Source organism: Mercenaria mercenaria, chromosome 9 (assembly GCF_021730395.1).
Source record: "Mercenaria mercenaria strain notata chromosome 9, MADL_Memer_1, whole genome shotgun sequence".
Lineage (NCBI taxonomy): Eukaryota > Metazoa > Mollusca > Bivalvia > Venerida > Veneridae > Mercenaria > Mercenaria mercenaria.
In genome coordinates, this window is record NC_069369.1 from 63,514,823 (window position 1) to 63,659,001 (window position 144,179).

At 34.2% G+C, this 144,179-nt stretch overlaps 7 protein-coding genes and 1 long non-coding RNA gene across 14 annotated transcripts; 7 read left to right on the forward strand and 1 right to left on the reverse strand.

Moving 5' to 3' along the window:
* The first annotated feature begins 1,967 nt into the window (after positions 1-1,967).
* LOC123546254 (E3 ubiquitin-protein ligase TRIM71-like) lies at positions 1,968-15,814 on the forward strand. 2 transcript variants are annotated; one of them, XM_053551554.1, is made up of 5 exons: positions 1,968-2,991; positions 4,413-4,528; positions 5,461-5,544; positions 11,936-12,131; positions 12,484-12,624. In XM_053551554.1, exons 1-4 carry the CDS (start codon positions 2,106-2,108, stop codon positions 12,113-12,115), a joined length of 1,266 nt encoding a protein of 421 aa, XP_053407529.1. In that variant the 5' UTR covers positions 1,968-2,105; the 3' UTR covers positions 12,116-12,131; positions 12,484-12,624. The 2 variants fall into 2 exon arrangements, with proteins under 2 accessions (XP_053407529.1, XP_053407528.1); XM_053551553.1 differs by having other exon boundaries at positions 1,974-2,991; positions 11,936-12,094; positions 12,484-15,814.
* A 427-nt stretch (positions 15,815-16,241) lies between these two features.
* Positions 16,242-45,525, forward strand: LOC123548045 (protein mono-ADP-ribosyltransferase PARP14-like). Of its 6 annotated transcripts, none has more exons than XM_053551557.1 (8): positions 16,242-16,329; positions 18,064-19,001; positions 22,986-23,162; positions 24,746-24,891; positions 40,071-40,473; positions 42,033-42,181; positions 43,963-44,140; positions 44,817-45,525. In XM_053551557.1, the coding sequence occupies exons 2-8, from the start codon at positions 18,095-18,097 to the stop codon at positions 45,101-45,103; spliced, it is 2,247 nt and encodes a 748-aa protein (XP_053407532.1). In that variant the 5' UTR covers positions 16,242-16,329; positions 18,064-18,094; the 3' UTR covers positions 45,104-45,525. The 6 variants fall into 6 exon arrangements, with proteins under 6 accessions (XP_053407532.1, XP_053407530.1, XP_053407535.1 ...); XM_053551555.1 differs by lacking the exon at positions 16,242-16,329 and adding an exon at positions 16,864-16,986; XM_053551560.1 differs by lacking the exon at positions 16,242-16,329 and adding an exon at positions 16,864-16,986 and having other exon boundaries at positions 40,071-40,233.
* A 1,056-nt stretch (positions 45,526-46,581) lies between these two features.
* Positions 46,582-53,337, forward strand: LOC128559551 (protein mono-ADP-ribosyltransferase PARP15-like). Its single transcript, XM_053551561.1, has 3 exons — positions 46,582-48,106; positions 49,689-49,868; positions 50,487-53,337. Exons 1-3 carry the CDS (start codon positions 47,995-47,997, stop codon positions 50,771-50,773), a joined length of 579 nt encoding a protein of 192 aa, XP_053407536.1. The 5' UTR covers positions 46,582-47,994; the 3' UTR covers positions 50,774-53,337.
* A 1,212-nt stretch (positions 53,338-54,549) lies between these two features.
* On the forward strand, positions 54,550-92,731 carry LOC123547282 (uncharacterized). The gene is made up of 6 exons (XM_053551562.1): positions 54,550-54,721; positions 62,897-63,825; positions 66,799-66,966; positions 74,702-74,869; positions 77,651-77,818; positions 86,958-92,731. Exons 2-6 carry the CDS (start codon positions 62,928-62,930, stop codon positions 87,005-87,007), a joined length of 1,452 nt encoding a protein of 483 aa, XP_053407537.1. The 5' UTR covers positions 54,550-54,721; positions 62,897-62,927; the 3' UTR covers positions 87,008-92,731.
* A 3,998-nt stretch (positions 92,732-96,729) lies between these two features.
* On the reverse strand, positions 96,730-119,268 carry LOC123547289 (sodium- and chloride-dependent taurine transporter-like). Its single transcript, XM_053550602.1, has 12 exons — positions 118,791-119,268; positions 115,316-115,450; positions 109,938-110,082; positions 108,019-108,123; positions 104,747-104,879; positions 104,250-104,384; positions 102,883-102,986; positions 101,583-101,707; positions 99,412-99,524; positions 98,925-99,062; positions 98,201-98,362; positions 96,730-96,795 (listed from the first exon to the last, which is right to left on the reverse strand). Exons 1-12 carry the CDS (start codon positions 119,026-119,028, stop codon positions 96,730-96,732), a joined length of 1,599 nt encoding a protein of 532 aa, XP_053406577.1. The 5' UTR covers positions 119,029-119,268.
* Positions 110,118-114,596, forward strand: LOC123564530 (uncharacterized). The gene is made up of 5 exons (XR_008372459.1): positions 110,118-110,492; positions 111,105-111,190; positions 111,732-111,877; positions 112,239-112,335; positions 112,746-114,596. It is a non-coding gene; the product is annotated as an uncharacterized LOC123564530 (long non-coding RNA).
* Positions 119,269-124,531: 5,263 nt separating the features above from the next.
* LOC128559305 (uncharacterized) lies at positions 124,532-125,620 on the forward strand. Its single transcript, XM_053550603.1, has one exon. The coding sequence runs from the start codon at positions 124,532-124,534 to the stop codon at positions 125,618-125,620; it is 1,089 nt and encodes a 362-aa protein (XP_053406578.1).
* Positions 125,621-125,639: 19 nt separating this feature from the next.
* Positions 125,640-129,205, forward strand: LOC123565884 (uncharacterized). The gene is made up of 2 exons (XM_053550604.1): positions 125,640-125,834; positions 127,781-129,205. Exons 1-2 carry the CDS (start codon positions 125,640-125,642, stop codon positions 128,483-128,485), a joined length of 900 nt encoding a protein of 299 aa, XP_053406579.1. The 3' UTR covers positions 128,486-129,205.
* The last annotated feature ends 14,974 nt before the right edge of the window (positions 129,206-144,179 follow it).

Here is a 144,179-nt window from a genome sequence, read left to right on the forward strand (position 1 = left end):
TTGAAAAAAAAGTAGTGATCCTTTATCTCTCATCGCTTCAATGTTTGCTATGACATCTTTCAATTTCATGCTGCAGCAACAGAAAATGATGTTGTATATAAAGATGCCGCAATAAGGGTTTTCCAATGTGGTTGCAACATCAACAAGTTGATGAAAAATAAAGTTGATTAATTAACTTGTGAAATCAGTTATTACTTTCATAAGAATAGCTATAAATAAAATTTAAAAAAATGTTTATTTACACCATTGAAAGACAGGTTACGGACACTACAGGGTTTTTGTAGTGTCCGTAACCATATTAGTGGTGCTACAGCAAAAATGTAGTTAACAATAAAGGAAATAGCATAAAAATTTAATGTCAACAGTTAAATTTGATAAGAAAAAATCAGTAAAGACTCTCATAATATCTTACAAATCTATAAAATACAATTGGTTACGGACTCTACATCATTTCATAAAAACCTGATTTTCAATTTTAAAAATTCATACAAATAAATTTCAGAAATACATGATTTTGATTTTTTTTTCTTTAAGTACTATTACAACAGAGAAATGATTCTGGACCAAAATATTAAAGAAAAAATAATGTTAACATTGCAATTAATCATTATAACAAAAGGAAGGAATTTCAGCGAAAAACTGCATAACATCTTACCCGTTTCACATTTTTCTCGACAGCTTCAATAATTTTCATCCGATCATGATAAATCAAACACCATAATAATCCTTAAAAAATTGTCTTTATGCTGATAACACACATTTACATGGAAATATATAATATCATACCATTATTTTATTTGGAAAATATGGAAAATTCTAAGTGCAACAACATAACGGTTCAAAAATGACTTTTTCTAGATGCGTTTTTTGCCACTGCTTGAAAACTATTTGAGCTAGATCTATAAAATTTGGCACAGAACTTCTTCATATTTAGTGTTATGAAGTGTAAATGTTAATATGCAATAAAGGGTTAGGAAATTTTTGAAAACCATGTATAACAATGCGATACTCTAAATGCTCCCTATATTGTGTTTCACCCGTCTATAGTTGTTTGTGTGTTTTTTTAAATTGGATTAGAAAAAATGCATTATCATATGAACATGAGCCCGTCGACATAAAAATTTTAAGTTTATATCAGGAAGTTGATGTTTAATTGTATATACTGATAAAAGTATCACTAATGCAAATTCCTATATATAAGAGAATAATAGAAATAAACGGAAGTATAAATAAGCTTGAGTGGCCATGCACTTCAAACGAGAGTAAGAACTTGACTTGAGGGACAGAAACAAAGAAACAAGAGATTGAAACAACTAAAACATTCAACCACTAGAAACACAGTGAATTGAATTTAGATCTTTCCGCTGGTGACAAGGTATTCCGCATCCTTAACTGTAACAGGAAAATTAAAAGTCCGCTTGAATCTAGAGAGAATGCTTGTCTAGGAAGTTTTAAATGCTTTCAGATTTGTCTTAAATATAACTAAAAGTGCTCCATCTGAATTCGTGGTAGTGGAATAACCACCTTCGACGTATCGACTCCGAAATATGACCTCGCCCGATAATCGAACTCGGACCTCTTGTTGGTAGTCGGGCAATGCTAGTTTGCTAGCTGCTCTTAAATTAACCTTAGTGCGCAAGCAACACTTTTGAATGAGCTTTTATTTTGCCCAGTGTACACAGAACGGGGGATAAGCACTGCGCCAAATATTTCACTACAGTATACTTAGGAAAACTATTAAAATGTTTCCCTTAGCATTGGTAAAAATGCATGCTACGGTAAGCAAAATAAATGGATTTACTTATACATGTATTTCATTTAATCTGAAGTCAGAGATACTTTAATTTGTAATTTACTTTATAAACCTACACATTTCTTTGAGAATACCGTAAGTGTTCGTCCAATGTGATTTAGGGTAGTTAATAAATTAGTCCTTATAATGTACCTTAATCAAGCAACAATTCTACCTTTATAAAGCTTTTTGTTTTTCGTCGTATAAAATAATTTGTTTACGCAATAGATACTTTAACTGTTTAACTTCTTGTAATTTGACATAATTGTTATAAGTAACGCATCAGTGCTTGCATATTTATAAGTATTTCAATATGGCGGCACAAGGGCGAACAACACGTTCTTCTTCCGTATTTCAAGGGTCGACAGAAGATTATGATTACAACTGTGACGCTTGTTTGACCAGTGATCAACAAGTGGAAGCTTATGGATATTGTTTTGATTGCAAGGATTATTTGTGCATAACTTGTTACAAATCACATGGAAAAAACAGGGCGTCTAGACACCATAAACTGCTGGATAATATTGATAATATACCAGCAAACGCTTCTACGTTACCAGAAGATACTTGTGTAGACAAATGCTCTGTGCATGCTAACGAAATAATTAAGTTTTTCTGTGTTGAACATTCAATCCTTGGATGCAGCGATTGTGTGACACTGGAACACAGAACTTGTACCATTGACTACATACCTGAAAAATGTCAAGGAATTGAAGATACTACCGAGTACAGCGTTACAATACAGAAACTATCGAACTTGCTTGAACAAAGTAATGCCGTAAAGGCCAAGGCTACTGATAAGATATGTGAACTAGAACAAACTCAGACCAATGTTGTGGATGACATAAACAGGTTTCAGAAAGAACTAAATGAACATATAGATGAACTTAAGAAACAAAGTATACACGAATCGGAGCGGGTGAAGAAATTAAAGGAAAATGATATTCGAAATGTTATTGATACATGTGACGAATTAACTTCAAATATCAGACAAATCCAGTCTAGTTTGAAACATACCACAGCTGCAAAACTGGATTGCCAGACATATGTGTCAGTAAAACGAGGCGAAAACCTAGTAACTTCTCAAGACATTAAAGTGCTTGAAAAAGCTCTAGAGAAAATCGGTACCAAGTTTATGTTTGAGCGCAACACAGACATAGCGAGCAGTTTATGTCAGACTGGGTTTGGCAAGCTATCAGGTAAAATATTACGTTTCATTAAAAGTCGGTACTCTAACTTATAACTACAGTAATGCAGACATAGCAATAAAGAAAAATACTGTGTAAACCCCCATTTAACAACATCCTTTGAAGGCACCGTATGCAACGAAGCAAAATGTTATAAGAAAAGACCATTCCAGGACTTCGTAATCTTAAGACCTAACTCGAACTGATATTTTTGTTCTATCATTGCAAGCAAAAAGCGATGAAAATGAAATATATTTTAAACTTCTTTGATGCAACAAAACTAAAAGACTCAACAGTTTGACTTATAAATTCACGAGAACAGTTTTATACACCGGAAATTAGAAGCCCGTAAAGTAACGAGATTGTCTGTGAATATTTAAAAAAAAATGGACTTCGTAAATTTACGAACACACCTAAATTTAATAACCAGTCATTATGTACATAAATTGCCCATTTCTACACTTCGTACTAAATAAAATAAATGAAAATAATGAATAATAATTATCTATCATTACAAACATTTGAAAAAAAAAACTTGACTTCGTAAATGTACGAACATAACTTAATCGGACAACAAGATTTCTTGTTACATCAAAACACCATAACCAGACTTCATAACTGGATAAATATAGTCGCTAAAATATTTTTAGCTACATTTAGCTTGTGCCTTTTCAATAATTGTAAAAACATACAGAACAATGTATCATATATATTCATTAACGTAAATCATTATTATTATTACTATTATTCAAGATTTATGCACAATTAAATGCACATGTACACAGTGGTTTACAGAATACATTGCAAAAAATACAATTAGAAATTAAACAAAAACAAAAATTATTTTTAACACATTAACCAAACATGAATTTAAAACGTACAAACCAAACCAAAACAAAACAAACATATTTACATATTTTGTAAACACTAATTAACCTAAATAATGCTATACTTTTCATGACTGTACCGAAAACTCAAACAATATATCCGAATCATGTTTTGATTTGATATATTCACCAAATTTTACTTATAACCAAACATGAATTTAAAACGTACAAACCAAACCAAAACAAAACAAACATATTTACATATTTTGTAAACACTAATTAACCTAAACAATGCTATACTTTTCATGACTGTACCGAAAACTCAAACAATATATCCGAATCATGTTTTGATTTGATATATTCACCAAATTTTACTTATAACCAAACATGAATTTAAAACGTACAAACCAAACCAAAACAAAACAAGCATATTTACATATTTTTTAAAAACACTAATTAACCTAAATAATGCTATACTTTTCATGACTGTACCGAAAACTCAAACAATATATCCGAATCATGTTTTGATTTGATATATTCACCAAATTTTACTTATAACCAAAACATGGAAATTACAGTAGCTTGTACATTTTTAATCCCTTTTAGGATCTGCTGCCCCAGTAGTACCAGTTAGAACATTACACAGAGCAGCGGATAGTTGTCCATCTGCAACCCTGGCACGAGCTTATGGTATTCACGGGCCACATCAAGCGCGAGTTCAGGTAAACAGGGATAGTTGCTGGTTTAAATATTTTAGCTGTTATATTTTCAAACAGTTGTTTGGCAGATTATGAAGTTAAACATTTCGTATAACGCTTGATAGAATGTCCTGTAGATTAGTTTCTGATATAGTATATCACGAAAGGGTATAAAGCTATTCATACATTTTATATATTGACACACTAAAAAGTAATATAACTCATAAAATGGAATAAAATGGTTTACGCATCATATATTCATGACAAGGTTTTAAAATAGGGGATATCCAAACATACCAATTGCTGCATTGTATACGGAATTCATAGAATAGGAAAAGTGGGAACTCCACAGGTCGCCACAGCTCGAGGGAACCGTATCACAGAATTGTGAAATCTGTATTTAAATTTTTTAAAAAAAGTTCATAAAACTGAAACATCATTTTCTCAAAACAATGTGATACAGTTCCCACTAACAAAGAATAATGTGTAATATACATTTGAATTTTTGCGTGTAGAGGGTTACCCATCAGTATACGCCTTGTCAGAGAGCAAAACTGTATAGATATATATACTTCCTTAATATAACAAAAGAGATACAAACCTTTGAAGGTTTTAGCGTATAAAATTCGTAAGTTGTATTCTCAGCTTACAGGTAATTTTATTCTTACATAACACGCTTCATACTTAAATTCATTTATTTGTAACATGACAAAATTTACGTTTCAATGACAACAGCTCTTTTTTTTTTACTATAGATTTTAGCTCGATTGTACGAACTGTATTAGAGAGCTATCCGATGCACATTGTTTAAAGTTTTAAAGCCCTTTCATTCTGTGACTGGATTTTCAGAACTGCAAATATTTACTGTTATATTTAGCTTTACATGTGTACTGAATTATCGTCTGACATAGATAAATCACACAACTTTAGTTGATTTTTATTTTGAATGTTTCCAGTCAGACCCTTTGAGTACGGAAGAGTGGTACCATGGCGAGATCGACCGATTTGACGCTGACAAGAGATTGACTGCTGTTGGACAGGTATAGTGTTGTATACTCTCTCTGAATTCAAAGAATTCAAAAATAATAAATACTAAATGTGTTATAATTTTCTGTAAATGATTGCAAGGAAATCAAGCACTAATCTTATTGAATACAGATAATACAGATTAAGACAAATAGAAAACGGGTAACCGTTTTGTTCCCAAACATGTTACATTTTGTATAATCATCTTCAATTGCCGATGTAAGGGCTTCAAATTCATTTGAAGATATATCAAATTTTTGTAATTTAGTAATTGATGATTTTTGTAATTTAGTAATTGATGATGGGTAAGAAATTAATTTCCTCCAGAAAGCTTTTTCTTGCCTTACACGAGGGAAAGATAAGGTTATCTAGTTAGGAGATCACTTTACCTTTACCGTAGGGAAGAAATAAGCTACACGTTATAATTTGACGTCGTATTATTATGTATGGACGATTCTTAATTTATTGTAAGTATTGCAATAACATCAAAGTTAGGCAAAAGAACTGATCTAACATGACTGCCTGAATAAAACAGGCGTTTTCCAACTCGAGAAAAAGCGTGGATAAAATACCTCGCTAGCTCCCGGTTTTCCATTCCAAGCTGCCTCTTGAGTTTCAGAAAACCCTGTCTTATACAGGCAGTCATATAAGATCCTTATCATCCTCTGCTCTGTGTTCAGTTTTCTTTTAAATTTAGAGACTTAAAAGAGCTTTCCGGAAAGGTGTATATTAATATAGTTCGTAAAAATACTAGTTATGACAGTTTCTTAAACTGAACCACATTTTGTATTTATGTATATTTTCTATGTGTAATATATTACTGTGCTTGTTGTCTTTGCCATATTTCTTGCTTCATTTTGTAAATGGCCAAAGGCAAATTGTTTTTTTGCTGATTATGCCAATAGGCTTGAAACTTGAAACTTGAATATACTTTTTAAATTTGATAAAAAGAGCTACAGACCTTTTCAAATTATATCATATGACGGAACCCTATTGGCTTCTTCAAGAAATAAAATGCAAACCAGTGATGTACCAGCAATCCCTGTTACAGGGATCTTCGAGTTCCATTAATCCCCGGAATGTTTTTGATAACTTGTTGACAAACATATTCAAGTTTTAAGATATTAGGAAGCCCAGTTTTATTAGGACGTCAGGATTGGTATACAACTTGACCAGCTGGGGGGGGGGGGGGGGGGGAGCATGTTTTAGATTTTACCGAAACGTTTTAGCATGTAGTTATTGCTGTGTCTAAAATAGCAGAAAATGTATCAATTTGAAAATGTTTTTATACCTTGTAGCAGAAAGGTCAATTTAGTTGGCAGAAAGATGTGTATTTGGAGTTGGATATTCAACATCTAGTAACGTTCTTATACCAAGCCAGCTCTGAGTAGGGTATTCAAATGATCTAAGGTTAATATCCAGCCAGAGATACATGCAGCGCTAACTCTGTGTTGGGTATTCACGACTCATAAGAACAAACACATAATACAAAACCGGGATGGAATAACAAGGCAGCTCTGAGTTGGATATTCAAATGATGTAATACCAATATCCAGCCAGAGGAGAATACACAGCTAGTTCTGAGTTGGGTATTCACGGTACATAAGAAAAATGCATTCATAGCTGGGATCAAAAATTCCCACCGACCTCTGAGTAGGGTATTCAAATAATCCAAGACGAATATCCAGCAAGAGATGAAGACGCGGCTATCTCTGTGTTGAGTATTCACGGCACAAAAGAAAAATGAATTCATTGCCGTGATCGAATACCCAGCCAGCTCTAGGATGGATAGTCAAATGATATAAGACGAATATCCAGGCAGAGGTGAATACACAGCTAGTTCTGAGTTGGGTATTCACGGTACATAAGAAAAATGCATTCATAGCTGGGATTGAAACCTCAGTCAACCCGGAATTCGGTATTCAGATGATCTTAGACGAATATCCAGCCAAAGGTGAATACATTCAAAGATAGATCTGAGTTGGGTATTCACAGCACATAAGAAAAGTGAATACACAGCCGGGATCGAATACCAAGCAAACTCTGAGTTGGGCATTCATCTTATCCATGAGGCGAATACACAGATAGCTATGAGTTGAGAATTCACGGCATATAAGGTAAAATGAATTCATTGCCGCGACGGAATCCCCTGCCAGTCCGTAACTTGGTATTCAAATGATCTAAGTCGAAAATCCACTCTGAAGTATAAACATAAAGCTACCTCTGAGTTGGGTATTCACGGCACACAAGAAAAATGAATACTAGTACCCGGCCGGGATAAAATACCTAGCCAGCTCGGTGTAGAGTTTTCAGATGAAATAAGAACATCAAGCCAGAGGTATATACACAGCATGCTCTGAGTTTGGTATTCACAGCACATAAGAAGAGTGAATAAACAGCTGTGATCGAATACCCAGCAAGCCCGTAGTTGGGTATTCAAGTAATCCATGACGAATATCAAGCCAGAGGTGAATACACAGCTAGCTGTGAATTGGATATTCAAATCTTTTCAGACGAATATTCAGCCAGAGGTGAATACATTATCTAGCTCTGATTTTGGTGTTCACGGCTTATAAGAAAAATAATTCAAAGCCAGGATCGAATCTCCAGCCAGCTCTGACTTGGGTATTTAGATAATCTAAGACGAATATCCGGCCTGAAGTTAAAATATACGGCACATACGAAAAATGAATACACAGCCGGGATCGAATACCCAGCCAGCTCTGAGTTGGGTATTCAAATGTTTTAAGACGAATATCCAGCCAGAGGTGAATACACAGCTATCTCTGAGTTGGTCATTCATGACACATACATGTAATAAATATTAATACACAGTCAGTATTGAATCCCCAGCCAGCTCTGAATTCGGTATTCAAATGATATAAGGCGAATATCCAGCTAGCTAGAGGTGAACACACAGGTAGCTCTAAGTTGGGTATTCACGGCAAATAAGGAAAATGAATATATAACCAGGATCGAATACCCATCAAGCTTTGAGTTAGGTATTCAAATAATTTATAACAAATGTTCAGACAGAGATGAACACACAGCTCATGGTTGGGTATTCACGACACATAAGAAGAATGAATTCAAAGCAGAGATCGAATACCCAGCCAGTTCTAAGTTGGGTATTCAAATGAGCTAAGACGAATAACTTGACAGAGGTGAATACACAACGGGTTGTGAGTTGGGTATTCACGGAACATAAAAAGTACACAGCCAGAATTGAACCACTAAGCCAGGTCTGAGTTGGTATTAACATGATTTAAGAAGAATATCAGCCAGAGGTAGATATATAGCTGGCTCTGAATTGGGTATTCATGTCATATAAGAAAAATGAGTTTAAAGTCAAGATCGAATACACTGCCAGCCCTAAGTTAGGTATTCGAATGATATAAGACGAATATCAAGCCTGAGATGAATACTGAGGTAGTTCTGAATTGGATATTCACAAAACACCAGGACAATAAATTCACAGCAGCCGTGATAGAGTGCCCAGCCGACTCTGTGTTGGTTATTCAAATGATCAAAGACGAATATCGGGGTAGAGGTGAATACACAGCTAGCTGAGTTCGGTATTTATTCAAGGCACATAAGAAAAATGAATACAAGCCGTTATCGAATTCGCAGCCAGCTTTGAGTTGGGTATTCAAATGATGTAGGACGAGTATAGAACCAGAGGTGGATATAAACCTAGCTTTGAGTTGAATATTCACGGCACATAAGAAAAATGAATACACAGCAGGGATCGAATACCCGGCCAGCTCTGAGTTTGATAATCGAATGACAGTAGATTAGTCTACACTGTATACGCATTTTTCCATGTGCCATATGCTTGTGCTGTTCCGGGTGACCTTAGTAACGACTGAAAGACACCTGCTCCATCTATCATCCAAATGACAGCAAGTTAGCATAATGTCTTTTATCAAGGGATTTCGTAAGACAAAGGGCATTTTCGGCACCACCTTCTGAAAATCTGCGAGTGTTCATTAAAGTATCACAGACAAGCACAAATGGAATGGAACCTGTTGGTGATGAATACTAGACGAATTACGCATTTGGCATCGCCTCTTGAAAGTGTGCGAATGTTCCTGTAAATGTCGCAGAAATGACCAAATGGAATGAAACCTATAGAGGATGTCTATGGGAGGAAGAAATAGTTTGAATCCGCCTTCTGAATGTTTGCGAGTTTTTCTGCATGTGTAACAGACCTGTGCAAATGGATTGGAACCGGCTGGTTATTTCTACGGGAGGAAGAACTCGTTCGGCACCGTCTCCTTTAAGATTGCGAGTGCTTTTTAAAATGTCCCAAACCAGTGTAAATGAATTTGAACCTGTTCGGGATGTCTATGGAAGGAATAACTCATTTGGCACAGCCTCCTGAAAATATTTTTTCTGCGACATTTTCAGGAACTCACGCTGACTTTCAGGAGATGATACAAAACAGTTCTTCGCCTATAGATCTTCGTAATGAATTTCAGTTCACTTTTTATGGTCTACGACACGTTTAGCAACTACCGCAGACTTTCAGAAGAAAGTGCAAAACAAGTTATTCATCCTAAAAACATACCCAATAGGTTCTAATCTATTTGAACTTGCCTGCAACACTTTCAGGAACAATCACAAACTTTCAAAGAAAGTGCCAAACCAGTTCTTTCTTCTATAGATATCCCACCAAATGGGTTCCAATTTATTTGCACTGACCTCTGACACTTTCAGGAACACTCGGAGACTTACAGGAGACGGTGCCAAACTAATTCTTCCTCACATATACATTTCTAACAGGTTCCAATTCATTTGCACCGGTCTGTGACATTTTCGGGAACACTCGCGATTCAGTAGTCTGTGCCAAGCTTATTCCTCTTCCCATGGACATAAACAATAGGCTTCATTCCATTTCAGCTAGTCTGCGACATTGCAGGGATACACGCTAACTTTCAGGAGGTGGTCTCAAACGAAATTTCCTTTAGTATCCATCACCAACAGGTCAAATCCATTTTCACTGTTCTGCGACACTTACAGAAATACGCGCTGAATTTTAGAAGGTGGTGTCAAACAAGTTCTTCCTCCAGTAGACATCGCAAGCAGGTTCCAGTCTATTTGCACTAGTCTGCGATACTTTAAGGAATACTTGCAGACTTTAAGGAGGCCGTGCCGAATTTAATGAAAGGCATTATGCTAATTATGCTGTCAACTGAGGAATAGAATTATGTGTCTTTCAGTCCTAGCATATTGACCCCTCTTGAAATTGCTTGAATTTGAAGGTCATCAAGTTCACCAGGAAAAACACGAGCACGTGGAACATACAGTGTAGACTATACTGCTATCATTTAAATACCAAACTTAAAGTTGGCTGGGATTTCGATCCCAGCTATAAATTCATTTTTCTTTTGTGCCGGAATACCCATCTCAGAGCTACCTGTGTATTCTTTTCCGGCTGAATACTCGTATTAGATTAATACACTGTTTTGTATTTGAATACCTAACACAGGGCTGGTCTGGGTATTCGATCACGGTTATGAATTCATTTTTTATGTGCCGTGAGTTCCCAACTCAGAGCTAATTGTGCATTTACTTCTGACTGGATATTCGTCTTAAAATATTTGAATACCAAACTCAGAGCTGGCTTGCTATTCGATCTCGGCAATAAGTTAATTGTTCGTATGTGCCATGAACACCACACTGAGAGCTAGCTGTGTATTATCCTCTGTTTGGATATTCGTTTTAGATCATTTCAATATCCAACTTGGAGCTGGCTTGATAATCGATTCCGACAGTGTTGTCATTTGTCTGGTGTTGGTTCAATACCCAATTCAGACTTAGCTGTGTATTCACGTCTGGCGTGACATTCGTCTTAGATCATTTGTATATCCAAACTCAGAGCTGGCGGGGATTTGATCCCGGCTGTGCATTCATTTTTCGTACGTGTCGTGAGTTCCAAACTATCTGGATAATCTTCTTTGCTTATTTGTATCTCAGAGCTGGCTGGGTACCCACTTGTTATCTATTTGCGTATTCATCTCTGCCTGAATATTTGTCTTACATCATTCTAATACCCAACTAAGTGTGTATTCGATACCAGCTATAAATTCAATTTTCTTATATGCCGTGAAAACCCATCTCAGAGCTACCTGTGTGTTCACAACTGGTTGGGTATTTGTCTTTTTTCATTTAGTATTCGATACCGGTTATGAATTCATTTTTCTTGAACTATGAATACATAACTCAACTCAAAGCTAGCTGTGTATTCACCTCTGGCTCGATATTCATCTTAGATAATTTGAAGTTCCAACTCTGAATAGAAGTCCCGCAGATGTCTGTTGACGACTATATTTGTGAATTTAGATTCTCATGTTAGTTTCAATGTTGCACGACAAACCCGTTTTCCCTGATCTTGATTTACAGGACGGGACATTCTTGGTACGTAAGAGTATTCATGGAGATAAAAGCCAGCCGTACTCTCTCGCTGTTCTTTACAGTGGTCATATATACAACATCAAGATAAGGAAAACGCATGACGGGAAGATGGTCCTCGGGGAAGACAGGGAGGGTATCCGGAATCATGTAAGTGACATGCTACTCTGAATTTTTTGTACCGCTAGTAAGGAATTATTGTTCATTGACCTTAAACTAATTGTAAAAATTTCTATCGAATATCTTATGTGACTTGTCGTTTAGATAGTTACTAGCTTTTTCAGGAGTCTTTTTAGAATGCATATGTCTTTAAAAAGGATTAACAAATTTATAAATCATTGCTACAAGATTGTAAGTTTATAACATAAGTCATATTAAATGAAATACAATGATATGTTGTAGAAAAACAACCCTGTAAGAGGAATACTATTTCGGAAACATCTAATTTTTCTTAAACACATTTCGTATTTCACATTGTTTCTGTTGTGTTACATTTACTATTATACGTCTTTTTTCACAATTTCTTCCTGTATTCACAGAAATTTGAAGGCGTACCAGAATTAATTTGCTTCTACAAGAACAACCATGTTGTATTGGCAAATGCAATGGATGGAAAACAATATGATACAACGCTGAATCAACACGCCGTAAACACTAAAAGCACCAGCTGATGTTTCAATTCCTACCTTCCGTGAATCCATTTATTGTCCTAATCATCGTCTGAATCATTAGTTACATTAAAATACATTATATCACAGGTGTTTGAAGCTCTATCAATGAAATATATGAGCAGGTTAGATCTCTTGAACAGATCGTTATAGATCTATATTAGGTGGGTGGGATATGGTAATGCATATATTTATTGACAGAGCTTCAAGCGCCTGTGGTTATATTTAGCACAATAAAGTATAGTATTAAACTACGGTGGTTGATTTCGTACATTTTGTGGTGTCGCGTTAGCGTACCATCGTTATGCCGCGTGCGCCATCGCGCCATTATGAATTTTTGAAAGATTTGTGCGTCGTTTTTGCGCGCATCCCAACTCAACAAAAACTAACTTACAATGTGACATACCGTGATACAGAACGCGACCCAAAGAAACATTTAATTTCTTGGCGGCAAACTTGCCATTCACAAAGACTTTGTTTTGTGTATTGTTGCGGGCGACAAAACGAAACAATATGTTTCGTTAAGTCAAGCTGGTGTGCACGCAATCATGCAGCAAACTTCGTTGTGTCGTCCTGACGTGCGCCAACGTGAGAAAGCGAAACAATTGATTTCGTCTTTGTTAAAACGAGATCTTTGTTAATGGCGCGCACGTCAATTCGAAGGAACGAAACATTTCATTTTGTTTTAGCGTGTGACAACCCGAAATTGTTGCCGATGGCATACGCACCCTCATGGAATAAAATGTTTTGTTCTGTTGCGTTCTATGTTTTGCTATGTCGCGTTCTTAGTATCGTTTTTTCTCGAGTTAGCATGCGTGCAAAAACGACACAAAAGTCTTTCAAAATTCCGTCATTGTGCTTTGGCGCACGCGCAAAGGACGACACAACGAAATGTGTCCCATTAATCGGCGTTATACACCAATGCGACATAACGAAATGTCCTAAAGCACTTTACATATTAAGCGGGTTTACTGAGTTTGCTCCATGTACTTCATATCTTTTCAGTGTTGTTTTACATTGAATTTTAGATTTTGCTTTACATTTATAAATTTGCATAGCGTTTAGAATTTGTTTCACATGTATACATTTTATATCGTTTACAAGTTGCTTCACATTTATAATTTTCTTACTGTTTAGATGTTGATTCACATTCATTCTTTTCATATCGTTTATAGATGGCTTCACATTTATAAATTTCCATATCGTTTAGATTTTTATTTTACTTTAAAGTTTGTAATTTCCTTACCATTAAGATATTTGCTTACATATATATTTTTCATATCGTTTAGATATTGCTTCACGTTTAAAGATTTTTATATTGCAATGTATATGTTTAGCCATCTCCTTTTGGTAAGTATTAATAATACCATGCTGATAAAAATGAACTAAACTTATACTGTAATATCCGAGACCTATGTGGAAGGGAATGAAACCTGAAAATTGAGTGGCACATAAATACATGCTTAATGATGCAGATCATTTCGAATAGAAGTAAAGCCATACTGCATGGCCAGACCGCTACCACTAGCGGGCAGAAATTCCGTGTGCAAGCATATATAAGTTAACGCAAAACAACACGATATCACCAATGGCTAACATAGCACTTAGTCTAGCGTTATGTGGCTTCGTGTGACCTTATTCGAGAGGTAAAAAATAAAGTTGTGAAATATAATTACTTCAAGAAATAAGACAATCCTGGATGTAACATTTGGAATAGTTACTCCTTTGTTTTACCAGTTTACAAGCGTAGCACGGAAACTTCCACCCATTGCATCAGGCATAAACTAGATTTCATATATGTACAGTAGTTACGTACAATGTAACTGTTGGAGATATACTGTTACAGATTTTTGTATTGGATTTTAACTGCTTCTAATTGCTTTTCTATCTACTCGAAATACGTCAGCATACATTTAGGTTGCATTTTCTTTAAGATCAAATAATTCCAAACTGAGTAATATTCGCGTCGAGCATATGTGATTCATTATAAACATATTGTATTACATATTATAATGGCAATTAAAATTTATTTTAAAGTAATATTATTAAGGTAGTGGACCCGCATAAACAATCGACAATTTCTTTGTGATTACGTATTTTCGAAAATATTCCGGCATTTTTCGGTCATAATATAACATTTTATTCTAACAACAATAACTTGAGAATGCAGAATCGTAAACTGGGAAAACGTTATTGAATGTAATTACGGGCCCACTACCTTAACATATAATTGCTATTGTTTATGATAGTATTTGTTTGTTTGTTTTGTTTTGGGTTTAACGCCGTTTTTCAACAGTATTTCAGTCATGTAACGGTGGGCAGTTAGCCTAACCAGTGTTCCTGGATTCTGCACCAGTACAAACCTGTTCTCCGCAGGTAACTGCCAACTTCCCCACATGAATTATCAGAGATGGATGACTAATGATTTCAGACACAATGTGTTTTATTAAATCGTCAAGGAGAACATACGCCCCGCCCGGGGATCGAACTCGCGACCTTGCGACCCGTAGACTAACGCTCTCCCTACTGCGCTAAGCGGGCGGGCGTTTGTTATTATAATATCATCCATTTACAAACATCAATATAAAATATACATCCAATACCATTAAATGATGTAAACGGTTATCCTTTTCCAGAATAAAAGATAATTCTATTACTGACTAATGTAATTATAAAACTGACACTAAAAGTTCAGTAACATGTTAAACCACCATGATTATAGTACCAATGTTAACTCTTCAGCGAGTATCTCTGCAACTACATAATAGTTAATAGATATTTCTTACAGGCTAATAGCGCCCAAATCTGAAAGCTTTTATATGGTGGCAAACAATACTTAAGTACATTAGCTGAGATCATATCCGTTGAGGGGATGACCTAACTGGAGCTCACAATTAGATTTAATTTTTAACTCATGTGCTGAGTAATATTTACGTATCCAATTTAGAAATTTGATTATCATGGAATTGAAAGTCAAATAATATTATCTTACACACACGACTCAGAACCCATTTTTAGATTCTTAAAGATTTTTATCCCAAAAGTATTATACTAAAGATCCCGTCTTCTTTTCCAACTTTCATCTTTTCTCTGATGAGGGGACTGTTCTCATGGATCAACTCCTACAAATAACAGCAGGAAACCGGCCATAGCGATGAAACAAATGCCAAATATTGAAATTCGTTTACGAATACACATCTTATATAAACGGTTTAAGCATGTATGATTATTCATATAATAGAATCTGCTGCTCGTCCGACCTCACAACGTAGCTAAATACAACGCCTCTTATGGGAATAAGAGAACAACAGATCCTTCTTGTCCAACAGAATAATGGCCATATTAAACTTTAACCTCTACCGCTTACTTCATACTTTGAAGTTTATCTAAAGACTTGTCATTCTGTTTTCTAGTACCATTTTCAGGTAATTTGATTTTCTTATTATTGAATATATTGTAAATAACTCATCCCCTTACCACTTAGATATAAACCTAATCTACGAGTATAAATCTGACTATGTCATTCACTTGAGAAAATATCCAGATATTCCCTGCACAATATTCTTTTTGCTTTATGTATTACTAATTTTTGTAGGACTAGATATCTAATTACCACATGAGTTTAAATCGATTGCAATTATCCAATGTAAACGATATTGCAAGTTGCTACGGACATGGATCGCGTTCAAACCTGAGCATATTGATCGAAAGAAACGGGTAAAATATTTTTTTTTTATTTAAGAAATAATAAGTTCCCAAACGTGGTAAATCGTAGAATAACCCGAGTTTTGAGTTCTTATGGGATAAACCACGTTTGGAAACTTAATATTTCTTAAGTAAATAGCTGCCATCATCATTGTTTATGAAATTGTCTTCAAAAATATCTTCATTAAAATCATTTGCAACAGTTTGCAGAAATTTATTAAGCTCCTGATATGAAGAGCTGTTCTTTTCAGTAATTTCATGTAGAAATCTCCATACTGTGGCCCCATTGTTGAGGGACTGCATCAGATATTGATGAACATGCCCATCAAATCTTTGATTTATTACTCTCCAGTCCCCAGATTCCAGACGAATGCCCCTTCCCTCAACAGATTCGACATTGTTTACGAAGTTGTTGTTGTTGTTTAAGAAAAAACAGCCGAAATTGTTGTTGTTGTACGCCGGTTTTACTACGATTCCCACGGTAGTATTTTACAAATATCACGTGACTTTCATTCATAAATTTTTACACGCAATGTATAAATGGAATAGCCAAGACACGGTGCGCGCGCAGCACAGCACGCGAGTGGCATACTGCAAGATAAGATTTTGCTCTACATGTATGTAGGTTATTCGCTGGTCGTGTTAGAATAAAAGGTCATTTGATATAAGGTGATTAATGTAAGATGGCTTTTAATTATCGGATATGCTAAATATGAGGGATTTTGACATTGTTTTATTAACATGATCTGCTTTCGGTTTCACATACTAGGTTTTTCTGGACTTACCAGGTCAGTGTTCGTTAAAATAAAGATCGTACCGCTTTTTCTGTTCTGAAATAGTTTAATAGTTATTTTATTAATCTTTATATAAAGAAGTTCGTTAATCTATGTGCAGTTTACAAATGAAATTACAATAATCGACTATGTAAACTGATATTGGAATTTACCCGAAAAAAAACCATCCGAGAATCAGTATGTTTTGGAACGGAAGACGTTCAGCACTGTATCGATCTATCTATGTGTATCATGCAAATGGCATGTGTGTTCATGTTTTCATGATGTTAACCAGTTTGTAAAAATACAAATAATGAACTTTAAAGTAGGTATATTGGATATTTCGGAATACAACTGGATTGTTAAGTTTAACCATATTTTATTATTTATATATACATGTATATAAAAATGACTCTGGGATATAATAGCTCGTTTAAGATTTATCTGATGCGTTTTAAATGAACTAGCAGCCGAAAAATAATTGCAGTTTGAATGATCGGCTACCTGTCCCTGCATTCGCTAACAACCATAAACAATTTTACGCATTTGCTCATGTTTACTTCATTATTATAAGTTTTAAGTTCTTACTTAATAGGAAGAATTAAGTAATTATTTGTAACATACCGAATCTGTTCTACCAGATAGAGATTTCCCGAGTTTTGCTGGGGTGTAAGGTGACTCATGTGTTGTTATGCAAACACTACTATAATAATAAAATAGAGCTTAAAAGGAAAGCATTCGTTTTGATTCATTCAACTGAAAAATAAGGGATGCAAGAAAAAGAATTTATCACTATTTGAACGTAGAGATGGAACTATCTGTCTCTCGGGTAACTGTTTTGAGGTCTCGTTGCCGCCTGAACAGTTACCCTCTATACAGATATTTCTATCTGCACCTTCAATCAATGAAAGATTCATATAGTCTAGACTTTTAGCTCAGCAAATGAAAAACGTTTCATTTTATAACATTTTAGATATGACGGGATAGATCCTTAGATTTCTGATATGGCTGTATCAGGGCGTAAATCAGAGCAACATCAGGCGTCAGTTTTACGAGGGTCGGCACAGGATTATGATCATAGCTGTGATGCATGTCTCATCGATGGACAGGATGTGGAAGCTCATGGATATTGCATTGATTGTCAAGAGTATTTATGTGTAACTTGCTTCAGGTCACATCGTAAAAGCAGGGCTTCCAGAGATCATACATTGGTAGACAATACAGCATCTCTGCCCGCAACTCTCATTGAATCATCAGCAGGAACTTGTACAGTCACAGAGAAATGTGCCGAACACGAAGGCCAGATTCTTAAGTTCTTCTGTCCAAAACACGAAGCTCTTGCTTGCCACGACTGCGTGACACTTGACCACAGAACGTGTGACATTGACTACATTCCGAAAAAATGCGTAGGCATAACCAGAAGCATGGAGTATATCGACACTTTTAAGAAGCTGAATGATCTACTTGATGATGTAAACTGCGTGCAGAAAATGGCCGAAGAAAAGAGTTGTGAAGTTGAAAATGCACATAAAATAGTTGTGGAAGAAATAGATAAATTCCAAAAAGATGTAAATGATTGCATTTATCAACTTCGTTGTCAAATTGTAGGTGTAGTGGCAAGCGAAACGAAAAAACAAAATGATTATATTGGAACCATTCTGAAAGTTTGTGAAGAACTGGCAACGGTTATAAAAGACGTCAAAACGAGTTCGCATGACAACGAAGCTGCTCAAAGAGAAGGACAGGTATACATCTCCATGAAGAGAGCGGAACAGATTATCAAGTCTCAAGATATAAAAGAGGCAAAGACCGATCTTCAAGCCATTCCTTCTAAGTTTACTTTCGAACGGAACAGAGAAATTGAAAATATTCTCTCAGGTCAAATGACCTTTGGAACGCTGATAAGACCAAGTAAGTGTAAATTTCAATAGATAGCTGCCCTTTGATTCCAGTTGAATTACCATCACTACATTTTACAGCCTGTTTTAATAATGTTAACAAGATAAACAATTAAATTATACATTATTACTAAAAATACAAACTACCTAGTAGTTAACAGCCAAGTATACAGTCTTGAAAAATAATCAAAACATCATTTTCTGACAAAGAGTTATTTGAGGTGAAAAAAATGATCCTGGGTAAAATATTTTGAAAACAGGAGGCAACTTTATGGTAGGCTTAGGCGACGTTCTACCGCTAGGCATGAAAAAAATCATTACAACAACGGTCAGCAGTCTAAAAAACTATGAAAGATCAAATCAGTTAATGCCCTCGGGAAAGTGTAATATTTTTTTGTGGCGCATTTTGTCAACAAACAGACGTTTTACTTTTTAAAGTCAAATCCGATAGAATTTCACAAGGTAAAGTATGTTGAAAAAGCTATTGCTGGAAAGAGAGCAATCTGTACTACCCATATATTTGCGTCAAAGTATGGAGAAGTAATTAGAAATATGAAAAATCAAAGAAAACAATATGAGGACTGTTAGATGCATGACTGTGTTATCCTTCATAGCATTTAACGTAGATAGCTTACTTTTCAATTGCACTGATATGGCATAGACAGGATTAGGATTGACAAACTGTGTTCACACAACAATTCCACTCTATAACCCTTGTGTAAAGAGGGCTTAGTGTAGATCTCTGCTTAAATCGTATCGAAATTGGACAAGTTTTGCATGTTTTGTATATTCTCTGATGTATTACAAATTCTTACGCGTAGTCAAATAGTTTTGTTAACTTACTCAGTAAGGTTGACACAAGGTCAATGTATTGAAAACTCTTTACATGTTAAAGGTCACACTTTATATCTGGTTTTCGTGAAATTTTGCAAGAATGTCTGTCTTTATAAAAGCCAGCTCTAGATGTAGTTAAAATCTCGGCCATCTAGAAATGAAAACTAGGTCAAATGATTAATACAATTTATAGTATCCAGATTTTCCCATATAATAGTCCCAGTCTGAAAAAGTGCTTTTATTAAATTTTAACATTTTCAGCTTCGAGCTCCGTTGTCTTCTGACGGTTTTTATTAAAAGAAGTGTCGTTTTACTATATCAATGTATTTAGCTTAGTTGAGTTGATTGCTTGAAGTCTTTGTTTTTTCTCTTCGAACGACTTCTTCTCATAAATCACTTGATGGGTATTAAAAAAAGAAGCATCCTTGCATGCACTTCTCCCAAGTTTTTTTTTAATGTCCGACGGTATCATAACGGCTTGCAGGATTTCTATCAAACTTTGATAGACCTTTTTTAAGTTTGGGCGCCTGTTTCTCCATAGGTGCTTTAATATCTGTTTGAAATATTAAACACAGTTGATCGATATAAGTTCATCAGACAGCCTTGGATCATGCATAAAAATATCTTAAGCGCTCGACTGTATATCTTGCACGCGGCATTTCGAGCGTGCGACATTCTTAATTAGAAGCCTACGATAGCGCATTATATGTTGTCTCGAGCGTCTGAGGTGCTTTAAATATGTAATCTCGAGCGCAAGACATATTACAACGAGCGCTTGACATCTTATCCAAAGTACACGACAACTTATATCGAGGGCTCGGGTCAGCTAAGTCTTAAATATATATGCGTGTGTCCTAAATATTCCATCAGACGTTCCTGCTAGGTAATAAAATTTGTGTTAAGAAGCTGTTGAATGGCTGATTAAATTTAACAATCGTATAGCTTCTGGTGAAATTGTCTAAGTTGTTCAAAGTTGTTATTTTTAATTTCATAGAAATTAACACACGGTCTACCTAGTGCTAGAAAGATGTATTCCTTGCGAGTTCTTAGCATTTTGATATTCGGTCATGTCTTTAAAATAGGTAAATTATATTGTGAGTGTATGACAAGATGCTTGTTTATCGATATACTGTACAAGGATGTAATATAATTATGCAAACAAACAATATTTACTCAATTTAAAGTTCCGTAAGGTTAAAAACAGATGACATAGCTGTCCAATTAGATGGGCTACTTTTAATACTGCACATGTTCATTTACGGTTTGAGCCAAAAATGGAGGTAATCAAAACAATAGATTCAATAAATCTTTCTACTGCGTTCACCAATGTTCCAACCTTTGACAATTATCAGGGAAAACAATATGTAAGAAGAAATTAGTATATTTTATGTTCATAATGGAAACTGTGGCAGCCACATTTTAAACAAAGGCATTAAGAGCCTTCAAAGTTGGAAGTAGAACAATATTCAAAGCACTTGGGATGTTTGCTACAGGCAGATTCGCGGTGCTTTTTGTTGGTCTGTAAGTTGTTATAATCGAGCATTTTTCAGCTTCTATGATGTAACAAGTAACAGACCACTGACTGCTCTGCGCAATTTCGCCTAAAACGAAAAATAGACACAACAAAACAGAAACAATTTTAAGAAAAGCAGTGACATTATTTTAATTACACTGTTGCGTGTTTAATTTCTAAATATGGCTAGAATGTTTTCGATCGTTTAATTATTTATAATCGCCTTTATATAATTCTAACAGTTGAGGACACAGCTAGTGAATTTATGTATAATTATTTTTGTAATATCACTTATGTCACGGACAGCTTTTCCCCCTTCGGGCTCAGTGTGAGCTATTGTGATCGCCCTGTGTTCGTCGTCCGTCGACGTCGTCAACAATTGGACTGTTAACACTCACAATTTTTGTCCAATCTTAATGAAACTCGGTCAGAATGTTACTCTTAACAAACCCGTGGACAAATTTGATATTGGGTCATCTGGGTTCAAAAACTAGGTCACCAGGTCAAGTCAAAAGAAAAGCTAGTTAACACCCTAGAGGCTACAATCTTGATCAGAATATTAACCTTGATAATCATAAGGTCAAGTTTAAATCTGGATCGGGTGGGTTCAAAAGCTAGGGCACCAGGTCAAATCAAAGGAAATCATTGTTAACACTCTAAATGCTACATTTATTATGTATCTTTATGAAACTTTATGAAAATGTTAATTTTGATTTTTTAAGTCAAATTTGAATCTTGGTTTTCTGGGGTCAAAAACTAGGTCACAAGATCAAATCAAAAGAAACGCTAGTTAACACTCTAGAGGCCACATTTATGACCATATCTTACTGACACTTTGTCAGAATGTTTATCTTGATGATCTATAGATTAAGTTCAAATCTGGGTCAGGTGGGGTCAGAAACTAGGTCAACAGCTTAAATAAAATTAATAGCTAGTTAACACTTTAGAGGTCACATTTTTGGCAATATCTATACGAAATATGGTCAGAATGTTAATGTTGATCTTTAAGTCAAGTTCGAATCTGGGTCATATGGAATGTGACCTACTGACTTACTGTTTTTTTTTTTTTAAGATACAGCCTTAAATTTGGATGACATTTACAGTTTTGCAGACTGATCTTAAAACTGAATTTCAGTGATCATGAATGTGACCTACTGACCTACTTCCTTGTTTTGTAAGATACAGTCTTGAAATTTGAATGACATGTACAGGTTTGCACACCGATCTTAAAACTACATTCAGTGACCGTAAATTTGACCTACCGACTCGGGTGTGAGATCCAGGGTCATCATGACCCTCTTGTTTACAAATTGAATGGATGAAATATTTGTATCGTCTTTTTCTGGAAGAGATGCAAGATGCAGTCTTTATATAGACTATAATTTAATATAAAGGGCATGTCCAATGCAGATTACAAAATGACATAGTAGCAATGTATATGTATACAACGACAGTAAAAGCAAATGTTCCAAAACATATTGAATACAGTGATTTATAAGGAAGTGTCAAGGACTTCTGACGGTGTTTAAAGGAGAGTTTTATGCTTACTACAGGCTCTAGTTTTTTGCAGGGACAACTTTGTTTTACTAAAATTAGTTTATTTGAGAATCACTTGTCACACTAATATAAACTATAATATATTGTTTTAAGAACGTCATAAGAAATCAGAAACGACGATGCTGGTAGCAGATATTTACTCTAAAACGCACAGAATTACACATCCTAAAGTCAAAAAATACTTTGAGTGTAGTCATGGAAAAGACTGCAGGAAGAAAGTAGAGTTGAACACACCCTGTGTAATTGAATTTTCTGGAAAATTGGAGACAGGTAAGCGTGTTTTTCTCGTTTACAGTTTCTTCATTGTTTCAGTGCGTAGTTTGAATGGGGCTTTGATTGGGCTTAAGAATATCATATAAAACTAGATGTGTGTCTATAGGACATTTACTCCCACACTTACTGACACTGTACGATTTTATGTTACTTGCTAAAATGCAAGACTAAGTTAACTTTTATATTGCCTTTCGTAGTGGTCGCGAATCTTCGGGGGAGGGGCTGGTTATGGACACAAACGATGAAAGTCAAGATAAAATAACCTGAAATTTGTTTAAAGTAAAACAATTTGTTTTGGAGGGGCGGGTTGGAGGTGGGGATAGGGTGAGGTAGGAGTGGGAAGAAGTAAGTCCCATATAAGCACAGGTCCATAACATGCTTAACTACATTCCTATAAAATTGCATGACTCTATGTCAAATATTTTAAAGATGAATGCAACACAATCTTTTATGTCATTCATGCATATTATTTGGATGTACCAAGGGCCATAACCTTGGTCTTGCGGACCAAACTCAATACACTGAATGATATTCCTAGAAGTTTTCGTGACTGTAGGTTAGATACTTCTTTACATACATGCAACACAGACCATTAGTCGATATATGCATATTTTTGACTAAGTCAATAGTCATAACTCTGGTTCTGCTGAGTGAAATCCTAAAGAAATCGCAAAGTCCACGCTGAATTACAAGCCAATAATGGTTCATGAATCTAGATCATAAACTTTTTGAGAAACATTCGATACAGTTGTTTTAGGCTTTAGGCCCTTGATGTATTTTTGAATGTTAATGGTCATAACTGTTACTGAGTGAAATCATAAACATACTCCCAGGTATACAATTTCACGTGCTGTATAACAATCCCATGATGTTAAGATTTTCAATGACTAGGTCAAATACCTTTTGAGATATGCACGGCACGAAGTCAGACGGACGTTCTTACGAAGGAAATTTATTGTCGTATGTATTTCGTTTTTTATTAGGTACACAACAAGCGACATAAAGTACCAAGTTAGCAATAGGGAATAATAGATTTTCCGTTACCGATTTACATCAGTACCCTAAAAAATTCCGTTCGTTTCTTCGGACAGACGGACGGACGCACGCACGGACGACCCGCTATTCCCCCAAAAATAAAAACAATATATTGCGGTTGTGGCGGGGCACAAAATCAGATTATCGCCCGTCTTCTCCTTTCTCAGTTTAATTTACTGTCTTAAAACCTTTATGTTCTTGAATATCACTTTACTGTAATACGGTATTGTTAATTTTGACTTGTACAAACTGGTTCAATACAATTGAACTCTACAGACATAAACAATAGTATGATACAAAAGACGTGTCATTCTAATGCTTAAGTTTAGCACGGGTAGGTGGGTATATGAAATTCGGATAGAAAATAAGAAAGGGCATATCAATTAACAAAAGAGTTAGTTGAAATCATGTTGTTAGCATTGTAAACAGGTTGGTTGTTAATTCACATTTCAGTGGAAAAAGCACCTTTCTCTCTATATGCAATATCATATTTTCATGTAAGTAAGCCATCGAACGGATTTTGCATACCCTATCACATCTTACAGATGAAGACTCGTGCACAATTACCATATATGCCGAGAATAAAGTAAAGGTAGAGGCAGCTATACGAAACATAGAACGCACTGTCGAAAAGGAATGGATGGTGAAGATATTAGAAGATCAAGGGATACACAGATTGAGTTTCATTGATGTAAGTGAATCCAATTATACGTTAAACCACTTCATTTCCTTTGTGTGAAGGTAAAAAATTCTTATTAAGCGTAGGGTGCTTGACAAAAGTCTCCACCAGGAATGTATGAAACAATTTCTCTACAGTTGAGCAGGTATCATATTAACTCCCATTCTTGCATAAAATACTTCTTTTTTCACTGGATACGCCCATGTATCATCTGGAGAACAATCGTATACAAACAAGACAAGTCATGTGCTGTTAATACATGTCTTTTCTTATTTTGGAAATGCTTTTCAAGGGACGGAGATATATCCTTGCGTAGACGGAAATCAATCTGGTATCAGTGTCTTGTTTCTTTCATAATAACCTCTTTTTTGTATGTTTCACTGTATCAGTTACCAACCCAAAACGTGAATGTAAAGTTATTGTGTTCCTGCTTACCAAATGTTTAGTTAATATGCAAAATTATTCGTAATGTCATGTTTGTAATAACGGGAAATAAAAAAGTCGTTTATAAACCTTCAGTACATGCTTGGTACATGGGTCCCGCTTATGGATATTTATCACATGTTTACCGTTTCCAAGAGCAACAGAATGGGAATCAAAACTATACCGAAATCGTAAAGTCATCACATATGAAAACAATACATTTAGTCGTTGTGTTATGTTCGTTTGTTTTGTGTATTAATGTCTGCATAAGCCCTTGGGATATCTTTGTGACCTCTACCTTCGGTCTCGGTCACAAACATTCCCGTGGGTTTCTGCAGACGTTTATAAACAATATAAAACGTGTATTATCCCTACAAAATGCAGTCTAAGCAGATACTACTGGAAACCAGTTGATTTTACTCGCCCAGAACTAAATACTAGTGGATTATCAACTGCGACCGAGAATCGAATCCTGATCGCTAGCGTTGTTGTCCAACAGCTAACAAAAATCAGGAATTATCCTAATATTACACTCTAAATCTTGATTTGATTGTTGTTAAGCTTGCTGTACAAGAATATGTGCAGTGTCGTTTGTAATTTTTGTGTACTTTCCCTGGCAAATTGTCCTACCTTGCAGGCCATCGGAAAATATTCCATCCTCACAACAAATGAAAATTGTTAGCTCTCTGGTAAGGGATTAATTCAATCAGGAGTGTTGTCTCAAGAGCGATTAATATAAATTGAAAGAACATGTTCCGTAATCGAGTTTAAACATGTAAGTAGAATCTAAAATCTTATAGTGTACCTACATCATAACTATATCCATCTAATGTTTCAAAAATAAATCGCAGAAATATTTCTATTTCGTAACACATCCTACAAAAAGGTGGGCCGGTGGTCTAGTGGTAACACGCTTGACTGTCAATCCAAAGGTCCGGGGTTCGAATCCAGGTCCAGGCAATGGAAATTTCTTAGATGCTCTTCAGTGTCTCCCACCTAACTGGAGGCCTGTACTGGTTCTTCCCAGGAAAGACGGCTTCGCGTGTATCGGTGCTATACACCGGGCACGTTAAAGAACCAGACTGTCTATTCGAAAAGAGCTAGGCTAAGTTAGCCGGACACGTCTGTATCTGAAAAAAAAATCTCTTTGTCTGTTCTGGGGGCTTTATCTCACTCTGTCCCTCTGGTCAGATCGCTCTGTGTCTGTACTAGTAGAGGATGATTTCGCGCCCTGTGTGGCTGCAGTTGCTGTAAAGCGCCTTTGAACGTGCTTATCATGAAAAGGGCGCTATATAAATCTGGTATAATAATAATAATAATAATAAAACAGATTAAATTATCTTTATTTTTAGCTTTTGGAAAGTTGTAGTTAAATAAAAAAAAAACCCGAATAACTTTGTGACATTAATAACTCCTATACAATAGAAATGTACGTCATATATAGAGCCAGCTGTTGGGTGGCACGTGCTGATTCACGTGTCTTGACCGATGATATCCGTCATGACCTGACCGGGGATTGAACCCGATGGCCGAGCATGAGCAGGAACTGACGTTACACCGGCAGATTTACTTAGTAGACAGTTAAAACCATGTTTTGAGCTTGCTGTTTGAAATCAAACAAATTATTATTTAGTGTGTCATCACGTAGTGCATTCAACATAATTTATGAGCGACTGATAAATCTTATTCTTTTAAGTGCTTTTAATGTCTTGTCTTGATTAACTTCACCTTCTTCGAAATACTAATGGTTAATTCAAAGCAGTACAGTAGAAAGTATTATAATAATATGAATGATATTTATTCATGCCATCATTAAGCACCCGATGTAGTTATCGCCCGAGGGGCATTTCGGCTAATGAAAATTATTTGTATGTTCGAAATGCATTTGACAAGTCATAAAACAATGCTATTTTCAGTGATAGGTTATTGTATCATTACTAATTTAATTCATAGATATTTCATTTCTTTTCTGTTTGCTGTTGAAAAGCATTGATTTTCTGAACGGTCACAGTTGTATTCCTAGCTGTTATGTGCCAATTGACCCAGCAATCCGAAACTGTGTGAATTCAGTGATGCATTTCACGGGCAACTTTAAACCGATTCCAAACTATTTGGTACTACGTTGTTGAATCATTTGATATTACCTTTGAGTAACCAGTTTCCGTTATGGTAAGGAAACAGCGCGCGATTTCATGAGTAATAATTGTATATACAAAAATATCTTACTCAGAAATAAAGCGAAAAACTTACATTATTTCATTCAAACAAGGTTAAAACTATCTTATGTTGCTAACTGATGGGCGCTGCTATTCTAAAAACATCAACCGGAAACAGACTTCCATTTGGACTGGTATACCAGTTTTAGTTACCTTTACGAAATGGTTAAATTAAACGGAATGAAAGGTACTGCAATAACAGACCCTAAAAATTTATTAGTTTCCTATCATTTTTGACACATGTATTGTCATGATTGTCATGATTTCACTAGCATATACTCAAATTAACAGTTTTACACACAGTGTTGAGACATGAAAATATCACCCCTTCTAACCATCCTAACACTCGAGCAATAAATCAAGCGCTTTCAGTGTTTACAAATGTCACATTGGGCCCATTTTACAAACACTATACCAGGACAGTTTGCAAGCTTTGCTGGCTGTTATTTACCACACATACAACATTTTCATTTTCCATCGTCCTCATCACCATCAAAATCATCTTCAGACTGCAAAGGCGTGTTCAAATCTATAGGACCGACAGCCTTTTAGGTACCTGAAGCTGACTGACCTGGTGCATTCAAATAACTACAGACTACTGGAATTTTGAGACAGGGGCTGGCTGCCTTTTTAACAGACTGTTCTACTCGGACAGGGGTATTGAATGAAGGCAATTTATTCTTAACTGGGACAGCTTTTGATTTCTTGGGAGTAGACATAACATCTAAATACTCCTTTACCTTTCTGCTTGTTTCAGGCTCAGTTTTTGCCTTACCAGCAATTATTTTACTGAAATACCTTCGCTCTGTCTTAAATGGTGGTCTTTGTTTCTTTAAAACAGAGGTAATTGTATCATCAGCTGGTACATCAGATTTTAAGAGAACAGAATTTTTAGTGCTGTTCCTTTCAGTCTCACTAGCTTCTGCCAGCGGAACAGCAACAAATTTCTCATCAACATATGGAATAGTTTCATCCAAATTCTACTCGGGCTGATTATGAGCAGGAGCTATAGACTGACATAACTCTTCAGTGAAAGCAGACTGAAGTTCTGATCTGCTTTTGTTTGTTTCAAAAAGATCAGTATCAACAGAGTCGTGGCAAAACGGATGAATAACCGATTTCTTGAAAGCACCCTTTAAAATGTTCACGGAAACTGCAGTAGCATTTGCCTTACATGCAATCATACATACACTGTACCTGTCAGCAATTTTGCCAGTTTCCCTTTGAAATTTCCACATTCATTACTGTAAATCTTAGAAAAAGGCCCAAAACACCTAACGTCCATAGGCTGCAATATGTGTGAAGTGTGTGGAGGCAAAACGTACTACATAATATCATACTCAGTAGCCCAGTCAATAATACTGCGTAATATTTGTGAGCGATGCTCATCATAAGGTAACAACAATAGACGTTTTCCATTAGCATAATAGATGAAGTGTGTCTCTAAATAGTTTTTGAACACCTCCCCATTGGACCAACCAGTCTTAGAAACTGTCGTTCGCGCACCTGGTGATGCACCCTCCAATAGCTCTTACCTCATTATTGCACCTGAAATATTTAAGAAATCTATTTATATATGATTTGAAAAGGAAAGTACATACAGTGGGAGAATAACCTGAAAATTCTTACCTGCGAATACAAAGTATGGCGGTATCTGCTGTCCGGGGGCATTCCCACAGAGCAGATACTGTATTGGGTCGTTGAACTTTAAGCTGGGGCCACCGACCCAGGAACCCATAAAACCACCTATAAGACAAGGGTTTGGCTCTGTCTCTCCTACCAAGGCATGATTCAAATTCAGAAGTTACATTTATCAACTCGGCCCTTGTGTAAAGATACCGAACCATAGCCATATCATTTATGTGCTCAACAAGTCTGGCCTCCACTAACTCAGCAAACAAGGGTTCTTGTCCTGACCTAGGAATATATCGTATCAAGAATAAATCACAAACCTGTCATAACAAATTGGCATGATTCGTTACATTTGATTTAAACAATATTTGTTTTACTTATTTTTAAATTGTATATAAATAGTTTCCTGGTCCACGTGTCCTGATACACGATCTCTAAGGGTTTGCATTCAATTTGGCACATTAAACACTTTCGATGACCTCCGCACTGAAAGATCCCCATCCTTAACATTCTCGTAGGCCTTTGTAAGGATAGTCGGAGAATACTGCCTGTATTTGTGTTTTGCTGGAGGTGGGCTACTATAAACCTACAGTTTTACAATAAACAAATTATATACCAATGAATATGACCGTTGGCTGTGTATTGATAGCATGCTTTAACTAAAACAAATGACCACGACCTTCTTATTAACAAGCAATATATAATATATATCCGACTATATAAGAAAATGCCGTTTCTCTTCATTTCGTAAAATTAATTGAAGCTATGGAACCAGTCTACTAAGGCCGTGAACATCTTATCAAAAATGTAAACAGTCGGCTGCAACCTTTCATTTTAGGGAAACATTGAGGTATAACAAAAAAAAACTGAATGAAAGGAGTAAGGTACATTATTGCATTAACATTTTTGTATTATTTCACATAGTATGAGAATGGGAAGTAAAACGGATTTATTACGCCTCCAAATGTTATACGGAGCATTTTTGTGTGCAGAAGCTGACTTAACGTTTCGCAAGTTAGCTTCCGGGCTATGACGTCAGAAAACAAAACAAAACGCGAGCTACATGTAAACATTTCCGGTATCACGCAATTGAGGGTATCACGATTTGAGGTTACTCGAGGGTAGATAGCTTCATCAGCTTTCGTCTTCACCAATTGCCATTATCACCATTTTACGTTGCTGTTATTCATTATCATCTTATTTCATCAGTAGCGTTCATAGTCATTCATCAACATCATTCATCATCATGGTTCGTCATCTTTTTTATCATCATCGTTCATCATCATTCAACATCATTATCATCGATCATCATCGTTCATCAACAGTAACATCATTCATAACAATCAGCATTCTTCTTCATCATTCATCAACTGTGACAATCATTATCATAATTCATCATAACCAATCATCTTCAGTATCTTACATTGTAAATCACTAAGCCAAATCATACAAAAACCTTGTTTAAACCCTACAGGTCGTGCTATTCGCTTTTTAGCTATTATATAAAACCTGACTTTATAAACTGTAAGCCAAGTTGAAACTGGCTTATCTCGGGTTAAAAACAATTCATAAGCCTAAGGTCAAATTGTGAAAAAATCTTGTTTATTTTCTTGAAACCATGTTTTCTGTGGATCAAACTATATAAAATGTACCGGGTTATCTGGGGTTAAAAATCTTAAAAAAGTCAAATTATAGAAAAAAAAAACACTGTTAACACTTTCGAGGACATAATTATTTTCTACCTTATCTGTATGAACCATTTGGAGAATGTTTGTATTCACAAAATTAGTGTCAAGTTTGAATCTGGATATTCTAGAGTTAAACACTAGGTTTTAGGTCAGATCATAGGAAAACAATCTTAACAATTTATTGGGCGTATTTCCTGTTTGATCTATATAAAACTTGGGCCACTATCTCAAAGGTACCTTAAGTCCTAAGATGTTCGTAAAGGGTTAGTAAGGTGTTCGTAGCAGATATTTCCTCTATCTCGAAAGCCTCGTTATTTACGACACTTCGTAAATGTCCTTGTAAGTTGTGGCTGAAAAATCCACCCCTTAGCGTTCTCGTAACTTATAAAAACTTACATTTTTCGACCTATCTGAAGATGAATCTGTTTGTTCCTTATTATACCACACTGAAACTAGCGGAAATATATTTATTGAAGATGTCTTTTCATCCGGTCGTGTCAACGAACATGAATTTGTTTCGTATAGATCGATAAATTTAATGCATTTAACCCGTTTTTATATATGAAAACGCACAGGTTTTGTGCCTCCAAAACAGAGTGGAGGGGTCATATAGATTTGGTATTGTGCGTCCTGTAGTCTGTCCGTCCATGGGTCTGTCCGTCGGAATTTTGTGACGCGCCTAGTTCAAAAAGTATCTGATACGAATAGATAAAATCTTGCAAGAGTCTTTTTCTTGATATGAACTTGCGCATCTCTTATTTTTCGCCTGGTTCTGCCCCATATTTCCAGAGTTCTGGGGCCACTAATTCGAAAACTGATTCGTATCGTAAGTTAAGGTATGATTTACGATAAACCTTAGGTAAGACTAAAGTAGCGTTATTCAGCTATCTCCAAACACCTCTTAACGCCCTCGTTAAGCGTTCGTAACTTCAGGTATGGTTAGTTAGTTACGATATCGTAAGTCGTGGATTATCCATTAGTGACGTCATTTTCGACCAACTGCACCTGTATCTGATAGCCCACAAGCTGCTTGTTGCTGAACATCATGGGAAATATGTATTAAATTTTACATATCATCAGACTTTATTCCGTTATCAAAAAAAAAAAAAAAAAAATGAAAAAAAAAAAAAACAAAAAGAAAAACAAAAAAAAAAAAAACAACAAAAAACAATCGTCTCATATTTATTCGGCGATGACTTCTAAAATGTTAGAGATGCCTATTAGCTTTACGCGCAACTTAAACTCTAAACGTTTGATCTCATATACCCAGTTTTGTAAGGAATGTACGGTATTATTTTAGACTAGGGTATTCAAAGAACTAATTTGAAATTCATACATAATTGTATTCAAAGAACGTTTTTACTAAACATCTTTTCAACTATATCGACTTTGCCTTAAAATACCCAACATCTGCACAGGAATGTTGTCGAAACAATCTACTGTACCGATAAGGCAAGGAATACTGTCGGAGTGTCAAACTTTTGATGAGAAAGTAGAGTTTCACACCTTTTTCTGTGATAAAATTAGTCAGATAACTTTATTAATATCCCTGGGTTCCTTATAAGTCTTAAGCTGTTCTCCACAAATGCCTGGCAACTCCCCCTCATAAGTCAGAGGTGGAGAATGATTGACCTTAGATATATTGTCTTTAGACAATAATCACGGAGAACAAGAACGCCTCGCCAGGTATTCGAACCTACTTTGAGATCGTTTGTGTTCTATGTATTATGCTAGCTGAGCGGGAATCTGCGTGTAGCATTCAATTTTAAAAATCAAATTATCACATGTTTGACTTCGCTAGAGTATAATCACGGTGTATGATCAATCCTATATTGTTGGTACAAAAGTCGCGTCTTCAGCTCACTGGTGTGTACAAGCACCTAACTTTTCCTATTAGACTTGGATAAACATTGCAAGTCGGAAATCTAGTGACCTTATTTATCATCCCTTTATCTTAGATTTGTCTTTATTTCATAACTTGGATGATTTTACGGAACAAATCGAAGATGTAAAAATGTAATCAACCCAGTATTTTGCCAAATTTTGTATCCGATGTATGAAATAAAATGTGTTTTCAGTTTCATGTCATAGTAGAGGAAGGTGACATGTGTGTTGAAAATGCATTTAAAATACGAATCCTGGTATTTTGGTATTGTTCGGATGTTTAATTATATGGTGTTTAATATTAGAATACTGTTTACATATAAAAATAGCGGTAATAACTTCTCGCAAATGCAAAAATCTTGCAATATTTAGTTATTAGTAAGTCAACTATATTTTTTGTATAAAGGCACCTATATTGTATCACAAATATTTCGTCCCAGAGCTTAGGAAACATTAATTTTGGGAGGTATATGTGAGGGCTGTCTGTTTCTGGCTGAAAAAGAAATCCTTCCTTTATCCTTCGGCATATAGGCCTAATTGTCAAAACATGCGTGTGCCAGTTTTTAATCTTTGTATAAGGTTATAGTGTCGCCCCTATTGAAAGGGCCAGTCAAATTTTGGACTATGAGACACCTTTTTTCTCTGATTTCTTTACTGTAGAAAGATCAGAGAAAATAAAAACCATAGGATAGACCGTGTAGTCATCAGGTGAGAGGTTACGTTCTACAAGTTTACCACTGCGACATGACAACAGTGTTAATTGAATCATGGTAAGGCTAATTTATGACCCCCGGGCGTTAAACAAAAATGGAAATTGCAGTTCATGTTTGAAAATGTCCGGAGTAGCGTGGATGCGCATTGGTATAGGGTTGGTTGGACTCTATACTCGGAGGTCGCGGGTTCGAATCCCGTAAGCATAATTTGACTGTGATTTTCACAATCCCTTCCTTCAACGCGAGTACTGGTCAGAAATCCAGGTAGCAGTCGTTTAAGGTAGAATGTGTGCATGCAATTAAATGTAGCAAAATATAAATTTATCTACATATGTATGACAGAGTTAATGGCAGTTTACCAGACGGGCCTCAAATTCTCAACGTCCACTGCTGACAATAACTGTAGTTATTATAACGGTATTTTCACGTGCAAATGGCTTTGAAAGGCATTTAAGGGAACCCGTTTTCAAAATCTACTTCATTTATGTACGGGCCGGGTCCGTGGTGTAGAATCTAGGGAATACATATATAGACAAATTTGTATTCTCTGAAACCTCTCACTGATGAAGGGTCGTGGGTTCGAGCTCCGCTACTGACCACATTCCTTTATGTAAGAAAGTAGGCACTTCGGTGGTGTAGTGGTAAAGGTAAGATCGCTGACTTTGGTTCCCGTCTCGATACCGATCTTAATCTTTATGCGAGAAAGCAATTTGTTACTGAGAATAGGGGTCTAGTCCCTCCCTAAAACTATGCTCAAAGAAACGTCCCATATACACTCGTATAATGGATTTATGTCGAAAGCGGCGATTAAAAATATAGTTGCTAAATATTACATTAAAGTTTTGATAAATAACGGAGGTGCCTCAGTTCAGTGTTATACGTAAAATATCGGTGCTATATATTTTGATGAAATCGTTTTTTTAAGAGTAGAAATTGATTCAAAAAATTGGTTTATTTTCTTTTACTGTTTCTATGGATAAAAATTAAATATATTTGTAAAAAACTATGCTCAAAACATCACAAATCTTTAAAAGAAATGCAATAAACGATTTCCATTTGCTGCATTTTTACAGCAGTACTCAAACTGTAACGTTTATTTGGCGAAAACTGCTAAAGCTTTTCATTTTGTTATCGTGCAGGTGGAAGCTTGGAAGTTACTTATGTTCCGTGATAACATCAGTAAAATCAACTTACGTCTCTAAAGTCGTATTTTTCCACGTACTTGCCTCCTGCTCCATAGCGTGTTTACATTTTTTGTACGTAAAAGTTCGTTGCTTATACCAAAAAGTGAAGGCACCGCAAGTTTTGTACCAACAATTTAGGATTGATCATACACCGTGATAATAAAGCCATTACACTAGAGTAATAAAGCTTTGGCATCGTTTATAGTATAGGAGACGTTGGTAAAGTTGACTTGTTTATAATAGTTAAAGAAAGTAGAAATTTTAATGTTTCGACAGGAAAAGCTAAGATGTGATAAAAAGAATATTTCACCTGTGGCTTTCCACATTGATTTTATTCAACTCGTTTAATAAATTCAATAAGAAAAGACATTTATGTAATATCCTCTATATATCTTTAATCTATATCAGACGTTTCAGCCTGTTTTTAGTCTTGTTACTTTCTCAGGTGGCGACTCTTATTGTGAAATATTTACCGTCAAAAAATAAGTTCATGTTGATCGGAGAGAAGTGGTTCTTTGTAACTATACATATATAGTCTTGCACAATGCAATTCCTTTCATTATTGGTCAGTTCAGTACACCGCGACTCTGAAACATAATTCAGTCTCACCAGTTATTACAGTTTATGGGCTTAATGTCTAAGATACCAGTATTTGTATGATAGGAAATATCAAGTACATGTATATCTGTGATATAAACGCAACGTGTTTCGTACTGTTCTAAAGCTTTATAATGTTTGTATTTTTTCCAACACCATTTGATGAATAAAATCCGCCAGTGAATATATACAGCAGTAACTGTGGTAAAAGCCAAGATTTCATCAATTTATATGAAATACTTTTTGAACGAGGCGCGTCACAAGGTGAAAGTGCACATTTTCGACTCTCTCAGGGGTCAAGACTCTGAAAATATGGGGTGGAGACAGACGAAAAATAGGATCTGCGCAATTTCATATCATGAAAAAGACTCATTCAAGGTTTCATCAATCATTTTATATGAAACACTTTTAGAGCGAGGAGCGTCACAAGGTGAAAATGTGCATTTTTGACTATTTCAGGGGCCATAACTCTTAAAATATGGGGCAGAACCAGGCGAAAAATAGGTGCGCAAGTTCATATCATGATAAAATCTTATGCAATATTTCATCTACTCATATCAAATACTTTTTGAGCTAGGAGCGTCACAAAATTCCGACGGACAGACCCACGGACGGACGGACGACAGGACGCACAATACCAAATCTATATGCCCCCTCCAATCTGTTGTGGAGGCACAAAACCTGTGCGTTTTGATCTATAAAACAGATTAAAAGCACTAAATTTATCGATCTATACGAAATAAATTCATGTTTGTTGACACGATCAGATAGAAAGACAACTTCAATAAATATATTTCCGCTACTTTCAGCGTGGTACAATAAGAAACAAACATATTTATCTTCAGATAGGTCGAAAATGTAAGTTTGTATACGCTACGAGAACGCTAAGTGGTGGATTTTCAGCCACAACTTAAGAGGGCATTTACGAAGTGTCGTTAATAACGAGGCTTTCGAGATAGAGAAAATGTCTGCTACGAATACCTTACGAACCTTTACGAACATTTCAGGACTTAAGGTACCTTCGAGATAGTGGCCCATATGGCCCCTGAGATAGTCAAAAATGCACATTTTCACCTTGTGACACTCCTCGCTCAAAGTGTTTTATATAAATTGATGAAACCTTGCATGAGTCTTTATCGTGATATGAAATTGTGCACCTCCTATTCTTTCGTTTGTCTCCGCCCCCTATTTCCAGAGTTATGACCCCCGAGGGAGTCGAAAATGCACACTCTAACCTTGGGACGCCCCTAGTTAAAAAGTATTTCAGGCAAATTGATGAAAACTTGGTATTACCACTGTTACTGCTGTATATATTCACTGGCGGTTTCTATTCATCAAATGATGTTGGGAAAACACGCAAACATTATAAAGCTTTAGAGCAGTACGAAACACGTTGCGTCTATATCACAGATATACATGTAGTTGAAATTTCCTATCATACATGTAGAACTACTACAATCTTAGACATTTAGCCCGTGAACTGTTATAACTGATGAGACTGAATTAAGTTTCCGTCACTGTTTTCTGAACTGACCAATAATGAAAGGAATTGCATTGTGCAAAACTATATTTATGTATACATTTTTTTTGTATATATGTATAGTTACAAAGAATCACTTTTGACAGTAAAAACTTCACAATAAGAATCGCCTCCTGAGAAAGTAACAAGATAAAGAACAGGCTGAAACGTCTATATAGATTAAAGATATATAGAGGATATTACAGGAGTGTCTTTCCATATTGAATTTATTAAACGAGTTGAATAAAATGATAAAATGCGAGGCTGTGCCGAGCATTCTATCAATTTTATTCAACGAGTCAAATAAAATTAATGTGGAAAGTCACAAATGAAATATTATTTTTATCATTAGAATATCTACTTCCTTTAACTATTATAAACAAGTCAGTTTGACCAACGTCTCCTATACTATAAACAACTGATCTATTATCATTTCTATTTTATTTCTTTATTATACTCCCACGACGTCAAACATGTGATAACTGAACGCTGCACGCAGATCCCCGCTCAGCTAGCATAATACATAGAACACACAAGATCTCAAAGTAGGTTCGAATACCGGGCGAGGCGTTCTTGTTCCCCGTGTTTGTTGGCTACAGACAATATATCTAGGGTCATTCATTCTCCACCTTTGACTTATGGGGAGGAGTTGCCAAGCATTAGTGGAGAAACGCTTAAGAATTGTAAGGAACCCAGGGATACTAATGCAGTTAGCTGACTAATTTTTATCACAGGAAAAGGCGTAAACTCTACTTCTCATCAAAAGTTTGACATTGTTTATTGCAAATTCCGACAGTTTTCTTTGCCTTATCGGTGCAGTAGATTGTTTTGACAACACTCCTGTGCAGACGTTGGAAAACTTAAGGCAAAGTCGATACCGTTTAAAAAATGTTTAGTAGAAAGGTTTTTTGAATACAATTATGTATGAAATTTGTTCTTTAAATACCCTAGTCTAAAAAAATACCGGTATGACTTAACACCGAAAGTAATACCGTACATTCCGTACAAACATCGCTGAATAAATATTAGACAATTGTTTTTATCTTATTACGGAATAAAGTCTGATGTAATGTAAATACTTTTTAGTAGGTATTATAACGTTGGCAAGGGATAAAATGCACTTAATGTGGATATATTTCCTATGATGTTTAGCAACAGACAGCTTGTGGATTATCCACGACTTACGATATCGTAACTAACTAACAATACCTTAAGTAACGAACCCTTTACGAGGGCGTTAAGAGGTGTTTGGAGATAGCTGAATAACGCTACCTTAGTCTTACCTTAGGTTTATCGTAAATCATACCTCAACTTACGATACGAATAAGTTTTCGAGATAGTGGCCCCTGGTAAGAATGTTTTCTTTCTTAAAGTTTATATTTTCTAGACTAATTTCAAATTAGGTAATCTGAAGTAAAAGTGTAGATTATTAAGTCAAATCTATGAAGAACCGCGTTTACACTCAAAGTTCTATAATTTCCATCTTATTTGTGTAAGAATAAGAATGGTTGTTATTTTCATCGTATATATGCATAAACCGTCCTGTCTTAATCCTGTTCGTGGTTTGCGTTCGTTAAGTTATGATAAGTCCTACATTATCTTCAACAACGTTGAACGCCGTTGCTGGATGTATCAAAATTTTCATTTCAGTTTTAGAAGTTACTTCACCATTGTTATATATATATTTCTAGTTTATATCTTTAGATGTGAATGCAAGGGCAGATTCGAGGAAAAATATTAAGCCGTCGCGTTTAGCGGTCATAAGATGATTCTGGGTCAATACAGGTTGGAAACTGACATGAAGTCTGCATCGTCCTATGTTGCAAAGGAATCGTACAATTTAACGAAAATATATGATAAAAGGGACGATTTTAATTTTAAAATTGTCAACTTTCCCCATCTTGATGGAGATGTCCCTCGAGTAACTTCATACGGTGTCTATATTTCACAGCTTATTCATTTTGCAAGAGCCTGCTCAAAGATAGATGATTTTAATGACAGAAATCTTCACATCACCAAGAAATTGTTACAACAGGGTTACCGTGATCATAAGCTACGGAAAGCTTTTAGTAAATTTTACTACAGATCGTCGGAACTGTTAGAAAAATACAATACGACTCTTAAAACACTTTTTTAAAACTTGGACTTACACACCCGGAATACTATGGAGATGTAGTTTATAAAATTCGGAAAATAAAACATACTCCTTACTTTAATCAAATATTTGTAAAATTGGTTAAAAAGTTTATCAAAAGAGGATACGATGCGAAAATCATGAAGCACAGTACTTATTTAGTGATTGACCCCTCTACAGTTAATGGCTACGCTTTCCCATTTGATGGTGCGATGACTAATAAAGTGTGGGACTCCATGATGCTTTTCTTCTAAATCCTACATACAACGGACGGAGGGAGTTGATTTTTGTCTTACAGTTTTCTTAGTTGTGCCCTTAAAAGTTAGGCTCTTGTTGCTCTGACTTCAGACAAATTGAGTTCCTTGGTGTAATCATACCTTAAATTTACCTTAATCTTATGTATGCTTTATTTATCTGTTATTTTTGCATTAAAGTAAGAACCTTTCTCAGCGGGGATTTTATTTACATTGTGTTGTTTAACTTGTGGAAAATAGGGTAAGTGCGAGGTTGGTATGCCCTAAACGCGTTTAAACCCCCAGTTTCCTTTATGTAGGCTACTGACCGTTCCAAGACGGTGCCCCTGTTTTCAACTTCTTTCCTGTCTCTTGTATTTTATACTGCATGTATAGTCTTTGTTGTTGACATTTTATTAATTGTCCATCTCTTATTTTGTGTTACGTATGTAGTCTTGTTTTTTGTCTACAATTACTAGTATTGTCTTGTCTGACTTGTTGGGAATAGGGTAAATGTGAGGTTGGCATGCCCCAAACGCGTTTAAAACCCCCAGTTTACTATATATATGTTACTAACCGTTCCAAGGCGGTGCCCCTATTTTCAACTGGTTGTTTTGTCTGTCTTGTATTATCTCTTGCGTATGTTTTCTTATTTGTTGTAAGCGTTTTTCCTCCACTTCACTCCCCCTATTGCCCTCTCCTTTCCCTTGCATTTACGCTACTTTTTGTATCCCCCTCCCCCTTTACTTTTAGTAAGTTTTTGTTGCATAGTAACACAGATTCAATCATTTCTGTTTAGGCCTAATAGGGCAATAAAATGGATTGTGTCCAAACGTGCAGTAGAATCTGGTATCATTGTACAATTGAATTTGATATTATATTACGTTTGTCGCTTTAAAACATATTCATTTTATTCTGTCGTACATCTATATAGTTCTTTTATAGTTTTGATAATTCTAAACTTTCAGATAAAGAAAGTTAAAGCCATGGCAAGAAACAATCACGTTGACGTAACAGTAGACACAGATCTCGGAAACATTGTGGTGATTGGGCTTGTTGCAAATGTTCTCGAGGTTTTTGATGCTATACATAGCCAGTTACGATCTGCAGATAAATCGTTTTACATGAAAGGTAAAGCCAAATTAATGTATAACATCGTTAAATGGCTTCATCTAAAAGACCAGAAGGAAGTACCATTTCCTGATCGTGTAAATCTAGAGATAGAAACTGCATACAAACAAAAACAAAAGCAAGTTAAAGTCTGGAACATTTCAGGCGGTGAATACGAGATTGATTTCGGAAATATGACGGTGCATGACGTCAAACAACCAAATACGAAATTTCCTGTGATAAGAAGAGATCTTGTTGCGGGTAAAAAATGCTTAGCATTTTATTGTTATGTTTTAGCTCACTTGAGCGCGACATGATCAATGTGAGCTATTTTGACCTGTCACTGCCCGGCGTCGTGCGTCGTCCGTCAATATTTGCCTGGTTGAGTCCCTAGATGCCACAGTTGTGACCCAATCTTTATGAAACTTAATCTGAATATTTGTGTTGATAATCTCTAGGTCACGTTTGGAACTGGGTTATGTGGGGTCAAAACTAGGTCAGTAGACTAGATCAAAGGAAAATTTTGTTAATACTATAGGGTCCAGAGTTTAACTTTGAAACTCATGGGAATTAGTCAGAATGTTTGTCTTGATGACTTGTAGGTCACATTTGAATCTGAGTCAAGTGGTGTCAAAAACTAGGTCACTCGGTCAAATCAATAAAAAGCTTGTTAACACTCTAGAAGCCACATGTATGACTTCATTTTTATGAACCTTGGTGAGAATGTTTATCTTGTTGATCTTTAGGCCAAGTTCGAAACTTGGTAATATGGGGTCAAAAGCTAGGCCACTAGGTACAAGGAAGATCTTGTTAACACAATAAAGACCAACACATTTTAAGTTTGATACTTGGGCGAATTGGTCAGAATGTTTGACTTTATGCCCTCTAGGTCAAGTTAGAATCTGGGTCATGTGGGGTAAAAAAACTAGGTCACCCGATTAAATAAAATAAACGTTCGTAAACACTCTAGAGGGCACATTTATGACCCTATCTTCACGAGATTGTCTTGATGACCTTTTGGTCAAGTTTGTATCATGACCATGTGGGATCAAAAATTATGACCATGTAGGGTAAAAAATTAGGTCACCTGATCAAATCAAAGGAAAAGTTTGTTAACAATAGAGACAACATTTATGTCCATATCTTCATGAAACTTGGTCCGAACGTTTGTCTTAATGATCTCTAGGACGAGTCCAAAACTAGGTCATGTTGAATCAAAGCTAGGCCAGTTCAAAGGAAAATCTTGTTAACATTCTAGAGGTAACATTGAAAGTTAGAAACTCATGTGAATTGGTCATAAAGTTTTAGAGCTATTGATGACCTGTTGGTTCTATAACTCAGGTGAGCGATCTAGGGTCATCATTACCATCTTGTTTGATACTTCTTCAAGCAAATGATTTCTAACTGCGGTCATAAAAGCGGTTTTTTACTTTGTAAACTGTTGATAAGCAATGTTACAGTTATGACTGTCAAAAACGGCTTAAGTGAAATTTCACGGTCATGAGTAATATTATGTGACCATTGCAGTATGTTGAATATTGTGATATAAGCAGCAGATGCACTATAATCACTGGTATCAGAAATATGGTGAAATTTTGTTACGCACACATTGTTCTTATATGTAATCGAGGTTGTATTGACACGTGTCCATGCGTAGAGAAACTAAATCACATGCACATATTTGCCGTATTAAAGCAAGTTTGAGTAAATGATTTATGTAGCCATATATCGTGATAAGTTCTGATTTGACATTTCTTTAAAATTGAGTAGAAACTGTTTCTTCAGAAGTAGGATATAATATCGGCATTTTCTGGTTTCAGGTGCTAGTTTTGATATTCCGAAGCACTGGCAATCGATGGAAGATAAAGAAAACTTGAAACTTGTGACTTTGAACCAAGCAGATTCCGAGTACAGTAAAGTGGTATCCGAGTTTACAAAAACATTAGGAAGGGAACCAAATATCGTGAAGGTATATACTTTCAATCGTTTTGCCATTCATGAAACAATCTCTTTCATCATATCGCTTTTTGTGCTCCAAAATGCGGGGGTGGGGGAGGCGAGCGGGACGGGGGCACTTAGAATGCCTTTGTCCGTCCGAAAGTTGTATCATTCACATCTCAAAAAGTATTTGACCCAGAGTCATCAAACCTCACAGGATTGTGATTCAGCATGGAAGCAGTGCACCAGAGATTTTAATTTGGATCTCACACATCGAGACCAGAGTAATGGCGCTTGACTTGGCCTAAAATAGACGTAAAAATGTTTTTGCTGCATGTATACATTTCAAAAAGTATTAGACCAAGTTCAATCTATGAAGCATCACAGGAATAGTATTTATCATGTGAAGTTGTTCATCTGGGGTTTTGTTAGAGATATTACTCAGTTGGAACATAGTTATTGCCCATTTACGTAGTAAAAGAATATGCATAAAAAGACATAAACATCTAAAAACGTATATAACATAGGGCCATGAAGTTGTGAAGTTGCCCATGGGATTTTCTTCTGGATTATTACCAATTAGACCAACCTGCCCGCTTAGCTCAGTAGGTAGAGCGTCGGTCTACGGATCACGGGGTCGCGAGTTCGATCCTCTGGCGGGGCGTGTGTTCTCCGTGACTATTTGATAAACGACATTGTGTCTGAAATCATTAGTCCTCCACCTCTGATTCATGTGGGGAAGTTGGCAGTTACTTGCGGAGAACAGGTTTGTACTGGTACAGAATCCAGGAACACTGGTTAGGTTAACTTCCCGCCGTTACATAACTGAAATACTGTTGAAAAACGGCATTAAACCCAAAACAAACAAACAAACAAAACCAGTTAGACCTCTTGAAAACATGCATAAAAGGGATAAAAAGTTTGTGTTGCTTGTATCTCAAAAAGTGTTTTACCTAGAATCATAAAACATAAGGGGATTGTTATATAGCATGTGAAGTTGCGAACCTTGTGTTCTGTTTGGGATTTCACTTAGCCAGATTTGAGTTATGGTCCTTGACTTAGTGAAAATACACATACAGTGCTTGTGTTACATATATTTAAAAAAAACTTTTAGAATCATGAAATCATGTTTGAATATTGTCCAGCGTGTAAATTTGTGCACCTGAGTTTTTGTTGTTTCTTTCACTTTGTTTGACCAGAGTTATAGCCGTTGATTTAGTCAAAAAATAAAAGTCTGTGCTGCATGTTTGGCAAAATGCACTTGACCTAAAGTCATAGAACGTTACAGGATTGTTTAATAGCCTATGAAGTTTTGCATAAAGTATTCTCTTTTGGATTTTGTTCGGCTAGACTAGAGTTTTGGCCGTTCACTACGTGAGAGATACACACAAAGTTCTTAAGTCAATATTACACCTTGAGTCATAAAACCTTGTATAGTGACAAGAGTGGGGGCACCTGTGTCCTATTTATGTTTTGTATTATGTTGGGTATAAGTCACAGCAACACAGCTTTTGATTATATGGCAACTCTCCGGCTTTTCACGGCGAATAAAGATACCACTTGCCGCCCTGGCATGATTTTAGGAACAGGCGTCGATTACCTTCTAAAAGTCAGAATGGTTTCCTCTCCTTGTATGACAGCCTGAGTAGGAACTGAAGGACAGAGAATAAAAAGTCAGAAACCTTTACCGCTGGATCACAGAGGTCCCTCATTAATCATGTTGCCTTATTTTTTTTATTTTATCTTACTTATAAGTGCCTAATAAAAACAAAATTATATAAGGTACATGATGTTTGTAATATTTTTTTTCAGATTGAAAGAATTCAGAATAAAACTTTATATACACAATACGCAGCCAAGCGTAAAGAGATGAACGTAAATAACCCTAAGAAGAAGGATAATGAAAAAATGTTGTGGCATGGAAGTGCTGACTATGCCGTACAAAGTATCAATTCACATGGTTTCAACAGAAGTTACTGTGGAAAGAATGGTAAGCTGAATTGAGCATTTGTACGTTGGAGATTCTTAAAACCTATTTAAACTCGCGAGTGGTGGGATACCTTCTTGTTGTATTATATTTCCCACCACCGATTTTTCATGGACTGGTCTTTTCATATTTCGCTTTAGCTGTACGGCATATCACTTTGTTAAAAAGGAGATAGGCATTTAATTTGAACCCAGATATAATGCATATATAGCGTTTGTATTGAAGTCACGCATTTTGTCCGTCCGTCCAACGTCCGTTTCGTATCTTCTTGACCGCTGGGTGGATTTTCAAAAAGTTAGTAACAATTGTCAACCTTATCCAGATCCAGATGATATGCTGAATGCACAACCCAGGGACAATGTCACACTTCAAAAAATGAAAAAAGTTTAAATTGGTGTTTACTCTATACCTTCCTTTAAAACGACTTGAAGGATTTTCATAGACATTACATCAGTTGTTAACCTCACGAAGACGACTTGCGGAGTGCAGATCCCAGTTCACCAAGTTCAAGGTCTTACTTGAAGGTACAAATTCATAATCATAATATTTCCCTTTCCCTTTGTCAAAGCGGTGTCTGGGGGTATTAGTCGCCATTAGTGATAGCTCTAATTCATTTAAACTAAAACCTAGTAAATATGTGTTTTACTATGTTCAAATATAAATAAACATTTTTTTCCAGCGACCGCAATAGGCCAAGGTGTATATTTCGCTGTTAATGCAAACTATTCGGAACAAGGAACATACTCGCCCCAAGGAAGTGACGGAAACAAGAGGATGTATCGGTGTTTGGTATTGACGGGGAAATATTGCACTGGATCAAGCGATATGCGAGTACCACCAGCAATAGATAAATCCAAGCCGCATATTCTCTATGATTCTGTCGCCAACAGTACTGCAAGTCCAGTCATGTTTGTCGTCTTCAGTGACACACAGGCATACCCGGAACATCTTATTACTTACAGATAGTCTTAATGCTTTGCTCTTAGTTACAACTGTGATCCAAAGACAGAACAATGTTGACACTTATAGAGTCAATTGTATAATGTTATAGGACACTATTAATTTTGTCAGCACACCTTCGTTCCAATCTCGGTAATTGTTAGATATATGAAATATGTTCGCTGTTTGTAATTCATGCATAATACGTAATGAGCTTCAGAATGCTCACAAAACAAAACTGCCAGCATATTATAATCACATGATTAATTATGTGTCCTGTCATTCTCATTGTGTTAACTAAGAAACTGATGAAATGTATTTTTCTTTTACTTTAGCTTCTGGGTGTGATTGCTTGTTGTCTATATCAGTTGTAGCGTAATGTTTGAAAACAATGAATGGATGTTTCGTAGCAAATACCAAAGTCCTTTCTGGATCTACGTACATAATCATTTACTTTGTTGTGTTTTATGTAACAATGAAAAACAATTTGTATACCTGCAAGAAGTTCACATCCTATGCGAATGCCTCTCATGGTACTGCAGATAAACTAAATGCATGTGGTACTTCTGGTCAGATTAAACTCAATTATGTGCAATATGCACTTAGATGATGCATATAAGCTTGCGTGTATACATAAGCTACAAGAAAGGATGATAAAATTATACAATAGTGTTGATATTTGGCTTAAAGAAACTTCCTCTGAATTAATTATACATGCGTATTTCAATTTCATTGAAAAATGACAGGGTATAATTTGGTACCCGATCAAGACGTACAGGGATTCATATATTTTATCTTTGAATATGTGTCTTTTGTAATATTATCTCATATTTTATAAATTTATTTTTCAAATCTTGTGAGAATCAAATATTATCTCATCATAAACAAATAGCTAATCGTAAAAAACCCCATTTGTATCTGATGATAACCCGTTTGTAGCTTGGCAGTTAAATACTGACGTGTCTCTTACAATCATCTGAGGGAAATATATTTCGTTATTATATCTCCGGTGTCTGTCCGTCTGTCTGTCCGTCAGCAATTTCGTGTCCACTCTGTACTTCTTGAACCCCTTAAAGGATTTCAAAGAAACTTGACACAAATGTTCACCACTCCAAGACAATGTGCAGAGCGCATGTTTTTAATGTCTCGCTTCAAGGTCAAGGTCACACTTTGGGGTCAAAGGTCAGATCAGTTCATTTCGTGTTCGCTCTGTTACTTTTTCAAATTTCAAAGAAACTTGGCACAAATGTTCACCACACCGAAACGACATGCAGAGCGCATGTTTCGGATGACTCACTTCAAGGCCAAGGTCACACTTAGGTGTCAAAGGTCATATATCACTTTGCTTTGTGTATATTGCTCTGCATTGCAGTGCTCTTATTAGCTCGACTATTCGAAGAATAGTCTAGCTATTCTACTCACCCTGGCGTTGGCGTCGGCGTCGGCGTCACACCTTGGTTAAGTTTTTGCATGCATGTACATACAGCCATCATCCAAAGGCATATAACTTTGAAACTTATTTGTTTCTTTTTTCTAGGTCAATTACCAACCTCACCGGGTCAAGCTCTATAACTCTGACATGTATTTTGAGCAAATTATGCCCCCTTTTTTACTTAGAAAATTCTGGTTAAAGCTTTACATGCAAGTTACCATCTCCAAAACTAATGCAGATATTGATTTGAAACTTAACAAGTGTCCTCAGGGTTATAAAACTAGTTGATAGCACCAAGTTCCATAACTCTGACCTTCATTTTGGCCAAATTATGCCCCCTTTTGGACTTAGAAAATTCTGGTTAAAGTTTTACGTGCAAGTACATAAAGCTATTACTAAAAGGCGTATAGATTTGAAACTTATTTTTTCTTTTTCTAGATCAATTACCAACCTCACTGGGTCAAGTCCCATAACTCTGACATGTATTTTGAGCAAATAATGCCTCCATTTGGACTTGGAAAATTATGGTTAAAGTTTTACGTGCAAGTACATAAAGCTATTACTAAAAGGCGTATAGATTTGAAACTTATTTTTTCTTTTTCTAGATCAATTACCAACCTCACTGGGTCAAGTCCCATAACTCTGACATGTATTTTGAGCAAATAATGCCGCCATTTGGACTTGGAAAATTCTGGTTAAAGCTTTACATGCAATAGTACATGAGCCATAGGGTTGATTGGTACCATCTCGGGGGATTAATTCTCAAAGTGATTTTTGGAAAGGTATACAACCCTGGAGTAAGATAATATATGATAGCAATGTATAGACTGTAGCTCGAGGTTTTTGATGCTATACATAGCCAGTTACGATCTGCAGAAATGTCGTTTTACGTGAATAATTACAAATACGAGAGTGATTTCGGAAATATGACGGAGCATGATATCAAACAACCAAATACCAAATTTTCTATGATACGAAGAGATTTCGTTGCGGGTAAATAGGCGAAGCATTTAAGTTGTTATTTTGTTATACTTCTTATAGCAAATGATTTCTAATTGCTGTCTAAAAGCAGTTTTTTTCACTTGAAACTGTCAATAAGTAATATTATAGTTATGACAGTCAAAAATGGCGTAAGTTAACAGTTTACGGTCATGAAAAATATTATGAGAGCAATGCCATATGACATGTAGAATATTGTGATGTCAGAAGCAGATGTACTATAATCACTGGTCTCAGACAAATGGTGAAATTTTATTAGGCATACACTGTTCTTAATTGTCTGGTAAACGAAGTTATATTGACACGTGTCCATGCGTAGAGAAACTAAAGCTCATGTATATAATTGCTGTATTGAAGCCAGTTTTAGATATGTAGCCATATATTATGACACATTCTGATTTGATAATTGTTTAAAAAAGGTTTCAGTAGTAGGATATATTATCGGCATTTTCTGGTTTCAGGTGCTAGTTTTGATATTCCGAATTCAATGGAAGATAAAGAAAACTTGAAACGTGTGACTTTGAATCAAACAGATTTTGAGTACAGTAAAGTGGTATTCGAGTTTACTAAAACGTTAGGAAGGCAGCCAATTATTGTGAAGATAATATAATTTCATTAGTTTTGCCATTAATGAAACAATATGTTTCATCATGGCTCTTTTTAGCTCACCTTAGCCAAAGGGTTAAGGTGAGTTTTTGTGACCACTTGATGTCCGTCGTGCGTCATCCGTCGTGCGTCTGTCAACAATTCTTGTCTGCACGATAGTGGTTTCTTTTATGATTTGCTTTTAACCAAACTTGCACAAAACTTGTATCACCATAAGATCTTGGTTCTTTTCTTGAACCAGCCATATCCCTCCATGGGCTCCTGAAAGGACAAAAATGACTATTTTGGTTTTGGCTTGGTGGTAGCGGTTTCATTTATGGTTTGATTGAAACGACATTTGCCCACAATTTGTATCACTTTTCTGTTTCGGTTCCTTTCTTAAACCAGTCATATTCAACAATGAGTTCCAGAGTTAGGGCCCCTGGAATGGCCAGAAATTAGCTATTTTGGACATGTCTGCACAAAAGCGGTTTTTTTTATTTATAACTTGATTTTAACCAAGCTTGAACACAACTTGTATCCATAGGATTTCGATTCCCTGCTTGATCCAGCCATATTCCACCGACGGTGTCAGAGTAAATGTCCCCTAAAAGGGTAAACAATTGGCTTTTTGTGATCTCCAACAACATGACTTTCTATAGAATGGAAATTTCCGTACATCACACAAAATGCATGTTCAAATACTTCAACAATGATCAGTCTGAAAAATGACACTGTGGTCAATGTATGCCGCGCCCAGGGTTCCCTTCTTTTACATTGACTCATATAGGAAAAAACTTTACAAAAAGCGTCTTGTCCAGAGCTATGAGGTCCAGACCTTATATATTTGGTACTTAGTATTATCTGGTGCTCAACAAGTTTGTTTATCAAGTCCCCATTTCCTGATCGTATCAAGCCATGACCATGGGGTCAAAAGTGACTGCGCCTCGGGGTCAACAGATTTTACATTGGCTTATATTGGAAAAAGCTTTTAAAATATTTTTGAGACCATAAGGCACAGAGTTTAGATATTTGGTATGTGGCACGCTCTAGTGGTTCTAAACAAAACTTTATTATTCATGAGCCAGTGGTCAATATAGGCCACGCCCGGTTGGTCCCTACTTTAACATAAGACTTATTTGACCTACTCACCTAGATTTTTATTTTTGAAGCTTAAGCAAAGAAATTTGTTCTAGCAAGCGCCTAAACACATGTAAGCGATATAGGGACACCATGGTCCTTTAGTTTATGTTGTGTATTTTGTTGGATATAAGTCACACTGGCACAACTTAAGGTCATATGGCACCTCTCCTGCTTTTCATGGTGAATAAAGATATCACTTGCCTCTCTGGCATAATTTCAGGCACAGGCAAACTATTACGTTTTACCTGGACATTCCATAGTTTAGCTGTATGACAGCCTGCGTAGGGCTCGAACCTACAGAAGTGATGGACAAACGATAAAATGTCAGAGACCTTAACCACTCGGTCACAGAGGACCCTCATTAATCATGTAACCTTGTGTTTTATTTTATCTTTAAAATTCTCGAAAGTGCCTAGTAAAGACAAGATTATACATTGTAAAAATGAATATTTCAGATTGAAAGAATCCAGAATAAAACTTTATATACACAATACGCAGCCAAGCGTAAAATGATGAACGCAAATAACCCTAACAAGAAGGGTAATAAAAAGATACTGTGGCATGGAACTGCTGATTATGCCGTACAAAGTATCAATTCACATGGTTTAAACAGGAGTTACTGTTCAAGAAATGGTAAGCTGAATTGAGCATTTGTACGTTGGAGATTCTTAAGACCTATTTAAACTCGCGAGTGGTGGGAGACACTCTTGTTGTATTATATTTCCCACCACTGATTTTTCCTGTTGTGCGTAGAAATGACTAGTCCTTTCAAATTTCATTTTGTATGTATATCATGTCACTTTGTTAAAATGGAGGTAGGCATTGAACCAAAATACAATGTATTTAGGGTTTGTATTGAAGTCACGCATTTTGTATCTTCTTGACCACTGGATGTATTTTTAAAAAATTAGCATCAATTGTAACCCTCATCCAGAGGATATGCAGAGTACACAACCCAGGGACAATGTCACACTAAAGGTCAAAAACCAAATAGGTTCTATATCTTAAAACCACTTGAAGGATTTTCATGAACATTACATCAGCTGTTAACCCCAAGAAGACGACTTGCAGTGTGTACAACCCAGTTAAAAACGTCAAGTTACAAGTTCATAATAATAACATTTTCCTTTCCCTCTGTCAAAGTGGCGCCTGGGAGTATTAATCGCCATTAGTGATAGCTCTAGTTTATTTAAATTAAAACCTAATAAATATATTTTTACGATGTTAAATGTAATTATATATTTATTCCAGCGACCGCAATAGGCCAAGGTGTATATTTCGCAGTCAATGCAAGCTATATGGACCAAGGAACTTACTCGCCACCAGGTAGTGACGGAAGCAAGAGGATGTATCGGTGTTTGGTACTGACGGGAAACTATTGCGATGGATCAAGCGACATGCGAGTGCCACCAGCAATAGATAAATCCAAGCCGCACATTCTCTATGATTCTGTCACCAACAGTACTGGAAATCCAATTATGTTTGTCGTCTTCAATGACACACAAGCATATCCGGAACATTTAATAACCTACAGATAAACGTGTTTTCATACATACTTATACATGCACTGCTGAAAGGAAAGGCTTCATTTAATACCCCAGTCACACAAACGGCGCGGACAGCTGTGTCTAGCCACGGATAGAAACGTAATAATCCGTATCGATCCGTACCTGAGCCGTACCTCAAAGTAGTAATCCGTATAAATACGTACCAACACTTGGTCAAAACGTATTCAAGACTTGTCCCAAACTTGCAAGTTCTCCAAATTTTGAACATGCACAAAAGTTTGAGCGATCCGTAGCCGTTTGAGCTTGACTTTAGTCGAACTTTGTCTAAACTTATTCATCCGTAGTTTAACATACTAAACGTAGTTATCCGTATTGGAACGTACCTTGCCGTAGTTTGGCATGATGTCAAAGATAATCGTAATGAAAACGTTGGCTACACGTGGCCTATTAATATGAAACTTACCGACCCGTTACTGAACCTTAATGCAAACGTAGTCATGCATATTGATCCGTAGATGAACGTAGTTATCCGAGATTGCCGTACTTAAGCATAGTTCAACGTAGTTCACAGCATACCCATGCACGCGCTAGGCAATTTTTCCAGGCGCAGTGAAACGTAGTTCAACGTAGTACGCCGTACCTATCCGTACTTTTATGTACTTCTGTATCATTTTGTCCCCCGTTCCTCACCATTTTTCCCGTATTAAGACGTACTGCTCCGTTCTTATCCGTTTCGGTCCCGCCACAAACCGATCTCATCCGCACCGTACCTCAACGCACGGACATATCCGTATGTGTGACTGTAGCTTTAGAGAGAATACGTACTTGAAATGTATCTATTTCTATTGGCTCTTAGTATCTGTGTTGTGTTTCTTTAGCTCCTGATTACGAATTCTTTGTAATCAAAAGTACGAACAATTTATACACGTTATCTTTCAATTGTATATTTTCTATTTATCGTGATTATCTTTCCTTTTGCAATTTGTTTTACCTTTAGCCTGTTGGAGGCAAGTGATTCCGCCTTTGCGAACAGTACAGACAAAGATCAGCCTGCACATGTGTTCGCTATTTAGTCTATAAATCTTCAGTGAACACCCCTTTGAATAATAAACGGTATTGCCCGAACTGAATGATGAACAAGTCCACTAGAAATTTAGCAGGCTGTGGGTTAATGTATTTGAAATATTTTCATCGTATATAATATATAAACGAGATGAAGAATTAATCCGGTGGCAGTTGTCATCAGTAAGAATAATGAAAAGAGTAAGCATGCCACCCATATACTGTCAATCAAAGCTTGTATTGTTATAGTCTATGAAAGTGTCAATATAGCAAGTGTTTCGTAAATACAGTACATTACATTTATATATAACTCCGATATAATTATCTAAATTAGAAAGGTTTGCCAATTAAACTATAAGATATCATATGAAGACAATATAGAAGTGTAAAACGCAACCAAACATACTATCATTAACAGACTTTGACTGAGTTTGTACATGGAAGGTAATTAATGAGAATTGCAACCTCCCTTCATGTTCCATAGCATTGGCTTAAAGGTTTAACCTATCCTAAATGGGATGTAACAGTTGTGAAATTTTGTTTAGATTGAAGTTACATCCTTTATCACGCTATCTTGTATACAAATTTGAATGATCAGATAGCAAATGATGTATTTAATTTGATATTGTTTTGCGTCAGTGCAGATGTCGGTCGTATTCTTTTTCTTTGTGAGCACTTGCTTAGCAGGCGTCTCCAAATGTAGCCGCTTAAAGAAAATATTTTAATCCTTAGACGTTTAAGTAGTTAGTGAAAACATTCTCAGTGGATGATTTTTGTATTATTATTGTAGTTTCATGCATATATATTGTTGAAAAAAAAAAACGACACACATTCCTGTCGTCTTAGCCTTCAGGTCATCGCACCTTGCAGTCTTGCGCACACCTCACAGCTGAGAGTTGTGTACAACACAAACCCAAACTCGCGAACTGTGAGCACTCTCTGCTATATATTCCCCGCGTTAAACTGATCAGGGCTTGCTTTCTTAATGTTTTTCTCTATTCTTTGGCAGTCAGTTTGAAAGTTAAAAACTTTGAAACTTTTTGCATTGTGTGCTTTTATAATTTTGAATTACAGATTCCTCTTAGTAGCTATTTCTTAAGACATAGACATATACATAGACAACACTTTATTTCATCTCAAATCATATTACATGATGTATGAGAAAAACAGTTGCTCTAAATACAATACAATTATACGTGACATGGTGTTATTAATTTCAGTTCTAAAATATGCTAGGAAGCAGAATTACATTTTCACTGACTGGACTGTTTTGTGGGTAAGGGCACATCAACATTACAGCAAATAAGTATTTTACAGTACTGCGAATGTGTCTCCAGCCCCATCCCAGTCCTACAGGCAAAACAAATACCATTTTTATGATTATGATCTTTTTGGAGCAGATAGCTCTTTCATGTAGGAGTAACTCATAGTTTATCTACATTGTATTTAGATTTGTCGTTTTACAGTGAATAAATGAACTCGCTTTATATGTATAGCATATATCTAGTGAAAGTAAAAATAAATAAATTCTGAAGTGTCTTATAGTATTCATTTTACTAGTACCTAAATCCGTTATGTTTAAGTTTTTGAATCCCTACAAATCCCTACCCCAGTCATTGTAATCGCATTTTGTCTGGTACTAGCCCATGACCAAAATGTCGAGATACATTGCGTACAGAGCGAGCTACCACTGATTATAGGGCGAGCTGCCACTCTGTCACTGCATAGAGGGCGAGCTGTCATAACTGAGGGGATGAGCTGCAATATTCTGAAAATGTGCAAGCTTATGTCTGAAAAAATACCCGGAAGGGCACCTGGGATTTTCCCAACCATGTAAAGCTGGAAAATCGCTATATAACCTATGAATAGTGTCTTTTGACGTTTTACCGAATAGAAACAAAATACAAAACTCACTTGTAATCGTACGGAAGTATGTATTATCATCATGACACTCGAAAGTCATAAATCGTTCACCCACATTTCAGAGCTTACTGTAAGGTTCTTAAACAAGATGTTTTCCAAAAGCATTAGCGAGGAACCATTCTGTTAGTGCGGTGAAATAGAAGATTTATATCCTTTTCAACTGTCATCTCTTCTCTGATGAGCGAATAACTCCTGCAAAAACAACAGTTATTTTGTTGTACGCTAGTAGGATACCGGCCTTACCACTGAAACAAACGTTAAATATTAAAATTTGTTCATGAATACATATAACACTTATATAACTCATTATACAGAACCTGTATCTCGCCGAACCTCACACATACTTATTTTGCCATAAACTTTTACGTCTACTTACATTTCAAACTTTTAAGATTACCTTACGCCTTTATTCGTTATCTTTACTTGTACCTGTTTCAAGTTGTTTGATATTATTTTTCAATTTAATGAAGATTATTTCTCCTCTTAGATATAAATCCAATCTATTTACCTAACTTAGGTAATTTTTTTACTAGGTTCAGAACGTGTTTATTTGTTTTCGTACTCCATTTTATGCAATTTAAAATAGAAACGTTTTAATATAGTGTTGTTATTAAACCATGCACTGTTTTATTGATGGGTAAATTTACAATAGTCTTTTGACTTCTTTCTTAATCTTACTAAAATATATGTAAAATTAACATAGTTTTAAACTGAATTTTAAACATAGTGTAAAAGAATATTATATCAATAAGAGGAGCAAACTAGATCAACAGACCGTACTGTGCGATTTATTTCGCTTTAACCAGGTTATACCTAGTAAAAAAGCCGTCGATATTACTACAAACCTAGCTACTTGGATCGTGTGTTGATCATTTAGAGGTCGTAATGTAAGATTGTTTTCAAATTGTCGGATATGCTAAATTTGAAGGACTTTGACATGTTTTATTAACATGATCAACTTTAGGTTTCACATACCAGGTTGGTGACGGTCAGGTGAGTTTTTCTTTGGGTTTTAAGTTAAAGATCATACAATGAAATTCCTGTTTTGCAATAGGTCTAAATGTATAGTATTAGCTAAGTATTATTGTTTTAAATATTCATCAATTTATGTGCCAAAACGTGCTAGTCATTAGGTATATCAATATTGTAGCAATCGATCAGCAATATAAACATCCGAAATAGATTTTTCCGAAAAGCGGGCACAGGTAATTAACACGATATTGATTTTAATGCTTAACTGTAACACGGTATTATATCACGCGACTGACATACACATGTGGCGCAGTTTATAAAGACTACAATTAATGCATTACGAACAATTGAATTTAGTTACGATGTTTTTATTTATCCTAAACTTGCATGTATTTCCGTTTTATGTATAATATTAGACAAGCATGTAAAAGGCTTCCCTTACAGTTTGGATCATTTAAGTTTTTTTATTTATTTAGATAACAAGTTTTGTGTATGCCAAGGTAAAATTAGAAGTACACATGTCGCTTCTTTATAATAAATTTTCTGTTCATCCGATATTTAGTAAGAATTTAGATTTCTTTACAACATACCGCAACTGTTTTACTAGCTAAGTAGGGCTGACAACAAAACAAAAAACACAGTATTTAAACTGTTTTTGAATGCAAAGAGTATACTGCTCCAGATATAAGCTTAGATTAAAGAGCATTTTGCCCCGCTATTTTTTTCTCTAAAAGTTATATTGATTAGCGGCGGGAGAAGTTAATCATAGATTTCTACTGTTAATTTAAGTTTTTTGTCTCAATTGTTCAAATAGTATTATGTATAGGATATAAGCCTCAAACGATCCAATATGTAAAATACTGGACTGTCCGAAGCGCGTTAGCGCTGAGGACCGTCCAGTATTTTACATATTGGATCGTTTGAGGCTTATATCTTACTTAAAACATTGTTTTTATGGCATAACCAATAAAAAAATACGTATAAAAAATACGTATAAACCATTGACGTTAAATTTTCTTAAATTAATTCGGTTTTTATTCACTTTACCGCATTTAATAACAGTTGCTATATGATTATGAAATACTCAGTAGGACCTCATGACTATTTTACGCACGTTTTTCTCATAATGCATGAATGCGTTTTTCTTGGGTTTCTCGCCTTCGTAATATTGGACTTTCTTTAGCCCGGGATTCTCGTGATGCTATTAATTGTGTTTACACATGTACGGAATAAGCAGTAGTATTATCACAAGTGGCGGTGGGAGGAAAGAAATTTTGTGACGTTTTAGAAACAAAAAAAAAAATGGATTTATTTTAATTCATGGCAAGGGTAAAGTGATTATGTTCTTTTTATTTAAGTGTGAGCAAGGAAACTTGCTTTGTCAAATTAAAATTTACAAGGGTATGGCGAATTAGGATAATGTTTCACTGAAAGCGTAGTTGGAATCGGACAGCTGGAGAAAATGATTGCTGCATGTGCACTAAATGAGAAAATGGGTTGTTTGTTTACACGCTTGGCAATATACTGTTGTGATTTATTAGTTCAATGACAGTTTTTGTTGGGTTGTACATGAATTTGCCCGAAAATCTTCAAATTTAGTGCAAGAAGACTTAAACAGAACAGACAATTTTAATATATTATCGGATACAGCTACTGGTAAGTCAAAACCATTCTAAACTTGTGATATTATTTTCGTTCCTTTAAACCGGTTAATACACGGAACATAACAGCCAGGCGGAAGCTGAAAACTAAGGAAAACTTGCTTTCAATATGAATTTTATCTATGCACTCGAAGCTACTCTTATTTAAGTTATTATCACAATGGATGTTTAATGTAGTACTAACTGGAGTACTGAAAAATATATTTGATATCATTCACTTTGAATTCATTAGATTTATTTTCACTAAAATCTCAGTATGTCATAAAAAATAGCAAAAATAGAATATACGAGTAAAAAATTAAAAGATATCTCGGCAAAACTAAGGTTCATGTAAGTACATGTGTCCCTTAATTGCAGTTGGTTTTCTTTTCCAATAGGCAGTCTCACAGACTGAACAAATGTGAACAAATGCTTCATACTGGCTTCAAACACAAGAAATGAAGGCAATTTGTTCTTCGTAGGGTGCTATAAACGTTTATATTTTGAAAGGTTTATGACCATCCTGTTTTTTTTTACATTTTTTTTTTCAATACGAATGTAATACTCAAATAAACATAAACCCCACAACAAAAATATGAGCTGCACCATGCGAAAACCATCCTATTGAAAAGGGGAAATAATTCTATCAAAACTGAAGGCAACAAAGTTATTTTTGTTTCACTTTGTATCATATGAAATGCTTAATCAATAGAGCAAGTTTGAAAGAAATATCTTTACTATTTTTCAAGAAATATTTGTTTTTATGTCGAAAGCCCGATCGGACAATGTAACCAGCCTGGCAAACGCACTGTGTGGTTTTCTCACGACGCGGCTCAAATCATTTTCAGGGGTTTACATGAACATTCATAAACGTATAAGCATTTGTTTAGTTTTTTCTATGTACAGATGTATGGATAAATTCGGAAAAAAATGGATTGTGACATAACAAAAATGAGCTATGTATACGAGGATGTAATGCTTCACTTAACATTCGTAAATCGTAAATGATTATTACTATTATTTTTATGCTTCCCGAAAGGCGAGAATATAGTTGACACTTTGTCCGTCCTTCCGTCTGTCCGCTCGTTCCGTAGTATAACTTGAAAAGTATTAACGGCATTACCTAGCGTTTGAATTATCTCCCTTTATTATACAAAATAAGGCTTGTCCGGAGCATTACTTGAAAAGTATTATGACATTTCATGTAAACTTCACAAAATCATAAAGGCCATTGACAGTACGGCCTCAAAGAATAATCATGATTGGTCTAATAAAACTGCTTTTTTAAACAGAGAGCAATATATTCTTGCACAATTTTTGAAACTGAAAACGTGAACAATATTGAGGAAGTTGTTGCTCTAGGAAGTTGTTGTTTAGGGAGTAAGACTACGTTGATGCATGCAAAATATGTATAATGCTATTTTTAACTTTTTGCGATTTTGTCCATATATATTATGCATCTAGATCTATACATAAAACTTAGTTTTGATATTAATTTTCCTTTTTATTATCAGTACTGTGTTATTATATTGGACTGCTTTCATTTGATTATAATATTTCTATATGGAATTTCACTACATGTATTGATAAATATTGGACTACACGAAAACATTAATTCTGTATATAAATCGTTTTCCTCGTGCTGTCCAATATTAAATACACAGTCCAATATTAAAATAATATTGGACTCCACGTGGAAAATATTGTACTAAGTCCCATTGAAAGCAGTCCAATATTAAAAATACAATACAGCGAGAACAAAGGAGTGACGTCATGACAATGTTTTAATTCTACTTATTTAACTCCTGACTGCATGAGTGATGCACTCATATTTGCCTTTCCCTTCATTTGCCTAAATATGATTTATATCTAAAGAATATAGTAAGAAGGATTCCGTATCTTTGTCAAAAAGGTACGGAATTCTGTTCGTGCCACTTTAATTATCGCCTCACCAACACACGAATTGGCCCAAAACATATATACATGTGAGATATAACAAACCTCACGAGGCTTTTAGGGCGATATTTTTCGTCTTATTTTTCACATGTCTTTCTTAAATATCGCAATAGGAAATTACGGAATCACGACAATGCGGCACGATACGCGACAATGCAACACGACATCGCGACACAACAATGCGACGCGACATCGCAGACTTTCAGGAGGTGTTGTCAAACAAGCTCCTCCTCCTGTTGACATCACTAGCAGGCTCCAGTTTATTTGCACTGGTCAGTGATACATAAAGGAACACTCGCAGACCTTCAGGATGTGGTGCCAAACTGTTTCATCTTCCCATAGACAATGTTAACAGATTCATATTCATTTGCACTGGTCTGCAACATTTTCAGGAACACAAGAAGACTTTCAGAAGGCGGTGCAAAACGATATCTTCCTCCTGTATTTATCAACATGTCGTTTGTCTTCCGTCGAGATTTGCGGTCGACGCACGACAATGTGACATGACATTGCGACAATGCAACACGACATTAAAATGTCGCTTCGCATTGCCAAGCGTTGCTTCGCGTGTAGCGTCGCGTTGTCGTATGTCGTTTCGCATTATTGTGTATCGCGATTCCGGTAAAGTCACGACTCTGGAAATTTTAAGACAGAAATGCGAAATATCGCTTCGCATTGTCGAGTATCGCGTCGCGACAATGCAACAAGAAAAGACGGTAATGTGACAACAGGACACTATAATATTATTGTCGTGTGTCGTGTCGCATTGTCATGTGTAGTGCCGTGTTGTCGCGATGTTGTGTCGCATTGTCGCGATATGGCATCGCATTGTCGTGCGTCGACCTCAAAGCGCGACTAACGACATACGATATGGTTCCAACAGGATTCTGTAGGATATTGAAATTCCGCTTAAATAATGATACATGTACATAGTTGAGAGAATTAGTAAAACCTCGCATTGTCGCCCGGTGTTAGGTTTTTGTATTTTGTAACTGGAACAACGCGATCCGTATCACTAAATACTCTGTATAAGGAAATAGGTATCTTTGTCCGAAAGACGGCTTTATCAGAAATTAATATTAATGTATAAAGTAAAACATAATATGGTTCACGATTACCTAAGTTATTTAATCCTAATGTAGTTTGTAACAATAACAATTATAACTTAAGAAATAATGAGGATTATGAGATCGTAAGAAGACGTACCGAAATATTTTTAGTTCATTTATCCCATCTTCTGTTTCATTGTGGAATGAATTACCCATTGAAACAAGACAATTAGAAAGCCTATCAGCTTTCAAAAAAGTTATTATTGACCACACGGTTTAAAGTACCAGAAGTACCGGAGATGTATTCCATTGGCGAACGAAAATATTCAATTTATCATTCTTGACTAAGAAATAATTGCAGAAACTTGAATTTTGATCGTTTTACTAATCATCTAGTCACTGAGTTTAGTTGTAGTTGTGGATATCATACTGAAGATTGTGAGCACTATCTTTTTCAGTGTCCTAATTTTATAAATCAAACAATAGTTATGTTTCAGTCAACCAAGCACTACCACCCTTTAAACATAGACACTTCACTTTTTGGGAACTCTTCTTTATCAGCTAATGATAGTTTTAATATTTTTACATTGTGTTCAAAACTTTGTCATGGATACAAAACGTTTTGAGATTGAAATACTACAGTGACTTTTGTGTCCAAATTTAACTATGACCAACAAAGGAATCTACAAAACAGTAATTAAAGTACCAGTACCACGCGAAATATAAAGTATATGTTGTACTCTATCTAACTAGATTTCGTCTTACTATCTTTTCTTCGGATCCCTCTTTTCCTCCTCTTTTTCTTCAATAATTTTTCGCATAGCTTTTTGAATATCAAACTTTGTAGCCAAATCTCATGTATGTGAAATTTGTTAAGGGGAGGGTATGTTACAATGTTGATAGGACTTGTTACCCAACCCTTTTGCATATACCGTTATTAAGTATTGTGTTTGTACGGTATTCCGTTTGGACAATCGTGACTTTTTATTTAATACTAAACCGCGATGGTACGATGACGAAAACGCGATGGTGCGATGACACGATTATGAAACAACGATGGTACGATGGTGAAAACGCCATGGCACGATGATGAAATCGCGATGGTGCGATGGTACGATGGTGAAATGTCGATGTAATACCGCGTTTTCGTCATCGTACCATCGCGTTTTCACCATCGCGTTTTCATCATCGTACCGTCGCGTTTTCACCATCGTGTCATCGCATTTTCACCATCGTACCATCGCGTTATCACCATCGTACCATCGCATTTTCACCATCGTATCATCGCCTTCCGGTGGTCATGCGCACTGGTACAGTATATGTGCCAGTAAAATACAGGCTTGATACAATCTCATTTTCACATTGCACTATGTACCTTCTACATCCTATTATACTAGAGTAAGCTGAGTTTGAATAATACCATGTGACTATTACACCCAGCTTTTTATTTACTTTCATGCATACATAAAATACAAAGGACGTGGCCTTGAAGATTTTACAGTTTTAATGAACTGAGCACTGAACATTTTGTAAAACAACTTGCAAAACAGCCGAATCTAAATGGTAAATTTCGTCTCACAAAATACACTGAGATACATTCTATTCTATCTATTGTTGACAAAAATACAAGTGTACGGGATTACACATTTCTAACCGGAAGGCGATGGTACGATAGTGAAAACGCGATGGTACGATGGTGAAACCACGAAGGTACGATGATGATAAGGCGATGGCACGATGGTGAAAATGCGATGGTACGATGGTGAAAACGCGATGGTACGATGGTGAAAACGCGATGGTACGATGGTGAAACCAAGATGGTACGATGATGATAATGCGATGGCACGATGGTGAAGACGCGATGGTACGACGGTGAAACCACGATGGTACGATGATGATAACGCGATGTCACGATGGTGAAAACGCGATGGTACGATGATGAAACCACGGATGGTACGATGATGATAACGCGATGGCACGATGGTGAAAACGCGATGGTACGATGGTGAAAACGCTATGGCTAGATGGTTCGATGATGAAAACGCGATGGCACGATGGTGCAATGGTGAAAACGCGATGGTACGATGATGAAAACGCGATATTACATCGACATTTCACCATCATATCATCGCATTATCGCGATTTCATCATCGTGCCATTGCGTTTTCACCATCGTACCATCGTTGTTTCATCATCGTGACAGCGCGCCATCGCGTTTTTGTCATCGTACCATCGTGCATCGCGGTTTAGTATTAGATAAAATATCACGATTGTCCAAACGGAACACCGTATGTTTGAGAAGAAATTATATAAATTGGTATGTTTAAACCGTCACCGTGACGGTGGATACACTTAACTGTTACACCTTTTAAGAAGTGAAGTGACTTCAGCAGAGACTGTCGTTAGAAATTTATTCGGTGTATTGATACATAATATCCAGAATTTATCCCAAGCGGCAGCGCGACAATGCGATAAAGCGAGGTTTTACAAAATCTCGCATTGTGAAATTGGTATGTGGGGATTTTTCAAATTCCAAATGCGAGAATTAAGAAAGACATGCGAAAATTGAGAACGATTATAAGCAACTCAAAAACCTCGCAAGGATTGTTAAATCTAGTATGTATATTAGTATATGTTTTTGGACAAGTCGTAAATGCGATATTATCGCATTGTCGCGACTGATGGGGCAAGAATTGGAGTGGCATGAAAAAAAGTCCGTAGAAAACGTCGGGTTATCAAAATTCAGAACATTGGTATCAATATTCGGAACATATATAGGACATAGAGTTTCTTACCAAATATAATTTTTTTTCTAAAACAAAGTCGGCATTATAGTCAAAAGGGGTTGAGCATCAAAGATGTGTATTTTAGTCAGAAACAATAACAAAACATTCGTAAAGGATTCGTAAAACATTGTTACTACGGACGGGTGGGGTACTTGATCACACCAACATTTACTCAAAATTAATAAACCGTTACGGTAATTATTTATAAAATGCTTCTTGAACTGCTTTATTATGTAATGTATGCATATGGGCAAAGAAATGAAAAAATGATACTAATATTTCGTTTAAATGATTTTATTTTAGATAAATTAACATTACTTTGTTTAATTAAAATCTGATGGAAGCTACAATGAAATATTATCTAATTTTCAGAATTTGGCTCGTTTTTCTCTTGAGGATTATTTACCTCTTTTGCATCAATACATGTAACTAAAGATTAAAAATCATCGATAAAAATTACGTTGGAATTAGTTTAAGGTTCTGACATAGCTTGTAATACTTAAAAATATTTGATACAGAAATTACATAAATAGCCGTTTACTTACGATATCTTTCTTTTCGCTTTCAAAATCTAGCCCATGTTTATCGTTCACTCGACTTAATAAGGAATGTGCTTGATTTATTTAACATCGTGCACGTCAACTAAGAGCCCCATTTTTTCAAAGTTTTTTTTTCAAATTTCATAGCGTATTTACGCAAATGTTCAGCTTATTTGGAGCTCTTGCTCAACAGATAACAACGTTTCATCCTCTTTTAACATTTTAGATATGATTGGATAGATACTTTGTCCTCTGGTATGGCTGTACCAGGGCGTAAAGCAGAGCAACATCAGTCGTCAGGGTCGGCAACGGATTATGAGCATAGCTGTGACGCATGTCTCGTCGATGGACAAGATGTGGAAGCTCATGGATATTGCTTTGATTGTCAAGACCATCTGTGTGTAACTTGCTTCAGGTTTCATCGTAAAAACAGGGCTTCCAGAAATCATAGATTGGTAGACAATACAGCATCTCTGCCTGCACATGTCACTAAATCATCAGCAGAAACATGTACTGTCACAGAGAAATGTGCCGAGCACGAAGGCCAGATTCTTAAGTTCTTCTGTCTAAAACACGAAGCGCTTGCTTGCCACGACTGCGTGACACTTGACCACAGAAGATGTGACATTGACTACATTCCAAAAACATGCGTGGGAGTAACTGAAAGCAAAGAGTATATCGACACTTTTAAGAAGCTGAATGATCTTCTTGAGTACGTGAACTACGTGCAGAAAATGACCGAGAAGAAGAATTGTGAAATTGTAAATGCTTCTACAAGAGTTGTAGAAGAAATAGATAAATTCCAAAAAGATGTAAATGATCGCATTTATCAACTTCGTTGCCAAATTTTAGGAAAAGTAGCGAGCGAAAAGAAAAAGCAAAATGATGATATTGGAATCGTGTTGAAAACTTGTGAAAAAATGGCATCGGATATAAAACAGGTCATAACGAGCTCTCATGAAAACGAAGCTGCTCAAAGAGAAGGTCAGATATACATCTACATGAAGAGAGCTGAACAGATTATTAAGTCTCAAGAAATAGAAAAGGCAAAGGCAAATCTTCACGCCATTCCTACAGAGATAACATTCAAACGTAACAGAGAAATTGAAAATATTTTCTCACATCAAGTGACCTTTGGGACGCTGAAAATTCCAGGTAAGAGTCAATTTCAATAAATACATACCCTGTGTTTCAAATTGCGCTACCATCACTACATTTTCCCGTCTAATTAAACTATCAAAAAGATAAACGTTTGTATTGAGTTAAATTTGGACATATTTTGTATATAGAGGATATTTATTTGTTTTTAGTGAATATGGAATATATGTCACTGAGAAGTGAGAAAATTTTAAATATTTTGTGAACATTTTCTCACTTTGATGTGAGATAAATTCCGTATTCACTCAAAACAAACAAATCTTCTTTTTACTTTATGCCTGGGGTGCATAGGTTCAAGCCCCTATTGGGACCAAAATTTCTTTTCCATATTTTCTAGTAAGTTTTTACTTCTTTCAAGACTGATTATGGATGTATTGTACAAAACATGAACAAATGCATAAAAAAATACGAAATTTATAAGCGATTTTTTGCTGTTCAGAGTGAATTTACATCTGAATCAGGAGGGGTAGAGTTAGACATCTTTAAAAGTACTGAGTTACATGCGGTAAAAGTGCTCTATTTTTGCTTCATTCTTTAGATTACATATTGTGGAAGAAATGCAGGTAGGCTTTACTTCTGCCCCAAGGTTATTTTTGAATGAAGTGAGCAAAATTCAAAACAGACGCATAGGATTCGACCTTGATTTTTCAATGTTGGAGTAAATTTTTTGTCTCTCCCATTAAATCTGTTTACTTAAGCCACCCTAGAAAACAAAATATATTTACAGTTTTATTTGTGTTTTATAATTAGTTAACAATAGTTGATGTTTCTTTTATCAAAATTAATGCAGTAATGAATTCTCTGCAAACGTTTTAGGTAGTGGCCATCACATTGAAATGTGTCTCTACTTGAGTTGAGGAAATATCATAAATTATTACATACCTAAAGTTATTTTCCATTGGGTTTCAATGGACCTATATCGTGCAATATTTTTCAATATCATGACGTGAACGCTTTCAAATCGGACGTGGAATGTTTTATTTACGTTGTAATGGAAAGAATCACGTGACGTCCATGGCGTCCACGCGCACGTTGCGACAACAAGTTGACGTCATTTTTGTGAAAAATATAAATGCGCGTCAGTTTACTTTGTTTATTGCTTTTTCGGGGAAATTCTTTTCGTGTTTTTCCTATCTCGTTACAGAACGATAATTGATATATAAAATAATCATTTGATAGTGGATATGTAATAAAAATGTTATCAACTTTGTATGTGGATATATGCACTCGTTCTTTCGCTGATAATATTGCGCTCCTAAAGTCGCGCAATATCACCGCTGCAGAACTCGTGCATATATCCACATACAAAGTTAATAACCTATAATTATACAAAATTTACAAAAAAACCCATTAAAAAACGGCACGGTAAAAGTTGTTTAAAATTTGCAACACAGTGCGAAACATGATCAACTTTAAGAATATACCAAGCAAATGCCATTTTTTAAACATCACTATTAGGGGTCCAATACCTTAAGCAAATAACTGAGAATTAATACCCCATGTACAAGTAGATCGGCAAGGCTATATCATTTACATAGTGATAAGCAGTGAGTGATATGGATTATATATAACTTATATAACACAGTATTTCATCAGGTAGCATAAAACTGGTATGGGATGTTATAAGCGATCAACAACAGTACTGTAGATTTTTTTATATGAAAATTTTAATCAAAATATTGTATTTTAGCTTGTTGGTTGTAAAGTACAATATTGTTTATACAGATCATTATGCAATACTATAGTAGAGAAAATTATTCGCCCTCCAGTAGAGTGCTTTTGTATTGCATGGCAATACTTCAAGCACTTGTAACATTTCAGTTTTATGAGATCAAAATAACTTTAAACTTTCTGATCAAATCATAAGATGAAAATTTATGTACTTGAGTTGTAAACTGATGAAACCTAACCAGAAAAACCTACCATAATTATTAAGAGTCCCCAATCAGTTCTCTGTCAAAGCCAGATCAGATAATAGTTTTTAGAGCTTTGGTTTGTGTTGCGGCAGTTGGTCAGTATGTAGTTCTGTTCTGTTATAGATAGATATATTTATTCAGGTATAAGATCATACAATTTAAAATTACAAATATCGCATTACGTAAGATAAATTTTCTAAGATATTTAAAACTAAGCGAACAATTCTAAAACTAACATGTGACTTACATTCACATAATATTGCTTAAACATAGATTAAAAAATACGAATAGATAGTTTTCATAAAAGTTATAAAAAGACAGTGATTTTAATAATAAAAAATCATAAAAAGTTATTTCAAGTTTAGTCGTGCTTCCTAAATTATTCTCCGCTAATCTTATACCAAGGATAACTCATGAAAGTAGCTTGAAGAGCACTTATTTCCAAAGAGTCCTCGACTCATTACGGCACCGATTTAATTATATGTTAAGTAAAAAGAAAAAAAGAAACATCAATGAAAAACTATACGCGAAAGAAGAATAAAGTAAGGAGAAAGTATTAAAGAGAATATTTTAGTGAGTACTTCAATAATAACAACTGAAGTTTAAATAACACCTGAATTAAAAAAAAACTAAACATTAATATTACTTATAGCTTGGCTTTCCTCAAGTAATTTTACTTCTTTAAACAGATGTGCTTTTAAAGCAGATTTAAAACTTGGCTTATTTTTTTATATCTTTTAGGCTGCTTGGCAGAGCATTCCAATCAGAAATTGCTTGATAAAAGAATGTCCTTGACTCATAGGATGAAATTTTAGGAACTACAAAATTGTTTTTACTAAATCTTGTCTTTGTTTGTATCTCAGATACTTTAGTAAAGTTTTGTTTCAAACAGGTTGAGCATTTATCATGAAAAATATTGATTGCATGATTCAGAAGGAGTTGCTTCGCGTTGTCACCTACTTTCAGGATATTGATATTTTCTAAAACATCATAATTGATACTGGTTCTAGTACATGTAGATAAGTTTAAAACAAACCTAGTTATTCTGTTTCAGAATCAACAAAACCAATCAAAGTGAAAGGTGTTCACAAATCTGCATCTAGAAATACAAATGCATTTTACTTTAATAATTCAAGACAGTCTGAATTTGGTGACAGTGAAGGATCCCCCAGTGATGAAGAAGAAGTAGATGCTACATATATTCCATTTAAAAACCCAAAAGGTATGTTTTAATAATTATCTGTATTTCTTTCCTAAATACATACACTTTGCAGAACAGCAAAACTGGAGCTGTTGGATCTTGTGAAAGAAAATTCTCGCACTGTATGTTGGATTGACCCTTTTTAACAACTGTCTGTAGACACAGCGGACATGTTTGTCAAATGGCTCATTCATTATATGGTTGAGTTCTCTGATGTTTGTTGTAACTCACTCTTACATAAATTTACAGGTATTAGCATGTTTTGAATTTCATTCATATTTAGGCTATTGAAAAAAAGTCTACGAGGTGTTGTCGTCTCTTGATCGTCAATGTTGGCGTCGGTTAAATATTTTGTTAAGATCCTCCTTTTCCCGAAAAACCATAAGAACTACAGCTTTGAAACTTTACACACGTGTTTGTCATCATTATGTGACAGTGTAGGCCAAGCATTATAATTTTGATACGCATTTTGTCCAAATTATGGTCCTTTTTGTACTTAGAAAGTTTGAGTTTCTTGGTTAAAACTTGTTTAGGTCCACCTTTTCAAAAAAAAAAAATAACTATTAGAGATACGGCTTTAAAACTTTGCACACATTTTTCCACCATTAGGTGCCTTTATAGGCCAAGAACCATAATTCAGATACACACTTAATTAGAATTATGGCCCTTTTTGTACATAGAAATTCTGAACTATAACATTTTCTTACATACTGACCAGCACTTGCAGACGAGCGATGACACCCATAGGCAGTGCTCTGAATTATGACCCTTATAGTCCTGTTTAACAATGTAGAGTTGAAGCTAGATATCCTGAACTTGCTTTTGTGAACACTTCAGATATCTTTACAAATTTTCAAGTCGTGTCAAAATTTGTTTTTAATATATATATTTTCTCTCCATTTAAGTCATACCTAGAGCTGGAAGGTGAAACCCTCCCCCTCTAGGGACTTTTGTAGACCCTATTATTTTTGAAGCCCCTTGTCTGTTGATCATATTTCTGAATTATGCCATCTGGCCGGTGGGTTAACTATGAATTACAGCATGTTCTTTACGTTACATTTATTTAATACAGTTAAATATCGTTACCTCGATATCGGTTAGTTCGATACTCCGGTTAGCACGATGTGTTTGAGTCGGTCCCGATTTTTCTCTATTTATCTTAATGTAATTAGTTATCATTACCTCGATATGATTAGCTCAATATTTTGTTTAGCTTGGTGAGATTTTTCAGTCCCGTCACCTTACCTGTATTGTTTTTAAACATTGTTTCATCGATCTCTCAGCTTGTCAAAAATATCCATGTTATTTGTAAGGTTTGAAAATCAACCTATTGTTGTCCGGCGATGTATTATTCATATTCAAGTTAGTTTCGGTGTTAGTTTGTTTTGCATTTTATTTAATCTTTATATCCAATTAAAACGTCAGGAAGTTTTGTCATTTAATTCCCAATATATTAGTCTTTAAATAAACAACTTATAAATTTGTTAAGCAAGCTAAAAATAGAAAGCTGTTTTCCAATATAACAACTTAATTTGGTTAAAATATTTTGTTTGACGAAGTAAAAATCTTGCCATTTTAGTTGACTGAGTAATAATATGTCGTTATTTGACTAGTGTTAAATTTTCGTTATCAAGCAAGTCAATAATGACTACTCAACTAGGAACATTACTGCTGCATTCAGACTTTTAGAAACAACCAAAATCATTACAAGGGTGTTGATGATAAGCAGAATATGCTTGTTGTCAATTTCCGCTGTGTTTTTTCTCTCAACCGATTAATTTATTTTTCAATTACGTTACCAATGTTTTAGAAATACTCATATCGATTAATTCAAATAGGTTATAATCGTCAGAAAAAGCAGATATCTCTAAAATATAGTAACTTTAATATACATATCATATAAGAATTTAAGAATGTATTCATACAATAGTTTTAAAAAAGACGTTACCATATTATATACGTTACTAAATTCACGATATAAAATTTTTCATTTTTCTCAGACATTAGATTGATTATGTAATCCTTATAATGATGTTTAAATTAGACAAGCGAGTATCGTATCAGGTTAGATATAAAAATACATGCAGCTGTCAGGATAACGAGTTATATGATCAGGGAAGTGCCTACGCCTTTAATAACAATGAAATGGTTCCTACCCATAAGATGACTATGTCTTAGCTAGCTGAAAATACGAAATTAGAATGTCCTTTGTAAAACATATAGCTATGAGACCAATATCTCATATATATATAGAATTTTCCTTGGACTGCCTTGCCTAAATGATTTTAATTATGAGCTAGTAATTTCAGGGATAGGCAAATCACTTCAGGTTTCAAAAAACAATCTTCAATTAATTATAATTAGCTCAAACCCCTATAGGCTGGAGACTCTATAGTTGACTGTCTTTTTATGAAGTAAAAGTTACCGTCAACAATGTCATTTGAATCAACAACATACCAGTCATATCGCAATAAATGCTGGCCTCTGTCCTCTTAATGAAATTACAATCTATTGACTGACCTGACTCCGGATGTCAGGCCTGTATGCTATTAATTTAGCATTCACCTACCATATAGGTTTATCCCCAAGGCTAGGCTTGTACTTCGCCAATAACGTGAACCGTCTTTATAAAGTTTGTTTCAAATAGTTTGAGCATTTATCATGAAAAATATTGATTGATGATTCAGAAGGAGTTGCTCGCGCTGTCACACTTTCAGGATATTGATATTTTCTAAAACATCATAATGATACTGGTTCAGTACATATGGTAAGTTTAAAACAAACCATATTATTCGTTAGATCACAAAACAATCAAATGTAGGTGTTGGCAAACTGCATCTAGAGTCAAATGCATTTTACTTTAATAATTAAGACAGTCTAATTTGTGAAGTAAGGATCCCCGAGTATGAAAAAAGAAAAATGCTAACTATATAAATTATGATTGATACTTTTAAATTTAGAGAGTTGTAAGTTATATGTATTTATTTGTGATATTAAATTTAATTATTTAATTCATATTTGTTAAAAGTAAGTGTTGTGCTCTACGTCATGTTAATATTGTAACTTAAACAAGATAATTAACTTACACGTTGTCATATTACGAGCCAATTATTTTATACGATTTGTCAATTTCTTTTACTTGAAGTTGTTTGTTAAAATTGTTAGTACTTAAAAAAAAAATATTAAATAGTTTAAACTTGCACATTTCACATTATTATAGGAAGAAAATCAATAACTAATAATAGCTTTTTACTAAATGAAAATTTCTCTCTCATTCGAACGATGACCATAGGCATGCTCTAATAGACCTTATGTCTGTTACATGTAATGAGTAGATACCTGATTCTTGTAACTTATTCTTACAATTTATCGTTCAAAATTTTTATTATATTTCTCATTTAATATACTATGATAACTCCTAGGACTTAATTATTACCTGTTGATATTTTAATATCATTGCGTGGTTAATAATAAATTTATATTTTTATAAGTAATATTTATGTATATACGTTAAATTGTGGTGATTTTTATATTATAATTTATTACTATGATATAATATTTTTGTAATTTCTACTTATTTTAAATTTCTATTACTGTCAAAAATATCTTTATTAAGTAATACATTGTTCATATATAATTAATATTGTTTTTTTTTATTTATTTACATAATAATATAATCAATATTAAAAGTCAAGAATGTTCAAAAACACTATTTAAAATTTTTCGAAAACTATTATATAATATAATTATGTAATTGTAAAAAAAATACTATAATAGAATATCATAGATTTTAAAAAAAAATTAAGTTGTAACAATATGTGTTCAATTCCTTGTTGTTACATTATATTTTATACTATTTAGAATACTAACAATATAGTTATAAAAAAAAATTTAATATATATTATATATAAGATAATATATATGTTAAAAATATATTTATATTAAATAAAATTATTTCCAACATAGATTATTATCTATAATGTTTAAATTAAATATATTATATATAAAATAATCATTAGATAATTTATATAAGTCTCCTAATAAATAAGCTACATAGATAATTCTAATATAAAAGATAAGTCTTTAAATATAACAATTATATATAAATTTCTGCCTGCTAATATTTAATAGTAATATCGAGAACTTGTTAAAAAATATATATTATACCCAAGGTGACTATACTTTTTTGAATAAAATTCGTAAATTTAATAAAAATCATTATCATATTGGCTTCTAAATACTATAATGAATGATCCCTATGTATTTAATATACATATGTTACAATTATTATCATAACTGACTTATTTTAATATTATTAAAAAATGATTGTAAAATTCTCTTCATAGAATAATTTCTAAATATAATGTTATGTATAACAACTTTTTTTAATAAAAATAGTATTGCAATCATAGATACAAATTATTAATAGATTATTGTGAATAGGTCCGTGTAAAAAAGATTACAATATTAAAAAAATTTATTATATTTTAATTTTAACAAACGGTGTTTTTGAAGAATCTGCATGTATGTTGGATTGACTTTTTAACATGTCTGTAGAAAGCGACATGTTGTAATGTATTATATATGGTTGATTCTCTGTTTTGTTTATCCTCTTACTAATTACGTTAGTTTGAATTTCTTATATTTGTTTAAAATCTAGGTGTGTGTCTTTATCGTCATGTGGGCGGTTAATATTGTAAGTCTCTTTTCCCAAACCATAAGAACACAGCTTGAAACTTTAACACTTGTTGTATCATTATGTACTGTAGGCAAGATTATAATTTTGATACGCATTTGTAAATTATGGTCTTTTATAGAAGTTTGAGTTTTTGTTAAAATTGTTGGTCCTTCAAAAAAATACTATTAAGATGTTAAAATTTCACTTTCACTTAGTGCTTTATGGTTATATTCCATTTAAAAACCAAAAGGTATGTTTTATAATTATCTGTATTTCTTTCCTAAATACATACACTTTGCAGAACAGCAAAACTGGAGCTGTTGGATCTTGTGAAGAAATTCTCGCACTGTATGTTGGATTGACCCTTTTTAACAACTGTCTGTAGACACAGCGGACATGTTTGTCAAATGGCTCATTCATTATATGGTTGAATTCTCTGATGTTTGTTGTAACTCACTCTTACATAAATTTACAGGTATTAGCATGTTTTGAATTTCATTCATATTTAGGCTTTGAAAAAAGTCTACGAGGTGTTGTCGTCTCTTGATCGTCAATGTGGCGTCGGTTAAATATTTGTAAGTCCTCCTTTTCCCAAAAACCATAAGAACTACAGCTTTGAAACTTACACACTTGTTTGTCATCATTATGTGACAGTGTAGGCCAAGCATTATAATTTGATACGCATTTTGTCCAAATTATGGTCCTTTTTGTACTTAGAAAGTTTGAGTTTCTTGGTTAAAACTTGTTTAGGTCCACCTTTTCAAAAAAAAAAAAATAACTATTAGAGATACGGCTTTAAAACTTTGCACACATTTTTCCACCATTAGGTGCCTTTATAGGCCAAGAACCATAATCAATAACACTTAATCAGAATTATGGCCATTTTTGTACATAGAAATTCTGAACATAACACTTTTCTTACATACTGACCAGCACTTGCAGACGAGCGATGACACCCATAGGCAGTGCTCTGAATTATGACCCTTATAGTCCTGTTTAACAATGTAGAGTTGAAGCTAGATATCCTGAACTTGCTTTTGTAAACACTTCAGATATCTTTACAAATTTCAAGTCGTGTCAAAATTTGTTTTAATATATATATTTTCTCTCCATTTAAGTCATACCTAGAGCTGGAACGTGAAACCCTCCCCTCTAGGGACTTCTATAGACCCTATTATTTTGAAGCCCTTGTCTGTAGATCATATTTCTGAATTATGCCATCTGGCCGGTGGGTTAACTATGAATTACAGCATGTTCTGTACGTTACATTTATTTAATACAGTTGAATATCGTTACCTCGGTATCGGTTAGCTCGATACTCCGGTTAGCACGATGTGTTTGAGTCGGTCCCGATTTTTCTCTATTTATCTTAATGTAATTAGTTATCATTACCTCGATATGATTAGCTCAATATTTTGTTTAGCTTGGTGAGATTTTTCAGTCCCGTCACCTTACCTGTATTGTTTTTAAACATTGTTTCATCGATCTCTCAGCTTGTCAAAAATATCCATGTTATTTGTAAGGTTTGAAAATCAACCTATTGTTGTCCGGCGATGTATTATTCATATTCAAGTTAGTTTCGGTGTGTTTGTTTTGCTTGTTATTTAATCTTTAATCCAATTAAAACGTCAGGAAGTTTGCATTTAATTCCCAATAATTAGTCTTATAAAACAACGTGCAAGCAAGAAAGCTGTTTTCCAATATAACAACTAATTTGGTTAAAATATTTTGTTTGACGAAGTAAAAATCTGCCATTTAGGACTGAGTAATAATATGCGTATTTGACTGGTAAATTTTCGTTATCGAAGCACAGTCAAAATGACTACTCAACTAGGAACATTACTGCTGCATTCAGACTTGTTTAGAAACAACCAAAATCATTAGCAAGGGTGTTGAGTGATAAGCAGAATATGCTGTTGTCAATTTTCCCGCTGTGTTTTGTTCTCTCAACCGATTATTTCATTTTTCAATTGACGTTACCATATGTTTTAGAAAATACTCATATCGATTAATTCAATAGGTTTAATCGTCAGAAAAAAGCAGATATCTCTAAAATATAGTAATTTCATATACATATCATATAAGAATTTAAGAATGTATCATACAATAGTTTTAAGAACAAGTACGTTACCATATTTATATACGTTACTAAAATTCACGATATAAAATTTTCATTTCTCAGACAATAGATTGATTATGTAATCCTTATAATGATGTTTAAACTTAGACAATGCGAGTATCGTATCAGGTTAGATATAAAAATACATGCAGCTGTCAGGATACGAGTTATATGACTCAGGGAAGTGCCTACGCCTTTAATAACAATGAAATGGGTCCTACCCATAAGATGACTATGTCTTAGACTAGCTGAAAAAACGAAAATAGCAATTGTCCTTTGTATAAAACATAATTAGCGTGTTGAAGAGCCAAATAAATTGCCTACTTATTTATATAACATATTAGAGATATCTTTCCTCTGCGCTGCCTGTTGTCCTTAAGAACATGATGATTATTTTAATATAGATGAAGCAATTGAATAAAATTTCAGGGGATTCAGGCAAAATCAGGGGTATTCAAAATGATTGGTCGCAAAAAAAAAACAATCTTCAATTAATTATAATTAGCTCAAACCCCTATAGGCTGGAGACTCTATAGTTGACTGGTCTTTTTATTGAAGTAAAAGTTCCCGTCAGACAATGTCTTTGAATCAACAACATACCAGTCTTATCGCATATATGCTGGCCTCTGTCCTCTTAATTGAAATTACAACTCTATATGACTGACCTGACTCCGGATGCTCAGCGCCTGTATGCTATTACATTTAGCATTCACCTACCATATAGGTTTATCCCCAATGGCTAGGCTGTACTTCGCCAATAACGCTGAACCGTCTTTAGTAAAGTTTGTTTCAAATAGTTTGAGCATTTATCATGAAAAATATTGATTGCATGGTTCAGAAGGAGTTGCTTCGCGCTGTCACCTACTTTCAGGATATTGATATTTTCTAAAACATCATAATTGATACTGGTTCTAGTACATATAGGTAAGTTTAAAACAAACCTAGTTATTCTGTTTCAGAATCAACAAAACCAATCAAAGTGGTAGGTGTTGGCAAATCTGCATCTAGAGATACAAATGCATTTTACTTTAATAATTCAAGACAGTCTGAATTTGGTGACAGTGAAGGATCCCCGAGTGATGAAAAAGAAGAAGATGCTACATATATTCCATTTAAAAACCAAAAAGGTATGTTGTAATAATTATCTGTATTTCTTTCCTAAATACATACATTTTGTAGAACAGCAAAACATGGAGCTGTTGGATCTTGTGAAAGAAAGTTCTCGCACTGTATGTTGGATTGACCCTTTTTAACAACTGTCTGTAGGCACAGCGGACATGTTTGTAAAATCGCTGATTCATTATATGGTTGAATTCTCTGATATTTGTTGTGACTCACTCTTACATAAATTTACAGGTATTAGCATGTTTTGAATTTCATTCATATTTGGTTTTTTCAAAAAAGTCTACTAGGTGTTGTAGTCTCTTGATCGTCAATGTTGGCGCCGGTTAAATATTTTGGTAAGGTCCTCCTTTTCCCAGAAGACCATAAGAACTACAGCTTTGAAACTTTACACACTTGTTTGTCATCATTATGTGACAGTGTAGGCCAAGAATTATAATTTTGATACGCATTTTGTCCAAATTATGGTCCTTTCTGTACTTAGAAAGTTTGAGTTTCTTGGTTAAAACTTGTTTAGGTCCACCTTTTCAAAAAAAAATAACTATTAGAGATACGGCTTTAAAACTTTGCAAACATTTTTCCACCATTAGGTGCCTTTATAGGCCAAGAACCATAACTCACATATACACTTAATCAGAATTATGGCCATTTTTGTACATAGAAAGTCTGAAGAATAACACTTTTCTTACATACTGACCAGCATTTGCAGACGAGCGATGACACCCATAGGCAGTGCTCTGAATTATGACCCTTATAGTCCTGTTTAACAATGTAGAGTTGAAGCTTGATATCCTGAACTTGCTTTTGTGAACACTTCAGATATCTTTACAAATTTTCAAGTCGTGTCAAAATTTGTTTTTAATATATATATTTTCTCTCCATTTAAGTCATACCTAGAGCTGGAACGTGAAACCCTCCCCCTCTAGGGACTTCTGTAGACCCTATTATTTTGAAGCCCCTTGTCTGTAGATCATATTTCTGAATTATGCCATCTGGCCGGTGGGTTAACTATGAATTACAGCATGTTCTGTACGTTACATTTATTTAATACAGTTGAATATCGTTACCTCGGTATCGGTTAGCTCGATACTCCGGTTAGCACGATGTGTTTAAGTCGGTCCCGATTTTTCTCTATTTATCTTAATGTAATTAGTTATCATTACCTCGATATGATTAGCTCAATATTTTGTTTAGCTTGGTGAGATTTTTCAGTCCCGTCACCTTACCTGTATTGTTTTTAAACATTGTTTCATCGATCTCTCAGCTTGTCAAAAATATCCATGTTATTTGTAAGGTGTGAAAATCAACCTATTGTTGTCCGGCGATGTATTAATCATATTCAAGTTAGTTTCGGTGTGTTTGTTTTGCTTGTTATTCAATCTTTAATCCAATTAAAATGTCAGAAAGTTTGCATTTAATTCCGAATAATTAGTCTTATAAAACACCGTGCAAGCAAGAAAGTTGTTTTCCAATATAACAACTAATTTGGTTAAAATATTTTGTTTGACGAAGTAAAAATCTGCCATTTAGGATTGAGTAATAATATGCGTATTTGACTGGTAAATTTTCGTTATCGAAGCACAGTCAAAATGACTACTCAACTAGGAACATTACTGCTGCATTCAGACTTGTTTAGAAACAACCAAAATCATTAGCAAGGGTGTTGAGTGATAAGCAGAATATGCTGTTGTCAATTTTCCCGCTGTGTTTTGTTCTATCAACCGATTAATTCATTTTTCAATTTACGTTACCATATGTTTTAGAAAATACTCATATCGATTAATTCAATAGGTTTAAACGTCAGAAAAAAAGCAGATATCTCTAAAATATTGTAATTTCATATACATATCATATAAGAATTTAAGAATGTATCGTTCAATAGTTTTAAGAACAAGTACGTTACCATATTTATATACGTTACTAAAATTCACGATATAAAATTTTCATTTCTCAGACAATAGATTGGTTATGTAATCCTTATAATGATGTTTAAACTTAGACAATGCGAGTATCGTATCAGGTTAGATATAAAAATACATGCAGCTGTCAGGATACATGTTATATGACTCAGGGAAGTGCCTACGCCTTTAATAACAATGAAATGGGTCCTACCCATAAGATGACTATGTCTTAGACTAGCTGAAAAACGAAATAGAATGTCCTTTGTAAAAACATATAGCTGATGAGACCAAATATCTCATATATATATAGAATTTTCCTCTGGCTGCCTTGCCTAAATGATTTTAATTATGAGCTAGATAATTTCAGGGATCAGGCAAATCACTTCAGGTTTCAAAAAAACAATCTTCAATTAATTATAATTAGCTCAAACCCCTATAGGCTGGAGACTCTATAGTTGACTGGTCTTTTTATTGAAGTAAAAGTTCCCGTCAGACAATGTCTTTGAATCAACAACATACCAGTCTTATCGCATATATGCTGGCCTATGTCCTCTTAATTGAAATTACAACTCTATATGACTGACCTGACTCCGGATGCTCAGCGCCTTTATGCTATCACATTTAGCATTCACCAACCATATAGCTTTATCCCCAATGGCTAGGCTGTACTTCGCCAATAACGCTGAACCGTCTTTAAAATTAGTAACGTTTTGTTTCAAATAGTTTGAGCATTTATCATGAAAAATATTGAATGCATGATTCAGAAGGAGTTGCTTCGCGTGGTAACCTACTTTCAGGATATTCATATATTCTAAAACATCATAATTGATACTGGTTCTAGTACATGTAAGTAAGTTTAAAACAAACCTAGTTATTCTGTTTCAGAATCAACAAAACCAATCAAGGTGGAAGGTGTTGGCAAATCTACATCTAGAGATACAAATGCATTTTACTTTAATAATTCAAGACAGTCTGAATTTGGTGACAGTGAAGGATCCCCCAGTGATGAAGAAGAAGTGGATGCTACATATATTCCATTTAAAAACCAAAAAGGTATGTTGTAATAATTATTTGTATTTCTTTCCAAAATACATACATTTTGTAGAACAGCAAAACTGGAGCTGTTGGATCTTGTGAAAGAAAGTTCTCGCACTGTATGTTGGATTGACCCTTTTTAACAACTGTCTGTAGACACAGCGGACAGGTTTGTAAAATGGCTCATTCATTATATGGTTGAATTCTCTGATGTTTGTTGTGACTCACTCTTACATAAATTTACAGGTATTAGCATGTTTTGAATTTCATTCATATTTGGTTTTTTGAAAAAAGTCTACGAGGTGTTGTCGTCTCTTGATCGTCAATGTTGGCGCCGGTTAAATATTTTGTTAAGGTCCTCCTTTTCCCAAAAAACCATAAGAACTACAGCTTTGATACTTTACACACGTGTTTGTCATCATTATGTGACAGTGTAGGCCAAGAATTATAATTTTGATACGCATTTTGTCCAAATTATGGTCCTTTTAGTACTTAGAAAGTTTGAGTTTCTTGGTTAGAACTTGTTTAGGTCCACCTTTTCAAAAAAAAAATAACTATTAGAGATACGGCTTTAAAACTTTGCACACATTTTTCCACCATTAGGTGCCTTTATAGGCCAAGAACCATAACTCAGATATACACTTAATCAGAATTATGGCCCATTTTGTACAAAGAAATTCTTAACTATAACACTTTTCTTACATACTGACCAGCACTTGCAGGCGAGCGATGACACCCATAGTCAGTGCTCTGAGTTATGACCCTTATAGTCCTGTTTAACAATGTAGAGTTGAAACTTGATATCCTGAACATGCTTTTGTGAACACTTTAGATATTTTTACAAATTTTCAAGTCGTGTCAAAATTTGTTTTTAATATATATATTTTCTCTCCATTTAAGTCAAAACTAGAGCTGGAAGGTGTAACCCTCCCCCTCTAGGGACTTTTGTAGACCCTATTATTTTTGAAACCCCTTGTCTGTAGATCATATTTCTGAATTATGCCATCTGGCCGGTGGGTTAACTATGAATTACAGCATGTATATATAGAATTTTCCTCCGGCTGCCTTGCCTAAATGATTTTAATTATGGGCTAGATAATTTCTAATTTCAGGGATCAGGCAAATCACTAAATGTTTCAAACTAACAATCTTCAAATAATTATAATTAGCTCAACTCCTATAGGCTGGAGACTCTATAGTTGACTGGTCTTTTTATTGAAGTAAAAGTTCCCATCAGACAATAGAGTTTGAAATTTCAACCTTCGCCTTCCCCATCAACGTCTCTCATATATATATTTGGGGTAAAACGTCACCGATATGCGTGTATTTTATTTATATCAGACGTTGCTACTAAAGTTTTCCATGTAATATCAAGTAAGCCTAAGACTTCACTTTATTACTATGTGAAATAAGAAGCTTAGTTTCAGGATTTCTGCTTATTAAGTTTTTCGATTATCCATATGTATAATTGGACTAAATTTGATGCGAAACACGATCAATAAGTATAAGAATAATGAAGTTTTGTTTGGCTAATGATTTTAACTAAATACATTGAATTGAACCTGGAAGTATGATGTTATCAACTGATTTTGAGAAACATTGAGATTTTGTTCAAACTTTAACTTCTACGGCATATTTGTGTCCTCAGGCGGTATTTATTATACCAGATGGGCCTTTTAGTCGTAAGAAGTGAAGTTTTGAACGTCCGAAGATGTGATATCACGAAAGTCAAAACTTCAGTCTTTGTACATCTACTCTGTCCACATACTCGGTATCAAAGACTAAAATCTGGATGGAGGCACATGGCATGACAGTCATTTTACTTGAAAAATGAATGATAACACGCAATTATCATTTGGTGGAACATTTTGTGTTAACTTCCAAATAAAATCAATCCCTTTCTGTCGGACACTTAATAAGACAATTGTGTTTTAATTATAAACATAAAATGGTACTAGTAAGACGGAAAATTCTTTCTGAAGTATCAGACAATTTCAGATCTATGATATCATGATGCAAGAAATTTCCTGTTAGCCGTATGGGATAACTCCATTCTTTACATGCACGGACCCAGAGCCTGGCAGAGGGGCATTGTAGGTCAATCCCCCTTTGATTCTTACATTTTACAAAGAAAATTGGTCTTAAAACTCGGTGTGACTCACACCCCCCATCCCCCATGAACGGGTGACCCCTCTTTAAAGTTGGTGTAGCAGTTCCTGACTGTTTCGCTAGACACATGCTGACTTGGCACGTTTATACTGAGCTGTCTTGAGAGTTTGGCATTATACAGTGTCAACCTGAGTGTCATGATGCCAAAAAGTATGATATCACGAAAGTATCTTACATTTGTTCCAAATCGCTTGTTAAATGTATTCATAAATTGTGTATATTGGCTCATATTATCAACATATCTTTTAAAAGGTTACTTTTCAACAGGTACAGTCTACAATTAAAACGCGTCTTTTAAGGAATTCGATGTACAAAGTACCAATTCAAAGTAAAACAACTTCAAGAAAAACTATGAAATACTAGTCAACAGCCTTTTGTGTTTGCTTTATCTCATATATTTAACTTAACTTCAAGTATATCGAGAAAATGCATTTGTAGTAGTTGGTGTCTCATGTTTTTGTTTAAAAAATATTAACTGTAATATCTTTCAAGAACACCATCAACAATAGAATACGTTGATATGATAATCATTTTTATTTCCTCTCATGTATATAATTTACAATCGTACATTGTATACTGACAATATTTTATATATGCGATGATTATGTTAATTGAAATGTTTTTATTTAATTTTCATTTTTAAAACCTCGTGTAAAAGTCCTGCACTTTCGGACAATTGATATTAAAATGCACGAGAAAAACGATCATAATTACAGATAAGTTGAATGGGCGGATTAAGTGAAGTAAGGTTCATCCTAAAGTTTGAAATCTCAAGGAATTTTAATCGAACTTCAACTTCATACGTTAACTTCGCAAGAGACGTTGGAAGGGAAAGCGAAGGTTGAAATCTCAAACTCTCTATTGTCTTTGAATCAACAACATACCAGTCTTATCGCATAGATGCTGGCCTCTGTCCTCTTAATTGAAATAACAACTCTATATGACTGACCTGACTCCGGATGCTCAGCGCATTTAGCATTCACCTACCATAGGTTTATCCGCAATGGCTAGGCCGACTTCGCCAATAACGCCGAACCGTCTATAAGCTGGAACTCTCATACTGTCTCAGTAGATTACCAAACTCGGGGTCTCTGTCTCAGATTCCCGATGCTCAGTCTATATATGCGATCTTCTATAGCATTCAGTTACCCTCAAGGTAAAATGCCTATGCGCTGATCCTATAGCTCGAAACATTATGCCACTCTTCTTTAGTCTACGAACTTCTAAGTTTTTCTTTTTAATAATTTATCCGCCCTGACAGTGTAGTTGCAGTGACTTCCTTATCAAGGTACTGGGATAAATTATTAGTTGAATCCTCGATGTGTCTTCTTCTATCGACAGATACCGAATGCCCTCTCTGTCATCATCTACTATTTATACCTCAGCAGACGTGCTATTTATAGAACTTGTTTCTGATTGGTCCAAATTTATGTTATATATTTTACAACGAGTACATGCTCTAACAAATGTCTGGTTCCATTTAACTGTTGTCTATAACATAGTGTGTGAGGCTGGATCCAGCTATCAACATAATGAACCCAAATTAGCCACAAATGTCCAAAATCCTATTATTAACAGCAATTCAACAATTATTATAGCGATGATAGCATAAAAAGGGAGTCAAGCACTATCTGTGCTTACGTGTAACATTATCAATATATCACACATACAAATTATTCTGACAATAGCACAGCACTGACATTGTAACCTACCTGACGAAACGTTACTGAATGTGTATTTTAGTAACTGAAAAATACATGCTTACAACCGCTTATCTGCTTAACCAAATCAATTCACATAAATCAAAATTGAGAAGCAATTAAGTTGTATCATTAATCATTCTTCCACTACCTTGAAATAAGCAAATTAGTATTTACTGCTATTAACAATTCTTTTCAGTTTGATATTTTCAGTCTACTAAGTCGTCATAGTCACTGTCGGTTTCGTATATGGTGTTAATTATATTGGTCATTCTACTTCTTCATAGTCATTATCAGAGTCATCAGAGTCACATGTTGCTGATGTGTCATAAAAAATTTCAGCTAGTTTTAGAAGTATTATATTATGGGAACACAAGTCATACTCTTACAAATATTTTGACCCAAATTTCTATCCACTTTCATCTACTTTTCGTAGAATTGGGTAAATTGATAGTTCGCACGTCACGTGTTATTGGCATTTTAAGTGCCATTTGGCACAGGTGAAATAGACTCATGACCACACCATTATATGTACTCAGGACATTGTCAGCACATGCTTGATACTTTTCAAGAAACATGACATATACAAGTTAGTTGATGTTATTGTATTCTTTGTATCCATAGATTGCACAGACAATATTTTCGATGCTGTTAAAGAGGTCATATGATCAGTGATGTGCGTTAACTACTTCCGCTAATGTTGCAACATATACACCTGTTTTTACTCTACTAATTTGAGCGGCGTTACATTCCCTTTCCGAACAAAAGTACTGGCTGTGTCAACCAGTAAGACAGTGTATTGCAGGCAAAATTGACCAGATTCTTTTTCCTTTGCTTTTAAAGATGTAGTTAGCATTTAAATGGCGTCACTTATTGTCTGTTCCAGTGTAAAATAAAACAGTATTTCGTATTTTGAAGTCTGTACCTGAGGATCTAACTTTGATTGATTGAAGTCTTTCGTGTAGTGCTAGTAGAACTAATATTTTTGCAATGAATAATATTCTTATATCTGTTACTTCCTTTGTTTAGAAACAGTGGTATATAAGGTCGAGCTTGAACTTTGTTCCCATCGTCACGTGTGAGTAAATAACACTTTTCATCATACACAAAATAGAGTCGCCGTTCTTTCATCTTGGGTGCATAGGAATTACATTTCTATTTTTCGAAAATTAGATTGATCAGCTGTTTTTGTTTTTGTTTTCACTACTTGACATGAATGCTTTTCAATCACGTAGTACTTTAGTTTTCACTTTTGACAGTAAGAAGGTTGGAGCAGATCCACGTCTTCCACGCTGATATGATTTGATCGACTGAGGGCTGTAAGTGGCATTTACAAAATCGACACAAGCTGTTTTAGGTAGTTGACTGAACACAGTTTCTTGGAATTTTTCAGGGATAGTTACTAAGATTTGCAGCTGGGCGTTACCATCAAGAAACAAAACAATGTCATCTTTTTTTTGGCAGCTGGTTAGTCTCTACGTAATGAAGAAGTTTTGACTTTTCATCTGCAGTAGCTATAACGGCCAGGGGACAGATCCTAGAGGACAAGAAAGTGTCAATTCTAGATCAGTGTCATGCTAACAGCCAAATGTACCAACTGTTTATTCCCGTTACATTCTGCTCTTATCTGTAGTATTTTGTTTAGAGAATTTGTTACTTTCCTTGTAACTTCAGCAGTGGCAAATGTTTTAAGTTTGCTTCTTTTAATGGGGTCTTGAAAAGATCTGATGTTTTGATAGTCCATCCGTCGTCTTTTCACCTATTTCAGTTGCCCTAAGGGCATAAGCGAATTCTGCTTTCGCAGGAATACCAAACGACACACAGTTATGTTCATTTTTGTTGGAATGGGTTTGTGAAGGATTCTATGCCATCATAAATCTGTTAACTTCTTCTTCACTGCTACGTATCTGAGCAGGTTATACTTCTTTGTGGTCGGACATGTCTTCTCTATTTATGTTAGCATTCTGAAGTGTTGCTTCAACATACCTGGCTCTGTAATGACGGGTTATGCACCAGCGGAAGTATGCAGCATAGTTTATACTGAAACCAATTATGCCACCCTCGGACTTTGCATGTCTGTTAAGTTTCTGTTCTATAGTGATATATATTCAGCATTTCTCAATGCCGGTACAGAGTGATACACTAAAATCATTAATTCGGAGCAGCTCTTCTGCACCTGGATCAATATTCATCAGTGTCAAGAGGTAAACAGGGAAGTAGCGGGCATAATTATAATATTGTGGTCAAATGCGAAGAACAAAGAGCACAGTTTGTACATAGATGATATGTGTAAATCAAGAACATAAATCTTTGTTGCTTTGATGAGTAACAATATCATGAAATCCTTTTCAAACACCTTTTCTTTGATTGGACTTTCAGTCCGTTCCTGTAATATTAGTGTCATCTGAAATGCTTTCCTTACGGGGTTCTGTCTTTTCAAACTTGCATAGAAGCAAACGCTCAAGAGCTTCCATTACAGACGAATGTACATTTAGGCCACAGTTGTAGCGTTTACCTGGCAATACTTTATCATGTGAACCACTAGAACAAATTCCCGATTCTGTTACAAGTTATACAAGACCGTTGCCCTTCTTTTATTTTCCGACAGTTCCAAATATAGAGCAGATAGTAACACACCCATTCTAACAATTATGTTACCGATGCAGAACTGAAGGATATGCTTTCTTAGCTACAGCCAAGTCACATGTCACTAAAGTATAATTCTAGCCAACTTCATTACGTGCATCTACCGACGTTTGTAATATGCTCGACTGTAGCGCTATCATTGATTGAAAAATTCAAAGGTGCCATATTTATGAAGCTTGTTTGAGCAATCACTCTCTGGAAAGCATTTCACACATTTGTAATTTATTTGTTTATTTATTTATTTATTTTCCACTCAATGAAATCAGTGTCATTTCACATGAAGAATGATTTGTTTTTTAATCCTGATTGTAAATTCAGTTCGAAGAAAATTTTACTAGGATATATTTCATGTAATTAGTAATTTTCGTTACATAGATCTATAATTTGTAATATACAATACAAATTTATGGAATTCGTACATGTTACATATCTGTTTAAACAAATTATTTATCATATCCCAAATATCATTTTACTTTTTTGAATAATTATTTAAGGTTTAAAAGTCAGATTGTCAACAATATATTATTTTATCTTCTTTACTATACATTACGCTTATCTTCTAACATAGTTTTATTTTCTATTTTTCGTTACAATTTTTGGAAACGTCATTTGATAACGTAAATCACATTCCTATATGTCTCACTTTTACCTGCAAAATATAATTCTGTATATTCTGTCTTTATATATTAACATACTGAGTAGCTAGTAAACCATTTATGGCTAACTGTAGTGCCAGTCAGTATTTTCTAAAAATTATTAATAAGTAGTAATTAATAATTAGTAACGTTAATGTTAACGTATAACATAGACTGTAACGTTAAAAGAACCCAGCTGCCAGATGGAAGAATTTCTAGAATGATAGCTCATATTATATGCTCTCAGAAAATCATAGGGTAGAAATATCTCTAGACAGGGGGTTGGGGGTGTTATTGTCACCTAAGGTCTATCAGATTGGACATACTGTGACTATGGTTGTGTCAATGTAAATTCTTCTCAAAATAAAGGTGTGATCTGCTGCAGATATAGAATGAATAAAAACTATGAGCAAAACAGGTTTCAATTTGCTCTGTTCTCCAAACATATATACAGAATGTATGTGCTTTGTTTACTTAGTCTTAAACATAATGCGAGGCTTCGACAAATATTCAGCAAGAAAACAAGCACCGACTATATTTCTCAAGTCTCATTTTGATTTACTAGAAGTAAAACACTCGGATCATCAGACTCAGTTTCAGCTGTGTCTTCAGCTCTTGTTTTTCAGTCTGATTAATGTCTTGTATGTTAGATCACCTTGATAAAATTGTAATTTTAATTTCGAATGAAATTATTGAATAATACAATAGTTAAAGTAATGTTTATTTCTATTAATATACATGTCATCTACACAAATTGGAATCTTCGTATGTTGAGGGGTTGTAGAAGAGGCTGTAGTGATGTCCCTCTTTGCCTCCCTCAATATTAGATTGTATGTAGATCAGATTCTAACTAAAGCCAATAGTTAAGGATAGATTTCTCGGAAGCACAGAGCACCAAAAACACAGCCCCAGAGCCACGCAAAATACATAGTAGGTTCACAACAAAAGGAAGCTGTAATGTAAAAATATTTCAGACGAGTTGCTTCAAACATCCAACAAGTACATATTAAATTATGCTAAATATTGATGGAGGGGAAGGAAACGACAAGGGGCGAAATGGGGTCAGGGGTGGTGGTGGGAGGGGGAAGGAATCCGAAGGGGAAAGTTGAACAAGGACGAATATACAAGGGAATGACATGTTCTTTAAAAACAGTCGCAACAACGTAAACCACAATAGCGCAAACACTCATGTACCAAAGATAAACAGTTAAACACACAACTACGATCAACTAAATAACATAAAAAAACGAACAACCAACACATAAGAAAATATTAGGGCACCGTTATTGACTCACAAGCATACAAACGCACCCACACACGTAGGAAAAACAATCAAGTACCGTCTTGGGATACGGCTGCCAAAACAAAGGGGAGCTATTAAAACTTACTAAAAGTAAAGGGGGAGAGGATGCAAAAAGTAGCGTAAATGCAAGGGAAGAGAGGGGAATAGGGGGAGTGGGGCGGAGGAAAAACGCTTATAACAAACAAGAAAACATACGCAACAGACAATACAAGACAGACAAAACAACCAGTTGAAAATAGGGGCACCGCCATGGAAAGGTCAGAAAGCTAAATAAAGGAAACCGGGGGTTTAAACGCGTTTAGGGCATGCCAACCTCACACTTACCCTATTATTAACAAGTTAAACAACACAATGTAAATAAAATCCCCGCTAAGAAAGGCTTTAACATAAGTGCAAAAGTAACAGATAAATAAAGCAAAACATAAAATTAAGGTTAATTTAAGGTACAAAAATCAACTCCCTCCGTCCGTTGTATGTAGGATTTAGGAGAAAAGCATCATGGAGTCCTTAAACCATAAAACTTCTTCTTGAACCTTAAAACTTGCCTTTAGTAGTGATAGGATGGAAAACATCGGAGTTGAAATTTTGATTGACTAATTTAATTTTGCATATTTTGGAAATATCAGATATAATTATATAGATCAAAGAGATATTATGATAGTCTAAAATTCGGTTTGTGCTGAGATATAGTTATGCATTTTCAGATACAGGAAGAATAGTCACTGAAGGCTACCACTATGTTGGATGGAACTAGAGAGTTTAGTGTTTTTCTGTATACATCTCATATACCACCATCATCTTATGAGAACAAGATTCAAATCAAGAACCTCCGCTTTCGTAAGATAAGTAAATAAGCGAAAAATTAAAATGATGTAAAATAAAGAAAATTGAGAAAATTATTGGACGCCTGTGAAAGGAGAAATGTATGCTAAAAACTGAGGAATAAATAGGAAATGGAATGAAAATTAGTTTGATACACTGCCGTGATATCAGACAATTTAAGTACAAAAAGTTTGAAATGGCATTCGAATGGATGGGATATTGAAAAATATTGGTCAAAATTGGTTAGCATATCGCAAAGACGGTATAACAAAAATTTCTTCATGCTTGAGTCAGGCTATACAGCCACATATAACAAACATTAAATAACCGCTCTCATTATCCGTGACCATTATGACCTTTGATCTCTGATCATTGGCGCTACGAATGGAAAAAGTGTCACGCCTGAAAGGAAAAAAGAATCTACTACAAGTTGTAACGATCTAGACCCCAGCAATTAAGTTAACTCATTTAGCGGGTTTTCACAGTTATTTCATGTTACTACAGGCTGAGTACAATTGTTATCATTGCTATCATTGTTAACATTGTCATGCATTCTTTTGATTTGTCACAGTAGATTACGACTTTTTGATATTAAAAGAATTTACAATGTTATTGCCTTTTGATGTTTTGATTACAGTTAATACGTAACCTATCATCAACTGCTTTTTTAAATGTTGTAGTAGATTGTTATACAATGAATTGTACCACACATATATATTCATATAATTTTTTTATGATAAATTATGGAAAACAAAAAAAGAGAATGCACCGCATTACTTTCTTGTGATTTTATATATTTGTAAATATTTAGGGTGTGTTACATTTCTTGTTATGTTTTTTTGTGTGCTTGTAACAGTTTCCATTACATAGGCCTAAGGGTCGTTATATCAAACTTCGGTAGACTCCTACACAAAATTGGATATATTGAACGTTATTAAAAGATAGCAGAAAACATTTCTATTGATATCTTGGATGCTATTACTTCCCTCTATTATATAATTTTGCAAATAATTCTAATAGAAAGTTACATTTACATCTAGGTTTATTAAAAACATAACTGTTATCGATTAAGTAATAAATACGTTTCCTTCAAAAGAAAAAAAAGTGGTAAAATATGTTTCATTGATGGATGCGATGTTGAATAAAACATTTCATATATGCTCAAAACTGCTGACAAATGTAGAAGTGAAGTAAGATTTAAGGTTTCGAGTTTTCGATAGTGAAATATAAGGGTACACAGATTGTTTATTTGCATTATGGTCTGTTAAGATGTATTAATAACCTGTTGTGTTTCTTAAACATTTTGCAAGAAAGCAGAAAGCAATGTTCGCAATAATTAAAAGCAATACACATCATGCAGATATACTGATATTGACATTATCGTTTGTTTCTTTTTGTTCCTTTGTCAAAATAGTATTTGATGTTTGCTGTATATAAATATGTGCAATAATGTGCATATACATAATCAACGTTAAAGTGGTTATATATTATAATATACAGTCTCTTGATTTTGGTTTCTTAATTTTGTTTCGAAAGAAGAAAAAAGAATATACGGATTGACAACTTATAATATTATTTCTTTTTAAAGCTTTGTATTTTTACTTTTCTCTTTGGATGTATGTGTATTAGAATTAAGTTTCTATGTTGTTGTTTTCTGTAGGATGACTAGAATTACGTCAATCGTGATAAATATTCTCAGACACTTAACTAAGGTAGCATAGATCATGAAATTCTAACTGTTTTGGACATTCATGTATCTTAATTTTCTAAAAAATAACACACGAGTATCTAATAAAATATGTAATTCAAGTAATGTTAAAATGCCGACGGGGAAATTTACTATTTTCTCATTCTTGTAAGAAAGTTTTTTATTTTGGTAGTTTTTTTGTTGCGTTTAGTCTCGCACTTGAAATCTTGCTTTTTATTTGAATGACTAATACTACAATCTTTACATATAATGTAAGGAGAAGAGAAATGCTGTTTTTCAATGGTTAAAAACTGAAAACGTTGACTAATCCAAGAGGTACATTACAGAGAAATAGAAAAGATAAATGGGAAAAGGAATGGGATGGGGCAATTATTTGCAGTAGAATTTTAGTAATCAAGCAGGCATGGCATTTTTTTAGGTGTGGTTTAAATGTTCAGTTGATAAACGCGTATGAAATTGAAATAGGACGAATATTAGGAGCGGAGGTAGAGATTGAAAATAAGGAGGTTGTAATTATAAATGTTTATGGACCAAATAAAGATGATGTTATACCTTTTACAAAACTCGAAATGAAATATTTATACAAGAGAGAAATGACCCAGTTTTTATAACAGAAGGCGATTTTAATGTTGTGATGGACCCTAATATTGACAAATAAGGTGGGAACATACAAACACATTTTAAATGTCGTAAAAAGATTAAAGATATCGCTGAAACATATTATCTCCCAGATACATTCAGTGTCCAGGGTCCAGAAACAAAAAGATTTACTTGGCGTTCGAACATACGTTCAAATATAGAGTGTAGGTTAAATTATTTCCTTGTTTCAAATGATTTGATGAATCTCGTTAAGAATCGGACATAAAGTCTAGTTTTAAATCTGATCACTCGATTGCATACATTATTTTCAATTCTGATCCATTTCTCCATTATGTCATTAATTATTTCAACAACCTTGTTGTATTGCATCAATTATTTAGAAAATATTCCAGAAACATAATTAATATTACTTATTTTGAACTATAATAATACAATATGCTGCTTTATTTGTCAGACAGTGTGATCATTCCGTAACACACGTTACCACTACCATCGATTTTTTTAAAAAAAATATTTAAGTAGAAATTGAAGCCCAAATTGTCACATACTGATCTATTTAAACTGTTAGTGGTAAGTTTTAAGAAGGTTTTCTTCTGTTATTTCAGAAATTGCCTAAAATATATATTGCAACATCCATGTAACTATAATGTTAGATGGAATTTTAATAAATGATACAATAATATCCATCTGTGCGTTCATAATATTATGATCATATAGCTGATATGTGCAGTCGTCATGTGAGTAAAACGCAAGTTTTATAAAAAGTATTTTTTTAGCAGTTTTAGAAATAATAGCATTATAAGAACACATACAAAACCAACCCTAGTTCGATAGTACGAATTATAGGGTCTTGAGTCAGATATCTGGATGTGGTCTTTGCTCTCCACGACGCTTCAATAAAGATATTGTGTCTGAAGTCAATAGACTTACACCTGTATAATACGGAGGACTTAGCACTTGCCTGTAGAGAACTGAGTAGTTCCGGTACAGAATCCAGGGACAACTGTTAGGTTAAGTGCTCAACATTACATGTACATGACTGAATTTTTGTTGCAATACGGTGCTAAACCAAAACTAACAAACAAAAGAAAATATGCAGGTATTTAAGTAAACACTTTAGATTTAAAACTTTTACCAGGTTGACAAAACTGTTTCAGCGATACCAAATTAAGATATAAGAAATATATAAAACTTTATAGATATGAAATAAAGAAAACTATTGTTGTCATTTTGAAACATTCACAAGAATGACAGAATGTACACAATACTTTTTTAATATTTTAAATTGTACAGACAAGGACTAAATTGTATTATGTGTTGGAATATTCCTGGATATACCAGAACATTTAGAGAAACACAACTAAGAGAAGTTATGCATCAATCATAGCAAATAAATTTTGATCATCAATTAAGTTACGTACCAAAGGTTTTGACAAAGGCATGACCTGTCTTTGTCAAAAGTTTAAACTGTAGCAAGAAACTCAAGAGCATGATACAAATTGCTTCTGAATCAAAGTGTAATCAAATGTCATTCATAACAATAAAGTGATTTTGAGAGCCTATGATCTTTTGCAATTTACTTTCTATTTTATAAATAATATGTTATAAAGCAACATATTATTCATAACAGCTAAGCAGCAAGAGAGCAAATATGCTATATTAGGTAACATTAAAGTGAAAATATCGTATGTTACATCTTAATCAAGACGTGCAGAATGTGATTTTCTTGTAACACTGCTGTCTCAAATTGTGTGCAGTTCATATTTTTCAGACATTTCATCTAATTTTAGATTCAGAGTTTAACTAATCCATACAATTTTACTATCACAGAACACTGTTTAAGCTAGTGTTAGGGGTGTGAGGGCAATTTCACATCTCAGTTCATCTAGCGAACAGACCCAATGTCGCGTAATGGCCTCTAAAAGCCACATGGCACCAGTGTTACCAGACTTATAAAACATGTGGTAGGACTTTCACACACATATATAAGATTGAAGACACAATAGTTCGTTTCTAATGTTTATTAATTTCAGGTATTTAAAGAAAGTCATTTAGTACAAGTTATTTTTATTGTCTCAGTGTCCATCTTTCAAATAATATTAAGCTACTATAAAATGTTAAGAACTAATTATGTATATCCTGAAGTTGTCTTTCATGAAATCTACATAACATATTTGGAAATTAACCTAACGAGGCATAATGGTATTTTTGACTTACGTTGGCAGAACCACGGTTGGTGGCTCTGCCGCCTCGCCTCCCTGAATGTCTAATACATAGACCTTTTATATGCACCGGCCAGACTATTGATTACGAAATTAAGACGTAGTTTTTCTGTTGTTATGTCTTAACCTGCCCAGAGCTACGCTTACCTGTCAGTTTTATATTTCAACAATTTTAAAAGGTCAAGAGTTTCCGGTGAAAGCTTTTAACTAATTTTGAATGAATATATACTATCCAAGACATTGAATAATTTAGTCTTTTAAAACAATAGCCTAGCCCCCTTTTTTGAAATTACATTATAACGATCAGATCAGATCAACTGTTATTTTGCTTGGTTGTGTTGTTATGCTTCCAAAGGATCATTTTAAAAAACTGCTATCACAAAAATGTCTTTAAGTGCTATGTAATGTTTATAAAAAGTCTCCTCATACTTGGTTTCAGTGTTGTTAGACTTTTTCTGGCCCATTTGGACCATGTTTACTAAAACAGAATTCCTCTTAAGCCCGTGCTAGAAGGTGTATTTTACACTTCATTACCTCTCATAAACATATTTGATCTAACTGAGTTTGCTATTTATTTGCTTGGTTGCGTTGTTTGCTTCTAAAAGATCTTCGTAAAGTCAATTGCAACATGTTTTCAGCAACTCTGAAGTGTCGTTCAGAAGGCACTCGGTATCTTCCTAGAAGTTTTGAATAGCATGATGTAATTGTTTTCTTACCATCAGTGTTACAAAATACTATTTATAAAACACTGAGAGACTTTCAGAACAGATCAAAACTGTTTGGTACATTTAAATGGATTTAAAACTTAGAAAATATTATTTTCTAATAAAATTTTGTCATTTTGTAACATTCTCATTAATATTCATGCATACGACCATTTGTTAATTTACATACAAATACTGCTATTTTAAGGCCAATGACTTAGCTCCATTTTGACACCATTTTTATTGTGTTATCACCTAAACTGACCAAGATGTAACTGTTTATCATTTATATGGTTGTCCTTTTCAAAAATGAACGGTTGTTATGGAGACAGTGAATCATATATAGCTTAAAAGAATTTTTATGGGAACATTTTTCATTTTGAAAAAGTTGGTCCTGCCGAACAATTTGGTACCTATGAAAAATGTCTAGGGGGATGCACGGTAGACCTTATTGGCCCCGTACTAACTTATGTGATTGTTCTATTGTCGTCGTGTACTGATGTGACTATGCCGTTTTAGCGTATTTTTATATGTTAACATCGTTAAAAGTATGCAAGACAATAGTCAACTAGTCAACTGTGTGTGTCGGGGGGGGGGGGGGGGGGGGGGAGCCAGGGAGAGTCCATGGCTGGGTGGTAAAGGTCACTGTCTTCAAATGACTTATCCTTCGAAACCTCGCCCTTGGCGTGCTTTAATAACAGTTCAACTGCGTTTGTTCTACCCATGTCTACGCCAGTCTGTAGTGCTGGTCTGAGAGGCACTTTGGTTTTCCTCTACCATTAAAAAATGGAAAGACGTAACCGGGAAAAAGGAAGTTATCCAATCAATAATAAAGTAACTCACTTTCCGCTTTTCGTTTTGTTTAAAAAGTTGTAGCTTACTGCTTCAGCGTGATGTTATATCAATGCAAATCATAAAGACGAAATTTCGATATGATTTAACGCACACCCGTGTCTTTCGGCACAGATTGAATATAATATAAAATTCTCGACTGCATTATATTATTTTACTCAACGCGTTAAATGAATGTCTTCTATCTGCAGTGTAGTATATCTTACTGAAAAGGGACCTGTAATATAGAGTTCCAGTAAGCATCAACTATACAGCTTAAATTGTGGTTTGATGTAAAGACGTTGAAATGCTGGTTTTAGAAAAGCAAGTACATTAACCAAATTATATCTTGTAACTATATACATATTTCAGAATATTCTTTAGCTATACCGGTGCACTGGGAAGCAATGACTAGAAACGAGTACTTAAAACTTGTGACTTTGAAACCGCCCGATTCTGAATGCAAGAAAGTATTGTCAGAAGTTACAGAATCGATGGGATGATGTCCATTTATTTTTAAGGTAAATTCAGATTTACTGTTACTCTGTTTCTTTAATTCGAAGTTATTTGAAAAGAATCATATTGATGCATCGTTCAAATACTTAAGCGTATCGTGAATCACAATAATAAATAAATCTTCTGGAGAAATTCTGATTAGATTAGAAATTAACAACTACAGATTTCCTCCAGTCAGGTTGTATTATCTATCAATTTTATTTTTCTCTTGACCACATAATGAATGACTGCTAAATTCTTATACATCAGACATTTAACTTTTAAATAATTTTGCTACATTTCTGGAATGTAAATTCGAAATAGCATTACATTCAGAGCAAGTATAAACGTTATAAAATGTTATTTTGTGACAAAGTTGGTAAAGGGGTTTCCCATTTACTGGGTACTACTAGTATTCATTTTCGGAACTGGTATTGCCATTGAAAGTAATTGTGCACCAAGTTTCGTTTAGTGTTACGAAAGGGACTTAATGTTGCCCGTTTCTGCAGATTCGCATAAGGCTTTACCGCTTTCATGCCTATCATTTCTAAAATATTTAATATTTAGATAAGATTTAAATTTAGAAAACCCTTATATAAAATATTAATTGGTAAATATATAGGACTGCAGTCAAATTAGTATTGTCTAGTAACAACACTGTCGGATTTTGAACGACATTTGTACTCTTTTTCATATTTATGTAGAAAGTCTAACACAGAAGTGTTTATATACATAGATATGATTGTTCTAAAGACACTGTTCTGTAATTGTTAATATTTTCTAAAAAATAATTAGGGCATAATAAATCTGTAAAGTCTATTAAAAACTGATTTTTCTTTGATTCAAACTTTATCCCAGGGAGAATTTATTCTTTGTATATTCAGAATAGATGATGTAAGATAGATGCTTTCAGTCTCAGAATCATGAAAGCACCCTTGCACATCGTACGAAATATATATCAAAGTAGTCACATGAGATCTATGAAAGTAATCAATGGATTACCAAGAAACTAATTAGGCGAAGACTGTAATTGTAATAAGATAAAGGGGCACATGTGATGTTGCCCCCACATGTGTCCCATAGAACATGTGTAGGAAAGTGGGATATATAAGTTAACAGATATTTCATTCTATAAATTTACAGATCAAGTGTATGAAATCTGTAGAAATCAATTTATCCGCAGAAATGTTCCCCCAAGTCGCAGCTTGAAATTAATTTGTTTATTCACAGTATCCGTAATAAAATTCACCAAATAATTATGACCTGCTACATTAGGGACAAACGTAATTGTACAGTTTCATGCTCTCCGGCAGACAATTGAAAGACTAAAATTTCTGGGGAAAAAACCGATTAGCTGTAAAATTATATATATATATATGTCATCTGTAAATGTAGAGATAATTTGTAAATATACACATTTTTTAGCCTTTAATGCACAAAACATGAAGTTCTAAAAACGGAGTGAAACAAGTTTTCATATTATTAGATTTAGTCATTATATAATATCTTTTAAAGCTTTGCAAGGCTACAATTTAACTGTTAATGTTGTCATTTAATATTCTGTCAAGTGATTTTGGCCAACCTTTTATTCTCTTTTCGCTTTGGTCTTGATTTTTATTTAAATGTGGCCTTGTTAATTAATTTTACCCCTCATTTAACGAGGTCAATTCAGAATAGGTTTGTTCGATCTTGAGGTTATCTAAAGACACTTTTTCAACTTGTAACCACATCAGACATTTGTCTACAAACGTTAAGTTCTTGGTCCTTCAAGATTTCATGCTGCATTTGGTAAAACAATAAAACGTCATTCATGCATCGAATGTATGTATTGTGTTTTTGCTTTGTTTTATCAGTTGGAATATATGAGGAAGACTCATGGTAAAATAAATTTTAGTGGACCCAAAAGGCTTTTACACAAGCCTTTAAATATATCAACTTGTGATACATTTGCTACGTTAAAGGTTTACTTCTATTTGCACAGACGTGTAACTTTGGAATATTGTTTATGCGTAATTTATGTAACATCCCTGTGGAATATTTGCCAATGATCATTCCAGGGCGATGCTCTGTTGTGTTGTAACAGTTTCTCGTTTTGTCTAAGGTGTCTGTAGTTTTTACTCTTTCTTTAGTTTTGAGTTTTTGTTAATTAGTTAGCTTAGTCCAATATGCTTTCAATGGATCGTGAGTTCAATCATCGGATGATGATAATTGACGATTTGATAAAAGACATTGTGTTTGAAATCATTCATCCTCCACCTCTAATTTATGCGGAGAACAGGTTTGTACTCGCACAGAACCCAGGAATCATGGTTAGGTTAATTGCCCGCCGTTTAATTACGGAAATACTGTTAAAAATGGCGTTAAACTAAAAACAAAACAAAATAATCACTCACGCATGCAACACACACTGATATGAACTAGTAGTTTGGGAGAGCTCCATTCTTGCTTGGAACTATGGAAAATATCCTTGTTTCTCAACTAGTATTTGTCATTATACGAATGCTAAGCTCTAAGTATGTTTTAAAATGTTTCTTTTTTTTTTTTGCAGATTGAAAGAGTCCAGAATAAAAATTTATACTCGCAATATTTAGCCAAACGTCGGTATATGAACGCGAACAGCCCTACCAGGAAGGATAATGAGAAGATATTGTGGTATGGAACTACTGATAACACTGTTAGACGTATCAATTCACATGGTTTCAACAGAGGATAATCTGGAAAGACATGTACGCTGAAATTAAAATCAGTTAGTTTGTTCCGATAAAAAATCGCGTATATTTGGGGAATGAATGGGAAGATGAATATTCTAATGCATGGTTAAAAGAAAACTATTAATACATTAATCAAGGGATTACTATCCAAAACTCTAACTAACTATGTAATCTATGATAGTTTGAAATGCAATTAAGATTTTAAAAAAATGTGCAGGTATCCATATGTTTGCCCGTCATATTCCTACCTTTCACGGACTTCAGCATAGGTTCATGCTAGATGAATCTGAAATGTTTTGTTCGTTGAAAGTAATAAGCTATTCATTTCATTTTGTTAATTGTGATTTAAACGAATGAACAATTATTTCAGAAACTGCATTTGGTCAAGGTTTGTACTTCACTGTTAATGCAAGATCTGCCAACCAAGCTGCCTTCACTCCTGGAATTGACTGAAACAAAAGGATGTATCGATGTATGGTATTGACGGGAAGGTATTGCAACGGATCAAGCAACATGCGAGTGCCGCCAGCTATAGATAAATCCAGGCCACATGTACTTTATCATTTTGTCACTAACAGTACTAGTAATCCAAAGTTGTTAGTCATCTTTAGTGATATTCAAGCATATCCAGAACATTTAATAACCTACAGATTAACTTCCATGCAAACATTGCAGTGAGGTTACGCTTTAGGGAGAACACTTGCTTGAAATTAGCTATTCATCCCTAATGATGATATGTTCGTTTTGCTCTTGATTACAAATTTTGTCTTTAATAAAAATTATACGCTATTATGCTGATTTGTTTATTTATACAGTGATACAGCATAACGAGATGTTTGAACCTTTTTCTTCCGTTCTCCAGACATATGACGCATTATCTGTCTTTGTAGCTAGCATTTAGTTTTCATCAGGCACAATAATGAAAAAAATAATGTAACTCAATAGATTATCAGCCAAAGCCTGAATGGTTAAGGCGTCTAAACCTCTAATTATGTGAAACTCTGATGACACTACATATATTTCGTAAATTATTACATTAATACAACATGGTCAGTTCTTTCTTTTTTATAATCTATCTTAAAGTTAATAAAGTCATCACATTATACAGTACATATGATAATATAGCTAGCCTAATACTACCACACTACCAATTACTTTAAGAGTAAGAGTTCTCAAAATATCATTTACTATATGTGATGAAGTATAATAGTTTACATCAAAAAAAAAATTTCTATACTTTTTAAAAAGGCATTTTTTATTCATTTTCAAAAAATGCAAGGTTTGCAGTTTGTAATCCAAATCTATACGATGGGAATATTTTTTTACTTTAATCTGGATGACCCATTTTTCTGATACGATGGCACAGTTTGTATCTGAAACGCTAAAATTCTCTTAAACCAGTCATTTGGAATTTGAACATCCGTTGCTTTCAAATGTATTTGAATCGCCAAAGAATATTTGTATAAAACAATAAAATTCATAGAAATCCATATGCATGTTTTTCCTTTTATTAACCCAATAAATATCTTTTTTCTCAAAAAAGTGATTTTCTCTGCTAGAATAAACACTAATTAAACTTGATATATCTGTATTACAACCGAGGGTGTTGACGCCTGCAATAATATTCAGCAGTCACGAATGGTTCTGTCGTTCCTATATGCTCTTAAACCGCCGTACATATTACGCTAGTTGCATGCTCGGAGAGTCACCTTTCAGATAAACAGAAGGTTACTACATCATAAACAAAAAACAGTTTCTTATCTATAAAATTTGAAGACGGGTTTGAAAAAAGGCGTATCTGATGATGCATGCTCCAGCATTCCAGTTATAAAAACACAGCAGTGCTTGTATAACTTCGAGTTGATACGACTGTCCAGGATCTCCTAATTTATATGTAGAGAAAATATTGTTACCATACACCCATGATACAACTATTGCCTCAAAGAAGCAAATCCACAGCAAGACGAATCCACTTGCACAATAGTAATCAAACACTTGAAACACGTACATGCCACCCTGTAATTACACATCGGCAATTTAGATCAATCGATGGCGCAGTAGTAGGTAGACTCAACCAAAACGCCAGCGGCCTGGGTTCGATTCCCGGTCGCGGCTAATATCCCGACTAGTGTTCAGTATTGGGTGATTTACTTAAATCAATACTGTTTCCGGCAGTATCTGTTTAGACGCTGAGGAGGTAAATACGACACCTGCCGTGGGCTTGACTGGAAATAAATTGTTCCGTCCATTCCAGGTGTGGTCTTTCCTCGACTACCCACGTTAAACAAGAATCGTTGCCTATTTATCTACCCGGAAATTCGTTGGGATAGGATTTCATACACACTGCTACTATAAGACAATAGGCATGTTTCGATGTGCATTTAATATATTGGTTGGACTTATCCATTGTTTTATGTACGTTTAAAATCATGAAAGGCAAGTAAATGACATCTTTATGTCAACTTTTATAACTGTACTTTTAGGTCTTTACGAAGCCATCTTAACACATTTTCAATTTCTAGATACATCAGATATATAATTATGTTATTAATAAGATTATCTGAAATGAAAAAATTACCTCTGTAACCATAGATAATGCGGGTATGTAGCACACCACAACGAAGATGGCGGTAAAGATCATTCTATTCCTTTTGTTGTACAGATATTGCGGAAATGCGTCTATGATTGGCGCCAAAAATGCCTCTACACAGACAAACTATATACATAAACGACAGATTCAGTCATTAAAAAATGACATTGCAGTTTAGCACTTGATATATATTTGCTTCCCGAAATCGATGGAAATTATTAGTGCTGTTGACGCAAACGAAACCATATACGTCCTGAAATAAAAATACTATCAAAAACATAGACATCATTACTTAAAACAAAAGCTTATTTCCAATTGTTTTCAATTTGCTTTGGACAAAATTATGAGTAGACACACATCATCCATTAAGACATCTAAGACTAAAGCGAGTGATGTGAAAAAGCATTAATTTTAAGTAAATTTTGTTTTCAATACATACTAAACAAATACGTGAGCCAAAATGTTATGCACTTACTTGACTATCAAAGCCCAGCAACAAGATCATTATAAAGAAGAGAACAGCCCATGCCGGGGCCAAAGGCATCTGGGTTATTGCCTTAGGATAGGCTATGAACGCTAAACCAGGACCTGAAAATTAAAGATGTGTTTAGAAAATACTCTTGAATAATATTTCGTTAGGCTAAATTTACAAACATGTTTTATTTCACAGTTTCAAATATGAGTTATTGATATAACATATCTAAAATCAACATATTAAACTGCCGTTTGATTCACCTTTTCCATAACAAGAATAAAAAACGATATCAATGATATCATATAACGTTCTTAAAAAACATCTGATGGTGGTAATATGGTTTCTAATTGGACACAATACTTAATTCAGTTTGAATTTATCGTCAAAAACGAAATATTGATTGTAATGTTTCAGACATTTTTGACAAAATATTTTGTTTTAAAAAAATTGCTATTGACTTTAGTAATATCATGAATGGATTGTTGTAAAAGTTTCGAGTTATCTCTGTTAAAATGCTGAAACACAAAATTCGAAATTGCGATTTTTATGGCTTTTTTTGCAATGGAAAAAGTACAATTACGGCTTTGAGAACTGACAGTGTTTTATCATCCTACATGAACTACCACATACGGAATCATATGTGTTATATCTGGATCTTATACAATAAAGCTACAATTCACGAGAGACCCTGCCACATATTACATGGATCAATCAGTTGGTATAGTTCTGACCTATCATTTAATAATTTAGAATAATTCAAGACAGTAAGATTGACTAAAATATTTAATCACAAGACACTATTAAAGTCATTTAGAAAAGAACAATATGCAAAAGATGTGCACATTAAAAGCCAAGCTTTAGATTTGACCTAAATATATAATCACAAAACTTTTAAAAAAAAAAAGATAAACAGCTGAGAAAAAATTAAACACATGTACACAACTAAAGCCAAACACACGATTTGATTTGAATATACAATCACAAAACTTTATCACAATTATTTAAAGAATACGACAAATAATTGAGAAAAAGTACTATCTGTACTCAGTTAAAACGAAGCATTAGTTTTGACCTCTATATTTAATTACAAAACTTTGTTAAAATTCATTTTAATAAATACGACTAACAATTACGACAAATACACAAATCTTCTCAAATAAAGCAATGCATTAGACTACAGCAAGCGGTGTTTCAATATAATGAATTTGTCATTTTAGACGTATCAGTAAAATTAACACCATTCTCCATTCAAAACGTACAAATGCTTACCTGCTTACCGTATATTTTTATCAGGAAAGTGCTTCAAAAACTTTCCATCAACCATGATAGCGTAACGAAACATGTTATAAAAATGAAAAAGTTCTACCAGAAATGCCATGTTCGATGAAAGAAGTCCCCGAAAAAGAAACAAAAACAATACCAATAAAAGTGTACAAAAGTGTATATGTGTATGTGCAAACATTGGATATACTCGTACATACAAAAACACTAGGAAATATATAATACTGCATAATCGAACCAAAATAGAAAAAGTGGAAACTCCACAGGTCGCACAACACAACAAAAACGAAAATGTTGCATGCTCGGTTTGACTGTGCCTGTCCATGGACGGTAGTGGAAATGCATGCTACCGTCTACGCCCTCTAGCCCCGGGTTGAGCACAACTCAATTTTTACACATGATAAAAGTACAAAAAAATATTTTAGAGACATCCGGCGGTGCACATGGAACCTTCAGTGCTACACTAGGCGTGTAATTTCATGGTCCCCAGTTAAAATAATGATGGGTTAGCACTAAACGAGAAAACAATAGGCAGAACTAACCGAATTGGAATTTAGAAAGTGGATCTGAGGTTATGGAGCCTGAATATCACAGAAACTGCCAAAAGACACAATTAAAAAGCAGGCACCATATCCAAGGGGTGATTATACAATACCAAAAGCTGCTATGAAATCGGGAGTATTGGAACCACCCAAGCCGAAATGTCCATGCTGAGAAACTAAACAGTATAAGTATAAGTAACACGACAATATATAACAGCCCTGACTGAACAAACAGTAAACGTTATCCAGAAGGGCTTCATTTCGTTTTGTTTTAAAAACATAGAAATTTACAAAGAATTAATTGCGCTCAACCAGATACATGTACTATAATAAGAGGACGTTCCTTACCAGAACTGACAACCTCTCCTACTGTAACATTTTGTTCCTTTGCCATGAAACCAAGAACAGAAAATACAGCAAAACCACCGTAGAAACTGGTACAGCTGTTGATACTTGACACAAGGAAACAGTCCCTTTCGTAAAAGAATTACATTTTGATATCATTAATATTATTAATATATCGAGACCGAATAGATACAATAGCATATATCGTATACAAACATAGTTCACAAAAACACATTCTGTCATAAAAGTTATCAAATGAATACTGAGATTTGTTTTTTTTTTCAAATTGATTAAATACGAATTGCAGATAGAGGCATATTTATTGCAACATTTATCGATAATGCAATATCTACATTATTACAATTAATTAAAAGTATAAGAAATATCAATTGAAAGCATAAAAAAATTGGAGAAAAATAAGCATCATCGGCTTAATTACATTTGTTAATAAGAGGTTATTTATTTTGTTAAGTTTAACGTTGCAACGACATAATTATAGGTTATATAGTGACTCTCCAACTTTGATGGTGGAGGAAGCCCATGGTACCCCTTTGATAATTATTTCATCACGAGCGGGCACCTGGGTAGAACCACCAACCTTCTGTAAGTTTGGCTTCCTCACATGAAGAATTCAACGCCATGACTGAGGTTCGAACACACATAGATCAGGGGCAAGTGATTTGAAGTCAGCGACCTTAACCACTCGGCTACGGAGGTCCCATAAAGAGAGGTTAATGGAAAGTTGCACCTCCAGCACTTTGTTAAGCGGAATTATATTAAAATCGTAGATACTGAAAGGACTCTTTGATCCTAAAGGACCAGAAAATATAACAACATTAAGCCTAAGTACGAGCAGACAAATTATTACTGCCACGGGATACTTAAAATACTGATGTTACGAAAGATAAAAAACATCTACACCAAAAACAACTGAAAGCATAGAATGTAAGCGTAGAACACAAGACATTTACTGTGTTGTTGTTATGATGCCATATCTGAAGATATATATTTCATACTGTAAATGAGCCGCTCCTCTAGTCAGGATTCATACTGTTCGCTTTCAAAGTCTATTGCAGTCTGAGAAACCGTTAGCGAACAGCATGGATCCTGACCAGACTATGCGGATGCGGAGGCTGGTCTGGATCCATGCCGGTCGCAAAAGCAGTATGTTGGTTTTATCATGGTGCTGCTCAAATATCTTTTATTTTGAATAACAAACTAAACAGATTTGGTTACTGAGAGTTGTTTTTAGTTTAGCAATATCACACTTTTTCAGATAACATGAGTGTAATGACTTTGTTACCTGTAAAAGTTGTTATTGAATTTATTGTAACTTCCAAGTGTAATTAATACTCCATTAGCTATGACATAGGAGTAGAACACTTGTGTCCCACTGTCTATCCATACCTGTAAATAATAAGGTACCATTATAAAATGACATTTTATGATATGTAAATAATCTAATTTACAATGGTCACAATTATTACTTTTCTCACCGAATGAATATCATATGAAACTTTTGTATAGTTTTTTCGTTTCCTTGTGGTATATAAGGCCTGTTATGAAACTTGTGGTTTCCTTTAATAACATTCGTCTACAGACCTGTCTGTCAGACGTAAGTCCTCCTATTTCCTCAGACGTAAGTCAAAGACCTTCTGAGTAAAAAAGGAATAAACTTGTACATCAGATAAAATCTATAAGAACAAGGACTGAGTATTTAAGTTATGATTCAGCTCATTTTTAAACTTTCCAAACGTATGAAACATCAGTCTGTACAGACCCTTCTTGGAGTTGAATTTACAACAAATCGCTACAGAACAGAACAAAGAACGAACTTTGTACATACAATAGTAAATCCGCCAGTTTAGGAGCAGTCTGTCTTGAATTCATAAAATCTTGATATTGTCGTAGAAAATTTACAAAAATGGGTATGAATGTGGTTTGGCAAGTATATCAGGATTCATTATAATTTTAGCTATGTTTTATGTTATGTTGACATTTGCTAGAAAAGTAAATGTCTCCTTTCCGTAGACGTAGCGTATCAAGAAGTATTAGCGTCTGATGACCCTTTCACGCTTCCGTAGAATCAACATTTATTACACGAAATTCATTTTGAAAACATTTCTGAAATGTCTAGATCTGCAGCTCTAAATACGGAAATATCTTAGATCCAAAACATATACATGTATTGACACTTTTAGACAACGTCATGCTAAAACCCTGGTATTTTGAAATCGTAAGGAAGTACTGAAAATTGACTCCCCATTAGCATAAAGAAAAAGAAGAAAAGTCCACACGCATACATTTAGACGGGGTGAACCCTGGCTATAGACCAATACAAATGCGACTTTAGTTTTAAGATGTAGCCCGTGTACTTTCATTTTCTTAACTTCCGGGAAAAGCTGAAGGTCGTCTGATGTCATTTTCTGTGTTGTCAAAAACATACACATGCCTGGCGAGATTGTATAAAAATATGCCGGCCCTCCTAAGGATATAAAGTTTTACTCATGGTAAGATGTGGTAATGTTAGCTACGGACTATCTCGAATCCTTAAATATTATAATAATTGTTTCATGTAACAGTCTGTAATAGAAAAACAATACGTCAGTATGTGTTTAAAACATTAACATTACATACTAGTAATGCGAAACTAAATTTTGTATCCAATACCTGTGGATCTAAAAGTCTGGAAAAGTCCGGTTTAAGATAGAAATATATGCCATCACCAGCTCCATCCAAAGTAACCCCACGGATAAGCAAGATTGTTATAACGACATATGGAAATAGAGCAGTAAAATAAACAACCTGAAAATGAAATAAAGAAGAGTTTATTTAGCACAAAAATACCTTTTCTAAACTGCAGCAAAAATGTTATGACTGCTCCAAAGATTTGGTGTGGTACAAAAACGTGTACAAGTCTTAAGTAACACGAATGTTTGTCAGAAGTCACAAGAAGTTGTTCAATGCTGAAAGCACTCGCTACATTAATTTTGTAAAGAATAAGGATATTGTGAAATTATTGACAACTCTTACTGTTGAATACATTTTTGTGATAAATATAAACAAGTACAAACGAAATTCTTGACTTTTGATCATAGTTCTTAATACATTGCGCACAATATATGTCTAACAAGAATATGTGTAACTAATAGTCAGTCTACAAATACCTTTCCGCTCACCCTAACCCCTCTACAAACGCACAGATATACCAAGACCCAAACAACAAACAGTGAGACAGCCAGCTCCCAAACAATGCTTCCTGGATCGTCGATACCTTTTGAAATACGAAGAACTTTTTTCCTACAAAGAACATTAGGTCAGCGTTACGTGTTGCGATTAAATGACAAAATTGACTGTTTTTTCATTCCGTGAATATGCTGCATATCGTCTGTATTGTTCGCTAGTTATTTATTAATTTTTCTAAAGTTGGGATCACATTAAACAGTATAGGGTAGGCAATTTGTGTCCTTTACGTTGGAATATGAGGATATATTCACCTCTTTGGTCGATGTTCGATGATAAATTATTTTGTCTCCTATACTAAGCGTGCAAAAAAAAACCTATTTTAGCGCTGCTCTCCAATTAATGACAAAAGACTTAGTGCAATGCGCTAGGCTAGTATATCTTTATTCGAAATTCTGAAAGAGCAATTGACGCTACAGGCATTCCGACCAAAGCAGACATTCAAAGGCCTTAACCTTTGCAAAATATGTTTTTTATATTTTTATAGGGATATTTTTCATAAACTACGCATGCATCTGTAAGTTTATACCAAAGGTTACACGGAAAATACGTATAAAGCATATTTTCAGATATAAAATATTTGAACGATCAGCTTAAATTACAAATACACAATTAACAGCAAACGTCACAACAACAAATAGGAGCATTTCTAATGTCGGTTGGTATTTTATTCTAGTTCGTTACTGCAACATTAGCCTTAAATGCTACTAGAAAAGTTTGCACGCCAGTATGCAAGTATTTCATGCCTCTAATATTTACATTTGAGTAATATTTATTTTACCTATAAAAGTAACGAAGATTATGATATATTTAGCGGCATTATGATCTACATCTAGAAATGAAACATTTGTGCTGGCGCGTGTTGGGTATTATCAAGTCATAATGAACCGTTGAACGCTATCTGACACATAAAAACACGCCACAGAATAACTGTATAATTTCCATGATGTAATTATACATGATTTGCATGAAAAAAAGAGAGAAATATACGTACGAGGAGTGTTCGATATGAATTGCTTATTGTCCTCTAGCTCGATTTCCACGTGGGGCACGATAAAAACCAATACCTACCTGTATAGGGTTATTCAATACCTACACAACGGTGTATAAATGTACATGTTAGACTAAGTGTAAGACATAAAATTTGCCATTTGAATACACGCAATCATTGACCACTGTAGTAAAAATGGTTGGTAGAAGCGTCTACAAGAAAGATGAAATACGGGCTTACATCAAAGCTCGCTCAAAACTTGGTTGTTCTTTGAAGCAGCTGATGACTGAACTTTCTACTGCTTATGGACCTTCTTGTGTGTCTTATGACACAGTTCGGCGGTGGAAAAAGAAATTTGAGTCTGGTGTAGAGTCCATCAAAAATGCACCGAAATCAGGTAGGCCAAAATCTGCATCTCGTAAAGAAATCGTTTCCAAAATAAAGGAAATCATTGAAGGAGATGCCAGACTTACAGTTCGTGATATTGCACGAAAGGTAGGCATATCACTATCAACGGTTCACCTTATTTTGAAGAAGCATTTGAAAGTCAGAAAGATTTCTGCTAGATGGGTGCCACATCTGTTGACTGATGAGCAAAAGAGGCAACGGGTTAATGTGGCCAAAAAGCTGCTTCAAATATTTCCAAAATATGACAAAAAGCAGTTTGCCAATGTCGTCACAGGTGATGAAACCTGGGTCCATTATTTTGAGCCCGTCAGAAAGGTTAGCAATAAGATCTGGGCCACTAAACAGCAAACGCCCAATAATTGCCAAACGTTCTTTGAGTGCAAAGAAGGTTTTGTATGCAATCTTCTTCTCTGGTGAAGGAGTCGCAATAAAAGTGCCGGTGAAAAAAAGCAAAAGCATCACCGGAAAGTACTACAAAGACGTAGTACTGAAGAAACTGAAAAAGTATGATCAGAAACGACGCCCTGCCACTGGTTTTAAACATGTCCGTCTTCTACATGACAATGCCCCCGCTCATACCTCCGCAATAGTTACGGCGGTTTTGAAGAAAGAAAAAGTAACTGTTTTGCCTCACCCCCCGTATTCCCCAGACCTTGCCCCATGTGATTTCTTTTTGTTTCCGAAATTGAAATCATTCCTTGCTGGGCGGAAATACCAGTCCCGACAGGCACTTGGATCTGCCATTCATCAGTACCTTATTACTGTGCCCAAATCAGCGTACCGTGACGCCTTCAAGAAGTGGATACATCGGCTGAAACTTTGCATTTCTAGCCACGGGGAGTACTTCGAGGGCATGAAATGAGCCCTTTTGGGCTAACTTGAAATTTGAAGTCTCCAGATAGAAATAAGCAATTCATTTCGAACATCCCTCGTATCTAGTTACAAAATAGTGACATATTTTAGGCCAAGACGGTGTTTACTGCCTTGACATTTTAATATATGAATGTAACAGTATGCACAGCATTTGATTCATTATAACAATCTTGCTTATCCAAGATAAGAGGATTAAGACCACACTTTGCTTCCACAGGTCAAGATAGTTAAGATAGTTATTTATCTATGTTTTTAAACCTCTGTATAAAAGAGACTAATTAAATAAGTTTGCAGATGAAGTTTTGAAAATACGATAATTCAGGAAAGACATTGATTGTTTATCTGTCTCCTTGTAGTAAAGCTGTATTTATATTAGTATCTTCCGGATGACTTTCATGAAGTTTATGTAAGAGGAAAGGAAAACTGTGGTGGATCTTTAAGACATATCACAATTGTCGTCATGTTGGATATCGTACTAATATAGTTTTGCGCTGTTGTTGACCATTTCCTAAGAAAAATAACACATAGACAGCTTCATACCACAATTTGATAAACAAGCTTATAGTATGAATAAATTTTACTTTCGAACTACTTGCTAAAAATTCCAGTTACAAAGAATGGCTTAAAACAACAGTTACTGGAAAAACTAAAGAAATTGTCAGTTAAACAAAAAAAATGTATACGGAATAAATTCAGTATGTTTACTGATGAATGAAATCATATACCTCAAATGAAGACGTAAATCATTGTTCAGAGTCATAATTACCGTCAGAGACATAAATTTCCAACAGGCCAACTGCTCTTATATCCTTATCACGTCTTCGAGTAGTTATTATGAAATGTCTGGGACCAAAATAATAAATAATCTCTCTACATATGATATATGAAAAATTTTAAATGTCGAAATTTGTTCTTTGATCTTACTCCCAAAATTCTACTGCAGAATCAATAGTCCTGTTTCCTGTTGACACGTTTCTTACTATTGTTGAAGCATTGGTGTTTGACTGTACGCTTTGTTGCGAAAAGCATCTGTGAATAAGTATTTCGTGTTAGAAACTATAACTCATGTCAACACTCTCACTATAATATAATATTACAACATGTCATTGTCTACGTGACAATTTTTAATTGTCAGTACGGATAATTATACTTCATTTAAAATTTGAAAAAAAAAGAATATTTTGCATAATTTTTCCAGGAATATCTCCTTTAGAATACCTTTTAATTTTTGTTACCAGAATTTTACTCTGGAATTTAGATAAATGTACTATATCTCTAAATGTGTATTTATCTTTTTAAGATAAAGTAATTATTAAAGTCGCGTTTCAGTAGCTGGGAGCTGGAAGCAGAATAAAACTAACCCAGGCTTACTCTGGTATTGAAGATATGATTTATTCAATGACTAGACACGTGACACAATGTGCATTTACTGACATACCCTCAATATATGTCTTAAACATGTTAAGTCTCTTACCATTTCCGTATTATGCTCGTGTTTACCCGTGCTTTATATTATGCCACCATCTTTTTTGAAAGACATAATACTTAAATATCCATTACCTGTCACATTCGATAGTGTATGTTCATGATATACTTTATTTGCGGCCATAATTATTTTTAATTTTTTACCAAATTTCAGCAAATTTCACTTAGCAGTGTCAAACATATAACAAAATAAATCTTAACCTAAGTAGTATTTTGGATGTAATTTGTAATAAAATATTTATTGTGAAGTGTTTCTTATAAATATTCATTGCATGGAAATTGAAATAAAAACTGTTGTTAAAGGCATTGACCTCAAGATTTGGCTAAAAGATTTCTCTTTCAAATTGAAGTTTGGTCATATTATGAACATTAAAATATAAGATTTTGTTCTTTGTTTCTAAAATATTTTAAATATTCCAAATCAAGAAAAAAATGTGACCGCATCGGGAATCGAACCCTGGACAGCCGCTGAAATAAAGACATTTTCCCGTCGTCGTAACCAATAGCGCTATAGCGAAATTAGTGAGTAATAACTTCAAAAAACAGATATCTTACCTGGATTTTCATTGTAAAAAGTAGTAAAAAAGCAAATTTTCATGTTGTTTCTGTAACATATAGTTTGTCAGTAAGTTAGGTTTAAAGAAATATAGCATTTATTTCCAGATATCAAAAAAAAATGAATATTTATTTTTGTTGTCGAACAATCTTGAGACCTGTTCCTTTTAGAGTTGATTGGATAGGAATTGAAATTTGTTAACACTAAAGTAAAAAATAGTACAAATAAAGTGTAGTACTACTTAAAAGAGTGTTTCCATCTGTTTATTATAGGGAAATAAAGTGCTTGATACCTTTCTGTGGGGCATTGTGTCTTGCGTTTTGGCCGTTAAAGCATTGTACCGTCCCATCTGTGTAATCACAACAGTGCAGTGTCGACATGAAAGTGTTGGGATAATGCACTTGATCTATGTATAATCTATGTATTACACTGGTTTTGATAAGCATATTGCACATTTCTTACCTCTTTGTCTTCATTGTTGTAGCGTGATGTACAAAGGCTTCGCTTAATTATTTGGCACTGCTTTTCTACCATTGAAGTGTTGATCTATTTTAATTCCATGAATTGATTTTGAAAAGAAATATTGCCTTTAACCTGTTCGTAATCCATTCAGTGTTGCATTTTGACAATGAAAGGTTCGCTTTCGTTATTAATGAATATTGCTGACGATATATCGCAGAAGTTTTTGACTGGTAAGCATGGGATATTTTAATTCTATAGGCTAATTTAAACTATTGTTTTTAACCCGCCCCTATTATTCTATTCTAATATTAATATAGTATCTTAAGATATTGTTTTTTACCTGTCTGTATTCCATTCGTTGTTACAGTGTGACCACGGTAGTGTTGCAGAAAACGACATGACGAGAAAATAGCCGGCCCAAGCCAACATCACGATATAATAGATGTTCATTTGGAAGCTGGCCACACAGCAGGCAACTCCTATTCCTGTAGTTAAGGACATGCTATCGTTTGTTATAAATATGTGTCCCGCCATGACATTTTTATCCCAAATGACACACGCCTCGATATCGGTAAAATGACGTAGAAGTTGACGTCACTTAATTAGATAATTGTTTTCATTAATTTGTTTTTAAAACAACAGCCATTAGTGTTAAAATCAATGATATCGGACGAAGATTGTTAAGTTTAAACGTTTCATCATTTAGTTATCGCACTAGACTGGTACTTTGTGAAATATCTCAAATAATGAGAGAATTAGCGAATTGTTTCCCTTTGAAATCTACACGCCATTAACGGTGTATACATGTGTGAAACTGGGTCAGAGAAAACATGCAGTTATTGCTCTGAATATACGCGGATATTTAAAGTGCATGGCGGATTTATTGGTTGTTATGGTAAGTGTTTATTTTCATCATAAATTTATTCGTAACTTAAGTAAAGAAGAGAATGAACAGACCGCTTCTTTTGTTGATGTATCGAAGATACAACTTGGCAGCGAAAAATGACTGTGTTGATATTTCGATTTGACTGTCTGCTGTCAAGTACTTCTAATATTTTTTTCTGTATATTTGTAAATTTTCATGATGGCAGAATATACTTGTAGCCAAGACAGTCAGGCATCTACTATATTAAGTATATTCTGTATGAAATTTTCTGTCTAGAAATTGTAAATGAACAGGAATATTGTACATCTTTTTATCTGTCAGTCACAGATGTGAACTGGTGAATGAATAATTACATGGTCATTATGCACATACAGTAGAATCTATGACAATTGGAAAAGAAAAGTAGAATCTACAATAACACAGGAAAAGTGGTGTTTTAACTTGTCACTTTTTGTTGTAATATCAACTAAAATAGACCTCCTGAAAATTTCTAAAAAATTCTACATGCAATTTACAATATTTAAAAACTACTTTTTTCACTCTCACTATTGTCAGTACTTGCAGACAGCATACTGGTAGGCTACTAAATAAATGAAAACAAAATTTGTTTATATTTTTCAGGACAACCTCCAGCAATATGAGATATAAATGTTCACTGCAGTTTTGACAATGCCCATCAAGTGGAGTTGCTGTGAGTTCTCATGCAGGTATAATATTTAAAGTTAGTGTTTACATTCATATCAGTGTCAGTATCCTCAAATGCATTTTTTTTTCAATATCAATTTTAACTATGAAAGTCCATATACTGCAGTATCACTAAATTAAATTCCACAGTCTTCAAAACAACCATGACTCTATAAATAAAAGCTACAAGGCTACAGTGTGCATTTTACATTTGAATTTACAGTGAAACCTTAATAACAGAAATTTGGTTAAGTGAAATTATCCAAAGGAAGTTGTCTTTTGTTAAGACTTGATTTTACTATTAATTTCTTTGCTTGTTTTTTTTTTCACTGAACTTTTTGTAAATCTCTGAAATGGGATTGAAAATACTGCATTGCTTTATAATAAAGATGCTGTATAATAAGCACTTTAAATTGGAATTCAATTAAATTTTGATAAATGCAAGTTGTTGTCAAGCATTATCTATAAGAAATGATGGACTGTTTTGGTCAGTGTTGATTCACTCTATTTTGATGAGGACTTTAATACATTTCTCATAAACTGTTCTTGTTTTTTTCTACCTAGTGTATGAAAAGTATAGTACTGCTGTTGGAAGAGGAGCAGTGTGGTATCTATGGTCCACCATCACTTCAAGCATTGACTATGGATAAAAGAAGGTTTCATTACATATGGACAATTATATTGGACAAAATAAGAAGTGTTCTAATAAGGTAAGAATTCCCAATAAATAAAGAAATATTTATTAAGAACACAGAACTTGATGTTGAAATATTTAATTTCACTGTGTGATCATACACTTCAGTTTGGAAAGTCACTGGTTTCCAGTTTATATATATAATGTGCATACTTTTATGTAAATGAAACATCATATCTCCACTGATAAACATTGATTTACAATTTGAATATTGTAAACTTACATAACATACTGTATTAAAAAATCCAACTGTGTAGCTGGCATTTAATTGTTGTAATAAAGTGATGCTGCAGCTATGTTATATTCTAAGGACTACACTATTGCTACTTAAAAGTTATTGTCTAAGAATTCATTGTTTAAATATACCCTTATTTCAGTTCTGGAATGTGGCTTGTTATGATGGGTCTACATGATTGACTTGGAGTCAACCTGATGGGGACTGGGCTTGCAGAATTCAGTCCTGAACATGTTTAGGTATATTTGGCTTGTCACCTCTTTAAGCAGTTTTTTTTTGTGTAATAATCAAGTATTGATAAAACTTGCTACAGAGTTCATGTCTGTAAATAGGCCACTTATATTAAGATGCCACATTTTCTGTTTCTTTTTGTGTTGTTAAAGAGTGTCTAGCTCACTGCAAGCCAGTTCAACAGAAATAACATAATTGTAATACAGAAACTGTTTTTTCTTAACCAGGTTAAAGAACTATTTGTTAAATCGAGATCAAAATCATGGCCCTTACTTGATGTAAAATATGTGCGATGGTTGAAATTTTTTATGAAAAGAGGTTGTCATTACTGTAATAAAATTCTAAAATGTAATTTAATGTAATTATGTGTGGTATTAGTGTTCTTTGTCTTAAATATTTGATACATTTATCATTACAGAATGTCTTCTGCATGACCTGGTGTAGTATTCTTGAAGGATTATAACTTAAGCACAGAGACGGAGATTAATATTTTAGGCAGGGGATTGGCATGACAGGCAAATTCTCCAACTGTATTACCATTCCTGAGCTGGATGCCAGCCGACAGTGGTACCTGTATAATGAAATAGCGCCCCTTTGCAGCAACAACAATGTATGCTCAAAACTAGCAGTGCCAAAACCATTAAAATTGAGAACTCAGTCATTTAAGACAAAGAATGAATGGAAAAAAAGTGTTTAACATTTAAAGAAATACAGAGAAAGAGCTTAGCTCATTCGGTATTTTCTGAAATTTTAATTAGTTTTGAAAGTGTTTTTTGATTTTTTAAAGGTGTACTAGACCCAAATTCCATATATTAGCCGTGCCATGAGAAAACCAACATAGTGGGTTTGAACCAGCATGGATCCAGACCAGCCTGCCCATCCGTGCAGTCTGGTCAGGATCTTTGCTGTTCACTTTTAAAGCCTACTGGAATTAGAGAAACTGTTAGCGAACAGCATGGATCCTGATCAGACTACGTGGATATGCAGGCTGGTCTGGATCCATTCTGGTCACAAACCCACTATGTTGGTTTTCTCATGGCGTGGCTCATATATGAATATGAACAAATGCTACACATAGTTATGTAAACATTGAATTAACAAGTTTATGAAGTCAACAGTACTATGCATTGGTTAAATATAGACACACTGTATGTATGTAAGGCTGAACACAGTATAAATGTTAAATTCCTCTAAGACACTGGAAGATTTTTCAACAATCTGCTGTTTAGTACTGCATGACATAAAATTATGAATGTAGCTCTACATACACAGTTGATTTATACGTTATTAAGCAAAGTTAAATATATTTATTGATGATTTTCTACAGTAATTACCTAAATATTAAATATTTTAGTGAAGATATATTTTATGCAACTATATAAGTTGAAAAAAGCCACCTCCAGGAAGAATATTTTGAAATGATACTTTTACTTGAAAATTTATGTGGAAAATGAAGGAAATAGATGTTAAAATGAATTCTTTATTTTATAAAAAATGTTGTTGCCATGGAAACATAATTTGAGTATTAAGTTTATCTGCTTTCATACCAGAGTAATATGACTTTTAATTATAATTATGTAAACAATTTAATGTTATATAATTATCACTGATACTTTTAATTTTCAATTTACACTGTCACTGAGCAATGCATCTTAAGTACATTTGAGGTTGAATGACACATTACAAATATTAGATATTTATGGAATTACTTTTAGATATTTTTGAGATGAATATAAATCAGAAAAATCACAAATTCTAGTTCTTCTAGAGAACTAATATATATTTTATAAATTTACATTTTTTTTATCAAATGTAGGCTAAAATGTCTGTTAAATTGACATTTAAAGCAATTCTTGTATTTTGTTGCTATGGAAACATAAATTGTGTCAATTTTTTTAATATAAAATAGCATATTTATAGCAAGAATGCATTATCAACTGTGCTAATCATGTTAAATACTTTTGATATTGATGGCAAAATATGAAATTAAAATATATGATAAAAATAAATGATTTTAGTATTTGTCATTATTATTAAAAAATAAGTGCAAGTTTGCGATGGGGAGTTATTGTACCAAAAATGCTATAATTTTGTTATTTTAAAACATGCAGGTCTAAAGTTTTGAATTTATGTTAAGGACACATGTACAGTTCAGAATATGTGAAAAACTCAGTTTCCATAAAAATGTCATTTGGGACCATTTTGTCATGGCTTGTCACATATGATCCTTTGTTTAATGTAAATGCATCAAATAAAAATTAAATGCTAATAAAACATTGGAAAATTTCAACGGTCATCTGCATATGTCTCTAAATTATTTTTAGTACTTGTAGCATGTTTAACTGTTTAAATGTTGAGTTCTGCTAAACCGTGGCTAGAGGATGCGGACGGTAGCATCCATTTCAACTACCGTCGATGAACAGGCTCAATCAAACCGAGCCTGCAACATTTTCGTTTTTGTCGGGTTGATCGACCTGTGGAGTTTCCAGTTTTCTTATTTTACTATTGTTAACTAACGAATTCATGCAATTTTCAACTACCATCATAAAAGACTTGGTTAAGGTCGCTGACTTTTAATCAATTGCTACTCATTGCTGTTGGTTCGAAAATCCCTTGGGTGTAGAATTCTTTCATATGAGGTCGCCATTTAGCTGGCTTTATGAATGTTGGTATTTCTTCCCAGATTTCACAAGTGAAGCTCCAGGGCTCTCTTCCTCAACCATCAAAAGCTAGAAAGTCACCATCTAACAAACTGCGTCGGTGTGAAGTCTAACCCAACAAAAAAGTTTGAAAATAACCATATGAGTCGGTATTAAGTTAGACCCAACAAAAAGGTGGAAAGTCACAAGATGCCCTTAATGGTGTCAAAAGGGAAGTAAAATAGAGAAAAATGGAAACTGCACAGGTCGCTCAACACGACAAAAACGAAAATGTTGCAGGCTCGGTTTGATTGAGCCTGTTCAGTACGTCATACAAAACATATCTAACCTTTAAATGCTGGAACAAGTCGTGCCCATGTCTCCACGCTTCCAATACTCATAAATTGTCCTAGACCTAACTCCAGCATGAATACAGGTATACCGCATGTTACAAGGCAAACAATATAGGGGATCAAAAAGGCACCTATAAGGCAGATTAAACCAAACTGAATTTAACTTTTAATATAAACTATTAAACAAAGAACTAAAAGTATGATCTAATGGGATAGAAAAATAACATTTTGTTGGATTAATTTATACCTATATATTTTAGCTTAAATGAAAATAGACATTGAAATCTATTTCGATCACACTTCAGTACTACTGCCCACTGGCACCAGACCAGAATGAAAATGCCTCTTTACATGTTATACCCTACCCATAGGTATACTATAAGAACCATGGTCATGAACGGGAAAGTGCACTAACCCATTTCAATCGTACATTTCATACCTAAAACGCGCAGTTCATTGCATGGGTACCAAGTATATTGGACAAGCGGTAATTAATCTTCAATCGTGCACCAGTCACATTGTCTCAATATTATTTTCAGATTGCAGGGATATTCCGCTTAATTTATGTTTTCGTCAACGTTACAGAAAAAAAAAAACTTCCGGTCTAGAGGTCACAGCAGTGTGCACATGTTAGGCGAAATGTAAACAAGCAAAATATAGAATGCAAATTATTCAGATTTGCAATAAAACTAGAAATGATGAATGAAATTGATCTTAGATATGATATTGAATTTGCAGTCATACATTGGTATTGTACATATATGCTGCATATACACATTTTAAATAGCGTACACGTGTAGTTAAACGACCACTGTTTGACATATATTTCCGCATCAGCCAATCAGAATAGCTTTGTTATCTAGACCGGAACTTCACTAGGGAAGTTCAACCAAGTTTTGTTGTAACGTTGAAAAAAAAACCTTTAAACTACGCGTTGGTCCTCTAAGATAAGAAATATTGAAGAAATGTGGCCGGTACACAATGGACGATAAATAAGCACTTGTACAATATCCATAATACTCATTTAGCGAACTGCGCGTTTTATGTATGAAATGCGCGATTTAAATGGGTCAGTACATTTTCCCGTTCATGACCATGGTTCTTACAGTATACCTAGGGTACAGTGGCATTTTCATTTTGGTCTGGTGCCAGTGCTTTTGCCAGATTTGAAGGTACTCATCCGTAAGGATCAGAAAACTCGACGCGGCTGACATATTAATGATATACAAAGACAGGCACACCTATACTGTATGTCAGATGTTCGAAGTAAGTTGAAGCTATTCCTAAAGTAGAAAAAATTAACGACAATTCTGTGGCCTGTTTCACAGAGTTCGAATTCTATCCTAAGTATTAACTAATGCCATTTTATGAAGATGTCCTTAATTCAAAATTATACAATTACAGTCATAATTTTGTTTTTCTCTTGTTCTAGGAATAAACAAATATTTTAACTTTAAAATGATTAACGTGACACACTTCACACCAAACTCCTAAAATTGTCCTAAATAAGCTTCGTGAAACGCCCAATCCAGAGGTCTAGCATGGTTTGTATTTTGAATTTGGTTGAATTTTGGGCATATGTTATTGATGTTTTACTTTGATTTCTTCACAGGTTAAAGTTATCAATTTTTCAATGATTCTATGGCGTTACATTAAAAAGATGTGTTTAAACCTCTGAAATGATACCAAATTTAAGTATACATTTCTAAGCTGCATTACCTTATATAGATGTACACACCTGATACTGCCAAATATCTTGCGAAAGTAAAACGAGTCTGCTGTTATTTAGCTTAGTTGCACTCAAAGAACTTAGTATGAAGTTCGAACTGCAAAGTGAAAATTGTGAAGTCACAACAGGACTTTCTTACAGCGTAGTATTTTCCCATTTCTATAGAAATTAAAATGATATCCAGAGTTAATTATATTCTGCAAACCTGATTCGTTTATTCCTTGCCTACAAGCCCTTATTAGAGCGATGAGCAAATTGTGTCAAGAAAGAGGAGTTCCTTGAAAAAATTGGCCGATGATTTTGCGACTACAGAGTGAATAATACAAATATATATGTATATAAAATGACAATATATAACCACCCATCTTTCCTAAGTCTTGTATGTATTTCCAATTAGTACGGAGTTGTCAATAATGAGCTTTTAGTTTGACGTTCAATGGCAACGTTAGTTTGTAAACACTAGCAAAAAAACCATTTATTGTTTAATCAAAGTTTCTACTTCATTTAAGGTTGTTTGGCCACTTTATATGGCGTTTTTTATTTACATTATACAGGAAACAAATTCGATGTTTGACACCTTGTATTTATATAATGTGAAAAAAAATATTCTTACAAGATTAATTTCAGAAAACACATTCTGTACTTTCATGGAGAAAAGTTTCAAAAAGAGCAATATCTCCTTTGTGTTTTCCGCCTATAGTATTTAATCATTTTACCTAATTAAACAATCTAGGTTTATTAACTATAATATTAAATAAATATTAAGTTTTTGATGTTTTCGCTAAAATGCTTCATTTTTTGCAGATACTGGACTTAAGACATATATCTAATAAGCTAAGAAAAGCTTATTTCCTTAAGCAAAACTCTACAATTTAATTTTACTATGATATTAATTTGATGGAAAACACGGGTTTTAAGAAAATAACAATTCGTGTTAGTCTCTCGGCTTGTCATAGAAATCTGCTGAATTGTAGTGGAACATACTTCACTCAGCATAAAAAGGGGACATAAGTTACAGGTAAATGGAAATGAATGTTTAAGGTTTGCCCTGACATATGCTTTCTTTTGGAATGTTGTCCTTTTTTATTTAATTCAGACATTTTTTTTTTAATTCATCGCATACATTAAACAAAAAAGTAAGTTCACCAGATTTTAACGTTATATATTAGAAATGCATACTGGTTTTAAAAGAAAAAAAAATCGAAGTAAGCACCCGTTTCTTATCTTACCCATTCCCCTTTAAAGCTTCAATTCTGTTTTGTAAAATTATCAAATAAAAACTGTAAAAAACAACTCAGTATATTTGGCTTTTGAGATAACAATGAAAATAATTACTAGATACTGTGTAAAGAATTCGAAAATGTTGTGAGGACTTATTTAACCCTTAGCCTGCTAAATTTCTATAATGGACTGGTCCATCATTCAATTTGGGCAATACCATTTATTATTCGAAGGGGTGTTCACTGAAAATTTACTGACTGAATAGCGAACAGTGCAGACCATGATCAGACTGCACGGATGTGCAGGCTGATCTTGGTCTGCACTGGTCGCAAAGGCAGAATCACTTGCCGCCAGCAGGCTAAGGGTTAAACAAGTCCACTTAAATTGTTAAAAGGTAGAGTTACAAACAGAATATAAAACCTCACGTTTGTGGAAAATTATAACATATGTTGTTAAATTGTGGCACGGTCGTGTCTGTTTTCACATTTATAACCAGCTTAACATTTGGGCGTCATACATACCTCCTCCATTCTTGTAGCACAAGTATGGAAATCTCCAAATATTTCCAAGCCCAACAGCGCATCCTACACAGGCTAGAATAAAATCCAATTTTCTTGACCATTGGTCCCTCTTGAGTTTAGAATGAAGGAGTTGTCCAACATCGGATGAAAACTTTCCTTCTTCGTTGCATAACATATCATTATCCGGTAAAACTTTGTCTTTCAGTTCATGTTTTACCTCCAAATGTATGTCATTCATCTCTTTTTATTGAATATTAAATTTAAAAAAATGTTTTGCGCTAGAAATCATGTATTTTCCGTCATAAAACTAAAAGACTACAATGAATACGTTTCACTTTTCAGTTTGGTGCTACAAAAGTTCTGTTTCGTGATAACCTGCAATCAGACACATTTAATTTATAATACAATATCATAATTATAATGTCGGTTTAAAAATATTGTTTTATTGAACCAAAGTTCAGTCTATTGTTCCGTCTAGAGCTACTAGACCTTTATAACGGACACGGACAATGTAATCGCACTATGTACTATGGTCAAAGTCTGGGGAATTTCTCAAAACACAAAAACTGAAACACGTAACCACAGAGATTTGTTTTATTTTTAAGATATTTTAAAGGTTTTCGCCAAATTATCAAGATACAACATATCTTTATAATTCTTTGCAGTGTTATCCTCTGCTGCGAATAAATCTTGTCTCCAAGGAGAACACAGACGAAGACTTTATATTTACGTATACATCTAATGAAAAAAAAACATGTTCAGTTTAATACCTGTAATTTTATTTACTGCCTGCCATTTGATAAAATATCTTTTTTTATTTTTTTTTTATTTATGAGAATCATTTTGCCAGTCTATCAGCAAACAACGCAATTAAAACAAATTTCATCGTAGTGACAGAAAATACATTCTGAACTAATTTCATGGGACGGTAGCCGTTTCTTTGTATGGGTAAAACAATTCTGACCTCAACTGAAATAGCCCATGGATAGTTCTCTTCACTCAAATAAGTATAGTTTATGGCAGAACATTATCTATTAATTTAGATACAGGACTTTGAACCAAGCAGCTGTAATGCAATCACAAGCGGTTTTTAATAACCATGCTATTTCCCAAGTTTGGTGACAATATTTCATTCCAAACTTTAGTTATTGACCGAAAACATTTGTTTCTATTTTCAGTAACAAACAAGTTGAAATTAGCTGCAGCTACCCCATATATGGAAAGCTACCTATAATCAAAGTTTTGTCGTAACATCTCTTTGTTATTTACAGTAATTGAGCTCAATCAATTTAAGCGAATAAGGATGTCTATATTGAACTCACGCCGACGTCGGTGTCGGTGTTGCTCTTTGCTCTCGGGTCAAAGTTAGCCACCTTCTAAATTTCCATATAATCATTAAACCTCATATTTTGTAATAGCGTTGGTTAAATGTTTAGCTGAACCTCCTCAATGCCTTTTACTACAGTCACTATAATAAAAAAGAATCATTTCTTCAGGACTGATCTTGTTAAAGGGTAAATATCTCATAAATTATGCTCCAACTCTTTATGCATGTACAAGCGGCAATGGCTTCATCTCAAAAGTGTAAATAGACAAGTAAGAACAAACAGTGAACCACATTATTTATTTTGTTAAAATGTAAGCTTTTCAAATAAATAGGTACTATTTCTGTGAAATACTAATGTTGTACAAACCGGAACGGAATATATTGCAAAACTTAACATTCGTTTTGAACAGGACCTAAATCGCTACTCTCAAAAGCGCTAACGTTAAACAGTAAACCTCTGAAAATCGATCTTCATAAATGTAAGTTACAGTCATTTATGATTAGAACTATATACGTTTAATTCAAATAAGGTTCCAAATTGTTACAAAAAAGTAGTCTTTTTTACTACTAAGAGCCTTCTCGGAAGTATCATTTATTAGCAATTTCCTCCACTACCTTGCTAGCCATTAAACGTATGTAGATCCGGTGTTTACAGGCCGCGTTATAGCTGATATTGTTTCTAAATATCATTTTTCCTCAATCCCACTGACTCTTACACCCTGACCACCAAAACATGAGACAACAAATAAATAAGTTTTATGCTCTTCTTATATTTTAGTATTCTCCCAAACACACCCAGACCCTTTAACCTCCCTCATACACTCCTACACCAACCGTCAGTTATTTTTGTAATTTCTATTCACATTCCTTTCTTTTTCAATTCCTTGTGTATATTTTAATTATTTTAGAACACACCATCCTTTCCCAAACAATTACAAATACGTCAAAGATTTGTGTTTTTCTGTAAGCATATACAGCATGCAGCTTTGCAGGGTTAAACTTTACCTCTACACAATTTAAAAGAAAATGCGCTATAATTATGATTATACATATTCTCAATACACACTAAGTACAACAAGGTACCATGATTCCTAAAACATGTTTGAGAAAACCCCCAAAATTTGACTGAAGTATAGAGTACGTTTACATTTACATTTCCATGTCCGTGTCCGTGATAAAGGTCTACTACTATGTCAGACCGTGATAGCTCATACTGGAAACGGTTAAGTTATGAAAAATGACGACACGACTCATATATATTTAGTAAGTCTTTAGATTTACTCCGGAAATCGTTTTACGTCTGGTATTTCCAAGATTCATGCACGCGCTGTGGGTATAAACAAAGCATTCTATAAATAGATTGTACTATGTAGCTTTGAAATATGTCAAAATATTAAACTCAAACACGGACACAAATTCAACCTTATTGTATTAGTCCTATACATAATGACTTTAAAATATCTGTCTTCAGTAAATAGTACCAGTTTTGCTTGTCAATTTAAAGAAATATTTGATGTATTAAACTTTAATAGTTTACGTAACAAATCCGGGATATGTGTACCTACACTGATTTGGGAAAACCCACTTCCGGGTTAAGACTAATAGTTTTACTTTGCGATTTAGCCAAATGATCAATTTTTACATTCTATATTGTGACAAATTACTTAATCGTTTTTCATATATAAATTGAGCGTGCCATGAGAAAATCAGCATAGTGGCTTTGCGACCAGCATGGATCCAGACCAGCCTGCGCAGTCTGGTCAGGATCCATGCTGTTCGCTTTTAAAGCCTACTGCAATTAGAGAAACCGTTAGCGAACAGCATGGATCCTGACCAGACTGCGCGGAAGCGCAGGCTGGTCTGGATCCACGCTGGTCGCAAAGCCACTATGTTGGTTTTCCCATGACACGGCTCAATTATTGTCTTTTGTGCATATCTCACACACTTTTATGCTCCTATCCCTATTTCTTGTGAGGGCACTTAAATTTGCCTCGGTACGAACGTTTATCTGTCCGTCCGGTTGTCCATCCGTTCGTATGGATTTATGTCAGTTATACCTCAGAATGTTTTTGAAACAGAGATATGACACCTCATAACATTGTTTTTCAGCAAGTTGAGTTCTGCAGTAGATTTTCACAAATAATCGGGACTAGAGCTGGATGCCATAACAATTTTGTGTATATAATACACGATAAGGCCTGTTATTATCTGATACAATAATGTTCATAAGATTACATGCACTCTTCTTTGCATACAATATTATAACCTCCATAGATCATTATTTTCCACCAGAGCATTTAAAAAAAGATGGTCTTTGTAGTTCGTCGTCTTTCGTTAAACGACCTTTTGGAAAATGGGTAGTACTTTCAAGTGTTGACAGCAAAATGTCGCCTCTCGTTGGTGACTGTAAGTTAACGAAATTTCACTTGGACATATAGACAAATATGCGTTAACGAAATCTCGCTCAAGCAGATCGAACGATATGAAACATTTGGAATGAGGTTATTACTTTCAAGAGCATATAGCGAAATTCAACCATAGAATATCCAGAAATTAAATGATATCTATTAGTTAACGACATTTACACGGATTAAAGCAAATGATATGAAACGTTTGTAATTAGTGACATTATTTATTATTATTTGTCTTATCCTATCATTGTTTCCCCTTTACAGATATGATATATACTAGTATATGACGACATATTACGTCTTTTAAGAAGGTAATATATTATAGACTCTCTTATATAGTAAATGTAAGTAAGGGCAAAATATGTCTGATATTTTCAATAAAAATATCGATGACAAATATTCTTTTCAGTAGCAGGGAACTACATGCGGAAGAAAATGAATTATAGATAAATGGGCATAATTTATTTAAAATTTACTATCAATCAGGACAAAGTGTAACATAATAATTACAGGAACGTAAAAATATTCGCAGCTTGATATATCGGTGTTATGATATCTATAAATATCCTAGATTTAACTTTTTGCATAATTATTGTGACGTCTCGATATTGCGCCGTGGCGTTTACGCGAGCCAATGGGTATACAATGTGATTTGACATGAAAGGACAACGTTCACGATTATATGAAATCGGCCTACAATATTACAAAATTATGAATTAAATAATATTTTACTTATGGCGTGTTTCTTGTCTTTATACACGTCTAAACTTTATCAAAATACAATGTATAGTAATTTCGATAACTTCTCAGATAGAGAAACAAGAGCTTGAAAACCCCTGAAAAGGCTAAAAATTGGTTATTTTCATGCATTTCGTCCTGTCTATCTGGAATTTAGTATAGAGCACAGCCGTCGACCACGAAGATAATTTGAACTTTAGTTGGAATTCAGTATTGCTACTTGTATGCAAAATATTTTTGTGGTCGACGGCTGTGCTCATACTAAAAATAAATAAATTACGGACTCCTTAGTAGGTTTATTTTTCCTTACTGGATCAATATATAGTACAACCATAGAATTAAAAAAGCGAAAGTATTGATTACAAATCGTTTTTTTTTTTGTTTTTGAACTGTTTTATGATTCTCTTCTATAAATAAACGAATGCGAAGTGCAGCGCTGTTACGGCTTTTATCGTATTTTTTGTATTTGGGTTCGAAACTTTCGTACTCAGCGTCCATAGAAACGTACAAGATCGTATCATCTGACTCGAAGGAAAATCAGAGTTACTGTTATTGTACAAGGAAAAAGGTAAGTTCATTTCTTATATAATATGTTTCAAGACAGGTACGAGTGATGTAATGACAATTTTGATGATAAAAAAGTATTTATTTGGAACGCTGAAGCGATCCGTGACGTTCGCCCCCCAGTGTAGTGGTTATACTTACTAACACGTTTCCATCATGACATATATCTGTCGTATAATAGCAAGCGTCTTACGAAATGTAGAAATATAATCAAGAGTGATCGCGAAAGGTAAGAAAAAACAATATGTAGATTGTTAAAGATAAATTGCCAGTATCGTAGTTCTACATGCCGTAACATGGCCTAAATTACGAAAAATTATGTGGATGAATGTGAAGAAACGTATAAATACGTTTGCCGATATTTAACATTTTAACAATAGGTTCTCTGTTTCTATTCACAAATGAAAACAAACAAAAAATGAAGAGATCAGTGTAATATATTTCAATCAACCTGAACCGTCGTTTAAGTATTAATATAATTTGGCACCATTAATATCTAATATCTCAGAGGCACAGTGGTTACGCGCCCGCTTTGCATTTTGGCGGTTGGGGTTCGAATCCCACCTACGTCATATACATTTTTTGAATTGCTTTTTTTTTTTTACATTTTTAAGTCTAATTTCATGCTGTTTAAGTAATTTCTTGATTTATTTTAAATATTTTTTTCAATTAGAGTCTACAATATGTTTGTATTTTTCAGTATGAAGTTCCACAACTGTGTTGTGTGCAACACACGTACGAAACCAAAAAACAGAAGACCGGTGAACAAATCCATAAAGAATTATCTGTTGAAAAAGTTTTTCATTAACGCTGATGAGAGGTCAATTATATGTAATAAATGCAGACATAACTATTATATAGCTGAGACGCAGCGTAGTTCAACATACAGTTCAACAGAAGCAAGTGAGCCGGACTTTCATCCGCCAGCCTCTAAAGGGAATTCTTCATATCTTAGCCCTCCGTCTGTTTCACTGAAAATACCGTGCACTACAAAGACTCATGCTAAATGTTTCTTGTGTAAGAGACCGGGACCTAAACTCATCGTTGTACCCTCCGAGACAAGAGTGACGGTATTTATAAAATTCAATATACTGATACCATCCGGATCACGCTGCTGTCCTGTACATATATATAATGAGCAGATTTCAGAGGAGTCCCTTATAAACGTTCTAACCACAGACACAGTCTTTATGAGCAGAACAAATATCTTAGAGTTGATCGGGGCTATAAGAAAGGAATGCATCAGAACAAGTGAAAGGCTTAATTTTGACAACTTGAGAGAAGCAGATTATAAAGAACTGACTGGACTTAAGCAGACAGACTTTGAAGACCTCTTCCTTAGTATAGAAGAGCATATTCGGAGCTCACCCGTACGTAGTCCGAGAACTACAGTTGGACTGTTCCTGTTGAAATTAAAGTCTGGCATATCAAACAAACTTCTTTCAACAATTTTAGGTATAACGCCGTCAAGTGTCCGAAGAGCAATTTCAAGTGTAAGACGTGCATTAATGCAGCATTTTGTTCCGGCGAACTTGGGTCTTGCACATATATCTAGGCAAGAAATTATTGACAAACACACAAGACCTCTTGCTCAGTCACTGTTTGGTACAGATGAGTCGGGTGACAGTCAGCCAAAGATGATGCTTGTTTTAGATGGAACGTATGTTTACATACAAAAAAGTACAAACTTTCAAGGGCAGACCCTTAGTAAAACCAATGGTAGTTGTAACAACCAGTGGGTACTTTGTCACCATAATCGGACCCTACCTGGCAGATGGAAGAAACAGTGACGCACGTATATTAACTCACATGATGCAGACAAATGTCGAAGAAATACAAAGCTTTGTAGCTGAAAATGACGTTTTTATTGTTGACAGAGGTTTTCGGGATTCCTTAGCTATGCTGGAAGATATGGGAATACATGCCGAAATGCCTGCATTCATGCAAAAAGGACAGAAACAAATGACAACAGAAGATGCTAACACTAGCAGACTAGTCACGAAGGTAAATTGATAATATATGTGTTATTTTCTATAAAAAAGGAGACCAAAACCTAAAGTAATAGAATTAAATGCAAAATACCAGGCGCGAGAACGAATGTATATAGTGCTTTGATAATACGGTGCCGTAAAATGACTATTGCTAAATTCTAATGCATTTTTATTTATATGCACGTAGACTGCTGTATTTATTGTCCGTAAGTATTGACCTGACACTCATTAATCTTTTCTAATATTTTCGGGCGTTTTCGTTATTGTACGCGATATTTGTGTCCTGAAAATATCTACATTAATAAAAAATAACGATTTTAGTTAACTAATGGAACAGTAACGCAGTGGTAAGCTCAGCGGCTTGTAAGCACGTTACCATGGGTTTGAATTCTGATCAAACCATTTTTTTTTGTAATTCCGTGTATTTGTAATTGTATTGATATTACGTTATTTTATGATACATTTTATTTTTTATCGTTAACAACAGTTCCTTGAATTGTCTGTTAAATGAATGAATACTTTCCCGGTCCTGAAGATTTTAAACGACATTTTAGAACGGTTAACTGACATGTACGTAGAAGAATGTTGATGGATAATAGAGTATTTCGTTGATAAATCATGATAAGTGTGACAATTTTTCCGTCTGTTAATACAGATAAAACTGAGAAAAAAACACACACAAAAACAGTTTGGTCAGACGGAGGACTCTAACACACAACACTGAGATTTGTGCCAAACGCTTTGTCCGCACAGCTATATCTGCACTATACATGATTGTATATAACTGGCTTTTCAATAGTTAAAGACGTGCTCCAGTCCTACCTTTTAACCTTAAATTGTCACTGAAAAAGCATGAAAATCCTGACTATGAACAGTGACGCCTGTCAAAATAGAGTCTATTTTATATAAAATACCTGTGGTTTTGCGTGCCAAAGTGTCACGAGGCCGTTAACTGTTAGCTATTGTAATCATGGGTTGCATACACGCAATAGAATTTGAATAGCCGCGGAGCAGGGCTTTAAATCGTTTTTAGGTTCGGACACCGAAAATTAATTTACGGAAACATGCGAAATATTCACGAGTGTCAGGTCAATATTTCGGTATTCTACCCCCGCCTGATAATTTAAACGACAGCATGTTAATATTATTGTTCTCATGCATCGGTGAACTCAAAAAGGTTGTAAATGATAGAAGTTAAGTTCATACTGTAATGTTATACAAAAAAAAATATTTTCAATGATAGAAGTTAAGTTCATACTGTAATGCTATACGAAAAAAATCTTTTAACGAAGAAAAATCATAATTATCAAACAAGTTATCGTTTTAGTTGTCGTGCAGTATTTATACTGTTTTTTATCTTTGAAGCGTACCGTTATTTGTTTTAATCACGAACACGGTTATGGTTGTCCGTAGATAGCGGGCTAGGTAAAAACTGAGAGACAGTCAAATGAGTCATCAATTAACTTTCTTTAAATGCGATAAACCTGTTACAGATATTGGACTTCCGAACGGTTAATTATTAACCGTCTAATGTTTAAAAAATATGGTTTACTGCTTAGACCGCATACATAAGTTTTGATGTTTAACAGAAGAACAGTGGTTGCTTAATACGGGTTTGTGGAGTTTTGGGCCTAATGGTTAATGTGTCGGCCACTCGACCTGAAAGTCGTATGTTCGAACCCTATTGTACTGACGGTAATGCCTTCTCATATAACACAAGTACTGGTTTTCCATAATGCGGACAGTGATTTAGTACCAGCATAAACTAATACATGTTTGCAACATGTGTGATTGCTAACTTTGGTTTGGTAGTATGAATTATTATGTCAATAAGAAAATACTGAGATACTGGCCGCTTAATGCATGTATGTCCACTTACACTGTAAAAAGATAAATCAATCTCAACATTTTCTCCTATCTTAAGTATTACTTTACGTCCATTCTTTTTTATCTCTTTAGGTCAGATGGGTAGTAGAATCTGCTAACGCCAGGATCAAGCGTTGGAAGTACTTAGATCATGTTTTACCAACAACGCAGGTTCCATTCATCGGGGATTTCGTAAGAATAGTATGCGCGATATCCAACAAATACTTTCCTCCATTGAGCGCGACGAAAAACAACGACGACGACACCGCACTTGGAAGGAAAATGTTAGATTTATCAAAGTGTAATAACGACCTTAAAACTTACATTGAAAATCACTGTTTAGAACGAAAATCAGCCTGTTGGAAGTCCGCTGAATTAGATGTTGAATTTCCGCGCTTAGACGAAATTCAGTTGAGAGAATTAACATGTGGTACTTACCAACTTAAAATGTCAGCTGGTTATATGCAAGAGCATATTGACGGAAACTCAGACGTTTATGTACATAGAGAAGACAATACTCTTTTAAGGGTCAAAATTCAAAGCAGACACGTGTCATCTAAGGCTTACACACTTTGGATTCGTCATAACGCGACTGATGTTGTTTCATGGTATTGCAAGTGTCGCGTTGGTAGTCGAGTTGTCGGGGTGTGTGCTCACGTGGCTGCCATTTTATGGTTTCTTGGCTATGCAAGACACACAGGGAAAGAAATGTATGGCACGCGCAACTGGGGTGATTATGTTTTAGACGCAGGAAACATACCCCAAACTGTTGACAGTTCGGATACAGAGAGTGAGTGAAAATGTAGCAGTTGAATCGTTACATTAACGTAATTTTTAAAGCAGTATTCTGTAGGTGGCCTCTCAAAAAGTATCTTGAAGAGTATTTTTACATTTGATAGTAAAACATATTTTGTAAAAACATGTTTAGAGCTATTCTGATGTTATAAATCTATAGTTATTATGCCGATTTGCTGAATTCATAATATCATAATAATTTATCAATTATTCATGATTATACTTCATAAAAACCGGAGTTTTATATTTGAAAAGAAGAAAAAAAATCAGTAGATTAATATCTGATGTTATTTATTATTTATTTTGCAGTTCTTCAAGCGAATAAAATGTTACAAGTCAAAAATATATTAATTTCTAATAACATACTGAAATACGATAGTTATAAGTTTAATATTGTTTTGCATAATTTGACATTTGTATCCATCTGTCTACAGATAAGAATTGAAAGATGTGCATAGCTACAATTATATGTAAAATGACTTTGTATTTAAGGAAATAGGTCATATGGCCATAGATGATACGAATGTAATATATAAATTACTATGACGGTGTAATTATTTTAATATATAGTGAAAATACGATCATTATATTTTCATATTTGTGCGAGATTAAAATTTCTGCACCCACAGTTCTTCTTTACTTCTTAGTTTTGTGTACTGCTCTCCACGACCGTTTCTTGAGTTACAAACTCGCTTAAGCGAGGGATTGTGATGGTCATAGTCTAATTTCCCCCTCTCCCCAACCCCCATGCGGGGTAAAGAGTACCGCGCTTTAAGGCTACACTTGGTTTCTGTCTAAAACATGCAAACTATTGATGACTAAAATATGTTGACATAAAATCCAATTAAGAAATCAAAAACAAAACACACACAAAAACGATGGTTATTACCTTACCAAATAGTAAGTTATTGTTTATCTGTTACTAAATTATGCTCGAGTCATTTAGTGAAGAAACACGTGTATCTAATGGTCGATAAATACACTAGTCGGCACCTCCTTTGATATAAACATCAAAGTAATATCAAAGGTAGCAGTGGGAAAGTTGACTCAAATGCATCGTACATGTACATTGTGTATAACCGCGGGAATATCAAAATGTAAGTTAAACTGGTTGATCAAACTTTGAAATAGTATTTTGGCGAAATAAAATATGAAGATGGATGTCGGATTTTTTTTTCACGTATGTTTCTACATTCGTTTAGTGAAATAATGAATGCAAAGAAGTATTATAACCATATACAGGATTACTTTTAGAAGCAAAACAATGCAAATACATGTCTCTGTCGGCATTTATAGACAAAAGTGAATATCATTTACATTCTGTTCTCAGTATAATTTGATGAAACGGCATCCTATCTTAACCTTATTTAAATGAAATGTTATCATATCGCATACTTGTATTTATATGGTTACACATCATTCATGACGGAGCGAAAATAAAATCAACGCGATTTACGTTGTGGCAACGTCACGACGTCACAAAAAAAACGGATTTTTTTGTTATTACATAGTCGTGCAAAATGTACTATTTTTACTTAATTGTCATTTTAAAACAATAAAAAACTTTATTTTCAGTCTAGGGAGATACTGGATTGTCAACTCAAAATAAATTAGAAAAAAATAATGATGGGCCGTTTTTCGCTAAAAACGAACCTTGTCCTTAACAGAAAACTTTCAACTTTACGCGCTTCTTCCGCTTAAACAAATAAATATGTTCCATGTATGCCAATGTCTACTATTCCATTAAAGTAAATTGCATTGCCTTCCTTAGAGGCTAGGGCATCAAGAAACAAATTAATCTTACCTGAAAAGATGAAGATTCAAAAAGAAAAATAATATTTTGTATCGCCACTTTAATTATCCCTTCTCCAGTTTTTGAAATCTATAACAAAATCGCCAGTCAAATTCTATATGCAAAGATTAGTTTTCAATTCCTTGTGGAAACCATTATATATTGAATATAAAGAATGAACAGCAAGTACAATGTAATAATATCTTTAAATCATATTTATCTAAATTGCTTCTACAGTTAATCGGGTATCATTAGCGAATGCGAAACATCTTCAGCACTCCACGAAATCCATCTTCCTCAAGTTTCACCTGTACATAGGTTTCACGTCCATGGTTGTAAATGTAAAAACAGAACAGCTTTTGTTTGTTTGTTGTTTATGTTGGTTTAATGTCGTTTTTTTTCAACAGTATTTCAGTTATGTAACGGCGGGCAGTCCTAACCAGTGTTCCTGGATTCTGTAGCAATACAAACCTGTTCTCCACAAGTAAATGCCAACTTCCCCAAATGAATCAGAGGTGGAGGACAAATGATTTCAGACACCATGTCTTTTATCAAATCGTCACGGAGAACATACGGCCCACCCGAGGATCGAACTCACGACCCCGCGATCCGTAGATCGGTGCTCTTCCTATTGAGCTAAGCCGGCGGGTCAAACAGCTTTTGTAATTTAAATCAATTGTTTGTTTTTATGGTATAACTCAATTTTCCTTGTTCTGTAATATTATTGAATCTTTTACCGTAAGTAAATAACAACTTCTCTACATTAATTAGAGTGTGAATACAAACTATCATAGACGTATTGTTTTAAATATATTATAATGTAGAATATATATAAATCTACAATGACAGTATCAAAAGTATAACGATATACCAATTGCGCTAAGTGGGTGGAAATAAAGGAGAGGGCCTCTTATTGAAAACAACACGATTTCCTAATTATGAACACTTATTTACAATATATCATAATAGCTAGAAGCATATCCAGTTTGTTAATCGAAAATTTTGCCAACTCTTATGGTAGACAATAATGCAGTTATACCAGTAACCAACATTTCTTAACTTCTAATATTATTATTATACCAGATTTATACAGCGCCATTTTCATGATAAACACGTTCAAAGGCGCTTTACATATAGCAAACGCAGCCGCACAGCGCGAAATTCATCCTCTACTAGTACAGAAACAGAGCGATCTGGCCAGAGGGACAGAGTGAGATAAAGCCCCCAGAACAGATAGAGAGAGAGAACTTTTTAGATACAGACTTGTCTGGCTAACTTAGCCTAGACAGTCTGGTTCTTTAACGTGGCCGGTGTATAGCACCGATACACGCGAAGCCGTCTTTCCTAGAAAGAACTAGTACAGGCCTCTAAGTTAGGTGGGAGACACTCAAGAGCATCTCAGAAATTTCCAGTGCCTGGACCGGGATTCGAACCCCTGACCTCTGGATTGACAGTCAAGCGTGTTACCACTAGACCACCGGCCCACCCTAATGAACAAATGTTGTTGTCAATTCATTAAGAACCCAATGTTCAAACCATTGGCACCAGAAAGGAAATGCCACACTGTACATGTTACATCCTACCCATAGGAATACTGTAAGAAACATGGTCATGCACGGGAAAGTATACTAGACCATTTCAATCGCGCATATCTCACGTAAAATGCGCTGTATGGTAAATTTGTACTTTGCATATTGGACACGTGCCCAAGTAATCAATATTTCATATAGTAGAGACGTTCCGTATATTTTATGCTTTCGTCGACCTAACAAACAAGCTAGTCCTGTTGGACTTTCGGTCTGAAATAAATTCAGAACAGCTGACTTTCCCATACATGAGATCCGCGAGGGTACAAGTTTACGAACCAATACCCACCACAATATGCCAAACCACTTATAGCAAAGCGCTTATATTATTAGCAGTATGAACGAGCGTGCACATGCCACAAAACTCCACTTACCTAATACGATTAGTTTCTGTTTTGTAGTAGCTGCTTTGTATACATACCCGAATTGTACTAAACTATAATGTTATTAATCAAGCAATTTCATATTGGCCTTGTTATTTGTCCAAGGGTTATCGTATACGGCCTCGGGCCAATACGACTGCCCGAGGACAAACAACTAGGCCAATATGAAATCGCTTGATTAATGATAATATTATTATTCAACTTTCAACTGTTGACGGTAACACTGTAAGAACTCTGACAGCTATGTACGTTGAGGTGAAAAATTTTGACAAGTTGTTTAGACGTATTTTAGCAATCATGATCATTTTCGCCAGTAAAACAGAATGACCTGTATGTAGGTACTTGAGAATAATTTTGAGAGATATTTTTAATGCGACATAATCAAGAGTAACTAGAACTTACCTTATTTTTTGGAATTCCTATTTATTTTCTTTAGCGAGTATCTTTAAATATCATTTGAACTGTGATAAAAACTGCTTTAAAGGTCATTTCCTTTTAAGCTGCAAGCAACGAGACACAAAATTACACACATATGTGTTGATCAAGATAATACAACCAACCAAGCACATATTATATAGTCTCATGCCTCTTCGTTTAATTCTTATCCGAAATTATTTGCAGTTCACAACTGACACTCTTGTTCGCCAATTTATTCATCCACTTTCCAGCATTTGAATCGCTATTTATCATTGCACAAATAGTCCACACTATCAAAATGTCTGTTAAAGATAAGTCTCATCCTTTAAATTAATCTGAGTTTCCATATTTTCTTATTATTTTCCATGACAACTGCCAGAATTTCTGACAGGAAACACCTGCATTTTACACAATACCGAATAAGCGAAAGTATCGTTGTAATATCTGAAGACGTACATCCCTCTCAGTCATACTTGGTTATTAAATGAACATGCTGGATGATTTTTTTTTGTCAAAATGTAAAAAAAAATGTAATCTACAACTCTGATGTAAAACAAAATGGCGTCATTTAAAAATCTAACGGAAGTGGCTTCTCCGTATTGGCCCGCTCTTTTGAACCATCAAAATGCTTGAATTCCGTACTGGCTCTGTTTTTCTCGTATTGGCCCTGTTTTTCTCATATTGGCTCAGTTATGTTTTGTATTAGCTCTGTCTGTTTCATATGATGTTTGCAATTGATCTAATACAGTGTGTTATATTGTAAAGTTGAGTAATAATACCCTATAGGTTCAACATTTGCATATACATGTATTCTCAATCTTTGTTATTATGGCTCACAAATCAGAAGTGACAGTGATTATATACATATTGCATGAATACTTCCGATATATAAATGCTAACTGTTCGTATTTAGCACACTGATATTTTCACTGACTTTCGAAATTTTGAATTTTGATATTCTAACCGATTCAAAATTTGATTCAATCTCAAATTCATTTTACCGCTGATTCAAATTTAACATCCAGTCTTCGAGGTAGCTGGAATAATAAACTTTCGTCCTCGTCAAAAAAAAAAATTCAAAAAGTTATCCGTATTTTGCTTTAAAACTAGTAGACAGATAGACATGAAGTATACTCAAATAAGATTATTTTATTTTAAATTCATTATCGAAATTGATTACCGATATGAAATGGAAAATATTGAACATTATTATACCGTTTTCAAAGCCAACATATTTGTAATAGTTTTTTTTTTAAAATAAATTACAAAAAGCAAAGATTTGCTTCTCCTTCTTTGCGCAATACAAAACATTTACCCCTTTTATGATGATAAATGAGATCATAGCTTACATCAAAAATTGAAAATGGCAAAACAGTGTTATGGGACCTAAGCAGTGCACGTCATATCATCACAGTGAACGATAGTTTTTCGCTTACTTCGAATCACTTTCCCCACACCGATGTGTGTTCGAGCCTCACTTGGGGCGTAGAATTCTTCATGTGCGGAAGTCATTCAGCAGGCTTACGGACGGTCGGTGGTTCTATCCAGGTACCCACTTGTGATGAAATAATGCTTAGAGGGGTACCTGGGTTCTTCCTCCACTATGAAAAGCTGGAACATAGCCAAATTACCTATGACTGTGCCGGTGTGACGTTAAACCTAACAAAAAACAAAAATAGAAACAGAATTGTAAAGTCGAAAAAGGAGCATAAGTTTGAAAATGCTAAATAAAGTTACAAAACCTGTACAGAGCGTGTCAGATTCTTACTGTGAACAAGTGTTTAAAGTTTAAATTCATTCCTGAGATGTCAGCTTACATACAACTGTCTTAGTCGAAGAACTGGTATTTGTAAAAATACAAATTGAGCTACGATACATGTCTGTTGCATACCTAATCATCACAGTGAAAACGTGTATGTGTTTCAATCCATTCTCTTTAGTGGATACTGAGATACCAGCATACATGTAAAACTTAACAAAATCGAGACGCCGGCGCACGAGTGGGTGAAATAGCTCTGCCCTTTCTTCGAATAACAGAACTATGGTTATATTGTATATATTGTTCCTGGTAGCAGTGCTCAGCGCCAATCAAAGAGGACAACAGACTACGTTTGCAGAGTTACTAATGTTTAAAGAACGTCGAAAATGAAAGCTCTGTTATAATGGAGATTAACAATTTTTAACAAATCTAGAAACTGATTATTAGTTAAAGTAAATATTTGAAACTTATATATCTCAGTAGTTAACATGGTTGGTTAAAACAAAATTATGTGATGTTAAATTTAAAAACAAAGTATGATACATTTGCTCATTGCTTTTTTATTGAAAATCAAAAAGAATATAAGATCATTAACTCAAAATCACAAGGGCTCTAAAGTAATCTCGCTCCCAAACTAACGCGGGCTACGGTTTTATTTGTCTCAGTGGGAAGTTTCAAATATTTAATTTAATTGACCCTAACTTTTCCCAGATGACTTTATCCAACACAAAACAAAGAAATACTGCAGAATATCAATTGAATATATTAAACTTTACATGCAGCCAATTAGCTGTTCGTGAAATATTAACATGTAAAGCTGAAATAAATAATACAATACAACAATATAATATAATATCTAATTTAGATTTAAAACGATATAAATGTTATTCTATTGTTCTAATAACTGCCTTTGCACGGAAACGAACATGTATGACATACATGCAAATTAAAACATATTTGTTGGCAGGAAAATATAAAAAAAATATTTCTAATTGTAGAAACACAGTCATAAATTTAAATATTCTTTGCGCTGTATAATATATTTTCACTCGTGCGAAAACTCGACGGGTCTAATCTTATTATATGATTGAAATCATGACGTATTAAGTGGAAAATATGTTACATACTGCACATACTTTAAACGCTTTGTTTAGTTACAAGATTTTATCCATTACAGCTTGCAAAATCATCAAAATACTGAATACAATTTGTGTTTTTATTTTATTCTACACTAGAAAAAAGTTGTAAAGGAAACATATTTGAAATTGTTGTTACGGTTGACAAACTAACCTGCAAAATTTGGCATAATAATTCTTTTATAAAGGTCTTTCAAAAACATATGGTTTAAACGTTGTTACATAATAAAATGGGAAGAACTAAAACTTCTTCTAAAAAGTTTATCTCACCTTCGTGTTCATGTTTAGATTTTTAAAATCAGCGAAAGTCCGTCTTTTGGAAACCCTTTACCATTTTTTAAAAAAAAATATTGTATGTTATAAACATGGCCGCTGAGAATATCACACAAATATTCTCGGGTGACATATTACCAGATTCTTTTAAATCATGTTGATTTGTGATTTTAGAAATAAATTTTCTAAAAATGAATTGTCATTTGATGAATTTTATGAGCATTTTAAGAACTTGTTTTCAAATGAAGAAACATTTAAGAATGATTTTGTTGAGGAAGAGCTGAATAGTAGTGATGTTGTTTTTAGTAATGTTAATCAACTTGACATTAATTTCAACATCGAAGATGTTATTACTTCTATTTCTTCCCTTAAGTTTTGTAAAAGTGCTGGAATAGATCAACTTATTTCTGAAATATTTATTTATATGATGATGTTGATGTTATGATGATGATTACATGTATTTATATTCGAACCAAACCACACAAATGTTGGTAATGACTGCTTAAGCAAATTGTACAGTTGTTTTTATATTTACCCATTGTTCAACCGTTGACACTGGAAGATATGAGTTGTATAGCTAGGAATTAAATAGTACGTCACCATTGTAAACTAAATGTAGTAGAATCTAAGTATCATGTATTATAGAGTCTTCTAAAATATAAAAACTTACGTGTAAACTTCGAAAATTTGTCATCTGCTAAGAAAAGAATCCAATTAAATTTGTAAAGGAAGTAGAAATGTAATTGGGTTTGAAATGTACATTACATGTTACTTGTATTGATTATAGTTAAATTATTTTTTTGCATTTCTGTATATATCAATATTTAAACCGCTATTGAAATTTAATGTAGCCCCAGGTTCAAAGTTGTCAAAATACTTCGTTTAACATATCAATAGTTATTTTCCTGTGTATAGAAAACGGTATATCATATATATGAGCCGTGCCATGGGAAAACCAACATAGTGGCTTTGCGACCAGCATGGATCCAGACCAGCCTGCGCATCCGCGCAGTCTGGTCAGGATCCATGCTGTTCGCTTTCAAAGTCTATTGCAATTAGAGAAACAAACTGTTAGCGAACAGCATGGATCCTGACCAGACTGCGCGGATGCGCAGGCTGGTCTGGATCCATGCTGGTCGCAAAGCCACTATGTTGGTTTTATCATGGCGCGGCTCATATAAATTTCTTAATGTCTCAGATTTAAATTATTTGTGTTTGATTTCACAGTAGGGTTGCAGCGGAGGTATATTGTATTTTATATGTTTTTCTGGATACTGTCTATTTTCCAGAATCATACTTTTCATTACAATTAAACATATCCGCTAGACCCAGGATATTATAGATCTAACATATCCGCTATACCCAGGATATTACAGATCTGTAAAAATCTTAAGTTGCCTTGGAAGACTATCAACATCTTTTCTAAACAAAGGAATTACGAATTTTCTACACAATAATAATAATCTTCTGTCAGAAAACCAAACAGGATTAGATGCAAAGTAATCAACACCTGATCACGTGTTTGCTCTTAAAGTTTAGATAGAAAACTTAAATATTTAATGAAAAAAATATTCTTATTCTACATCGACCCGCCAACATTTCAACATTAAATTCACGAAAAAACTTATCTCAAATTCATTTTACCGCTGATTAAAATTTAACATCCAGTCTTCGAGGTAGCTGGAATAATAAACTTTCGTCCTCGTCAAAAAAAAAAAATTCAAAAAGTTATCCGTGGAAAATATTGAACATTATTATACCGTTTTCAAAGCCAACATATTTATAATAGTTTTTTTTAAAATAAATTACAAAAAGCAAAGATTTGCTTCTCCTTCTTTGCGCAATACAAAACAATTACCCCTTTCATGATGATAAATGAGATCATAGATTACATCAAAAATTGAAAATGGCAAAACAGAGTTATGGGACCTAAGCAGTGAACGATAGTTTTTCGCTTACTTCGAATCACTTTCCCCTCACCGATGTGGGTACGAGCCTCACTTGGGGCGTAGAATTCTTCATGTGCGGAAGTCATTCAGCAGGCTTACGGACGGTCGGTGGTTCTATCCAGGTACCCACTCGTGATGAAATAATACTTAGAAAATAGAAACAGAATTGTAAAGTCGAAAAAGGTGCATAAGTTTGAAAATGCTAAATAAAGTTACAAAACCTGTACAGTGCGTGTCAGATTCTCACTGTGAACAAGTGTTTAAAGTTTAAATTCATTCCTGAGATGTCAGCTTACATACAACTGTCTTAGTCGAAGAATTGGTATTACTTTGTAAAAATACAAATTGAGCTACGATACATGTTTGTTGCATACCTAATCATCACAGTGAAAACGTATATGAGTTTCAATCTAGTCTCTTTAGTGGATACTGAGATACCAATATACATTTAAAACTTAACCAGATCGAGACGCCGGCGCACGAGTGGGTGAAATAGCTCTGCCTTTTCTTCGAATAATAGAACTAAGGTTATATTGTGTATAATTGTTCCTGGTAGCAGCAGCGCCAATCAAAGAGCACAACAGACTACGTTTGCAGAGTTACTAATGTCTAAAGAGCGTGGAAAATGAAAGCTCTGTTATAATGGAGATTAACAATTTTTAACAAATCTAGAAACTGATTATTAGTTAAAGTAAATATTTGAAACTTATATATCTCAATAGTAAACATGGTTGGTTAAAACAAAATTATGTGATGTTAAATTTAAAAACAAAGTATGATACATTTGCTCATTGCTTTTTTATTGAAAATCAAAAAGAATATAAGATCATTAACTCAAAATCACAAGGGCTCTAAAATAATCTCACTCCCTAACTAACGTGGACTACGGCTTTTTTTTTGGTCTCAATGGGATGTTTCAAATATTTAATTTAATTAAACATTTCTTATATATTGACCCTAACTTTTCCGAGTTGACTTTATCCAACACAAAACAAAGAAATATTGCAGAATATCAATTGAATATATTAAACTTTACATGCAGCCAATTAGCTGTTCGTGAAATATTAACATGTAAAGCTGAAATAAATAATACAATACAATAATATAAAATAATATCTAATTTACATTTAAAACGATATAAATGTTATTCTATTGTTCAAATAACTGCCCTTCGCACGGAAACGAACATGTATGAAATACATGCAAATCAAAACATATTTGTTGGCAGGAAAAATTAAAAAATATTTCTAATTGTAGACAAACAGTCATATTCTTTGCGCTGTATAATATATTTTCACTCATGCGAAAACTCGACGGGTCTAATCTTATTATATGATTGAAATCATGGCGTATTAAGTGGAAAATATGTTATTTACTGCATATACATTAAACGCTTTGTTTAGTTACAAGATTTCATCCACTACAGCTTACAAATATATCAAAATACTGAACACAATTTGTGTTTTTATTTTATTCTACACTGGAAAAAAATTGTAGAGGAAACATAATTAAAGTTGTTGTTACGATTGACAAACTAACCTGCAAAATGTGGCATAATAATTCTGTTATAAAGGACTTTCAAAAATATGTAGTTTAAACATTGTTCCATAATAAAATGGGAAGAACTAAACCTCCTTCTGAAAAGTTTATCTCACCTTCGTGTTCATGTTTAGCTTTTTAAAATCAGCGAAGGTCCGTCTTTTGGTGACTCTATACTATTTTTTTAAAAGTTATTGTATGTTATAAACATGGCCACTGAGAATTTCACACAGATATTCTCAGGTGACATTTTACAAAATACTTTTTAATCATGCTGATTTGTGATTTTAGAAAGAAATTTTCTAAAAATGAATTGTCATCTGATTTGTTTTCAAATGAAGAAACATTTGAGAATGATTTTGTTGAGGAACAGCTGAATAGTAGTGATGTTGCTTTTAGTAATGTTAATCAACTTGACATTAAATTCACGATCGAAGATGTTATTACTGCTAGTTCTTCCCTTAAGTGTTGTAAATGTGCTGGAATAGATCAACTTATTTCTGAATTATTTATTGAATGCAAAACCATCTTAGCACCAGTGTTATGTAAACTGTTTATTGATAATCATAGTTTTGATACAGGTGCATATCCCGAATCTTGGTGCAAGTGTGTCATTGTCCCCAGAAAGAGTGATCCAAATGACGTGAATAATTATAGGGGCATCACTCTCACTAGAATATTTTCAAAATTGTTTCCAATATTGTTAGACATGGGATTGCTCAAATGGGCCGAAAGTAATGAAATGTTGAACGATTTTCAATTTTGTTTCAGAAAAGACAAAAGAGCTATTGATTGCATATTTGTTTTAAGTTCGATTATCAATAAAATTATGAAACATGAAAAGAAGAAGGTGTATGTATCCTTTATAGATTTCAGAAAGTGCTTTGATTTATTGTATAGAAATGGAATAGGGCTTAAATCAATAGAGTCAGGCGTGACTTCAAAGTAATTAGAATTTTGCGTAGTATGTACACTTGTGTAAAATCTTGCGTTAGAGCAAATGGCTCCCTGCCAGACTATTTGGACAGTTTGATGGGCTTAAAACAAGGGGAACCAATCTTACCTTTATTGTTTATTTTTTTCGTATGAAAACTTGCAGACTGATTATATTAACACATTTACATTGGAAGAGATACAAATATTTTTACTATTGTTTGCTGATGATACAGTATTACTTTCCTATTCCAAGGATGGGTTAAAACCCTCCTTAACAAACTGCATAATTATTGTACAAAATGGGGTATTGTTGTGAATGTTGATTAAACGGTTGCTATTGGTTTTAAATCCGGAAATATAAATGAAAAGTATGAAGTATATTATAACAATATGTTACTTAAAGATGTTAAGACGTTCACTTATCTTGGTGTAACATTAAAACGTCCAATGGGAATTTCTACCAAACTCAAAAAGCATTGTCCAATCAGACACTTTACTTTATGAATTCTCTACTTGATGTTATTTCTTTGAATGTCACAGAAAATATATAATTATTTGATAGACTAAGTATGATTTTACCTATCCTAACATATGGACCGGAGGTATGGGGTTTTGATAAAGCACCTGACATTGAAAAAGTTCATTTAAAATTTTTGGAACAAGTTTTTGGTGTACGTCAACAGACTACAACATCTACAGTTCTGGGCGAATTTGGAAGATTCCCATTATCAATAATACGAAAAGTCAGAATCATTAGATACTGGTACAGAATTATGAAATCCCCCAACTCCCTATTATACAGACTGATGTTCATATAAGATGCAAATGGAAATCTGTTGAATGATTGGTCAAAACATATTTAAAAAATTGTTGTCAGACTTAGGTTTTTAATTGTGGAATACTGAAATTATTATAAAGACACGTGTCTTAAATATTATACAAAGAATATATGATCAACAATTGCAACAATGGTGTGCAGAACTTAGTACCTTCTCTAAAATGGAAAGTTACAGATTAATAAAAAATGAATTTTCTCAAGAAAAATATCTAGTTTGTATTAATAATAATTATGAAACATCGTACAGCATTATCAAGATTTAAAAATAGCTATTGAGGAGGGTAAATTTAGAAATATTGAAAGAAGCCAACGTTTTTGTACTAAATGTTATACGAATCAAGTTGAAACAGAGTATCATTTTATTAGTGTGCCGATTTTATAATGATTTGAGAAAAACATGTTTACCAAGATATTATTGTACTTAGCCTAATATCAACAAATACAAATCAATAATGAAATCTTCACGGAGAAACGTGATTGTTAATTTAGCAAAGTTTATATACATGGCGACACAAAAAAGAAATTAGTTAAATTATTTGTTTAATGTTTTGATTATGTATGTATAATTTATGTCAGAGAGATATGTTAACATGAAAATTGTTTATACTACACTATTCTGTTCTTGTAATATTGTAGATAAATGTGTAAACATCCATAAAGTTATTTGGCGATGGACACATTTTGCTATATTATCTTCCCTTTTCGATATATTTTTTTTCATTTTGTCCACATAATAATTATGCAATAATTACAGATAATAATTTGAAGAAGAATTGTTTCATAATGACAGTTTGCATTCAAGCGAAATGCAGTGACAGAAATAAGATTGTCTTTCAGCACTTTAGAATAACAGACCATTATGTACTTATTTTCTGATTGATATAATTTAAGGGTGACTTCACTCTTTGTTCACTTTCGCGGCACTCTTACATTTGTCGATTATCCATTTTTGGACGGATTGTCGAAGACAATTCCGTCCAGTGGAACCACAATAATATATATACTAATTTCGGCTTAATCGAGTTTTTGATCACCACCATAGATTTCACACTCCGCCGGAAGAAAATAGCTCTCAAATGGCAGCACATAGAACAACTGAAATTACCACGCTTCACTGCGCGCTTTAATTGAATACAGAGGATTAGTGTAGTATAAATTCGAGCAGACGATGTGCCCGCTGACCAATAAACTAAGCACGCTTTATATACGAGACAGTGTTCTTATCGCTGGATGACGGATTTTTCATTGAAGATTTTACATCAATGGAATTCACAAATAAATTAGCTGTACTAAAAATTCAGAATTTAGGGGAAGTAGAAGCTCGGATTTTGTTATTTTTAATCATCACAAAGAAGTGAAATAGAATAATAGCACTTTGATAGATGCTTAAGATAATCAAAGGAAGTAAAAGACTTTTCCAATGATTTATGATACTTGGAAATTTATTGAGAAAGGAATCTATTATATTGCCGAATACAAGATCACTTAGCTCTCGGTAAGTCTGTAAAAGTTATTACTATTCTAGAGCAAAATCAAAATATTTCGTGCCCAAATGATTTGGCTATTACAGTATATTTCAATTTGCAACACGATAATCAGTTATGTGTATTCCTTAAAAGTCTGATCGTCCCTGCTATAATTAGTGACTTAAAAATGTGTTTCAGGACTGTTCCCTATGTTATTATAGATTGATGTATATTTGCCCAATAGTTATTACAAAATATATGTTTTGTAATTGTGTGTATGTGTCTACATGCAGATCTGTGCAGTCCGATAATGATAGTCTGCATTGTTCATATTTAGTCATTAAATTCATAGAAATTTGGCAAGGAAATGGTTACACTGTTGTAAAAAAACAACCTAAAAAGACATTTATTAGTTTAACACTCCCAACAGAAAATGGACATTGCTGATCTCGGACCTGACAGAATCAGTACATTTCAAGACAATCCGTCCTCTATTATTTACAATGCTTTGATTGACATAGTAATTGGGGAGTTCAGTCAGTCTAATTTATTATAGTCTGTAGCAGATTTTAATATATCTTTACGCAATTCTGTACTTGGAGCTGGGAGGTACGACAGTTGACAGAGCAAGTGAGGTAATTAAATTGTTTTTGGTTGCAGTAACTTTGTCATTTCTTGGTCAAAATTGATGTGATAAGTCGCAAAAATCTTCTGATGATGTATAGATATAATTTCATCAAAATCACTGAAATTGTCTTGAAACTAAATTTTCTGTTAATATCGGTAGATTAAAGGATTGTGTAATCATCGTCGTGTTATCTATGTGGTTTCAGTTTCACAGCATGATATAAAGTGATGGCATGTTTCGTTTATGATGATGAAGATGATATATTGATGATATGATAATGTTTTTATGATGGTGATAATGATGATTGTGGTGGTGGTACGATGATGATGATGATGATATTATGTTGGTACTATGATGACGATGATGTTACTATAATATGGTGATACGTTGTTTATGTTTAAACAATCATGTTGATATGATGATGATGGTATGATGATGATGATGCTAAAGGTATGATATGATGACAATATGGCGTTGATAGTACGATTTGTCAAACAATTATAATGATATAGTGATGATGATGAAAATGCTATTACATGATGATGCTATGGTGATTACATGTATGATGTTGATGGTAGGTAATGAGAATATGATAACGATATTACATGTTGATATAATTTTGATTATGATGATGATATGGTATAATGAATCTGATATGATGATCATGATGGTTTGATGATGATGATGATGATGATGACTGTGATATTATGAAATGATAATTGTATGATATCATGTTGGTACATTACTGTACGATGATAACTATGGTGACGCTGTTAATAATAAAAATGGTGATATACTCTGATCGCGATATGACAACGATAGTGATATTGATGATGATGATCAGTTATTGATCTGAATATAATTGTGATAATGCTTCATAATTAGTAATTTGTTTCAATGTCTTGTAATCATTAAGTATTTCAGTTTGTAAGCGACACTCAGACATTAGGCGGATACATCAGGTAAAATGAATTAAAGTACAAGAAAACATGACA

Coding starts and splice junctions, on each gene's coding strand:
- LOC123565884 (XM_053550604.1), top strand. CDS start 125,640: ATGATGCAGACAAATGTCGAAGAAATACAAAGCTTTGTAGCTGAAAAT. Junction 125,835..127,780: donor CTAGCAGACTAGTCACGAAG/GTAAATTGATAA, acceptor TTATCTCTTTAG/GTCAGATGGGTAGTAGAATC.
- LOC123547282 (XM_053551562.1), top strand. CDS start 62,928: ATGGCTGTACCAGGGCGTAAAGCAGAGCAACATCAGTCGTCAGGGTCG. Junction 66,967..74,701: donor TCCATTTAAAAACCCAAAAG/GTATGTTTTAAT, acceptor ATTCTGTTTCAG/AATCAACAAAACCAATCAAA. Junction 77,819..86,957: donor TCCATTTAAAAACCAAAAAG/GTATGTTGTAAT, acceptor ATGCATTTTCAG/ATACAGGAAGAATAGTCACT.
- LOC123547289 (XM_053550602.1), bottom strand. CDS start 119,028: ATGAATGACATACATTTGGAGGTAAAACATGAACTGAAAGACAAAGTT. Junction 110,083..115,315: donor ACTTGTTCCAGCATTTAAAG/GTTAGATATGTT, acceptor CCTTAACTACAG/GAATAGGAGTTGCCTGCTGT. Junction 101,708..102,882: donor TTCAATAACAACTTTTACAG/GTAACAAAGTCA, acceptor CTTTTACGAAAG/GGACTGTTTCCTTGTGTCAA.
- LOC123548045 (XM_053551557.1), top strand. CDS start 18,095: ATGGCTGTATCAGGGCGTAAATCAGAGCAACATCAGGCGTCAGTTTTA. Junction 40,474..42,032: donor AAGAAGAGATCTTGTTGCGG/GTAAAAAATGCT, acceptor TTCTGGTTTCAG/GTGCTAGTTTTGATATTCCG. Junction 42,182..43,962: donor GGGAACCAAATATCGTGAAG/GTATATACTTTC, acceptor ATTTTTTTTCAG/ATTGAAAGAATTCAGAATAA.
- LOC128559305 (XM_053550603.1), top strand. CDS start 124,532: ATGAAGTTCCACAACTGTGTTGTGTGCAACACACGTACGAAACCAAAA.
- LOC123546254 (XM_053551553.1), top strand. CDS start 2,106: ATGGCGGCACAAGGGCGAACAACACGTTCTTCTTCCGTATTTCAAGGG. Junction 5,545..11,935: donor GATTGACTGCTGTTGGACAG/GTATAGTGTTGT, acceptor CTTGATTTACAG/GACGGGACATTCTTGGTACG. Junction 12,095..12,483: donor GGGAGGGTATCCGGAATCAT/GTAAGTGACATG, acceptor CTGTATTCACAG/AAATTTGAAGGCGTACCAGA.
- LOC128559551 (XM_053551561.1), top strand. CDS start 47,995: ATGGAAGATAAAGAAAACTTGAAACGTGTGACTTTGAATCAAACAGAT. Junction 48,107..49,688: donor AAGGCAGCCAATTATTGTGA/AGATAATATAAT, acceptor AATGAATATTTC/AGATTGAAAGAATCCAGAAT. Junction 49,869..50,486: donor GAGTTACTGTTCAAGAAATG/GTAAGCTGAATT, acceptor TATTTATTCCAG/CGACCGCAATAGGCCAAGGT.